This window comes from Myotis daubentonii, chromosome 4 (genome assembly GCF_963259705.1).
Source record: "Myotis daubentonii chromosome 4, mMyoDau2.1, whole genome shotgun sequence".
Classification (NCBI taxonomy): Eukaryota; Metazoa; Chordata; class Mammalia; order Chiroptera; family Vespertilionidae; genus Myotis; species Myotis daubentonii.
In genome coordinates, this window is record NC_081843.1 from 15,132,350 (window position 1) to 15,264,189 (window position 131,840).

Here is a 131,840-nt window from a genome sequence, read left to right on the forward strand (position 1 = left end):
TTATTAGGATACTTGGCGGCCAGGGCCTGCTGCAAAGTAAAGGACCAATCAGTCAAAATCGCATCACTTAAAAATGATAAAATATGAAGTGGCATTCCCCTCAACTAGCCGGCCCCTTCAGCCCTGCACTGCAGAGCCCCCCAGAGGCACAGTGGGAGCTGCTCACTGGAGGGGCCACAGAGCACCATGCAGGCTGAAGGTGAAAGGACTTTTTACGGGTAAAATAGGCAGGTTTAGGAAGTTTTAGGAATTAGGGGTTCCATGGGGAGAACCACAGGCTGCAAAGCTGGGAGCTGCCCAAAGGTATTCATTCACAGAATAAGGGAGCTGCCAGGAGGTGTGCATTTACAGAGAAAGGGAAGGAAGCCACTCACTCAGAGAAGGAAGAGGAAGGCCAAAGGGAATAGAAAAACAAAAGGGAGAGAACAGGGGAACCCCACGTGGGGTTTGAGCTCTGAAGTTGCTATTAGTGACCAATCAGAGGGGATATCAGGACACAAAGAACTGCAGCCTTTATAAACCTTAGAGAAAGGGACTTAGTGGGACTCTCTCCCCTCCCCACGTGGGAGTCTGTGCTTGTTTTTCAATAAATTTCCACCTTTTCCTATACCACCTTTTGTCCATGGCTTCATTCTTCCAATACACCTGGACAAGAAACCAGGAAGCTACCTTAGCATCCTGCCCAGTTCGAAATTCAAGTTTCAATAGAAACATTTGTGGATGAAAGGGGCCACATGCTAACCTGACAAGCTCAGGGGCGGCCTGTATGGCCGTCTTGAAGACTCAGAGACCTAAAGTAACCACAAAGGATGGTCTGAAATTAAACTTTAACTAAAAGCAGTTCTGGTGGGTAGTTATATCCTAGGCCGGTATCTTCACTGACAAGGTCAACCTTTACCTTAACTGTGCCCATCTGTTTCTTTGCATCTGTAAAAACATACCCTTGAAATGTCTGGGTAACTTGTAACTTCCCTTTTTCTGGAGCCCTTGGGGCACAACCTAATGTGCCAGGACAGACAGCACAAACTCCTTCATTGTTATCATGTTAATTGATCCTGCACCCACCTAAGTACATGTCTATCATTTTACTTTTTATCCAATCCCAGGGCTTTCCCCCATCCCCTGCTTTGCTTTTTCCCATCCATTGGTCTATCACCAATGGATTTCATGTAATTCACCTACGTTTCTTCCTTTGATTGCAATGTATAAATATAGATGTAACCCACAATCCTCCAGAGCAGGGGTCCTCAAACTACAGCCCGCGGGCCACATGCAAATACAAATACTGTATTTGTTCCCGTTTTGGTTTTTTACTTCAAAATAAGATATGTGCAGTGTGCATAGGAATTTGTTCATAGTTTTTTTTTAAACTATAGTCCGGCCCTCCAACGGTCTGAGGGACAGTGAATTGGCCCCCTGTTTAAAGAGTTTGAGGACCGCTGCTCCAGAGCATTATCTCAATCCCTTGAGGTTCTGCTTCCCGGCAATTGTAGAGTTTGGCTCAAATAAACTCACAAAAATTCTTTACGGGTTTGAATGCTTTTATTTTAACACATTCATGTACTTATACTGTTGGCACAATTTCATAATTAAAAAAAGTAGAAAAAACTAAGTGTCCAACTACAGGGTATTAGTTCAATTAACTGAAATAATCATGCATTCGAACAGGAACTCTGTATTCTCGGGGTTCTCAAGGCACACGTCAGGCAGGCTGCATGCTCAGCACGGTCAGCTGGGTAGGCAGATGCAGAGACACAGGGATGGTGGGTGCTGGGTGAGGGTGGGGGTGGGGGTGGTGGGTGGGTAGGTGGCGGGCGGTGAGCTTGATGGTTATTTTGTCTGTGTCAGGGGCCCTCCCTGAGGGTCCTCCCTGCAGGACTTTCCCCAGGAGCCTCAGGCCCCTCCTGCTGGCCTTGCCCAGGACGCCCCTTGGCTGTTGCCCTCCCAGGCCCAAGTGTTACCTCCTCCAGAAAGTCTCCCAGGACTGAAGGCTTCTGGCTGTTGTGAGAATAAACAAGTAAGCTTTTCTGTCAAAGAACAGTTTAGGCAGCTGCCATTTAGGTCACATGACTTACAGCTCCCCTGGGGGCCACCATCTTGGGCTCTGTCTTACCCCTCCCCTTCCTCTGAATTTGCCAATCACACAATAATGGGATGCCCCGCTCTGAGCCCTGACCAATCAAGTCAGAGTTCAGAGTGAGGGGCAGGGCAGACCCCGTGTCAGGAAATAAAACCCCATCAGACTTCCCTTTCGGTGCTTTGTCCTTGATTTCCAGCTGGGAGAGCACCCTTCTCTGCACAGGGGTAAATTGGCCTTGCTGGTCCAGTTTCGAGTGTTTATCGCATTCCTGCTACATTTCTTTTTCTTTTTCTTTCTTTCATTAATTTTTTTATGCCAAAAAGTTCATTAGATTTAGGCAGTTTTATTTAATCTTTTTTTTTTTTAATATATTTTATTGATTTTTTACAGAGAGGAAGGGAGAGAGATAGAGAGTTAGAAACATCGATGAGAGAGAGAAACATCGATCAGCTGCCTCCTGCACATCTCCTACTGGGGATATGCCCGCAACCCAGGTACATGCCCTTGACCGGAATCGAACCCGGGACCCCTCAGTCCGCAGGCCGACGCTCTATCCACTGAGCCAAACCGGTTTCGGCAGTTTTATTTAATCTTAATAATATCTAAATTTTGTGCTTGGACAAACTTTAGTATAAGAAAATTCTAACCCTTCCACTTTTAAATTATTCTCATTGGTTCCTCCCTGCCTCCCCCACCTCCCACCTACCGTGAAAATCTCCTCCTCTCCTGCTACATTTCTTTTTTTTTTTCATTGTTTATTTAATTTTATGTATTTTTCATAATTTTTATTTCTTGAAGTATTACATATGTCTCCTTTCCCCCCTCCCCCCCAGCTTGACATTCCCCTGGCCCCTACCCCCTAGTGTCTTGTGTCCATTGGTTATTCTTATATGCATGCATGTAAGTCCTTCGGTTGATCTCTTAACCGCCCCCCCCAAACCTTCCCCAGGCTTCCCACTGTAGCTTGACAGTTTGTTCAATGCTGCTCTGCCTCTGCATCTACCCCTGTTCATCAGTCTATACTGGTCCCCATTATCTGTCCCAACCTCACTGGGGCCATCCCTACCTCACCAGGGCCGTTTCAACCTCACCGGGGCCATCCCGACCTCACCGGGGCCATCTAGACCTTCCCGGTGCCGTACATCGCCAGGGTCGTTTTGGCCTCACCGGGGCTGTCCCAACCTCACCAGGGCCGTTTCGGCCTCACCAGGGCCGTTTCAACCTCACCGGGGCCATTTCAACTTCACCGGGGCTGTTTCAGCCTCACTGGGGCCGTCCCGACTTCACCTGGGCAGTGTCAACCTCACCGGGGCCGTCCCGACCACCCTGGGGTCGTTTCAACCTCACTGGGGCCATCCCAACCTCACCAGGGAGTTTAAACCTCACCGGGGCCTTCCGGACCTCACCGGGGCCGATTCAACCTCACCGGGGCCGTTCTGACCTCACCTGGGCCATCTCGGCCTCACCGGAGCCATCTCAACCTCACCGGGGCTGTCCCGACCTCCCCGGGGCTGTTTCAACCTCACTGGGGCTGTTTCAACCTCACCGGGGCCGTCCTGACCTCACCAGGGCCATTTCCACCTCACCAGGGCGGTCCCAACCTCACCAGGGCCGTCCCAACCTCACCGGGGCCATCTCAACATCACCGGGGCCGTCTCAACCTCACCGGGGCCGTTGCAACCTCACTGGGGCTGTCCCGACCTCACTGGGGCAGTCTCGATCTCATCAGGGCCATCTCAACCTTTCCGGGGGCATCCTGACCTCACCGGGGCCGTCCCGGCCTCACTGGGGGCGTCCCAGACTCACTGGGGCCATTTTGGCCTCACTGGGGCCGTTCCAAACTCACTGGGGCTGTATCGGCCTCACCGGGGTCACCCCGACATTACCGGGGCTGTCCCAGCCTCACTGGGGAAACACGAAGTTTGGCACTCTGTCCCCTGCCGGGCGTCTCCTCGCCAGACATAATCTCCAGGCTTTCCTGGTGGCTGAACATCCAGTATGCCTGCTAGGACTTCGCCCTCCACCGAGTGCACAGACTGCCCATCTGCCGTCCCCCAGCGTCCCACACGAGACTGTAACTGGTGGGTGTGCTTGTGCGCCTGCTGGTACAGCGGTTCCACATCGCTGGCTCAGCCGGGCCCTGCCCCAGACTGCCCCGAACCCGACTCCACCCACCGAGTGCATCCCTCCCAGATGCGAGGAGCCGAAATCTGAAGCCTGCTGGGTTGGGCTCTGTACTTGGTGCCTCTGCCCATCCTACTCAGTCTCATTGCTCTTCTTTTTATGTGAGGAGTTGAAATCTGCAGTTAGTTGGGTTGGGCTCTGTGCTTGGTGTCTCTGCACATCCTACTCAGTCTCAATGCTCTTCTTTCTTTCCTTCCAGTTGCAGAGCCTCCACTGGGCCAGCTTTCCCATGGTTCCATATGATAGCGGTTTGTCCCACAGTTGGTAGCCTCGATGTTGTTGTGATGTTGTTGTGGGAGGCAGCACGCACCAGTCTCTTCCTTACGCCGCCTTCTTGGTTCTCCTGGGTCTGCTTCTTGAGCGCATCTCCCATGGGTGTGGGGAGTTGAAGTCTGCAATTTGTTGGGCTAGGCTGCAAAAGCGCAGGTGGGTCTTTTTGTGCACCTGGCACAGCTTGGATGGGGATGTAAATTGAGTAGGGCGGGATCTCAGGAAGCCGCCAGGGCGGGGCAAACAGCAATGGGGGCGTTTCCAAGGGTCCTCACCTCTCCTGGACACCGGGACTTCGCGTCCCCCAGTGCCACCTCTCCCCGTGGGGCCTGGGGCCTCAGAGACCCGCCCCGAGCAAGCCCAGAGGATTTGAGGGTTTGTAACCACTTCCAAATGGAAAAAAAACGCGCATCCAGTTGCAGCCCGCCTGGCGTGCGACTGTGTACCTCTGTTTTGGGCGCCTCCGTAGCTCCTACTCAGCCTCACTGCGCTTCTTTCTTTTCTACCAGTTGTAGATCTCCCACTGGGCCAACTTCCCCATGGTTCTTAGTGGTGGTTGTCTGTCTTGTAGTTGGTAGTTTTGTTATGGACCAATGTTCGAGAGAGTAAGACCACCAACTCCAATTAGGTCTTAAGCAGCAAGTGAGGATTTATTGAAAAGCTGGCAGTGGCCTCCGTAGGCGTGTTCTCCCACGACAGCACCGACCCTGGTTCTGGGCCAGCCTTTTATTCCCCAAAACCATACAACGGTTGGCTAAACACACCCAAAGTTACCTGGGGTCCATTCATCAACACTGCCGCGTTACCAAGGTATTCATTATTCAACTTGCCCAGTTGCTCTAGCTACTGATATCAACTTGCCCCATTTCCCAACTACTAATATCAACTTGCCCTGTACCCTAGGCTACCCTCGACCACAGTTGGTTCCATTTCCCCAGTACAAGAGGGGCTTAACTGTAACAGTTTCAATGATGTTGTGGGAGGCAGCAGGCACAGGTCTACTTCCTACGCCGCCATCTTGGTTCTCTCCTGCGACATTTCTGATAGCATTTCTAACACTGTGAGCTTCCAGTGGAAGGGCCTTTGCCAAAAAAGTTGGCTTCGGGGATTCTGAGTGTGGGATGGGGGCTGCAGACTGTGGGGCGGGGACTGGACACAAGGACTGGACCTGAAGCTCTGTTTGCACAACAGGCTCAGGGTCCTCTTCAAATGACTCCCAATTATGGAATCTTTGGCCTCAGTCCCCACCAACCCCTGGCTCTGCCCCTACTGTCTGGGGCTTCAACTGTATTTCTCCTCTACCAGCCATGTGGCAAGCCTGCCCAGGCATTGATTTTCTCCTCTGTCCCTCACCCTCAGTTGTCCTTCGTTGTCTCCCAAAAAGCTATGTGTTAACTGCTTGTTCTTCAGAGCAAGTGAGAGGAAAACAAAATAACTGAATCATAATCACAGAAAAAAAGGCACATGATTTCAGGGAAACCACTGGGTACACACCGGGGAAGAGCAGGAAGCAAAGTCCCAAGTCTGTTTCTGGGTCAGACCAGCCAGAGCAGGAGGAGAGAGGTTGGTCTGCTTCTCAAGGTAAGAGCCGGGGACAGGCAGGGGGACCAGGGTAGGAGAGCTGCCTCACCAAGATGTGGGAGTCCAGCAGGGGGTTCGTTATCTGGAACAGGGCGGCAGGCTCAGCCTCAGGGAATGGGTTCCTCAGCCAAGGGGGGCCTAGATACAGCAGGGACATGATTTGCAGGCAGGAATCAGATCGGCCTTCAGAAGGGGCAACTGAGGACAAAGGGTGAGAGCCAGGTTAGCGACACCCTGGCCTTGGAATGTGTGGGGGGAGCTGGGCAGGGAGTGTCAGTGGGTCAAGGACCCCAGCTGTTCCTTTCTCTGTACCCAGTGGGGTCACCCTCACCCCACTACCACCTGTCAGATGGCCACCCCCTCAGGTCCTCCCCAGATGTGTCCCATGGCAGGTTCTTATCCATGGGTCCTGCTGGGAGCAGTGAGCTGGGGGGGGAGGGGTGTCAGGAATTCTGAGCAGCCAAAGGAAATAGCCTGGTGGACAGGGAAGGGGAGGGGGCTGCTGGTGAGTATCCCCATATGACCCCGGAAGCAGAGGAGAGGGGCCCAGGGCCCAGGAGCCAAGCCTGGGTTTTCTAGGTATGGGGGTACAGCTGGAGGGGCTGAAGAGGATGGGCAGGAGGTGGGGCAAAGCCTGGGCTGGTGGCCACAGGAGCTCCCTCAGAAAACAGTTTCCCAAGGTGGGTGCGGAGACAGGGTGGGAAAGGCTCACCTGTCTGAATTCAAATAACGGACTCAGACACAAAAATCTAGCTAAAATGAGACTTTTAAAACTCTCCAGAGCGGGTGTCCGTTGGTGCAGGCTCACCTGAATTCGCTGGCACAGGCAATATTTCTCCTCTTGTGTGAAAGTCCCTCCACCAGTTCTTAGGCTGAGTGTATGGAGTTTACATTCTACCCCTTAAGTCACCTAGGTCTTATTGTCTCCTGTTGTTTTTGTTTTTGTTGTTGTTTTTTATTGGCTGAGGCCTTTTGTAGTTGTCTCCACCTCCCTTTGTCTAGGGAATCTTCCTGGAAAATGTGCTACCAGCCAGGTGCACAGCTCTCATAATCGCTCCCCACCTCCCCTCCTACACCCTGCTTGTTCCTGGGATATTCAGTAACTGACTGGCTACAGGCTGTTTCTTTTCTATGAAGATGAATCATAGAGACATTTCTCCTACAACAGGAAGCCCCAGCCAGACTGGGGAGCTCAGAGGCAATGGGGGAGGATGGGGGGGAAGGCGTAGGTGAGCTCTCCCCCAGGCCTGCAGAGGACACTCCTGAGCCCAAGGCAAAGCCAGGCCCATGGGACTCCACAGACAACCCCCCACCCCTCCACCCCCAGAGAATGGGCCTGGTCCAGGGCCACTGACCCTCAGGTCTCTTGTTGTCCAGGTGACCCCCTCAGGGCAGGATCTCTGTGAGGTTGGGACCTGGCTTCCCCCTTGGAGGAGCAGATCCAGAGGCCCTAGGGGGATTGGAGTGTGTGGGAAGGTGACTTGGGCGTTCTCCCCACAGGTGTGAGCTCTGATTCCAGGAGAAGATGCCGGTAACAGGAAGTACCGCACTCAAGCTGCTTTTGGTGAGATTCAGCCAGGCCTGGCCATGCCCAGCCACCAGTTCCTGGGACAAAAACAGGACTGTGGTCATTTCCCCCACTGACAGGGTGCACCCAGGACAACTAAGGGCCTATAAGGGGCCCACTGCTTCCCCCTGGGCTAAGACCCCAGGACCATGGGATGGGACATCTCAAACAACAGGCCAGCAGTTCTCAGAGGACCCAGGTGATAGGGGCAAAAAGAGAATATTGGGGACCAACTGAAATTGTAAGAAACATTAATCATGCTCTGTTAACCGTGATTGGATTGTTCTGATGAAATAAGGCACATTCTGACCTGGCTGGTAGGTCACCTGGAAATGCAGCCCATTATCCCCACCAGGGAGCTGCCTATCAATATGGAAAGACTAACAACCTAGTTGTAGAAACCAGAGCCTGGAGCCCTTCCCATATCGCCAGCCCTTTGAAGACCCCCAGCCTTTGCATATGCTCAGGCCTTTGCAAATCTCCAGCCTGTATGACCTGTAAACTACCCATTTGGCATACCCTTGCCTACTTCCCCAGGTAATCTTTGTCCTTCTACCCAATATAAGCAGCTGGCTTACGGTAGGGTGCGGAGCAGATGTTTGTGGATGACCTTCTGCTCACCAACACTGCCAGCAGTACTGGAATAAACGCTCATAATGATTCAATCCTGTCTCTGCTGAATTGGCTCAGGGAGTGACAGCAGCACGCACCCCCTGATTGTCCGGTTACACAGGACCCCTCAGCCTCCATCCCCAGCTGGGGGAGTCAGAAGGGCCACATCCCCCAGAGCCTGAAGGACCCTCGACAGCAGCGGTTCTCAACCTGTGGGTCGCAACCCCTTTTGGCAGTTTAACGACCCTTTCACAGGGGTCGCCTAAGACCATCCTGCATATCAGATATTTACATTACGATTCATAACAGTAGCAACATTACAGTTATGAAGTAGCAACGAAAATAATGTTATGGTTGGGTCAAAACATGAGGAACTGTATTTAAAGGGCCAGAAGGTTGAGAACCACTGCCCTACCGTGTGCCCAGCTCACCCTGTGAGCAGCTCCACTGGCCACTTGCTTTCTCCCTCCAGCCCAGGGGGTGGAGAGTGCCATCCCCATGACCTATGAGGTGGCAGCGCCCGAGGGCCAAGGGCCATCCTGAGGACACCAGTTGCTCTCTACAGAGGGTGGAGCAGAGCCAGCATCTGCCTTGAAGCCCATTCTTCCCACTCAGCTCAGTGGATGGGGCCATCTTGCGTGTTTCTCTTCCCTCTGGTTCCACCCACCCTGTCACCCGGGACCCTGAGCCCCATAGTCCCCTCATTGTCTCTATCCTGTGGGGTGAGCGGGGGTCACAGGTCACCCTTCCCCTTTCTTCCTCCACATAGGGAGGGAGCGGTCTGAAATTGCTGTTATCAGTAACAGGGCCTGGTGCGCTTGTGCTAGCCGTGGGCGCCGTGGCAGTAGGACTCACAGGAATCAGCTTCTTCTGGTGGAATTAGGTCAGAGCAAGCCTGGGATTAGCATCTGGGGATGTCTGGGGCAGGCTGGGGGTGGGGGTGGGGGCTCTATATGAGTAAGAGGGAGGGCTGGGGATGGTTTGAAGGAGGCACAGTTCAGATCTGAGAAGGTAGTGGGGCTCTCCATTGGCCTGGAGGTCTGGCAGCCCCTCCAAACTGACTGCCCGTACCCTCCTCCCATTGCCAGCTCCGGGCCCTGTCTGACACGCCCACCTTCTTTTGCAGGCCATGGAATACAAGATGCAGGAAAAGCAGTCCTCGGGTTACCTTCGTCATGTCCTGGTTACGACAGGAATTGTTACCTTTCTTTTCATTTTTTTGTACTGTTTCACTTCATTTCTGACTTATGGCAAAAATGGCCTCATGTCAAGCTATAGAAACTGATCTCCCAGGTTACCCGAGGACCTACTCTATTATTGACAGGAATCCTTTCCAATCTCCTGGCCAGAAGGAGAAGGCTCCGCCTTCCTGGGGAATGTGTGAAGCAACATGCTATACACAGCTTATATTTTGATTATGAACAAAGTCAACTTTTGAGCAAAATAAAAATTAATTAAATACACATTGATTGAGTGTATACTCTGTGCCTGACTCTTCCAGAACCAGACTCTTTACCCCAGGATTCTGGGTCCTTTGAGACCCAGCCCTGGGGCCTCCCCACACCCAATCAGCCCCACCAGGCCCTTCCCCAGGGCTGCCTGACCTGATTCATCCTTCAGACCCAGGGCGGCTGGCTCTTCTGGGGCCTCCTCGGGGCCCAAAAAGGGAAAGTCGCCTCTGTTTCTCCTCTACAACACTCACAGTCCAGACCAGATGTGGGATTTCCCCACCAAGCTGTTTCCAGTCTCTGTGGACACCGACTTTGTTTCTTCTGATTTAACTCAGTTCTGACGCCAACAGGAGTTATTGAAGACCCCACAGGTTAAGGGTTCTGTCCCACCAATCTGCCCCAACTTCAAATGCCAATCCCAGATAATGGGTCCCAGGTTACCCACAAATTTCTTTCCAGGGATTTCCACAACTTTTCCTTGGGTTCAATAATTTGCTAAACTGGCAGTCGGACATCCCTTTCTCAATCCAGGACTGCAGGCTCCTAACTGCTCACCTGCCTGCCTGCCTCATCGCCCTTAACTGCCCCCACTTCCAGCCTGATCACCCCTATCCGCCTCTGCCTTGTCAGCCAGGTTACCCACAACCGCCCACCCACCAGCCTGGTTGTCCCCAACTGCCCCTCCTGCCGGCCTGGTCGCTCCACACAGCCTGCTGCTCAGTTTCCATCCGGTTGTTTCGGTTGTGACAGCCCCTGGCTTTTTATATATTTGGACTAGAGGCCCGGTGCACAAAAATTTGTGCACTCGGGACGGGTAGAAGGGGTTGATCCCTCAGCCCGGCCTGTGCCCTCTCGCAGTCTGCGACCCCTCGGGAGATAACGACCTGCTGGCTTAGGCCTGCTCCCGGGTGGCAGAGGGCAGGCCCAATCCCTAGGTGCAGCCCCTGGTCGGGCTCAGAGCAGGGCCGATTGGGGAGTTGGGCTCTGCGGCTTGTCATGCACAGAGCAGGGCGGAACGGGAGGTTGCGATGCCACCCTCAGTCACGCTCAGGGTAGGGCCGATTGGGGGGTTGGGGCACCGCCCCCTGTCACACTCAAGGCAGGGTCGATGGGGAGGTTGCGGTGCCACCCCCTGTCACGCACAGAGCAGGGCCAATCAGGGGGTTGGGGTGCTGCCCCCTGTCACGCACAGAGCAGGGTCCATCAGGGGGGTTGGGGCTCCGTACCCTGTCACACACAGAGCAGGGCGGATCAGGGGGTTGGGGCGCCACACCCTGTCACACTCAAGGCAGGGCCGATGGGGAGGTTATGGCTCTACCCCGTCACACACAGAGCAGGGCCCGTGGGGGGTGGTTGGGGCGCCGCCCTCTATCACCCACAGAGCAGGGCCAATCAGGGGGTTGGGGAGCTCCCCCCTATCAGGCACAGAGCAGGGCCGATCAGGGGGTTTGGGCACTGCCCCCTGTCATGCTGCTCCAGGGGCCAGGAGGCCTCGCAGCTCCGCTGATCCCGGTGCTGGGAGGCATATTACCCTTTTACTATATAGAATAGAGGCCTGGTGCACGGGTGGGGCCGGCTGGTTTGCCCTGAAGGGTGTCCTGGATCAGGGTGGGGGTCCCCACTGGGGTGCCTGGCCAGTCTGGGTGAGGGGCTGAGGGCCGTTTTCAGGCTGGCGGGTGACTGAAGCTCCCAACCGCTCCTTTCTTCTTTTTTTTTTTTTTTTATTCTTGGATTTATGGCTGTCACTGGAGCTGAGAGCCTGCTTTAGCTGTGAGACCTCGCTGCTGAAAGCAGGTTTCTGGCTTTGTTTACTTTCTGTATTTGAAACTTTGTTGCTACTCCAGCTCTGAGATCCCTGCTGACTGAAAACAGGTTTCTGGGGTTTTGTTTAGCTTCTATATTTGTAACAATGTTTCTTAGGAGCTCAGAGCCCAGCAGCAGCAGGCGGGGAACGTTGGAGTCCTCCGTCACTGAAGCAAGCAAGCCTCCTGTTCCTGTCAGTAGCCTGGCTGCCAGCCGCCATCTTGGCTGGCAGTTAATTTGCATATCACCCTGATTAGCCAATGGGAAGGGTAGCGGATGTACAGCTAATTACCATGTTTCTCTTTTATTAGATAGGATATTCTGGGTAGGGGGCCTGCTGCAAAGTAAAGGACCAATAAGTCAAAAATCCCATCACTTAAAAATGATAAAATATGAAGTGGCATTCCCCTCCACTGGCCGGACCCTTCAACCCTGCACTGCAGAGCCCCCCAGAGGCACAGTGGGAGCTGCTCACTGGAGGGGCCACAGAGCACCATGCAGGCTGAAGGTGAAAGGACTTTTTACGGGTAAAATAGGCAGGTTTAGGAAGTTTTAGGAATTAGGGGTTCCATGGGGAGAACCACAGGCTGAAAAGCTGGGAGCTGCCCAAAGGTATTCATTTACAGAATAAGGGAGCAGCCAGGAGGTGTGCATTTACAGAGAAAGGGAAGGAAGCCACTCACTCAGAGAAGGAAGAGGAGGCCAAAGGGAATAGAAAAACACAAGGGAGAGAAGAGGGGAACCCCACGTGAGGTTTGAGTTCTGAAGCTGCTATAGACCAATCAGGGGGGATATCCGGACACAAGGAACTGCAGCCTTTATAAACCTTAGAGAAAGGGACTTAGTGGGACTCTCTCCCCTCCCCACGTGGGAGTCTGTGCTTGCTTCTCAATAAATTTCCACCTTTTCCTGTACCACCTTCTGTCTGTGGCTTCATTATTCTAATGCACCTGGACAAGAACCCGGGAAGCTACCTTTGCATCCTGCCCAGTTCGAAATTCGAGTTTCAAAGGTGCAACAGAAACATTTGTGGATGAAAGGAGCCTCATGCTAACCTGACAAGCTCAGGGAAGGCCTGCTAGGGGGTCTTGCAGACTCAGAGACCTAAAGTAACCATAAAGGATGGTCTGAAATTAAACTTTAACTAAAAGCAGTTATAGTGGTTATTATATCCTAGGCTGGTATCTTCACTGACAAGGTCAACCTTTACCTTAACTGAGCCCATCTGTTTTTTTGCATCTGTAAAAATAATACCCTTGAAATGTCTGGGTAACTTGTATCTTCCCTTTTTCTGGAGCCCTTGGGGCACAACCTAATGTGCCAGGACAGACACCACAAACTCCTTCATTGTTATCATGTTAATTGATCCTGCACCCACCTAAGTACATGTCTATCATTTTACTTTTTATCCAATCCCAGGGGTTTCCCCCATCCCCCTCCTTGCTTTCTCCCATCCATTGGTCTATCACCAATGGATTTCATGTAACTCACCTACATCTCTTCCTTTGATTGCAATGTATAAATATAGATGTAACCCACAATCCTCCAGAGCATTATCTCAATCCCTTGAGGTTCTGCTTCCCGGCAATTGTAGAGTTTGGCTCAAATAAACTCACAAAAATTCTTTACGGGTTTGAATGCTTTTATTTTAACTCATTCATGTACATATACTGCTGGCACAACTTCATAATTAAAAAAAGTAGAAAAAAACTAAGTGCCCATCTATAGGATATTAGTTCAATTAACTGAAATAATCATGCATTCGAACAGGAACTCTGTATTCTCGGGGTTCTCAAGGCACACGTCAGGCAGGCTGCATGCTCAGCACGGTCAGCTGGGTAGGCAGATGCAGACACAGGGATGGTGGGTGGGGGTGGGGGTGGGGGTGGGATGGGTAGGTGGCAGGCGGTGAGCTTGATGGTTATTTTGTCTGTGTCAGGGGCCCTCCCTGAGGGTCCTCCCTGCAGGACTTTCCCCAGGAGCCTCAGGCCCCTCCTGCTGGCCTTGCCCAGGACGCCCCTTGGCTGTTGCCCTCCCAGGCCCAAGTGTTACCTCCTCCAGAAAGTCTCCCAGGACTGAAGGCTTCTGGCTGTTGTGAGAATAAACAAGTAAGCTTTTCTGTCAAAGAACAGTTTAGGCAGCTGCCATTTAGGCCCACAGGACTTACAGCTCCCCTGGGGGCCACCATCTTGGGCTCTGTCTTACCCCTCCCCTTCCTCTGAATTAGCCAATCACACAATAGTGGGAAGCCAAGCTCTGAGCCCTGACCAATCAAGTCAGAGTTCAGAGTGAGGGGCAGGGCAGACCCCTCGTCAGGAAATAAAACCCTTTGGATGTGCTTTGCCATTGATTTCCAGCTGGAGGAGCACCCTTGTGGACAGGGGTAAATGGCCTTGCCGATCCAGTTTCGAGTGTTTATCTCATTCCTGCGACATTGTTGAGAGCATTTCTAACACTGTGAGCTTCCAGGGAAAGGGCCTTTGCCAAAAATGTTGGCTCCGGGGATTCTGAATGCGGGATGGGGGCTGCAGACTGTGGGGCAGGGACTGGACACAAGGTCTGGACCTGAAGCTCTGTTTGCACAACAGGCTCAGGGTCCTCTTCAAATGACTCCCAATTATGGAATCTTTGGCCTCAGTCTCCACCACCCCCTGGCGCTGCCCCTACTGTGTGGGGCTTCAACTATATTTCTCCTCTCGCAGCCATGAGGCAAGCCTGCCCAGGCATTGATTTTCTCCCTCTGTCCCTCACCCTCAGTTGTCCTTAGTTGTCTCCCAAAAAGCTATGTGTTAACTGCTTTTTCTTCAGAGCAAGTGAAAGGTAAACAAAATGAAATGAATCATAATCACCTCAGAAAAAAAGGCACATGATTTCAGGGAAACCACTGGGTACACACCGGGGAAGAGCAGGAAGCAAAGTCCCAAGTCTGTTTCTGGGTCAGACCAGCCAGAGCAGGAGGAGAGAGGTTGGTATCCTCAAGGTAAGAGCCGGGGACGGGCAGGGGGACCAGGGTAGGAGAGCTGCCTCACCAAGATGTGGGAGTCCAGCAGGGGGTTCGTTATCTGGAACAGGGTGGCAGGCTCAGCCTCAGGGAATGGGGGCCTCAGCCAAGCCAGGCCTAGATACAGCAGGGACATGATTTGCAGGCAGGAATCAGATCTGCCTTCTAGAACGGGCAACTGAGGACTGTTATGCCCAGAGTTCGAGGTCCCCAATAATCCACCACCAGGGAGCCTCTTCCGATGCAAAAGCAAGGAGTCTTTATTAATCAGTCTTAGGATTGGCTCCCAGCCTCTGTCCGACACAGCGGTAAGGCGAGAGTCCATGTCCCAGGAGAACAAAGGTTATATACGGCTAGTTATTTGGGTGGGCTTAGGGGGTGACGTGGGTTACAGAGATTGGTCATTTAGGTCAGGGTTTTCCATCAGGGTCTTACAGCACAAAGGTCAGGAAGTGACCAGCACATTCTGAGGCTTGGGCCGTCCCCCACTATAGCCTTATCAGGACCTTAGCTGCATTCCTGGAGCTTCATTGGTCCACTCAGGTGGTGGTTGGGGGAGTTAGGTCAATACCGGCATTCTTGTGGTCACTCAGAAAAGGAGGGGGCTTGGGCTGAGGGCCCAGCCCTACAAGGCAGGATAGGAGAGATGGAGGGGAGTATGTTTCTGCTTTGTCCTTTCAAGGACAAAGGGTGAGAGCCAGGTTAGCTGACACCTGGCCTTGGGATGTGTACCTTGGAATGCGTGGGGGGAGCTGGGCAGGGAGTGTCAGTGGGTCAAGGACCCCAGCTGTTCCTTTCTCTGTACCCAGTGGGGCCACCCCTTACCCCACTACCACCTGTCAGGTGACCACCCCCCTCAGGTCCTCCCCAGATGTGTCCCATGGCAGGTTCTTATCCATGGGTCCTGAAAAATCAGACAGAGGCCGAAACACCAGGACTACAGGCTTTATTAGAGGAGAAGCACCTGCCAGGCTGTCCCCAAGGGGAGGACAGCAGCACGTGCAGGGGTGGGCACGCCTTTTGAGGGGCGGAATGGGAAGGGGCGGGGGGCTTAGTGTACTCGGCGCATGCTGATTGGCGGCTTACTGCATTGTCCATATAGGACAAGGGCTTAGGGTATTTGGCAGGTGTGGACTGGTGGTCCAATGTATAGTCCATGTAAGGTACCTGGTTAGTCACTCAGGTATTTCTGGGCTGCAGGTTACGTCATACCCCGCCCACCAGTTGGGGGATGGGAGGATCTATCAGGTCCTGCTGGGAGCAGTGAGTTGGGGAAGGAGGGGTGTCAGGAATTCTGAGCAGCCAAAGGAAATAGCCTGGTGGACAGGGAAGGGGGAGGGGCTGCTGGTGAGTATCCCCATATGACCCTGCTTGGGGCCCAGGAGCCAAGCCTGGGTTTTCTAGGTACGGGGTGGGGGGGGGGGGCTGGAGGGGCTGAAGAGGATGGGCAGGAAGTGGGGCAAAGCCTGGCCTGCTGGCCACAGGAGCTCCCTCAAAAAACAGTTTCCACGGTGGGTGAGGAGACAGTGTGGGAAAGGCTCACCTGTCTGAGTTCAAATAACAGACTCAGAGACAGAAGTCTGGTAAAAAGGAGACTTTTAAAACTTTCTCGAGAGGGGGATGTCCGTTGGTGCAGGCTCACCTGAATTCGCTGGCACAGGCAATATTTATCCTCTTGTGTGAAAGTCCCTCCTCCAGTTCCTCTTTGGCTGAGTATATGGAGTTTACATTCTATCCCAGAGGTCGCCTAGGTCTTATTGTCTCCTATTGGGTTTTTCGTTTTTTTTAAATTGGCTGAGGCCTTTTCTAGTTGTCTCCACCTCCTTTTGTCTAGAGAATCTTCCTGGAAAATGTGCTACCAGCCAGGTGCACAGCTCTCATAATCTCTCCCCACCTCCCCTCACATATTCTGCTTGCTCTGGGGAAATTCAGTAACTGACTGGCTACAAGCTGTTCCTTTTCTATGAAAATGAAAAGATGCATCTCCTACAATGGGAAGCCCCACCCAGGCTGGGGAGCTGGAGGCAATGGGGAGAGGGTAGGGGCAGTAGGTGATCTCTCCCCCAGGCCTGCAGAGGAGACTCCTGAGCCCAAGGCAAAGCCAGGCCCTGGGACTCCACACACAACCCCCCACCCCTCCACCCCCAGAGAATGGGCCTGGTCCAGGGCCACTAACCCTCAGGTCTCTTGTTGTCCAGGTGACCCCCTCAGGGCAGGATCCCTGTGAGGTTGGGACCTGCTTCTGCCTCGGAGGAGCAGATCCAGAGGCCCTAGGGGGATTGGAGTGTGTGGGAAGGTGACTTGGGGCTTTCTCCCCACAGGTGTGAGCTCTGATTCCTTGAGAAGATGCCAAAAAAAGAAAAGAAAGAAAAGAATTCCTGGCTCGGGATCGTTATGGTGAGATTCAGCCAGGCCTGGCCATGCCCAGCCTCCAGTTACTGGGACAAAAACAGGACTCTGGCAGGGTGCACCCAGGACAACTAAGAACCTATAAGGGTGCCCACTGCTTCCCTCTGGGCTAAGACCCCAAGGCACATGGGGTGGGAGATCTCAAGCAACAGGCCAGGAGTTCTCAGAGGACCCAGGTAATAGCGGCAGAAACAGAATACTGGGGACCAACTGAAATTGTAAGAAGTATTAATCATGCTCTGTTAACCGTGATTGTTTTGTTCTGATGAAAGAAGGCACATTCTGACCTGGCTGGGAGCTCACCTGGAAATGCAGCCCATCCCCCCCACCAGGGAGCTGCCTGTTATCATGGAAAGATTAACAGCCTAGTTGTAGAAACCAGAGCCTGGAGCCCTTCCCATATCACCAGCCATTTGAAGACCCCCAGCCTTTGCATATGCTCAGGCCTTTGCAAATCTCCAGCCTTTATGACCTGTAAACTACCCACTTGGCATACCCTTGCCTACTTCCCCAGGTAATCTTTGTCCTTCTACCCAATATAAGCAGCGGGCTTATGGTGAGGTGCAGAGCAGATGTTTGTGGATGACCTTCTGCTCACCAACGCTGCCAGCAGTATTGGAATAAATGCTCTGCTGAATTGGCTCAGGGAGTGACAGCAGCACAGACCCCCTGATTGTCTGGTTACACAGGAGCCCTCAGCCTCCATCCCCTGCTGGGCAGTCAGAAGGGCCACATCCCCCAGAGCCTGAAGGACCCTCTACCGTGTGCCCAGCTCACCCTGTGAGCAGCTCCACTGGCCACTTGCTTTCTCCCTCCAGCCCAGGGGGTGGAGAGTGCCATCCCCATGACCTATGAGGTGACAGCGCCCAGAGGGCCAAGGGCCATCCTGAGGCCCCCAGTTGCTCACTACAGAGGGTGGAGCAGAGCCAGCATCTGCCTTGAAGCCCATTCTTCCCACTCAGCTCAGTGGATGGGGCCATCTTGCGTGTTCCTCTTCCCCCTGGTTCCACCCACCCTGTCACCCGGGACCCTGAGCCCCATAGTCCCCTCATTGTCTCTGTCCTGTGGGGTGAACGGGGGTCACAGGTCACCCTTCCCCTTTCTTCCTCCACATAGGGAGCAATCACTCTGAATTGCCTAGCATGGGCAACAGGGCCTGGTGCGCTTGTGCTAGCCGTGGGCTCCGTGGCAGTAGGACTCACAGGAATCAGCTTCTTCTGGTGGAATAAGGTCAGAGCAAGCCTGGGATTAGCATCTGGGGACGTCTGGGGCAGGTTGGGGGTGGGGGTGGGGGCTCTATATGAGTAAGAGGGAGGGCTGGGGATGGTTTGAAGGAGGCACAGTTCAGATCTGAGAAGGTAGTGGGGCCCTCCATTGGCCTGGAGGTCTGGCAGCCCCTCCAAACTGACTGCCCGCACCCTCCTCCCATTGCCAGCTCCGGGCCCTGTCTGACACGCCCACCTTCTTTTGCAGGCCATGGAATACAAGATGCAGGAAAAGCAGTCCTCGGGTTACCTTCGTCATGTCCTGGTTACGACAGGAATTGTTACCTTTCTTTTCATTTTTTTGTACTGTTTCACTTCATTTCTGACTTATGGCAAAAATGGCCTTATGTCAAGCTATAGAAACTGATCTCCCAGGTTACCCGAGGACCTACTCTATTATTGACAGGAATCCTTTCCAATCTCCTGGCCAGAAGGAGAAGGCTCCGCCTTCCTGGGGAATGTGTGAAGCAACATGCTATACACAGCTTATATTTTGAGTATAAACAAGTCAACTTTTGAGCAAAATCAAAATTAATTACATACACATTGATTGAGTGTATACTCTGTGCCTGACTCTTCCAGAACCAGACTCTTTATCCCAGGATTCTGGGTCCTTTGAGACCCAGCCCTGGGGCCTCCCCACACCCAATCAGCCCCACCAGGCCCTTCCCCAGGTCTGCCTGACCTGATTCATCTTTCAGACCCAGGGCCGCTGGCTCTTCTGGGGCCTCCTCGGGGCCCGAAAAGGGAAAGTCACCTCTGTTTCTCCTCTACAACACTCACAGTCCAGACCAGCTGTGGGATTTCCCCACCAAGCTGTTTCCAGTTCTCTGTGGACACCGACTTTGTTTCCTCTGATTTAACTCAATTCTGACGCCAACAGGAGTTATTGAAGACCCCACAGGTTCAGGGTTCAGTCCCATCAATCTGCCCCAAATTCAGATGCCAATCCCAGATAATGGGTCCCAGGCTGCCCACAAATTTCTTTCCAGGGATTCCCACGACTTCTCCTTGGGTTCAATAATTTGCTAAACTGGCAGTCGGACAGCCCTCTCAGAAACCAGGACTGCAGGCTCCTAACTGCTCACCTGCCTGCCTGCCTCATCGCCCCTAACTGCCCCCTCAGCCAGCCTGATCACCCCTAACCACCTCTGCCTGTCAGCCAGGTTACCCCCAACTGCTCATCCCCAGCCTGCCTAGTCACCCTCAACTGCCCCTGCACCAGCCTGGTTGTCCCCAACTGCCCCTTCTGCCAGCCTGGTCGCCCAACACAGCCTGCTGTTCAGTTTCCATCCGGTTGTTTCTGTCGTGACAGCCCCTGGCTTTTTATATATTAGGATACTCGGGGGCAGGGGGCCTGCTGAAAGTAAAAGACCAATCAGTCAAAATCCCATCACTTAAAAATTATAAAATATGAAGTGTCATTCCCCTCAACTGGCCGGACCCTTTAGCCCTGCACTGCAGAGCCCCTAGAGCATGGGTGGGCAAAGTTTTTGACTCGAGGGCCACAATGGGTTCTTAAACTGGACCGGAGGGCCGGAACAAAAGCATGGATGGAGTGTTTGTGTAAACTAATATAAATTCAAAGTAAACATCATTACATAAAAGGGTACGGTCTTTTTTTTCAATAGTTTTATTCATTTCAAGCGGGCCGGATTTGGCCCACGGGCCGTAGTTTGCCCACGGCTGCCCTAGAGGCACAGTGGGAGCTGATCACTGGAGGGGCCACGAGCACCATGCAGGCTGAAGGTGAAAGCAGTTTTTACGGGTACAATAGGCAGGTTTAGGAAGTTTTAGGAATTAGGGGTTCCATGGGGAGAACCACAAAGCTGCAAAGCTGGGAGCTGCCCAAAAATGTACATTCACAGAATAAGGGAGCAGCCAGGAGGTGTGCATTTACAGAGAAAGGGAAGGAAGCCACTCACTCAGAGAAGGAAGAGGAAGGCCAAAGGAAATAGAAACAAAAGGGAGAGAACAGGGGAACCCCACGTGAGGTTTGAGCTCTGAAGCTGCTATAGACCAATCAGAGGGGATATCCGGACACAAAGAACTGCAGCCTTTATAAACCTTAGAGAAAGGGACTTAGTGGGACTCTCTCCCCTCCCCACGTGGGAGTCTGTGCTTGTTTATGAATAAATTTCCACCTTTTCCTGTACCACCTTCTGTCTGTGGCTTCATTATTCTAATGCACCTGGACAAGAACCCGGGAAGCTACCTTTGCATCCTGCCCAGTTCGAAATTCGAGTTTCAAAGGTGCAACAGAAACATTTGTGGATGAAAGGGGCCACATGCTAACCTGACAAGCTCAGGGGAGGCCTGCATGGCGGTCATGCAGACTCAGAGATCTAAAGGAACCACAAAGGATGGTCTGAAATTAAACTTTAACTAAAAGCAGTTCTGGTGGGTAGTTATATCCTAGGCCGGTATCGTCACTGACAAGGTCAACCTTTACCTTAACTGAGCCCATCTGTTTCTTTGCATCTGTAATAACATACCCTTGAAATGTCTGGGTAACTTGTATCTTCCCTTTTTCTGGAGCCCTTGGGGCACAACCTAATGTGCCAGGACAGACACCACAAACTCCTTCATTGTTATCATGTTAATTGATCCTGCACCCACCTAAGTACCTGTCTATCATTTTACATTTTATCCAATCCCAGGGCTTTCCCCCATCCCCTGCTTTGCTTTCTCCCATCCATTGGTCTATCACCAATGGATTTCATGTAATTCACCTACATCTCTTCCTTTGATTGCAATGTATAAATATAGATGTAACCCACAATCCTCCAGAGCATTATCTCAGTCCCTTGAGGTTCTGCTTCCCGGCAATTGTAGAGTTTGGCTCAAATAAACACACAAAAATTCTTTACAGGTTTGAATGTTTTTATTTTAACTCATTCATGTACATATACTGTTGGCACAACTTCATAATATAAAAAAGTAGAAAAAAACTAAATGCCCATCTATAGGATATTAGTTCAACTAACTGAAATAATCATGCATTCGAACAGGAACTCTGTATTCTCGGGGTTCTCAAGGCACACGTCAGGCAGGCTGCATGCTCAGCACGGTCAGCTGGGTAGGCAGATGCAGAAACACAGGGATGGTGGGTGCTGGGTGAGGGTGGGGGTGGGGGTGGGTGGCGGGCGGTGAGCTTGATGGTTATTTTGTCTGTGTCAGGGGCCCTCCCTGAGGGTCCTCCCTGCAGGACTTTCCCCAGGAGCCTCAGGCCCCTCCTGCTGGCCTTCCCCAGGATGCCCCTTGGTTGTTGCCCTCCCAGGCCCAAGTGTTACCTCCTCCAGAAAGTCTCCCAGGACTGAAGGCTTCTGGCTGTTGTGAGAATAAACAAGTAAGCTTTTCTGTCAAAGAACAGTTTAGGCAGCTGCCATTTAGGACCACAGGACTTACAGCTCCCCTGGGCGCCACCATCTTGGGCTCTGTCTTACCCCTCCCCTTCCTCTGAATTAGCCAATCACACAATAATGGGAAGCCAAGCTCTGAGCCCTGATCAATCAAGTCAGAGTTCAGAGTGAGGGGCAGGGCAGACCCCTCGTCAGGAAATAAAACCCCATCAGACTTCCCTTTCGGTGCTTTGTCCTTGATTTCCAGCTGGGAGAGCACCCTTCTCTGCACAGGGGTAAATTGGCCTTGCTGGTCCAGTTTCCAGTGTTTATCTCATTCCTGCTACATTTCTGTTTCTTTTTCTTTCTTTCTTTTCTTCTTCTTTTTTTTTTTGTGCCAAAAAGTTCATTAGATTTATGCAGTTTTATTTAATCTCAATAATATCTAAATTTTGTGCATGGACAAACTTTAGAATAATAAAATTCTAACCCTTCCACTTTTAAATTATAATCATTGGTTTCTCCCTGCCTCCCCCACCTCCCACCTCCCGTGACAATCTCCTCCTCTCCTGCGACATTGCTGAGAACATTTCTACCACCGTGAGCTTCCAGGGGAAGGGCTCTGGCCAAAAAAGTTGGTCCTGGGGATTCTGAGTACAGGATGGGGGCTGCAGTCTGTGGGGCAGGGACTGGACCTGGGGCTCTGATTACATAACAGGCTCAGGGTCCTCTTGAAATGACTCCGAATTATGGAATCTTTGGCCTCAGTCCCCACCATCCCCTGGCACTGCCCCTACTGTCTGGGGCTTCAACTATATTTCTCCTCTCGCAGCCACGAGGCAAGCCTGCCCAGGCATTGATTTTCTCCTCTGTCCCTCACCCTCAGTTGTCCTTAGTTGACTCACAAAAAGCTATGTGTTAACTGCTTTTTCTTCAGAACAAGTGAAAGAGAAACTGTTAGGTTAGGTGGCTCAGGAGGCGGCGCAAGAAATAGAGTCCAGTGAATCAGAAAAGAAAGGAAAGGAAAAGGTTTATTCTGCGTCCCCGGGAGACCCACGTACCCCCAGGACAGGGCACGTGGATTCACGCCAACAGGGAGGGGGGCGCTTTTTTTATACTGCAGTGGGGTGAGGGGCGGGGACATGAGCTGAGGAATTCTCTGCCGCAGGGGACGGGCGGGGGTATTCAGAAGAAGTCCCTATCTGTGTGGGGGTATGTGGATTCAGGGAGAAGAAGCTGGTATCTGTGTCTGGCACATTGATCTGTGAGAAATTCCAGGGGAAGTCCATTGTCTCATCACATGTATCTGATCCTGGGCTCTCTCCGACCTAACATCCCGGCCTTTTGGTGATAAGGGACGGCCTTTTGGTGATAAGGGACGGCGACTCTTTCTAGCTACTTCCAGCTGGCCAAGGGCGACGAGGGGGGGCATTTAAAGGCCAGGGTTAGGCAGAGGCAGGTCGGAGGGGAGCCAAGTGTAGGGATGGAGCAGGAGCTGATTCACAGTCACTCGTGACATCTCCGCGATCCGGGAGCGGATGAACTTGAGGAGGCAGGGGGCTAGGAGAAAAAAGAACACAGATGAGAATCAGGGGCCCTATCATGGTAGGACCCAGGTAGCTAAGGGGCTTTGGAACCAGCCGGAAGGAGAGTTGTCCTGGAAGTGTCCTGCATGTAGTTCTTCACTCAGCTTAGTCAGGGTCTGTATGTTTACGTTTTGCTCCACTATTCCGGCTCGATGTAGTAACAGCATTCTTCCTGAAGGAATATACAGGTTCCTCCTTTTTCTGCAGTCAGAAGGTCTGAGGCGAGCTGGTTCTGTAGGGCTACTTGGGCTACTGATGTCACTTGCTGCTGTAGGGAGGCTAAAAGAGGCGGTAGTAGACTCCAGGGCTAACTGGAGCTTGTCATTAAAGTACTGAGCAGTGACCAGACTGTTCCCGAGGGCCCCCCAGTGAGGCCTACCGAGGCAGCAATACTCACCCCTAACATGACAGGGAGGAAGGCAGCCCGGCGGGTCCAGGGATGGGATGGAGGGAGCAACCAGTGAGCTCCGACTCTCCATACAAGGTTAGTTGGGGAACTACTGTGACCAGGAAGCAAGGCCCAGGGTCAGAGGAGTTCATGCAGTTGCTTAAGGTGCCATTGCACCAAAAGAAGGTACCCGGACTGGCCTTGGTGGGGCTGGATGCAGTGTAGTTCTGGGTGCAGTTCCACGTGACTTGCCCTCCGGTTACCGGATTACTGGTCTGGTAGCACATCCGTGGGGGCAGGATGGGCTCTGGAGTTTCGGGTTCCCAAAGGGGAATGCCAGCCACGGGAGGCTGACATTCACCTTTCCCTTGGGTTCTTGGAGAAGTCGTGAGTGGGATGGCAGCCAGCAAAGACCTGCTGGGTGACTTGTTTGCCGTTCTGGTAGTAGGTTTCACGGACCTTGAACCTCCACACATAAGTGGGTGGGGGTGGGTGTAGGTTGCTGAGGGCCAGGAGGAGAAGGAAGAGGGGAGGGCGGTTAAGGCGGACCTTAGTGGGGCCCAACACCTCACATTTATAGAAGTCATGCTGCTCCGGGGTCCTCTTGAGTCTGGAGAGGCGGTGCCAGGACAGGTCGTCAAGCTGGGGTCGCCAAGCAGCTTGGCCGCAGTGGGGGCTGTGAGGATTACAGTGTGAGGTTCCGTCCACCTAGGCTCCAAGGCTTGTGGTTGTAGGTTCTTAAGGAGGACCGAGTCACCAGGGTGAAGGGCTGGTCTTGGGAGTCCTGGTCGGTCGGCTCTGGCTTGGGCAGAAACCTGTTCTCGTGTTCTCGGAGCAATTGCCTGGTTAAAGACAGATATGGGAGATACGTACCCAGGGGAGGGGGATCAGTAAGAAGATGGTGGCTGAGCAAGAAGAGTCAAAAGGGCTCAAGAAAATGGGGCTCCTTGGTGTAGCCGGAGTTTGGTCAGGGCCATGGGCAGGAGGTCTGGCCAGGAGCTGCGAATTTCTAGAGAGAGTTTAGTTAGATGGTCCAATAGGTTGGAATTGAGTGGCTATGATGAGGGTTTGAGCCAGTGACAGAAATCCAGCAGGATGTAGAGGAGGAGGGATTGATGTTTGAGAGTAGATGGAAAGTTGTGTTGATGAGGGTGGGCATAGGAAGGAGTAGGTCCAGGGTTTGTAAATAGAGAGTGACACTAGAGGATTTCCCATCCAGACAGTAGAATTGATGACTCCCTCATCATTCCGTGTCCCGTTTCACCTGAAAATATGAAAAACCTGAGCAGAATTGGAGGGTCCCTTGCCAGGTAAGAGCCTGTGAGGAATGATGGGTCATCCGGTCCTGGATGGTTTCATGGAATCTTCTTCGGGGATGGTGGGAGGCACTTGGTGAGCCTGAGAGAGGTAGGTATTGCAGCAAAGGCAGGAGAAAATGTTAGAATGCGCTGTTATCCAAGGGAAAATGGAAGGAGCAGTGGAAGCCAGGGACCTGGAGGCTGGAGAAAAGGCGGGGAGAGGGAGGGAGCAGGTCGCGCAGCCTGTTCCCAGGCCTCTAGCCACTTGGATTTTAAAACTGATGCATTTTTCCTTTGGGAAGGGTGAAGGGGGGTGGGGCGAGGTCAGAGCAGTTTTCAGTTCAGAGGAGGGGACAGTAGTGGCGGAGAGAAGGAGAAAAGGCGTTCACAGCGAAGATTGAGGTAGGCGACGACTGAGCTAGGCTACCGTGGTCTGGGACAACAGGGCCCCATGACGGGACGCATGGCAGTGGAGGATCGGTGTCCCTGTAAAGGGAGGGGGCCAGGAGTGGGAGGAGCAGGGAAGCTGAAGGGCTCAGAGTGAGCTGCAGAGTGGCCACTAGGATGGTGAGGATGTCTTGTCCTGACAGGGGCATGGGGCATGCTATCATCAAGGAGGCAGGGAAGGGGTCCGGTGGCCAGAGGGCAGGTGGATTTGCCGTCAATGCCCATGTCCGAGATCTTGGAAGGATAAAGGGGCCCTAAAAAGGAGAGCAAGACAGAGAAGGCAGCCCCCATGTCAACCGGGAAGGTGACCTGTGGCCTTCAGTGCAGCCCTGAGCATGGCGAGGATGACGGGGTCATCAAGGCTGGGCGTCTTCAGTCTTCAGCCAGTCCCAGCATGGCCAGTGGCGGTGTGTCATGGCCTCCTGGAAGGGTGGTCCTTCTACGCTGAGACGTAAAGGGCCCACCACTTTTCCAGGGGCAGTCACTCTTCCAGTGACCATTTTGACCTCACGCCGGGCAGGGCTTGGTCGGAGCTCGGGGCCAGGGGCACTGCATTGCCCAGTGGCCTTCATTTCTGCATTTGAAGCATTCTCCGGTGGCGTTCCTTTCGTTGCACCCCCACCGCTCACAGCCCCCTTAGGGCCATGGCGGCTGCCGTCAACCTCAGGGCCACAAACAACTAAGGCGTGTCTGCAGGTCTACCTCCTGTGGAAGGCAGGCCTCCCATTCTGACTGTGCCTGCTCCTCCAGGGCATTAAGAACCTTCAAGGCCATTTTTCACTCGATCTCGGACCTGGGTTTGTGGACTAATAAAGACCTTAAAGGTCGGGTTAGAGAGTGGGGGGCATAGATTCAGACTATGCCCTCAGTTCCTGGACGAGACTAGGGCAGGGGTAGAATGGGTGCAGACATGGAAGAGGCTGTTTTGGAGCTGACGTTCTTAGGATTTGGGCTCTAGGGGAGAAGGAAGCTTCTGGTTAAGAGGGTCTGAAGAGAGCACAGCTGCAACCTCTCGCAAAGGGAACTGGTCGGCCACCAGTTAATTAAAGTGCTGGCAGTCATGGTGGCGGAGTTTCGGCGGAGCGCACAGAGGAAGGCTGGCACAGAGGAAGGCGGGCGGTTAGACCTTAGGGCACTATGTGGGGTACAGGTTACTAAGGCGGTCTGTAAGGGAAGGGGAGAGCGCGGGAGAGGTGGCCTGGGTGGGCTTGGGAGAGGTATTGGCAGTTGAGTTTAAAAGCCGCAACCTCCCAGGGGCAGAACGGAGGAGGAAGGACAGAAGGAAGGTAGAGCCTATGGACGCGTGTGTGTACCGACTGGGAAAGCAGGCAGGGGCGGCAGGGGACTTGAGTTTCCAGCTCCCGCAGCAGCTACGGCTTTAGCGGCTGCGGCGGTGCGAGGACAGACAGACAGTGCGGCGGCGGAGACGTGCTGGGACTGGGGTTGTAAAAGGCGGTTTGAGTTTCGGCCACAGTGAGGCGGGCAGAAGAGGGGAGGCGGGATCAGTGGGTCGACGGAAGGCATGGCTGGAGGAGGGTCCGGCAGGGAGGATGAGGGGAGAGTGTGGACGGACAGGGGCACGAGGCCGGTGGGAGAGCGGCGCCTTTCGCCGGGGGGAATTTGTGGTGGCCTCTGGTGAAGGGGGGGGGGGTGGAAGAGCACGGAGACAATGATGATGATTACGGCGCTCCGCCACCCACACACAGCACATGAACCCACCCCCACATGCACCACACACACCGCGGGCTCAGCAGTGCGGGGAGCGGCACGGCGCAGGGACAGCCCGGAGGGAGGAGGAAGGGCGGAGCTAGGAGAGATGGCGGAAGGAACTGCAGGGGGAGGGACGGGGAACGCAGAGAGATGGAGAGAGGCTGAGAGAGAGACTGAGAGAGAGAGACTTGGGCAAATTTCCCAGTTCACTGGCAGAAATTACTGAGGTCGGTGTGACGGTAAAGTCAGGGTCCCAATTTCATACTGAGGCCATGGACGCAGGTCCCGGACAGGCCCCGTGTTTAGCCAGATCGGTGAGCCTGCACCCTAGAGGTGTGCTCAGGTCAGGTTTGGAATTTGGATTCCCCGTGCTCGATACCCGTGGCCTGTAGCGGGACTAAAGGCTGGCGTCCCAGCAGTTTATCCCACGCTACGGAGAGACGGAGGGAGGGACCGTGGGTGGGGTAGAGGCGTCCCTGCTACCCCCCCAGGTCCGGAGGAGCCTTCCTGGAAGGGTCCGGAGAGGCAATCTCTGACGTGGCCACGTTTTAGGGACAGAGATGCCGGCGGGCGGGTGGCCACATGGGACCGGCACGGGGGCGGGGCGGGACTCACCGCTGATGCTGCCAAACTGGGAAAAGTTGCTGAGCTGAAGAGATGAGGTCCTGGTGGGTCCAGAGCCACGAGGAGGGAGAGGCGGGCACCCAGAGCCATGGAGGGACGGCCAAAGGGAGTGCTCGCGCCACCCGGGTTTCAAGGCACCAAATGTTAGGTTAGGTGGCTCAGGAGGCGGCGCAAGAAATAGAGTCCAGTGAATCAGAAAAGAAAGGAAAGGAAAAGGTTTATTCTGCGTCCCCGGGAGACCCACGTACCCCCAGGACAGGGCACGTGGATTCACGCCAACAGGGAGGGGGGCGCTTTTTTTATACTGCAGTGGGGTGAGGGGCGGGGACATGAGCTGAGGAATTCTCTGCCGCAGGGGACGGGCGGGGGTATTCAGAAGAAGTCCCTATCTGTGTGGGGGTATGTGGATTCAGGGAGAAGAAGCTGGTATCTGTGTCTGGCACATTGATCTGTGAGAAATTCCAGGGGAAGTCCATTGTCTCATCACATGTATCTGATCCTGGGCTCTCTCCGACCTAACAGAAACAAAATAAAATGAATCACAATCACCTCAGAAAAAAAGGCACATGATTTCAGGGAAACCACTGGGTACACACCGGGGAAGAGCAGGAAGCAAACTCCCAAGTCTGTTTCTGGGTCAGACCAGCCAGAGCAGGAGGAGGGAGGTTGGTCTGCTTCTCAAGGTAAGAGCCGGGGACAGGCAGGGGTCCAGGTTAGGAGAGCTGCCTCACCAAGATGTGGGAGTCCAGCAGGGGGTTCGTTATCTGGAACAGGGGCAGGCTCAGCCTCAGGGAATGGGGGCCTCAGCCAAGGGAGGCCTAGATACAGCAGGGACATGATTTGCAGGCAGGAATCAGATCTGCCTTTTAGAAGGGGCAACTGAGGACAAAGGGTGGGAGCCAGGGTTAGCCAACACCCTGGCCTTGGAATGTGTGGGGGGAGCTGGGCAGGGAGTGTCAGTGGGTCAAGGACCCCAGCTGTTCCTTTCTCTGTACCCAGTGGGGTCACCCTCACCCCACTACCACCTGTCAGATGGCCACCCCCTCAGGTCCTCCCCAGATGTGTCCCATGGCAGGTTCTTATCCATGGGTCCTGCTGGGAGCAGTGAGCTGGGGGAGGAGGGGTGTCAGGAATTCTGAGCAGCCAAAGGAAATAGCCTGGTGGACAGGGAAGGGGGAGGGGGCTGCTGGTGAGTATCCCCATATGACTGGGGGAGCAGAGGAGAGGGCCCCAGGAGCCAAGCCTGGGTTTTCTAGGTATGGGGGTAGAGCTGGAGGGGCTGAAGAGGATGGGCAGGAGGTGGGGCAAAGCCTGGGCTGGTGGCCACAGGAGCTCCCTCAGAAAACAGTTTCCCAAGGTGGGTGAGGAGACAGTCTGGGAAAGGCTCACCTGTCTGAATTCAAATAACGGACTCAGAGACAGAAATCTGGCGAAAATGAGACTTTTAAAACTTTCTCAGGAGCAGGTGTCCGTTGGTGCAGGGTCACCTGAATTCGCTGGCACAGCCAATATTTCTCCTCTTGTGAGAAAGTCCCTCCAGTTCTTCTTTGGCTGAGTGTATGGAGTTTACATTCTATCCCGTACATCGCTAGGTCTTATTGTCTCCCTTTTGTTTTTGTTTTTGTTTGTTTGTTTGTTTTTTTATTGGCTGAGGCCTTTTCTAGTTGTCTCCACCTCCCTTTGTCTATGGAATCCTCCTGGAAAATGTGCTACCAGCCATGTGCACAGCTCTCATATTCTCTCCCCACCTCCCCTCCCACATCCTGCTTGTCCTGGAGAAACTCAGTACCTGACTGGCTACAGGCTGTTTCTTTTCTATGAAGATGAATAAATCATAGAGGCATGTCTCCTACAACAGGAAGCCCCAGCCAGACTGGGGAGCTCAGAGGCAATGGGGGGGGGGGGGGGGCAGGTGAGCTCTCCCCCAGGCCTGCAGAGGACACTCCTGAGCCCAAGGCACAGCCTGGCCCTGGAACTCCACAGACAACACCCCATCCTTCCACCCCCAGAGAATGGGCCTGGTCCAGGGCCACTGACCCTCAGGTCTCTTGTTGACCAGGTGACCCCCTCAGGGCAGGATCCCTGTGAGGTTGGGACCTGACTTCCGCCTTGGAGGAGCAGATCCAGAGGCCCTAGGGCAGTGGTTCTCAACCTTCCTAATGCCGGGACCCTTTAATACAGTTCCTCATGTTGTGGTGACCCCCAATTTCATTGTTACAAATTGAACATAATTAAAGCATAGCGATTAATCACAAAAACAATATGTTATTATATAAGTGTTTTCCGATGGTCTTAGGTGACCCCTGTGAAAGGGCCGTTCGACCCCCAAAGGGGTCGCGACCCACAGGTTGAGAACCACTGCCCTACAGAAATTAGAGTGTGTGGGAAGGTGACTTGGGGCGTTCTCCCCACAGGTGTGAGCTATGATTTTTTGAGAAGATGATGGAAAAAGGAAGTTAAACACTCAGGCTCATTTTGGTGAGATTCAGCCTGGCCTGGCCATGCCCAGCCACCAGTTCCTGGGACAAAAACAGGACTGTGGTCATTTCCCCCACTGACAGGGTGTACCCAGGACAACTAAGGGCCTATAAGGGGCCCACTGCTTCCCCCTGGCTAAGACCCCAGTACCATGGGATGGGACATCTCAAGCGACAGGCCAGCAGTTCTCAGAGGACCCAGGTGATAGGGGCAGAAAGAGAATATTGGGGACCAACTGAAATTGTAAGAAACATTAATCATGCTCTGTTAACCGTGATTGTTTTGTTCTGATGAAAGAAGGCACATTCTGACCTGGCTGGGAGTTCACCTGGAAATGCAGCCCATCATCCCCACCAGGGAGCTGCCTGTTATCATGGAAAGATTAACAACCTAGTTGTAGAAACCAGAGCCTGGAGCCCTTCCCATATCACCAGCCCTTTGAAGACCCCCAGCCTTTGCATATGCTCAGGCCTTTGCAAATCTCCAGCCTGTATGACCTGTAAACTGCCCACTTGGCATACCCTTGCCTACTTCCCCAAGTAATCTTTGTCCTTCTACCCAATATAAGCAGCTGGCTTACAGTGGGGTGCAGAGCAGATGTTTGTGGATGACCTGCTGCTCACCAACACTGCCAGCAGTACTGGAATAAACGCTCTGCTGAATTGGCTCACGGAGTGACAGCAGCACAGACCCCCTGATTGTCTGGTTACACAGGGACCCCTCAGCCTCCATCCCCTGCTGGGCAGTCAGAAAGGCCACATCCCCCAGAGCCTGAAGGACCCTCTACCGTGTGCCCAGCTCACCCTGTGAGCAGCTCCACTGGCCACTTGCTTTCTCCCTCCAGCCCAGGGGGTGGAGAGTGCCATCCCCATGACCTATGAGGTGACAGCGCCCGAGGGCCAAGGGCCATCCTGAGGCCACCAGTTGCTCACTACAGAGGGTGGAGCAGAACCAGCATCTGCCTTGAAGCCCATTCTTCCCACTCAGCTCAGTGGATGGGGCCATCTTGCGTGTTCCTCTTCCCCCTGGTTCCACCCACCCTGTCACCCGGGACCCTGAGCCCCATAGTCCCCTCATTGTCTCTATCCTGTGGGGTGAGCAGGGGTCACAGGTCACCCTTCCCCTTTCTTCCTCCATATAGGGAGGGAGCGGTCTGAACTTACTGGCCACAGGGCTCGGTGCGCTTCTGTTAGTCGATGGCCCAGTGGCAGTAGGACTCATAGGAATCGGCCTCTTCTGCTTGACCAAGGTCAGAGCAAGCCTGGGATTAGCATCTGGGGAGGTCTGGGGCTGGGTGGGGGTGGGGGTGGGGGCTGCATATGAGTAAGAGGGTGGACTGGGGATGGTTTGAAGGAGGCACAGTTCAGATCTGAGAAGGTCACAGTGGGGCCCTCCATTGGCCTGGAGGTCTGGCAGCCCCTCCAAACTGACTGCCCATACCCTCCTCCCATTGCCAGCTCCGGGCCCTGTCTGACACGCCCACCTTCTCTTGCAGGCCAGTGAAAACAAGGTCCAGAAAATGCATTGACAGGAATCCTTTCCAATCCCCTGGCCAGAAGGAGAAGGCTCCACCTTCCTGGGGAACGTGTGAAGCCACACGCTATGCACAGTTTAATGTTGATTATCAACAAAGTCAACTTTTGAGCAAAATAAAAATTAATTAAATACACACTGATTGAGTGCAAACTGGGTGCCGGACTCTTCCAGAACCAGACTCTGTATTCCAGGATTCTGGGTCCTTTGAGACTCAACGCCACTACCTCCAGCCCTGATGTTAGTGGGGAAGGGCATGTAATAAGAACAGAGCCACAGTTGTCTGATGAAGGATAGATGAGAAGTTTTCTTACAGACCCTGGAAACGGGAGGATGAAACCGGCCTGTCAAAGACCAGACACCTCGGAGCCTAGATGGGCCCACTACTCAAAGAAAAGGAAAACATTTTGAAAACACATGACACGTTTTGATTTGGTTGCTGCACCTGAACCCTGACCCTGACCCCTTCCGGGAGTTTTCCTTAGGAAAGCTGACCACTCTCGGGTCCCAGTGAAGGGGAAAATAAGACATTTGGGGGTGGGGGGGGGTAGCTATCTGAATCTGTGCCAGTAACCTGCATTCTGATGCACACTCTTGCTTGCTGATGAACTCCATTCTTATCTGTCCTGCCTTGCAGAACCTTATGGCGGGGTCTCTCTTTTCCACGTCCAGCACGGAAAGAGAGTGGTCCGGTTCGTTGAGTAGGGGGGCTGGGGATTGAGAAATGAAATAAAGAGACAAGACACAAAGATGGAAGGAAAGGGCTGGGACTGGGTGGGACCGCCGTCCTCTTCTGAGGGAGAGACAGGGACCCAGCACCGAAGCAGCGTGTTTATTTTATACCCCAAATACCAGGAGGTTTCACCAAAACTCAAGATAAAGGAGCTTGGGTGGGCCCAAGTCGTATTCATTCCGGCGCTAGACTAGATCTACGTATCAAAACCCACTCCCCAAAACCTGGACAAAGAGGAGAGTCAAGCTGAGAACACTTCTGCCCCTTTTGGTAAGATGCCTATCCAAGATGTGGCTCTGCCTGTCGCCTTGGGTTCAGCTGACAATTATTAAGGAAAAATGCCCATGTGCCTTCCGCGGGGCCCTCTACAGAACCTGTTTCCCGGAATACTCCAATTTTACAGAGACCAGAAGCCATGAACCATATACATCCCCCTAAGGGGGTTGGCAAGCGCTGGTGTCAGACCGGCCTCCGAGTGTAATCTCACTTCCCCCATCCCAACTCACAGGGGGCCACAAAGCCCGTGAAAAGTCTGGAAGCCTGACCCATATTTGGGGGACAAAGGAACTAAAGGTATAAAGGGAAGCTTCATCCATATTCATCGCTCAGGATTTGGAGACTGACTCCCCTGAGTCATGGCACTAATGCATCTGCAAATAAAGGCTACTTTTCTGAATATCCTCTTGAGTGCCTGGCTGATTAATTCTCCCGTGTTGCCTGGCAGCTTATCTGCAACATTAATTTGGTGCGTTGGCCGAGAAAATACCAGTCGTGCTGCCTACTTAGGGCACCACTGGTAAAGGTCCACGGCTGGTCCATTCGCCCGGGGTCCCCTGAAGACAGGAAAGGCGCACCTGCAAGTGATTTACTGGGTTCCAGTCCTCATCGGGCCTGGACGACCAGGACCCCCGCTCGCGCCCCCGTGGACTCCAAGGAGGAGAGAAAAGCCCTTTCTGGAACCAGATGTCTGACCGGTAAGTTTTCCCCCGGGGGACCAGTCCGAGTTCAGGCCTATCTTTCGGGACAGAAGAAGTGGCTGATCACCAGTGAGGCAAAATATTTGCCTCAGTTCAGGGACTTTCCGTGGGCGGGAAGTCAAAGCTCAGGCTGACTGGTGTGTGAATGTGAACGTAAAAGTCTGTGTGTAGCGAAAGTTGCCTTGTGTTTGTCCCGTGTCTCTGTTAACTGGGAGGGATTACACAGTTTAACTGCAAATATGGGAAGTAGTTCCTTCAAACCCACTGTTGTGGAATGTATGTTAAAGAATTTTAAGAAAGGTTTTACTGGGGATTGTGGGGTGAAGTTAGTTCCCTGGACGTTAAGAAAGATGTGTGAAATAGACTGGCCATCTTTTGGGGGAGGATGGCCAGCGGAGGGCACACCGGATGTCCCCACAATCAGGAATGCTTACAGAGTTATATCGGGAGACCCAGGTCATCCCGACCAGTTTCCCTGCATTGATCAGTGGCTGAAAATAGCTCAGCTCAAGCCACCTTGGGTCGGGCTCTGTGTGTGTAAGGGGCAGAGTAAGGTTTTAGCGGCAGAAAAAAGAGACAGGCAGGAGAAGAGAAGCAGGCCCCTCAGGAGAACAAGCCTCCTGTCCTGCAGGAGCCCCCTGAGGAAGCCCCGCCAGTTTTACCACCTCCCCATGTGGCACCCAGGGCTCCTCTGCCCGGTCAGGGAAGCTTAGATACGCCACCTCCTTCTGACTCTCCAGAGCCAGTTGGATGGCACCTGCGCTCAGCTGATCAGAGACCCAAGCCACCCCCAGCTTTTCAGATGCCTTTCCGGGAGACTCGGGGTCCCCACATGCTTGGAGAAGATGGGACCTACAAGAGGGGGGATTGGTCTTTTACTACCAGCCTTTTACCACGACCGATCTCCTGAATTGGAAACAGCACACTCCCGCCTATTCTGAAAACCCTCAGGCCATGGTAGACCTCCTGGAGTCAATTGTCCAGACCCACAAGCCCACCTGGGTTGACTGCAAGCAGCTCCTTCTCACGCTTTTTAACACGGAGGAGCGCTTGAGAATAGTAACGGAAGCTCAGAAATGACTCCAGACCCAGGCCCGGCAGGGATATCAGACACAGATAGATGGGCCAGGGGGGCCCTCCCAGATGAGGAGCCCGATGGGAGCCGAACTCAGAAGACAGAAGGGACAGGCTAGAGAGATACCGACTGGCCTTCCTCCAGGGGCTCAGGGCCAGAGCCAAGAAGCCCACCAATATGGCCAAGACCTGTAAGGTCTTCCAGAAACCTGATGGAAGTCCAGCAGCCTTCTTTTTAATATATATATATATATATATATATATATATATATATATATATATATATATATGTATTTTTTATTGATTTCAGAGAGGAAGAGTAGGGAGAGAGAGATAGAAACATCAATGATGAGAGAGAATCATTGATAGGCTGCCTCCTGCACGCCCCCTACAGGGGATCGAGCCTGCAACACAGGTATGTGCCCTTGACTGGAATTGAACCTGGGACCTTTCAATTCACAGGCTGATGCTCTACCCACTGAGAAAAACCAGCTAGGGCCAGCAGCCTTCTATGAGAGACTCTGTGAGGCATATTGAATCTACACTCCTTTGACCCTGAAGTACCAGAAAATCAAATTATGGTCAATGCAGCCTTTGTAGGTCAGGCTCAGCCCAAGGTAAGGAGAAAGCTACAGAAGCTTGAAGGATTTTCAGCGGGGGGGCGGGGGGGGAATTGCAACCAAGCTGATAGAAATAGCAAACAAGGGCCATGACTGGTTTGGCTCAGTGGATAGAGCATGGGCCTGCGGACTGAAGGGTCCCAGGTTCGATTCCAGTCAAGGGCATGTACCTTGGTTGTGGGCACATCCCCAGTAGGGGGCGTGCAAGAGGCAGCTGATCGATGTTTCTCTCTCATCAATGTTTCTAGCTCTCTATCCCTCACTCTTCCTCTCTGTAAAAAATCAATAAAATATGTTTTTTTTAAAAAAAGAAAGAAATAGCAAACAAGGTTTTCATCAACTGAGACAGGGCAACTAAGGAGGAAGCAGAGGAGAGACTGAAAAAAAAAGTAACCTTGATAGCGGTGGCTTTAAGGAACCAAGCTCCCAGACAGATAAGAAAGGGAAACAACAAGGACCCAGTCCAGGGAGGAAGAAAGGAGACTTTATACCTCCCAGTCAAAGGACTCACCATTAGAGCCTGAATTAGAGGGAGAATTCCCTGCTCTGGGCAGAAGAAATCCGCCTGGCCAGGCCAAGGACCGTGCCGCCAGTACTAATTGACTTGAAACCTGGGGCACAGCCTATCAAAACCTGCCAATATCTGATTCCAAGGGATGCAGGCCTAGGCACGTGCTCTTGGTTGGAATCGAACCCGGGACCCTTCAGTCCGCAGGCCGATGCTCTATCCACTGAACCAAATCAGCTAGGGCAAGGTCATAACTTTTAAACGCTTATATCCTCTGACTGAAAAACAGCCACGCTGGAGCTGGTAGCCACTGCATCTAATCGTTAACAACGGCAGGGGTTCTTGGGCACACCAGAGAAGGAAATCAAGAGAGTTCACCACACACACACACACACACACACACACACAAAAAATTGCCCTAGTTCTGTGGTCACAGTGTCGGCCCGAGGACCGAAGAGTCGAGGGTTCGATTCCAGTCAAGGACACATGCCTCAGCTGCAGGCTCTATCTCCAACCAATCAATATGTCTCTCTCGCATCAATGTTTTTCTCTCTCTGTCTCTCCCCCTCCCTCCCACTCTCTCTAAAAATCAGTGGGGGTGAGGATCAACAACAACAAGAAGTAGTTCTCAGGGAGAGGTTTACTATAGCTGGTGTGCAGGAGGGAGTTCGTCCCGAGGGAGAGGAAGGATCGGCTGCTCCCAAACAAAGGCTGGGAAACCGTTTAAAAGAAGTTGAGGGGTAGAAGATGAGGTCTAAGTATGTAGAGGGGAGGACTCTGACACCTGTGCAGTGGAACCACATGCTTTTTCTTGCAGGGCATGTCTCATTAGCATGTTAGATCTCCACCCAGGGGTGTGTGTTTTAGCATTTAAATGAGGGAGGGTCAGCGAAAGGACAGCCTTTCTCGAAAGTGCGCCTGTGTGAGCAAAGGGAACGAAATTTAAGCTCAGGAAGTAAATCTTGCAGGCAGCAGGGTGATTCTTCAGTCTAACTGCTAATTGGCTGCAAGAAGAAGGGAAATCACTGGGGAAATTATGGGTTCCTGGCTTCGTGCCAGCTGGGCCCAGGCAGAGACCTGACTATCTCACAATGAGGTCAGGGTCGACATTAAATACAGCTCAGTGATCTCTACAAGTATTGTTTAAACAAATAGTGATTTTAGTGTGAAAGAGGTTATGAGAATATGCAGAAAATGCATGTCAGGGCGAATCAGGGAGCTAAAGATATTTTAGTTTCACTTTTTGGTATTTAAAGTGAAATTATGTGCCCTAACCGGTTTGGCTCGGTGGCTAGAGCGTCGGCCTGTGGACTGAAAGGTCCCAGGTTCGATTCCGGTCAAGGGCATGTACCTTGGTTGTGGGCACATCCCCGGTAGGAGGTGTGCAGGAGGCAGCTGATCGATGTTTCTCTCTCATCGATGTTTCTAACTCTCTATTCCTCTCCCTTCCTCTCTAAAAAATCAATAAAATATATTTAAAAATAAATAAATAAAGCGAAATTATGTAAAATAGATGAAATTATGGATATACTGTACAAACAATTTATGAGGGGGCAACTCTAATATACCTATCACTTTCTTGATCCTCAATAAAATTTACCACCTAAGAGTGTATAATTGTGTGGTTCTTAGTATATTTACAAGGTTGTACAACCATCATTATTATCTAATTCCAGAACATTTTCATCACCCCAAACAGAAACGCTGCACCCATTAACAGTCACTCCCCATTGCCCCCCAAACTTCCTGGGCCCTGGCAACCACCACCTACTTTCTGTCTCTATGGATTTGACTAATCTGGACGTTTCAAATAAATTGACTCATTAAATGTGCCCTTTTTTTGTGACTGGCTTTTTTTCATTCACATGTTTTCTGAACTCAGGTTCACTCACTTTGTAGCGTGTATCTGTACTTCCTTCCTTAATGTGACTGAACTAGTGCCCGGGTTACAACATTCCTGCACTGGTGGGGCAGGGGACTGGCGGCAGGGGGTGCGGGGGGGGGGGGGGGCGGGGGCGGGGGAGTCCTCAGCCCCGCCTGCACCCTCTTGCAGCAGACATCCCCGAGGGGTCCTTAGGCCCCCACCACCACCGCTGCGCTCACCAGCCAGAAGCTGGGCTCCCTGCTCCTTAGCGCTGCCTCAGGGGTGAGAGAGGCTCCTGCCACCACCGCTGGGCTTGGCAGCTGTGAGCCTGGCTTCTGGCTGAGCGGAGCTCCACCTGCGGGAGTGCACTGACCACCAGGGGGCAGCTGCTGCATTGAGCGTCTGCTCCCTGGTGGTCAGTGCGCATCATAGTTCCACAGTTTTGATTTGCCTATTAGGGTTTTATTATATAGGATTATAGGATAATATTACATTGTAAGGACAGACCACATTTGTTTATCATTTGATGGACATTTGAGTTACTTTATATTTGTTTCACTTATAAATTATTATTTTTACAAAAATGTTTTTATTGATCTTTAGAGAGAGGAAGGGAGAGAGAGAAACATTGATGATAGAGAAACATCACCAATCAGCTGCCTCCTCCAGGCTCACTTACTTGGGATTGAGCCTGCAACCTGACCGGGAATTGAAGTAGTGATCTCTTGGTTCCTGGGTGGAAGCTCAACCACTGAGGCATGCCAGCTGGGCTGCTATAAATTATCCAAACGGCCTTGTGGCTAAATCCTTGTCACCTCAGCATAGGCCAAGTAGTGAAATTCCAATAAAGCAAGAAGTCAGAGGATAAACAGGTCTAATTATTAAAAAAAACTGGGGTAGGGTGGGAGGGGACAGGCGAGGACCAGGCAAACAAAACAATGTTTCACTCCTGTACCCGTTAGCTTTGTGCTTTTCCTGGTGAAGGTGAAGAGCAGGTCATGGTTTCACTCAGATTTCCCTCCGAGGAGACTTTGTGACTGATGTTGGCCGATGCGCCTGGCAGCCAGCAGTGGGCGAGCGCGCCTGGCCCCTGCTCAATCATTCGCCCCAAGGAATCTCGTCAGTAGGAAGTTCGCTTCCCCTCTCCGATACAAAGAGATCTCCAATCGAACTCTTCCTAACTTTTGCTCTAAGTATATTTTACAGGCTTGAGAAAAGTACTGAGAAGACACCTCCCTAAGACATCTGCCAGACTGTCTCCTGGAAAGCAAACTGTAACTTTTCAAGATAACCCCCCCTGGTATCCGCCTCTCTTCCTTGTCACTTAGCAACAGCCAATGCTTAAAAGAGCAGGCCACTCTATTCCCTTCCCTGTATTGACTAGCAGTACTTGGCCTTTTCCTCTCTTGGGAAGTAAAATAAACTTCCTCTCTTCAGCTCTTCTTTTAGTTGTGAATTCTTTCACACCCATGTCACCAGCCAAACCCTAACAGATAGCAACTACCTTTAAACAGACGATATAACTGAATTATATATTATATCTTTTTTTTTTTGTCTCCATCACTGCCCCTAGCATATAGGCGCTTAGAGGGCAGAATCTTTTTGTCCACTGAAGTTCCCAAGATCAGAGTACTGAGTAAATAACTATTGGACACTTGTTAGATAAATAAGTTCCCAAACATGAGACAATCAAATGGAGAAGGAGATACTATCAAACCACTAGGAAAAAGTAAAGGCAAATGTTATGGGTTAAATTGTGTTCCCTAAAAACGAAAAAAAAGAAGTCCTGTGAATGTAACCTTATTTGGAAACAGGATCTTCGCAGATGATTATGTTAAGATGATATCATTAGATTATGGTGGGCCTTAATCCAATATGACAAATGTCCTTATAAAAAGGGAACATTGAGCCCGGCCAGTATGGCTCAGTGGTTGAATGTGTCGACCCATGAACCAGGAGGTCACGGTTCGATTCCAGGTCAGGGCACATGCCCGGGTTGCGGGCTCAATGATTCTCTCTCATCATTGATGTTTCCATCTCTCTCTCCCTCTCCCTTCCTCTCTCTGAAATCAATAAAAACATATTTTTTAAAAAGGATACATTTGGACACACACACACAGGGAGAATGCCATGTGAAGATAAAAGTAGAGATGCCTATATAAGCCAAGGATAGAGGCATGGAGCAGATTCAGCCCTCAGAAGGGACCAGCCCTATGGACACCTTGATCTCAGTCTTCTGGTCTTCAGCACTGAAAGACAATACATTTCTACTGTTTAAGTCCCCGTTTGTGGTTCTTTGTTAGGCATCTTTAAAAAACGAATCGAGAAAATATCAAATATTTATCCAAGTCAGTATGGGAAGAATTTGCTAAGGATAATTCTTTAAAAAGAACAACTCTGCCCAGCAAGTGTTGCTCAGTGGTTGAGCGTTCATTTATGAAACAGGAGGTCACAGTTCAATTCAACTCTAGAAACACGTTGTGGACCCTGAAAAAGAAAATACCTATTAAGAAGGGCTTCTGGTGGCTAACTGGGCTCCACTTTGAAACACAGTGTCTAGCAGCCATTTCTACAGTGGCCTCTCATGCAAACTGCACCTCGAGGAGAAACCTGCGCTGAACTACCTGCCTCTGAACTGAACCGCCTGCCTGTCCTTTTTTCTGCCATCTGAGCCAGCCTTTATAAAGGAGTTCGAATCCTCTTTCAACCAATAGGACTGAGGTTTTCCCCTCTAATCAGAGCTGCCCAGCTATATCCCCATCAGCTTCTTCACTGACCAATCAGAACAGTGCCTTTTGGACCAATCAAACTTTGAGGATTTGGAGTATCATTTGCATAAAGATGGACCAATCAGAGACCAGGGGCAGACCTTCTATCTATATAAATCAGCTTCCCTCTAGTTCTGGGAGCACACTTTGTTTTTGTTGTTGCTGTTTTAAATTTTATTTTATTGTTTAAAGTATTACAAATAGTAATACATATGTCTCCTTTTTTACCCCATTGACCTTCCCCCGCCCCCCCTCCCCCCCACCCCCCCCTGCACATGCCCTCACCCCCACCCCCACCACCCACCCCCCCACACACACACTTTCTTTCCCACTGGCCACTGCCTTTCCCTGGCTAGAGCTGAAGAGGAGCTGAAACACTGAAGATGAAACATTGGATCTGGAGAGGGCCTGGTCCCAGGGCCACCTGCACCAGGGCCTCCAAACAGCTGTGCTATTTTTACAGCTGTGCTGTCTTACAATTGAGCTGTTTGCACTGAACAGATTTCTTCTTCGAAACACCTATTGGTGTTGAATTAATGTCAATGACCTTCTACCACCTAATTCCCTACCCCTCCACAAATGCAAATGCTATTCCCATCCTATGTGGAATGGTAGGATTAATCTGAGTTGAATAAAAAAGATTTCTTAAATCGGTAAGAAAATGATCAACAACCTAGTAGAAAAATGGATAGCACAGAAGCTCTCAAAGTGTGGCCTAGTGACTCCTAGGGGCTCCCAAATCCCTTTCAGGAACTCGGTGCTTATTACTATTGGTATAGTAAAAGGTGGAAATTTATTGAGAAACAAGCACAGACTCCCACGTGGGGAGGAGGAAAGAATCCCACGAAGTCCCTTTTTCCAGGTTTATAAAGGCTGCAGTTCTTTGTGCCTTGATATCCCCTCTGATTGGTCACTATCCCCTTTGGTTGGTCACTATAGCAACCTCAGAGCTCAAACCTCACATGAGGTACGTGAGGCTCTCCTCTCCTTCTCTCTGTTTTCCTATTCCCTTTGGGCTTTCTCTTCCCTCTCTGAATGAGGGGCTTTCTTCCCTTTATTTTATAAATGTGTACCTTCTGCAGCTCCCAGCTCCCTTATTCTGTGGAAATGTACCTTCTGCAGCTCTCAGCTCCCTTATTCTATGGAAATATACCTTCTGCAGCTTTGTAGCTTGTGCTTTTTCCATGGACCCTTTAAATTTTTAAAGTTTCCTAAACCTGCCTATTTTACCCCTAAAAACTCCTTTCAGTCCCTCCTCCAATTAGAAAACCCCAACTGCTGCTGGGGGCAGGGGACACTGGTCTGTCTGTCTGCTTCCTGCTGGCAAATGGGTCGTAGTTTGGGGGTGGTAGTCAGGGTCCCATCGGAAGTGGGTGATCTAAGGGTCCATGGAAGATGGATGTAGCAGCCTCCATCGGTGGTTCTTCCGTGATTACTTTTATAGAAATGCTGAGAAAACAACAGTTTTCCTTTTTCACTGTGTTGACATTGCACTGATGATCAAAAGCAATGGTGACTCTTAGTATGAACCAAGGCAGTGACACCAAACTCACTAGTTGTCATTCTGTACTTCACCACCACATGCTGGGGGGAAACAACTCCTTCACTTAAGACAGTCCTCGGTGACCAGTACAAAATTACTAATTTTATTAAGTCTTTGCCCTTAGGCACACATCTTTTTAATATGCTGTTAGTTGAAATGGCAGATGAGAAGTGCACATAAAACACTTCAATTGCATACCATTGTTTTCTCTGGGAAAAGGATGTGTGTGTAATTATTTGAGTTGCAAGACAAACTAGCTATTTTCATGAAACACTATTTTTACTTGGAAAAAAATGACCAGTAGATAATCTGTGGCTATTCAGATTTTGGTAACTGGCAAACATTTTTTTGAAAAATGAACAGTGTCTGTTAGTTCAAGGAATACAATTGTCAAGATTTGTTGCCAAAGATAAAATTCTACCTAGCCTTCTAGCAAAAAGTAAAATTTTGGAAAACTTGTATCTGCCACCTTTAGCTTCACAGCTTCCTAATATTGTAAGACTTTTGTGATGAGATTGGTGGCAGTATCAATGAGTGTTATATTTTTATTATTGTATAATAAAATGGGTCAACATTTGCAAGATCTGCATAAGAATTCTCAAAAATTATTTAGGTATTTATTTTTTTAATTTAGAGGAAGAGAGAAACATTGATTTATTATTCTACTTATTCATGTATTCATTGGTTTTTTTATTTTTTTGTTAATCCTCACCAGAGGATATTTTTTCCCTTGCTTTTCAGAGAGAGTAGAAGGAAGGGGTGAAACTGGGGAGAAAGAGAAACATCTATGTGAGAGAGTCACATTGACTGGTTGCCTCCCACAGGAGGCCCAACCAGAGAGTGGAGGGTGAATCTGCAACCTAGGTACATGCCCTTGACTGGGAATCGAATCTGTGACCCTTCAGTGTGCGGGCCGACACTCTAACCTCTTAGCACACCGGCCAGAGCTGTGTCTCATTCTTAACTATAACACTTCAAATGGTGAACTCCTTGTGTTCAGTAACAAAACTATCAGTGGTTAAGCTTTGGTGCAGTATCAAAGAAGAATATCCACAATTATCTGCATAGGATATAAAAATATTTCTTCTTTTTGCAATTACCTATGTGTGTGAGGCTGGATTTTCTTCTCATACTGCAACCAAAACAACATATTGTAATGGAGTGAAGGCAGAAGCAGGTATGAGAATCCAGCTGGTTTAAATCAGATATTAAAGAGATTTTCAAAAATGTAGAATACTGTCACTTTCCTCATTCACTCTTTGGCCTGAAGATATAATTACACTACACAGTGAATTTATTATTGCTGTTTTAAATTCTCAACTTAAATTGATAAAATTATAAATATTGATAGAGCCCTAACCGGTTTGGTTCAGTGGATAGAGTGTCAGCCTGTGGACTCAAGGGTCCCAGGTTCGAGTCCGGTCAAAGGCATGTATGTACCTGGGTTGCGGGCACATCCCCAGTAGGAGATGTGCAGAAGGCAGCTGATCGATGTTTCTCTCTCATTGATGTTTCTAACTCTCTATCTCTCTCCCTTCCTCTCTGTAAAAAATCAATAAAATATATTTTAAAAAGTATAGATGTGACCCATATAACCAAAAGCTTTTGAGCTGCTCAATAATTTAGAGAATGTAAAGGGGTTCTAAGGCCAACAATTTTGAGAACCACTGGACTAAGAAATATAAATGTTAAAATCTAAGACCTACCTAGATAGTACTCTGTGAATTCTCACAATGACTCCAGGGAGTAGGGACTATTATTATCCCCATTTCCCAGGTGAATAAAACCGAGGCACAGTGCTTTTCCACCCTGGCCTGTAAAACGAGCTCAGAACAAAAGTTATGAAGAGTTTAAAAGAAACTTTTTTGAAAGGGAGGGGAAAGGGAACTTTCTACTAACTAGAGACTCCTTAGTGCCAATTAATCTTGAGTTGTGAAAACAGCAGGGAGGAGGGGGATGCAAGAATGTAGCTTTGGCCCTGACCGGTTTGGCTCAGTGGATAGAGCGTCGGCCTGCGGACTGAAGGGTCCCAGGTTCGATTCCGGTCAAGGGCATGTACCTGGGTTGCGGGCACATCCCCAGTAGGAGGTGTGCAGGAGGCAGCTGATCGACATTTCTCTCTCATCGATGTTTCTAACTCTCTATCCCTCTCCTCCTCCCTTCTCCTCTGTAAAAAAAAATCAATAAAATTTAAAAAAAAATAAAAAAATTTAAAAAAAAGAATGTAGCTTTGAGAGTAGCTTATCTTTTCCTGCACTTTGAACAGAGGAGCTATTTGAATTAGAGGAACCAACAATCTTGGGGTTTAATTACCAGGTGCTTCTCATAAATTGTGGAAGGCCATAGCAAAGAAAAGGAAAGGCCTTTTTCTGTCCTTACACTAAGAACTTAAAAGCAAAGAACAGCTCTAGCAGGTTTTGCTGAGTGGATAGAGCGTTGGCCAGCAGTCTGAAGGGTCCCAAGTTTTATTCTGGTCAAGGGCACATACCTCAGTTGCAGATTTGATCCCTGGACCTGGTCAGGGTGCCCCCTAGTCAGTGTGCATGTGGGAGACAACCAATGTGTGTCTCTCTCACATCAATGTTTCTCTCTCTGTCTCTCCCCTTCCCTTCCATTCTTTATAAAAGTCAATGGAAAAATATCCTTGGGTGATGATTAGCAACAACAAAACAAAAAACAGGCACACAGAGGGGAAGTAATTGCTCAAGTCATGCAGAGCAAATGCCAGGACTGGGATTTGAACCCAGGCATCTGGCCCCAAGCTTACGTACTTCCTTTGGCAACATATTTTAAAAGCCTTTAAAATAGTCACCTTCTTTGACCTCTTTTCAGAATTTAAAGAAAGCGATATCAGAAATATATATACAAAAATGCTTATAAGGTGCCTGGTGGTGTGGCTCAGTGGTTGAGCTTGGACCTATGAACCAGGAGGTCATGGCTTGATTCCTGCCCAGGGCACGTGCCCGGGTTGTTGGCTTGATCCCCAGTGTGGGGCACACAGGAGGCAGTGATTAATCATTGATGTTTCTCTCTCTCCCTTTGCCTCCCTCTCTGAAATCAATAAAAAAAATTTTTTTAAGTGCTTATCCTATATAATAAAAGGCTAATATACAAATTGTCCCCTCGACCAGGAGTTCAACCAGGGGTGGGCCCGGCCAGCCAACCTCCTGTGTGTCCCCCCATCCTCACCCCCACCAGACCCCACCCATACACGAATTCGTGCACTGGGCCTCCAGTAAAGTAATAAAATTAGAAACAACCAGTAGTCAGTGGATGATTAGTAATGATAAATAAATCCATGAAGGCCTTTGAATGACACTGGAGAATGTCCAGGAAATTATCGTGGCCCCAGAAGAAAGGACTTAGGGACAATGGAAGCCTTGCAGGCTGAACCTGGGGTGGGAAGGAGTAATCAGCAGAGGCAGGGCCCGGAAGAAACAGGGAACCTCTCTGGAAGTGGGTGCGGGCTCTGTTGATATTTGGAAGAGAAAGATCCGGATTGGAAATCGGGAGAACATGGGAGAACTGGAGGGTGCAGAGGAGACCGTGGGAAGAGCCGGAAGCCCAGAGGCAGGCCCCAAGGGGGCAGGACCTGCACGGGTCTGCAGCCTGGGGGCGCTGCCAGCAACCGCTCTGGAGAGACTGGAGGGAGGCGGAGGAAAGGGGTGTCAATGTGTGGCAGCGTCTTCCCGCCGAGGACTTGCAGCCAGAAGACCCAGGGCTCCGCCGGGCGAAGGGGAGCGGATGGAAGGAGGGATTCGCGAGCTGGAGAAGGTCACAGTGAGCCGAGGGCCGAGGACCGAGGACTCCGTGCGGGAGGGAAGGCGGGCAGTCCGCGCGGCGCAGGGGCTTAGCGCCTGGGCGGTGAGTGTGTAGGTGAGCGTTGGCTCAGACGACGCTGAGACCGCTCCGCCCGCCACCGCCACCTGCCGAGTGTCCAAGACAGCAGCGCGAGGCCCCGCAGCTTCCTGCACCCGGGCAGTCCCGGTCCCCACCGCCCCGGGTGGTTTGGATGATGACAAGTGTGCAGTGGCTGTGCGAGGGGCGACTGCCGGGCCGATGGGTGAGGTCGGGACCTATGGGCGACGGCAGGACCTATGGGTGAGGCCGGGACCTATGGGCGACGGCAGGACCGATGGGTGATGGCTAGACCAATGGACAAGGGCTGGGCGGATGGTGAACGCTGGGCCGATGGGTGAGGGCCGTACCTATTGGTTAGTGCTGGGCAGGTGGGCAAAGGAGTGACCAGTGGTGTGGGAGAGACCAACCTGCGAGGGCTTGACCTCTGAGCGGGGCCGGACCGTGGGGCGAGGGCGAGGGCGAGGGCGGGACCCTCCCGAGGATGCTGCGCGGTCCCGGACGCTCGCTAAGCGCAGCCGGTGGCTCAATGAGCGGAAAGGGAGGCCTGCCCTCCGCGCGCTCGGGAAGAGACTGGAGTAACGAGGTCTTTAAAAAGTGCCCCCGCCTCCTCCGCAGGGACCCGGTGCCGCGCCCTGGGGGCGGCCGGGGGGCTCTGAAACCCACCGCCCGGCGCTGCGAGCGGGAGTCTACGCGGACCCCAGCCCGGGCCTCGCGCCCCGACGCCCCGCCCCGCGCGCCGATTGGTCCGGGAGCGCGAGTCCGGCGTCGCGCGGGGAAGACCCGGGAAAGCGGAGTTTCCCCGAGGAATGGGCCGCGGCGCCACTGCGCATGCCTGTGCCGTGACCCCGGCTTGAGGTGACGGCCGCTGCCGAGGCGGGGGCGCCAGCTCGGAGGCGGAGGGACTCGCTGCGCTCAGACCCCGGAGAGGGAGGGTCCCGCTGCGCACACAGCCCGGCCGGCGCCGGTAAGGACGGGCCCCGGAGGGTCGGGGAGGGTCCCGGGTCCCAGGGCGCGGACGCCCCCCCCCCCCGCGGGGGTCTCTCTGAGTTCCTAGAGCAGCTGATCCTGGGGGTCCCCCCGGCTCTGCATCCCAGCGCTCAGGCCACCTCCTGTCCTTCATCCGCGATTCACCCCCTTTTCCTCGCTCCTCCCCCCACCCGCCGACCCGGGACTGAGCCCGGATAGACACCCTAAGTCCGGGAGCCCCACGTCAGCCTGCTCGCCTTGACCCCACCCAGTGCTGCTTCCCTCCCCGCACCCGTCCTCACCCCGTCCCCCCGTGTGGCTCTGGCAGTCCCGCAGGGATGGCGGAGTCGGAAGGGTGCGATCCTGGGAGGGGGACACTCAGAGGCTCGGTCAGGAGGCGATGGACACGATTGGGGAGGATGGGCGCGGGGGCCATTGGGGCGCAGCACAGACAGGTCTGATGACAAATGACAATGGGGAAGGGGAATGAAAGTAACTGATATTTCGAGCCATGGTGATGAGGGAAAGGAGGGGCTATGACGTGAAATTCCCACTTTGGGGAAGCTCTTCCCTGCAAACTACGGAGTAGCAGTTCTTGGACCATCTTGGGGTCATTGCTGCTTTGAAAACCTCCCTGTAAGGATATGTACCAGCTAAGCTGGCCCGTCATCCCACCAGTGAGCCAGGCACAGCCCTCCATGAAGCGCCTAGGACGGTGATTATGGGAGGTGGGGGCAGCTGTCAGTTTCACTGGGAACTTTTTTTTTTTTAATATATATTTTATTGATTTTTTACAGAGAGGAAGGGAGAGAGATAGAGAGTTAGAAACATCGATGAGAGAGAAACATTGATCAGCTGCCTCCTGCACATCTTCCACTGGGGATGTGCCCGCAACCCAGGTACAATGCCCTTGACCGGAATCGAACCTGGGACCTTTCAGTCCGCAGGCCGACGCTCTATCCACTGAGCCAAACCAGTTTCAGCCACTGGGAACTTTTTATAATACAACCACTACACTCTTCCCCTACTTTTAAAAAATATATTTCTTTATTGATTTCAGAGAGGAAGGAAGAGGGAGAGAGAGATAGAAACATCAACGATGAGAGAGAATCATTGATTGGCTGCCTCCTGCACACCCGGACTGGGGATCGAGCCAGCAAGCCTGGCACGGAATCGAACCTGGGCCCTTCAGTCCACAGGCGGACGCTCTATCCACTGAGCCAAACTGTCTAGGGCATCCCTATCTATTTTTAAGAAGCTCTGCTAAATTCACCACTGTTCCCATTACACAGGTGTGACCAGCTCGGAGAGGTGTTGGTGGACATTGATAGTAAATCTTTCATATACATGAAGGTGATTCAGCTGACCCATCATCAGCCACCAGGCAGGGCTCCCATTTTTCAGAATCTCACCAGTAAGGGATTGGACCTCCCACTAGTTTCCTATTGTTTCAGTAACAAATTAGCACAGATTTAGTGGCTGAAAACAACACAGCGTTGTAACAGTCTTACAGTGCTGGAGTTCAGAAGTCTGATACAGGTCTCAGTGGTTTCAAATCAAGGCGTGTGCAGGGCTGTATTCCTTCCGGAAGACTCTAGAGGAGACCATCTATTTCTTTGCCTTTTCCAGTTTCTAGAGGCCTCCAGCATTCCTTGGCCCATGGCCCCCTCCCTCCATCTTCACAGCCAGCAATGGCGAATTCCTCTGACCCTGTTTCCATCAGCACATCTTTCTCTGACTCTCTTTTGCTTCCCTCTTTGGCTTTTTAGGATCCTTGTGATTGGCCCCACCTGGATAACCCAAGCTCATCTGCTTTAGTAACCTTAATTCCATCTGAAAACTTAATTCTTCTTTGCCATGTAAGGTAACACATTCACAGGTTCCAGGGGTTGGGACTGGACATTGTTGGAGGCCATTGGACATTGTTGGGGGCCATTACACTGCCTCCCAAAGACCTGGTGATATCTCAGAGGCTCCTGCCAGTGCTTAACATTGTGTGAACTGGGCCTTACAATGGGTCATCTTTACACTTCTGGGGTTGCTTTGTGCAGACCAACAGCATGACAGCTGGTTGGGATCAGTGGGTGACTGCAGGCCACAGCAATCTAAAACGACCGGATTACACAATTAAAGGAAGGGTGTAAACCGAGTCCAGTAAGGTAACTGTTAAGCTTTTTAATTCATTTCTGCTTCCCTTTTTAAAATTCTATTTATTTATTGAACTTTTTCTGAGTAAAAATTTAATTTTCAAAATATACACATTTGGCTTAAAGTAGCTGCCTCTCAGTCCTTCCCTTTACACCTAGAAAATAAATTTCTAGAAGGGTGGGGATGAGTCCAGAAGAGAGACTGATGTGCATCCCAGTGGTGTTAAGCAGTATCTCATTGTGGCTTTGTTCTGCATTTCCCATTTGACTAATGATGTGGAACATTTCATGTGCTTATTAGCCATTTGTATATCTTCTTTGCAGAAAGGCCAATTCAGAGCCTTTGCCCATTATTAAAGTGGGCTGCCTTTTTATTTCAGAGTTAGAGTTCTTTATAAATTCCAGATACAAGACCCTTATCAAATATGTAATTTGAAAATTTTTTCTCCCATTCTATTCGGAGGTTCACAACCTCTGTGGTCCGTAGGAGACACTATGAGGAGGGCCCAGGGAAGAATTTACCATTTTCAGTGGAAAACAAGTGGCGGTTACTAGTCATGATGACTTTATACTTTGGATCAGGATTTGCTGCACCTTTTTTTATAGTAAGACACCAACTGCTTAAAAAATAAGGATGTTTAATCCAAGATACAGATATAAAGAGGAGCATTTTAAGAGATGCAGTCTCTTTGAAAAATGGATCAAAATGTTGAACTCAACATACCAGATGTGTTTGTAAATAAACGTATGGCATGAAAAAATAATAATAATAATAATTTATTGATTCCCCCCGCCCTGGCCGGTGTTGATCAGTGGTTAGAATGTTGACCTGCAGATCCAAGGGTCATGGGTTCCATTCCCAGTCAAGGGTGCATACCTGGGTTGCAGATTTGATCCATCCCCAGCCCTGGTTGGGGCACATGTGGGAGGCAACCAGTTAATGTGTCTTTCACATTGGTCTCATTCTCTCTCCCCCTCTTTTCCTCTCCCATCCCCCTCCTTCCCTTCCATTCTCTAAAAATCAATGGAAAAAATATCATCAGGTGAGGATTCACCAAAAAAATTTTTTAATAAAAATAAAATAGTTTATGCCCTGGCCGTTTTGGCTCAGTGGATAGAGCGTCGGCCTGCAGACTGAAGGGTCCCAGGTTCAATTCTGGTCAAGGGCATGTACCTTGGTTGCGGGCATAGCCCCAGTGGGAGGTGTGCAGGAGGCAGCTGATCAATGTTTCTCTCTCATCGATGTTTCTAACTCTCTATCCCTCTCCCTTCCTCTCTGTAAAAAATCAATAAAATATATTTTAAAAAAATAAAATAAAATAGTTTATTGGTTTTTAGAGAGAGAGGAAGGGAGAGGGAGAGAGAGAGAAACATCCATGTGAGAGCACAAGAATCACCTGCCTCCTGCACAACCCCTGAGACTGCGGCATGTGCCCTTGACTGGGAATCTCCTGGTGCACAGGAAACGCCCAAGCAACCGCACCACACTCTTTTAACTTTCTTGACAGTATCCTTCACAAAAGTTTTAAATTTTCTTCAATTTATCTGTTTTTTCTTTGGTTGCCTGTACTTTTAGGTGTCATATTGGAAAAAGCTGCCAATCCAAGTTCATGAAGACTTACTGTTATCTTTTTTAAAAAGAGTTTTATAACTAGCTTTTATGATCTATTTAGAGTTAATTTTTGTATATGGTGTAAGGAGGGGGTTCATCTTCATTCCTTTGTATTGGATATCTAATTGTCCCACCATTCAACATTTGTGAAAAGTCTATTCTTTCCCCCATATCAAGGGTCAGATTTAACCTTCACCTCCTAAAGGGGAAGTGTTTTTGGAATTCTTCATAAGGATTTGTCCCTTCTCCCCCATTTATATCAGTGTGGACTTATAGATATCTATTTTATTCTTTGAGTTATATCCTGAGGACTTACTCTAAAGTCCTGCATGCAGTTTCCTCTGTAACTGGCATTTTTCACTTTAAGCCACAGGTGCTCAGGGCAGACCAGCCAGGCCTGGGTTCAAATTTTGGCTCCTGGTAGCTCTGCTGTCTGGAGCCACTTACTTAAGTCCTGGAGTCTCAGTCTTCCCAGGGCAGGGGGGATGATGGTGACATTTAGAAGGAAGATTGTTCAGAGACATGGGCTGATGTCGTAGGATTTTTGTTCCTGGCTCAGATCTCAACTTGAGAACCAACCACATGGCTCTGGGCAGGTCACTTTAATGTTGGACATGGACAGGCGTGCTGGAGGGGCAGGGTGTGTGTGCGCTCTCTCTCTCTCTCTCTCTCTCTCTCTCTCTCTCGTTTAATTTTATTCATTTTAAATTCTAGTTGTTTATATTAATCTTTATTTTCTTATATGACATTATGTGGCATAGGAATGGAGAAGACCTTTTTTTCTAAAGTAGTAGACTAAAAGGAAAATTACCATCTCAGTAAATGTATCTTATGTTTTAAATGTTAAATATTTTCCCTTGTAAAATTAGTTCATGCACGTTACAATTTGGGGGAAATTATAAAAAAATAGAAAACGAGCAAAAATGAAATCCCTCATTCCCACCACTGCTAACATTTTAATGAATACTTCTTAGTTAGCTTTAGTGCATTTTAGTATAATTCTTTGAAAACAGACTAGAAAGCACCTGCTTCTTAAGTTAAGAATGGGTCAAATAAAATTAGTAAGTACATAAGAAATATAACTGGAATGGAGAATAAATAAAAGACAATTGGATTGAGAGAGAAAGACACAGGACAGGGATTAAAGTTCTTGGTCTTGCCCTAGCCAGCATGGCTCAGTGGATAGAGCGTCAGCCTGCGGACTGAAGGGTCCCAGGTTCGATTCTGGCCAAGGGCACATGCCTGGGTTGCGGGCTCGATCCCCAGTGGGGGGCAATTGCCGCAGGAGGCAGCCGATCAATGATTCTCTCTCATCATTGATGTTTCTATCTCTCTCTCCTTCTCCCTTTCTCTCTGAAATCAATAAAGAAATATATTAAAAAAAAAAAAAGTTCTTGGTCTTTTTTTTTTTTTTAATGCACAGTTGTTTAGCCTAGAAAAGATTATCTTTGCTAAATGTATTTACTGGACTTTCTAACAACACTTTTTTGTAAACCAAATATAAACACTTTATTTTTATTTATAGTTAGATACCTTTTTTAAAAGTATATTTTATTGATTTTAGAGAGGAAGGGAGAGAGATATAGAAACATCCTATCTAATAAAAGAGAAAAATGGTAATTGGCGTACGACAATACCCTTTTCATTGGCTAATCAGGGCTATATGCAAATTAACTGCCAACTATGATTGGCAGTTAACTGCCAACTATGATTGGCAGTTAACTGCCAACTAAGATTGGCAGTTAACTGCCAACAAGATGGCGGTTAATTTGCATATGTAGGCACAATGCAGGGAGGTGAAAGGGAAAGCAGGAAGAAGCCCCCTGCCACTGACAGTGATCGGAAACCCAGGGGGGAGCTAAGAGCGGGGGGCAGGGCAGAAGTGGCCCTGGGGCCGCCTTTGCCCTGCCCCCCAGCCATGATTGGAGAATCAGGCGCCTTTGCCGCCCTGGCCAGTGATAGCAGGAAGTAGGGGTGGAGCCAGCGATGGGAGCTGGGCACGGTCGAAGCTGGCAGTCCCAGGAGCTAGGGGTCCCTTGCCTGGGCCTAAAGCGGAGCCCACGATCGCGGGGCCACTGCAGCTGTGGGTCCCCGCTGCCCGGGCCGGACGCCTCAGCCAGAGGTTTCCTGCAGGGGCAGGGGCGGAGCCCGCGTGATCGCGGCACCCCCCGCTGCCACTGCAGGTCCCCGCTGCCTGGGCCGGACGCCTAGGCCAAAGGCGTTAGGCCTGGGCAGGGGCGGAGCCTGCAACCGCGGGGAGCTGGGGGTCCCCTGCCCAGGCCTGACACCTCTGCCGGAGGCCTCAGGCATGGTCAAGGGGCCAATCCTGTGATTGGTGATCAGAGGGTGATGAGGGTCAACTCCTCTGGCCGAGGCATCAGGCCTGGGCGGGGGGCAGAGCCGGGGATTGGGGGGATATGATGGTCCCCTTGCCCAGGCCTGAAGCCTGGGTCAGAGGAATCAGGCTTGGGCGGGGGGTGGAGCAAGCGATCAGAGGGAGATGGGGGTCCCCTGCCCAGGCATGATTCCTGGGCCAGAGGCCTCAGGTCTGAGCGGGGGCCAGAGCCAGTGATCAGGGGGAAATGGGGGTCCCCTGTCCAAGCCTGACACCTCTGGCGGTGGCGTCAGGCCTGGGCAAGGGGCCAATCCTGCGATTGGAGGGTGATGGGGGTCAATGCCTGAGGGCTCCCAGTATGTGAGAGGGGGCAGGCTGGGCTGAGGGACACTCCCCTCCCCACACACACCCAGTGCACAAATTTCGTGCACCGGGCCCCTAGTCAATGATAAGAAAGAATCATTGATTGGCTGCCTCCTGCACACCCCCTACTGGGGATCAAGGCCGCAACCCAGGCATGTGCCCTTGGCCGGAATCGAACCTGGGACCCTTCAGTTTGCAGGCTGATGCTCTATCCATTGAGCCAAACCAGGTAGGGCACAAATATAAACACTTTAAAGCCTTCTTATTTCCTTTTTTACCCCTTGTGTCCTCTTTTTTTCATCTTGGAAAAATGGCTCATTTTAAGGAGCAACATCACTATCTTGTGGCTTTAAAGTTTAAATTGAATTTTCTACAATTACAGGGTAAGTTAAATTGTGTTCTGGCCCTTTCTAGGGGTCTCTAGACAGGTGGTTTCTACCCTGATAAATGGAAAGAAAACAGGAAATAGGATTATTTGAAAGCTTTGCTTGTAGCTCTGAAGAAAGATGTATGTAGAAAACAATGCAGAAATGAAAGTTTGTGATAGGAGGTGGGGATTATGCAGATTTACTATTACTGTTTAATGAATTCAATATTACTTTTTCAATTAAATATTTAAAACTTTCAAAATAACCTCAATATAACCTCTCAATTAAATATTTAAAACTTTCAAAATAACCTCAATATAACCTATCTCATTGCTTTCCTTTGGTTAGAAAACTAAATCCGGATAAATTAAGAGTGGTGTCAGCTGAGTAGAGGAGCTGTTTATTGTGCAGGAATATGTTTTCAAATTGGTAGATCTTGGATGAAGGTGGTTTCTACAAGCATTTTTCATATTTTTAAAATTTGGATGATGCCCTAAAATTTGGATGATGAAAAAAAAAATCCATATAAGCGTAGTCTGGCTCCCCTGGGTGACAGGCAGAGCTTTTGGAACTGTGGTGGCATTTGTGTGAAGATCCAGCTGGTTTGAGGGCTCCTAACTGAGTAAATAGCCCCTAGTGCAGTGGTTCTCAACCTTCTGGCCCTTTAAATACAGTTCCTCATGTTGTGACCCAACCATAACATTATTTTCGTTGCTACTTCATAACTGTAATGTTGCTACTGTTATGAATCGTAATGTAAATATCTGATATGCAGGATGGTCTTAGGCGACCCCTGTGAAAGGGCTGTTCGACCCAAAGGGGTCGCGACCCACAGGTTGAGAACTGCTGTCCTAGTGTCATGTGCAGGCCCTGCGCACTCCTGCCTTCCGGGACATGCTCTCGGTTTGAACGTGCATGGAAGTTTGGGGTCAAGATATAGAGATACGCCGAAACCTGTTTGGCTCAGTGGATAGAGCGTCGGCTTGCGGACTGAGGGGTCCCAGGTTCGATTCCGGTCAAGGGCATGTACCTGGGTTGCGGGCACATCCCCAGTGGGAGATGTGCAGGAGGCAGCTGATCGATGTTTCTCTCTCATCGATGTTTCTAGCTCTCTATCTCTCTCCCTTCCTCTCTGTGAAAAATCAATAAAATATATTTTAAAAAAAAGATATAGAGATACCACACGCTATGATTTATTAGGCACTTACCTTGTTCTGTGTTGCTATGGACTGAATTGTGCCTGCCCCCAGACCCATGTGTTGAAGCTCTAACCCTCAGGACCTCAGAATGTGGCTGTGTTAGAGAAAGGGCCTTTAGGATATAGACACACACAGGGAAGACCATGTGAGGACACAGGAAACGGAAACAGTGAGAACCGAGGGTGCAAGTAGGCCTGTGTGGGCTTTGCCGCAGCCTGGTCCTGGGCAGGGCAGGCAAGAGTCTCCCCAGGCTGCAGCGTTATTTCTGGGCTAACACGGTAAACTGGGAAGACCTGCCATCCGCTCACCGCCTACTTGCCCCCAAACAAAAAAGGCCACCCCATGCTTATGCCCCAGGGCCATGGTCTTCAGACCAGCTCGGCCCGTAATCTGTCCTTTCTGCTTCTCCAGGCCAGAAGCCAGGGAGCCCTCAGTGACCACAGATTCTCTGGACAGCTTCACAGCCCCGTCCCCGCCCAGCTGAGGCAGTGGAGCACCAGCTCAAGCACAAGATCGCTGCCTTCATGGACTATGAAAGCACCCCTGGCACCTCCTGAGCTCTGGGTGGCCCCAGGCCTCCCGCCTGGGGTGAGGGCCAGATCTAGTTGTGAGTCCAGAGAGTCACACTCAGGGTGAGAGGGCACTGGCGATTCTGGGAAGATCCGTGACCTGAGCTCATGTCCCCAGTGCTTGTCTCTGATGCTTGGTGCTCAGTGACTGTTATCCTGGACAAGGCACGCCAGGCGCTGTGTGGGGTGGGCTCCAGCTCGGCCTCAGCTGGCCTCCCAGCTCTGCCGCTTCATGGCTGTGCTGGTCGCCCTGGGAGGCTCAGTGTCCTCATCTGTAACCTGGGTCAGTGAGAATGGCAGACTTTCATAACATGGGGCTGGCAGGTTAAATGGAAAACCCATGAGACACTTCGCTTCAGGCTCAGCACCCACGCACCTGGATTTGTAGTAACTCAGTTATCAGTATCTTTATCCCCAGCAGCCTCCCCCCCCCTCCCAGAGCCCCCAAGGGCAGGGCTTAATTGTAAAAGCACATTTACACGTGGGGAAGTGAGGTTTGGATGGAGGAGGTGACATGCTCACTGCGGTGAACAGAGGAGCTGGCCAAGCAGAAGACCGGCCAGGCTTCTCCAGCTCTGTTCACACTGCGCCCCAGATCCATTCTCCTGGAGCCCAGGCTTCACTGATGGGGGTTTGCTTTCTCCCTTAGGACAGAGCCCCTGGACTGCCAGGTTGCTTGCCAGGAATCAGGAGGAGAAATCCGTGTCCTGGAGCTTGAGTGCGGCCTGGGGGACAGGCCGTCGGTCCCACAATGCCCCTGCCTGAGCCCAGCGAGCAGGAGGGCGAGAGTGTGACGGCTGGCCAGGAGCCGTCCCCACAGGCCCCTGAGCCGGGCACAGATGTCGTCCCTTCAGCTCCCAGGAAGCCCAATCCCAGGAAGTTCTCCAAACTGGTCCTGCTGACAGCGTCCAAAGACAGTGACAAAGTGGCCGCTGCCAAGCGCAAGGGAGTGCACTGCATCATGTCCCTGGGGGTGCCCGGCCCCACCACCCTGGCCAAGGCCCTCCTCAAGATCCATCCCGAGGCCCAGCGTGCCATCGAGGCAGCCCCCCCGGAGCCTGAGCAGAAACGCAGGAAGCTGGACACAGGTGAGGCCCTCGTCCCAGCGAGCCAAACTGAGCAAGACGTCCCTGGGGCTGCAAGTCCCCTGACACCCGCACAGCCGAGGGGTGCTGGCTCTAGAAAGAGCATGCCCGTGCTGTGAGCGTGTCTGCATGGATTCTCTCTCTCCACGTTACATATGAGTGTAAATCTCTGCGTGTCTGTAGCCTCGATGCATGTGTGTCTAGGGTTCTGTGTCTACATGTGGATTTGCCTGGAAAGGTATGTCTGTGTGTGTGTCCACGTCCCTGGGCCTATTTCTGTCCATGTCTGCTCTTTTTTTTTTTTTTTTTTAAATCCTCACCCTTTCCACTGATTTTTAGAGAATAGAAGGGAGGGAGGAGGGAGGGAGGGAGGAAGAGAAAGAGAGAGAAACATTGATGTAAGAGAGATACATTGATTGGTTGCCTCCTGCACACACCCTGACCCGGACTAGGGATCAAGCCTGCAACCGAAGTATGTGTACTTGACAGGGGATCGAACCCACAGCCCTTCGGTCTGAGTGCTGATGATCTAACCCAGCCATGGGCAAACTACGGCCCGCGGGCCGGATCCGGCCCGTTTGAAATGAATAAAACTATTGAAAAAAAAGACCGTACCCTTTTATGTAATGATGTTTACTTTGAATTTATATTAGTTCACACAAACACTCCATCCATGCTTTTGTTCCGGCCCTCCAGTCCAGTTTAAGAACCCATTGTGGCCCTCGAGTCAAAAAGTTTGCCCACCCCTGATCTAACCACTGAGCAACTGGCGAGGGCTGTCCATTGCCTGCTCTTGTGTATTTCTGTATTTATGTGTTCGGGGGGTCTGTGTGTGCATATTTCTGTGCCAAAGTCTATTTGGAGCCCCAGGCTTGGTGCAGGTGACAGTGGAACCTGGAAACCTGAGGGATGCCTGGGGGAGGGGATGCCTAGTAGCTGGGAAGGAGATGAGCTGAGGTTTCTTCCCAACCAGAAACAGGGTCTGCTGAGCCCTGAGAAAATAGAGAAAATAAAGCCACAGCAGTTGGCCCTACTTGCTGCCTATGAACAGGGGCCTCCTTGGAGTCAGGGCACTCGGCTTGGTAGCCAGTCCCGGGAAAGGGAAACCAAAGCTTCATGGCTTCCACCAGGTAGCTGGGCAGGACAAGGGACCCCTCCGCACTGATGGAAACAGTGGTGAGTGCTCTGAAGTCAGGGGTGGGGGGCCCCTACTACTTCCCCAAGGTTGAGACACTAAGGCTCCTGAGACGGGACACCCCAGCTACAGGCCTGAGGAACCCCTCACCCTCCATCCCTTGTTGGATAGGAGCTGTAATCAGGGAGTTGGGGACCCCATCTCCCCAGAACCTGCAGTGTGCCCAGTGTACCCTGTGAGCGCTTCCACCAGCCAGTTCTGGCTCAGGGCCTCCATGTGTATACCTGCTTCCTCCTGCCAGCCCAGGGGGTGGAGGGTGCTGTCCTGTGACCTGTTGGGAAGCAGGATTCAGAGAGGCCAAGTTATTACCCTGAGGCCACAGCTGGTCCCTGCAGAGGGTGAGGGGGGACATCTGGCTCAGAGACTGTCTTCCCGCTCAACTCAGTGGGTTGGGTCAGCTCCATGGCCTTTTCCACCCTCTCTGAGACCTCAGCTTGGGCATCTGCCCAGGTTCTTGGGCCAGATAGGCTCTACCCCCATACACGCTATTGTGAGGATTCGAACAAAAGCCAGCCTTCCTCAGGTGGAGAGATGGAGGGCAGAGCCAGGCTGTCTCTCTGCCCCACAGGCTCCCTTAGGCAGGTACTCCAGCAGTCACCAACCCCCTCAGCTGCCATCCCACCTTCACACACACACACACACACACACACACACACACACACACACACCCTTGCTCCATCCCTGGCCAGGGGCACTGGGACAGCAGCAGCTTCCTAGTCCTCAGCCCAGATTTGGCCCAAAGTTTCCTGGAAATGACTGTAGCAGCCTCTGTGGCCTTTGGGAGCGTATCTCTGGAGTTGGCAATCTTCGAAGTCAGTCAGTGGTGCCCAGGTCATCCCCTGGTGGGCTGAGAGCTCAGGGATTCGGGCCTGTGCCACACCCTCACCCCTCCCTTTTCCTCTGAACCCTCCTGACCCACCCCATTCTCTTCCAGAAGGAAAAGAAGACGGAAGGTTGGCAGAGGGGCCAGCTCCCAGTCCCACAGTGGGCGGGGAGGAGTCCTCTGTGGGGCCCAGCGAGGCTCCGTAACCCTGACGACTGCAGGCACGGCGTCCTTGATGGCTCAGTGAACTTGGCTGTGACTTCTTCTGCCTGGGGCCCAGTCCCCAATGATTTTCACTCACAACATTGTGTAATGTTTTTCAGCTCAAGCTCAAGTTACTTTTGTAAGCAGAACAAAAGATTAAAATAAAATAAAATAAATGCTAAATCCTATCATGAACAGGTTGTAAAAATTCCAGGATTCTGGGTCCTTTGAGGCCCAACTCCAACCCCACCAGCCCTCACATGGTCCTTCCCCAGGCTGCCTGGACTGGGCTCTATTTCAGATTCAGGAGGGCTCTCGAGGGCCTCCATCCCCCAGAACCTCACACCCCGAGGGCTCCTTCGATCTGGAAATCCAGCCCCTGGCAAGAGACTGGGTGGGTCTCTGAGGTTCCCTTCCTTCTGCCTTGGTCTGAAAGGGGACGGTGGGACCTCCAGCCCTGATCCCCTAGGAAGCTGATCCAGCCACCTCCCTGGCTCCCTCCAGGGCCTGTCCCCTTGCTGGAGCCTCAGGAGGCTCACCTCCTCCAGGCAGCCACATGGGACTGATAGCCCCCTGCTCAGGGCTCTGCCATCACTGCGGCCCAGGGTTCTGCTGAGCTGGGGGGGGCTGCAGTCTGGGGGCTGGCCCCCTGACAAGTGTGTGGTGCTCCCATCATGTTCCTTCCAGGTGGGTTGGGGCTGAGATGACCAGGAGCCTGAACGCCTCTCTAGCCCCTGGGTGCTGCCACTGCTGGAGGAGGAAGTGGAGGAACTCCACAGCTCTCCTCCAACCAGAAGTCCAGAGGCCCCCAGCCTCAGTTGCCTCACCACAGTGGCCCTCATTATTTGTAAACTGCCACTGGGCACAAGGAAATGGCTTATTTTTAAAAAATATATTTTTGTTGATTTTGATACCAAATTTTTGGACTGGAACCCAGATTCTTTGTCCACCGGAATCGAAGAATGAATCCACGGACAGAAAGTGGTATAGCAAAGGTGAAGATTTATTGAAGAACAAGTACAGACTCCCACATGGGGAGAGGGAAAGAGGCCCACAGAACTGACTACCACGTAGGGAGGGGAAAAGGGTCCCACTGAGTTCCTTTTCCCTGTGGCTTATAAAAGCTACAGATCCTGGTGCCTTGATATCCCTTCTGATTGGTCAATATTCCCCTTCGAATTGGTTACTATAGTGATTCCTAAGGCCCTCCTCCCTCACCTCCTTCCATTCCTCTGGGCTTTCTTTTCCATCTGGATGAAGGGCTTCCTTCTCTTTATTGTGTAAATGTAGACCTTTCCTGGCTACTTCCAGTTCCCTTGTCTTATGGAAATGCAACCGTTGCTGCTCCCCAGTCTTATGGAGATGTAAGTGCACCTGGCTTCCTGGTGTTATGGAAATGTACTTTCTCCCAGTCTTCAGCCCCGAGCTTTTCCATGGACCCCCAATTCTAAAAAAACCCTAAGCCTGCCTATGTTCCCCCCAAATCCCTGCTTCAATTTCAGAGAGGAAGGGAGAGGGGAGAGAAAGATAGAAACATCAATGGTGAGAGAGAGTCATTGATCAGCTGCCTCCTGCATGCCCCACACTGGGGATTGAGCCCACAACCCGGGCATGTGTCCTGACCAGGAATCCAACTGTGACCTCCTGCTTCATAGGTCGAGCTCAATCACTGAGCTAGCTACACCGGCCAGGTATCTCTTGACACCGTCTCAGGAGAGCTAGTTGCCCAGCACGTTTTCCTTGCCAGCTCTCCATTTCGCTATTTTATTTTTACAGCATCTTTGTCTGTAACGTTTATATTCTGCAACCATAATTTGAGATGTTCTTTTGTCTTAATTCCAGATTTAAATAGGTTCCCCTTACCCACCAATTCCTGCTTTCCTCCGTTCTGAGTCATCCTTTAGCGGGGCAGGTTTTGTCTGATGGTAAGAACGTAGGAGGAGTTGCTCAGGCTCTAGCGTGTGATGGCGGAGTGCCACCCGGGAAGCAGGGGTGAAGAAGGGGAGGAGAGGAGAGGGGGCCGGCCAGGCGTGACTTCACCCCACTCAGCCTGGTGTCCAGGCAGCCCCAGCCTGGGCGGGTCAGAGAGGAATGACGGGCCTGCCCACTCCCCGAACTTCAGTGTGGCATTACTGACCCCTCCTGCTGCTGCCAGGGAAGCTGCAGGCTGCGTGGGCACTCATGTCCCCAGTGAGGGGCCTGGCTGACTTGGTGGCCCCTGGAGGCTCCTTGAGGGCACAGCAAAGGCCCATCTCCCTCCTGAGTGGCCGTCATCTGCCTGGAAGGTGTTCAGGACCGCGGGTCAGGAAGTCCCTGCTAGCCACGCCGGGAACACACGCAAGGGCCAGCAGTGTCCAAGATTTTCTTTATTTTGAAACATTTCAAGTTCGTATAAAAGTTAAAGGAGCGGTGTGGTATAATTCTCACCTAGGTTCGCCCCCATTTCTACCCCTTCTCCTCTCTCTCCTGCCACTTGCCGGCCCCTTCACTTCTTGAAGACCTTCAAGTCTGTCCAGAGCAGGGTGCCTGGGACCTAGTGATAAACAAGTCACAGCGCTGGCCTCCCAGGGCTAGACAGGAAACACGGAACTTCCTGACTGGTAAGTCCATGAAAGCTGGGGCAAAGGGCTGCCCACGGTGTCTGACAGGGGCCTGGCTCACGGAGGGCAGCCTGAGAAAGCCCCTAGAGCAGTGGTTCTCAACTGTGGGGGGCTGTTTCTCTCTTTTCCATGTCCCGCATGGAAAAGGAAACAGTCCATTTGCTGAGTGGAGGAGCTGGGGATTAAGAAATTAAAGAAAGACCAAGACGCAGAAATAGATTTTAAGCTGGGGCCAGGTGGGCGCCATCCTCTCTGATGGAGAGGTGGCAAAAGGCGGGCTGAGCCACACAGCAGGTTTATTTTAAAGACCTAGATTTACATATCTAGTTCCGCCCCTGCCTGATTAACATGTCCAGCCTTATTGCGGAAGCATGTCAGGGGCATGGCTCTGCCTATGCTCTGAGTTCAGCTGACAATAATTATAAGAAAATGCCTAGGTGCCTCCCAGGCGGCCCTCTACACTCAACCTTCCTAATGCTGCGACCCTTCAATACAGTTCCTCATGTTGTGGTTGTTAGGTTAGGTGGCTCAGGAGGCGGCACAAGAAATTGAGAGTCCAGTGAATCAGAAAAGAAAGGAAAGGAAAAGGTTTATTTCTGTGTCCCCGGGAGACCCACGTACCCCCAAAGACAGGGCACGTGGATTCACGCCAACAGGGAGGGGGGCGCTTTTTTATACTGCGGTTGGGTGAGGGGCGGGGACATGAGCTGAGGTATTCAGTTGAGGAAGTTTCAGCTGCAGGGGTCAGCCAGGTATTCAGGAATGAGTCAGTATCTGTGTGGGGGTCGTTGTGGATTCAGGGAGAAGCCTGTATCTGTGTCTGGCACGCTGATCTGTTAGAAATGCCAGGGGGAGTCCATTATCTCGTCACATGTCTGCATGTATCCGATCCTGGGCTCTCTCCGACCTAACAGTGGTGACCCCCAACCATAAAACTATTTTCGTGGCTACTTCATAACTGTAATGTTGCTACTGTGATGAATCGTAATGTAAATATCTGATATGCAGGATGTATTTTCATTGTTACAAATTGAACATAATTAAAGCATAGTGATTAATCACAAAAACAATATGTAATTATGTATGTGTTTTCCGATGGTCTTAGGCGACCCCTGTGAAAGGGTCCTTCGACCCCCAAAGGGGTCGCGACCCACAGGTTGAGAACCGCTGCCCTAGAGGGAGTTGAAGGGTGAGGATAGTGGGTGAGAGGATTGAGCCCAGGGCCCGGATGGAGCCGGGCAGGAATGGTGAGCAGACGTGGGTGGCTCAGGGCCTGGAGGCCACAGTGAGGGTTTCAGATTCATCACAGGTTGGGAGGTCAGGAATGGATCCATGAAGAGGAGGGACGTGGTCAGCATCTTAACACAAAACTCCCCCCAGGGCCATGAGGATGGACTGGTAGGGTCCAAAGTGGGGGCTGGAGAGCCACTGAGGAGGCCCTCATAGGTTGTCTTGCTTGGGGGGCAGGGCATGAGGAAGAGAGTACCAGCCTTCCCAGCCGAGGGATGACAGTGCCACCTACCAGGAGGGTAATCCAGGAGAAGGGTCAGGGGAAAGTGACCCATTCTGGTCATATGGGAGGCAACCCATGGATGTTTCTTACAGGGATATTTCCCCTTCCTCTCTGTCTATATCTATCTATCTATTTTTTTCAAATCCTCACCCAAGGATATTTTTCCATTGACTTTTAGAGAGAGTGAAAAGAGAGGAAAAGACAGAGAGAAACATCAGTGTGAGAGAAACACATCCATGGGTTGCCTCCTGCACTGGCCCCAATGCGCCTTTGACTGTGTTAGCGTAAAAACCATTCAAACCTGTAAAGAATTTTGTGAGTTTATTTGAGCCAATCTGTTGACAATTGCCAGGAAGCAGACTCTCAACAGATTAGGTTATGCTTCAGAGAATGGGGAGTTCATTCCTTGTTTTCATAAATTAGGAAAGGAAAATACGTGAGTTACAGGAAATTCATTGGTGATAGATTAGGGAGGTGGGAGAAAGCAAAAGGAGGGGGGGACCTCTGGGATTGGATAAAAAGTGAAATGATGGACATGTGCTTCTTTTACACAGATGGATGCAGGATAGTTCACATAGTTAACAGGTGACGATGAACACGATAATAACAATGAGGGAATGCCATGTGTTGTGCCCTGAAGGGTCTGGAAAAAGGGAAGTTACAAGTTACTCAGACATTTCATAGGTATGTTATTTTAGATGCAAAAAGACAAAAGGCTCAGTAAAGATCAGAGTTGATCTTTGTCAGGGAAAATACTGGCCTAGGACATGACTACACACCATAACCTGCTTGTAGTTAAATATTTAATTTTCAGACCATCCTTCGTGGTTATTTTAGGTCTTGAGTTTGCATAACCGCCATGCAGGCCTTCCCTGAGCTAGTCAGGTTAGCACATGGCCCCTTTCGTCCCCAATCAGAATGGAACCCGGGACCCTTAGGTCCGCAGGCCCAAGCTCTACTCACTGAGCAAACCGGCTAGGGCTGTTTTGGACATATATATCCACTTTTTCTCGGGTGAGGATTAGAAAAAAGGAAATAATAGCACCCTCCTCTTGTGTGTACAACTTAAGCCTGTTTTCTCCTTGGGGTTGTATTCCCCTTGGTTGCTTTCCAGAGCTGTCGTGGGACCCCAGGTTCCCAATCCGCCGCGACTTTGCAGGGCAGCCCGGAGTGGGGGGAGGGGGGAGGGGGGTAGACGGGGGAGGGAGGAGATCCAGGCGCCTCCCCAATACCGGGTCGGGAGGACCGCTGTTCTGCAGTCTCAGTCTATCCCTACGGACCCAAGACGCCCAAGACGCACACCCGCACCTTGAGGAGCGGGCAGCGGCTCTAAGGCGCCTTCGGCAGGGGGAGGGGGTGGGCGATTGACCGGCAGATGGCCAGATACCGGGAGAACGCGAGCGAAATCCTAACTCCTTGTCATTTTCCGACCTAAAGTCTAGCACACATTGCAGCCACCCCTCCTCCCCGTTTTATTTCCCCATAGCAATTTTTAAAAATTTTTAAAATTTAAAATTTATCTTTCAATTACAGTTTACATTCAATAAGCACGTACTACCTCTAAGACAGACCATTAACCCAGTGTTTGTATCTACTGCTTCCTGCCCCGCCCCCATAACAGGAGCTCGACGTCTCCCAGGAGGGGAGCTTTGTGGATACTGGTCTCCGAGGTGCCGGGTGTGGAGAACAGAGGGGTGGGGAGGGGTGCGGGGAGCGAGGTGCGCGGTGTGGAGGGGTGCGGGGCGCGGAGGACAGGCGGCGGGCAGAGGTCGGAGGCGGGCGGCGCACAGGGGTGAGAGGAAGACCTGGCGGTGCGGGCGGGAGGCAGAGGGCTGAACGTGTCGCGGGCAGGAAAGGGTGCGGGAGAGCACGGGGGAGAAAGAGACGCCTGGAGCTCGCGGAGGTTGCGGAGACCATGGAAACAGGAGCCGGCAGGAGACCCGGGTTGGAGGGCCCCGTGGGCTCTGGGCCTCCACCTGCCTGCCGCCAGGGGGCGCTGCCAGCCGCCGCTTCCAGCGACGGTAGAGAGGCGGAGGAAAGGGGGGTCTGAAGCGCGTGGCATTTCCTAGAGAGAAGCAGCGTCTTCACTCTGCAAACTCCGAGGCCGGGGACGCGCTGCTAGCAGACTGGGGGCCCTGGCGGGCGAGGGGGAGCAGAGGGGGCTGGGGAGGGTTGCGGTGAACGAGGGTCCGGGACACCGAGCGGGAGGGGAGGCGAGGCGCGTTGGGTCGACACGCAGGAGCTTGGAGTCTGCGGCCACTCGCCAGGTGTCCCGGAAAGCAGTGCGGGGCCCCGCAGCTCCCCACGCCCGGTCCCCACAGCACAGGGTGGTCGGAGAATGACAAGTGTCCAGTGGCTGTGCGAAGGGAGACCGCTGGACAGACGGACAAGGTCGGGACCAAAGGGCCAAGGCTGGACCGATGGGCGAGAGAGGGACCAAGCGGAATAGGCGCTTTCCTCCCCGGAATGTCAAAGGGGTGGATAGTTCGGTTTGTCTGACGTTTTATTTGACCTAATTCCACACCTATAGAAAAATGTCAAGAAGTGTACAAAGGATTCCCATGTATTCTCCACCAGATTCCCCGACTGTTAGGAATGATGCCAGCCACAGCAGCAATATTTATAATAGGTTTAGAAACGAAATGTCCAATGGGAAAATAAATCATGTAGGCAATCACATGTAAAATAAGGTTATAATATATATTTTAGTTGGCTACCTACTATAAGAAAGAGCTTCCCTTCTCCCCCATTTACTTGTTTACATCAGTGCTGACTCATAGATTCTTACTTTATTCAAGGTTATAATCCATTATTATTATTATTATTATTATTATTCATTTTGAATCTCAAATTGGCCCAGTTTGGGGCAGGGTCATTTGAAGGTTTCAATGAGGAGCATAAGAAACTTCCTTCTGCTCCCCCTTTGTAAGCGCGAGGTCAAGTCCAGGGGGAGGTGCGGGGTTCCCAATGAAACCCTGCACCCTCTAGTCCAGCGGTTCTCAACCGGTGGGTCGCGACCCCTTTGGGGGTCGAACGACCCTTTCACAGGGGTCGCCTAAGACCATCGGAAAACACACATATAATTACATATTGTTTTTGCGATTCGTCACTGTGCTTGAATTATGTTCAATTTGTAACAATGAAAATACATCCTGCATATCAGATATTTACATGACGATTCATAACAGTAGCAACATTACAGTTATGAAGTAGCAACGAAAATAATTTTGTGGTTGGGGGTCACCACAACATGAGGAACTGTATTGAAGGGTCGCGGCATTAGGAAGGTTGAAAACCACTGCTCTAGTCTGAGACCTGCCCGCTCAGGACCCCCGACCCGCAGTCGGAGCCGCAAGTCCTACCGAGGCTCCGCCCCGGCGCCGCCACCCAATCCCGGGCTTTCCCCGCCTCCTTCGCGAGCCCTGGCCCCGCCCCCCGCGCCGATTGGTTGGGCTGCCAGCTCCGCGCAGCGCACGGAAGACCCGGAGAAGCGGAATTCTTGTGCGATGGGCTCTGCTGCGCGGGCTCCCCGGGAGCTCGCCTAGGCGTTCTCCGAGGCCGGCCCCCCACCCCCCAACGGGGTGACGCGCGCTCCCCACCACCCGCGGGACGGCGCGCGGGCGCGGGGCTCGCCCCCGAGAGGGCATGTGGGGGCGGGGACCCGGAGCTCGTGTTGCGCTGGCCGGAGGGGCCTGGGCCGCAAGGTGGACGCCGTGACTGCAGCGGCCGAGGCCAGAGGACCTGCCGCGGCTCGGTCCCGGAGAAGGAGGGCCCTGCTGCCGTCGCCACCCGGCCGGTGCCCGGTGAGGACGGGTACCAGCGGGTCGGGAGGGTCCCCGGTCCCAGGCGCGGGCGCGCCTCTCCCGGCCGTCCCAGGGGTTGCTGCTGCTGGGAGGAGGGGGGTCTCCAGGCTTTGGGTACCGGCGCCTAGGCCGCCTCCTTGTCCTTCACCCGGGATTCGCCTCTTTTCTCCTCGTCCCACCTCCCCCAACACACCCCACCCTGGGGCTGAGCCCTGACACCCCAAAGCAGAGAGCCCCACATTTGCCCGTCGCCCCCGGCGGTGTCCACCCCACCGCACACTGCCTCCATCCTGGCACCCATCTCTGCGGCTCCGGAGGTACCAGTGAGTGACCTTGCACTTTTGCTGTTGTTGCATTCCTCCGTCCACGTCTGGTTATGTCGATTGTCCACTGTGGCTTTCAACTTCTTTTCAACTGACACCGAGAAATATATTTTACATGCAGACCCCGTGCCTGTAGATGTAGATTAATGAAAGATTACTTTAAAGGGAGATATTACCCTAACTGCACATTCCATTCCGTTCTATTCTATTCTGTTCTGTTCTTTCCATTCCAGAAAACTATTGCTAACCCATGAAATTGATTTCAGGACCTAATCCGTGTGACCATAGTTCAAAATGCTTGCCCTCACCATTGGTCTTTCGCTTCCGTTACTCCTTGCCTTTGGAGGATGCTAAGCTCCAATAATTAGAGAATCACGTGAAACCTTATTATTTTGACATTTCTGGTTCTCAAGGCCAAAACCATTTCCAGGACTTGATTTGAATTTTCTGGCTTGATTCAATCAGGTTTCTCTTGTTCCTCTTCCAAAAGCCCTTAGTCAGATGGGGGGCAGAGATAGTGTGTGAGGTTGGTGCTTAGATTGTGGGGCTTTTGTAACAGAGACAGATGATTTTTACTGGAGAGAGAAATTATTAAAGTTGAAATTTAGGAAGATTAACCAGTCAGCACTGCATTGCGTAGGGAGAATTGGAAGGACCGGGAGGAGCTAGAGGGAAAGACCATTAGGGCAGTGGTGGGGATAGAAGTCCTGAGAAGGCATGGAAGGTGGCAGGCTCCGGTGTAGAGAGAATGAGATTTGAGGACAGGTTGGGCCTGGTAAGGGAGGAATAATACTAGCTACGATTCTGATGGGGGTTGGGGGTAGGGAGTACCGTTGGCTGTAATTTCTCTTTCTATAGGGCAGCTCTAAGTTGTTTTGGAGCAGTGATTCCCAGGGGACATTTACAATGCTGGTTGTGGGGACTTGGGAGATGCTCCTGGCATCTAGCAGGCAGAGGCCTGGATGCTTGTTAAATATCCTTCATTGCACAGGAGAGCTCCCACCACAAAGAATTATCTGGTGCAAAATACCAGTGGTGCTGAGTTTGAGAAGCCCTGCCTTAGAATAGCAGTTCTTAATCTTTTTTTTATTTTTATTAGTAGTCTATTTTTTCCTTTAGTATTTTTTTAAAATATTTTTTATTGATTTTTTACAGAGAGGAAGGGAGAGGGATAGAGAGTTAGAAACATTGATGAGAGAGAAACATCCATCAGCTGCCTCCTGAACACCCCCTACTGGGGATGTGCCCACAACCAAGGTACATGCTCTTGACTGGAATTGAACCTGGGACCCTTCAGTCCGCAGGCCGACGCTCTATCCACTGAGCCAAACCGGTCAGAGCAACAGTTCTTAATCTTGATCACTGCCACCTTCCAGCTCTCCCAAGTATAGCGCCTATGTATACCAAGAGTGGTGCATGTAGTCATAGGAGGGTTCTTGGGCCAGCCAGCGTGCACCTGTAACCTACGTAGCTCATTAGTAGCGGAAGGTGGGAGGACAGCAATTGGAATCACCCAGGAGCTTTTTAAAACAATTGATTTTGCCGAAACCGGTTTGGCTCAGTGGATAGAGCGTCGGCCTGTGGACTGAAAGGTCCTAGGTTCGATTCTGGTCAAGGGCATGTACCTGGGTTGCGGGCACATCCCCAGTAGGAGATGTGCTGGAGGCAGCTGATCGATGTTTCTAACTCTCTATCTCTCTCCCTTCCTCTCTGTAAAAAATCAATAAAATATATTTAAAAAAAAACACAATTGATTTTAGAGAGAGGAAAGGAAAGAGAGAGAAACATCGATTCATTGTCCCACTATGTATTCACTGGTTGATTCTAGTATGTGCCCTGACCTGGGATCGAACCCAAAACCTTGGCCTATCAGGATGATGCTCTATCCAACTGAGCTACCTTGCCAGGGCTCATCCAGGAGCTTTTTCAAACATCATGAACTTCTCTCTTCCCTTTCTACTCTTCAGGACCCCTACAGGGGCCTGTACAAAGAATTCCTTGTTCTTGTGCGGTGATTTACAGTTTATAGAAGAATTTGACATAACATATCTCATCTGCCACTTTTCCTGTTTCACAGGTGAAACCAGCTGAGAATTGGTGGGATTTGCCCCAGGTCTCCCACCCAGCAAGCCAGCGCCAAGGACCTGGGTGTTGGCACCTGAGGATGGTGGTTGTCGCTCTCTTGTATGAAGGTAATTCTGTTGATCCACCATCAACTGCTGAGCCAGGCTCTGCCTTTCCAGATCTTACTGATTAGGGCTTGGACCCAGGGATGTCTCCACGGTGTTGGGTTTACACTGAGCCCTTTGTAACCACCAGCAGGACAGCATTATCAAAGCTGGCAGTCGGAATACTGCCCTCAGATTGCTCTGTACCTCAGTTTTGGGGGAAGGGGAGAGAGGATAAGAGAGTGATCAACCATAAATTGTGAAGCTCTTGAACTTTCCATTTACATCTGCCTGACTTAAAAACATCCCAGACACTCAAGAAATCCTTATTGAGTAAAAATTAAATACTACAAAATAATCATTACGGCCCAAGTATTTACCTCAAAACAATGACCATCCAAAGTTAAAAAATAATGTGAATCCAGCCCTGACCGGTTTGGCTCAGTGGATAGAGCATCGGCCTTCAGACTCAAGGGTCCCATGTTCGATGCCAGTCAAGGGCATGTACCTTGGTTGCGGGCATATACCTAGTAGGGAGTGTGCAGAAGGCAGCTGATCGATGTTTTTCTCTCATCGATGTTTCTAACTCTCTATCCCTCTCCCTTCCTCTCTGTAAAAAATCAATAAAATATATTTTTAAAAATGTGAGTCTACTAGGATAAATAAATATACATATGTATAACAAATAAAAGTTTTATATGATAATACTCACTTTTATTACATGCAGTAGAGACTGGTATAGCCGATGTAATTTATTAAATTGCTGACTGGAACTCAAAGATGTTAGGACCAATGACCAGGGCAATCTAAAAAGCAGAGCTTTAGACCAAAACAAAGGAAATAAAATTCATGATTTCATACAGATATGAAATGAACACATGTGAAAGCTTTTACTCAACTCATGAATCAAGGAACCAGTAAGATCTTACAGCCAGTTTGCAAGAGAACCCAAGGAAGATTCTAGAAGACTACAGATCAGGAATACTGAAATGAATGTGCAGATGGAGGCAAAACTGGTTTCTTCCATAGTCGGAAGAATCATTTACATGTCCATATTTATTTACATGGAGAGAGGGGATTTATTGTCTATAGACTATCAGTTCCTAGTTCTCATTATTCTCTGTAATGTATAGAGTTGTAAAAATAGCTCAAAGGTACTGAAAGGCTAGATTTATATAACCCGAAAGGGTGTGTTCTAGACAATGCATAGTTTCCCATTGAAGAACAAATTTTCCCTACAGTCTCATAACCTCAATGAAAGATGTTTTTGATAATGAAATAAGGCTGGTCTCATTAGCTTTGCCTTGATTATTTGCATAGGTGCAGTAAGTGTGTTAATTTACCATATAGGCTTTCTTGAGTTTGCTTTGCTGGAAATCTTCATAAGGAGCCTCAGATTGAATTTTTAAAAATCTGATATTTGCTCTCCTGAGGCATGGAAGCCATTCCCAGGAAGCTCTCTCCACAGTAGGTTTTACCTGAACTACTTAGAAATTTGCTCAAGTTCCTCTCCTCTTGAGGTCCCCACAATACCCCAAAGTATCTGAAACTTGTTAAATTGTTAAAGGATCATTTTTTAAAAGATGAAATTATGGCTCTCCCACTGATATAAAGTAAACAGATATTAATTATTTTATTTAACACATTAATGAGGAAACCTGTATAGTATGACATATTTTTTTAATGTTTTTTATTGATTTTAGAGAGAGAGCAAGGGTGAGGGTTAGAGATAGAAAAATTGATGAGAGAAACATTGATTGGCTGCTGCCTGCACACCCCCCCACTGGGGAATTGAGCCCTCAACCTGGGCATGTGCCCTGACTGGGAATCAAACCACTGATCTCTTGGTTCATGGGTCGACACTCAACACTTAGCCACACTGGCTGGGCCAGTGTGACATTTAAATGAGGTAATGTATGTAAAACATTTCCTGTGGTGCCGGCAGAAAGAAAACCTCAGGTCTTTCTTAAGGTGGCCACTTAGCTGGGGACCACTTACTTCTCAAGGGCATCTATACCATTGTGTCTGAAAGCACAGTCTACAGTCTACTAGTACTTGTTCAAAATCCAGATTCTTGTTCAAAATCCAGATTCTTGAACCCCTCTCCAAAATTTTGGGTGTGGAATCTAAGCACCTGCATTTTTTTTTTTTTTTCCTTTTTGAGAGGAAGGGGAGAGAGAGAGAAACATCAGGTAGTTGCCTCCTGCACTCTTCACAACCTGGGATTGAATCCACAACCTGGGTATGTGCCTGGACCAGGAATTGAACCTGGGACCTTTTGGTGTATGGGAAGATGCTTCAACCAACTGAGCCACACTGACCACCTGCATTGTGATCAAGAGCCCTGAGTAATTCTTATGGAGACAAGAATTACACGTACAAATAATTTTAAAAAGTTTTATGTAAACTATACTTAGCTTCATAATGTGGATGTTCTCTTTCTATTCTATTTCATTTTTCAAAAATTAAATCTTTATTGTTGAAAGTATTACATATGTCCCCTTTTTTCCTCCATTGACCCCTTCCAGCCTGCCCCCACCCCAGGCCTTCACCACCCTATTGTCTGTCCATGGGGTGGTGCATACAAGTTCCATATGCATACAGGTTCTTTGGGTGATCTCTTCCCACCCACTGCCTTCCCTCTGAGATCCCGCAGTCTGTTCTCTGCTTCTATGTCTCTGGATCTATTTTGTTCTTCAGTTTATTTTGTTCATTAGATGCCACATATGAGTGAGATCATGTGATACTTGTCTTTCTCTGACTGGCTTATTTTGCTTAGCATAATACTTTTCCGGTCCCTCCATACTGTCTCAAAGGGTAAGAGATCCTTTTTTTTTTTTTAACTGCTGCATAGTATTCCATGGTGTAGATGTACCACAGCTTTTTTATCCACTCATCTGCTGATGGACACTTGGGCTATTTCCAGATCTTAGCTATTATAAATTCCATCACTAGAAACATAAAGGTGCATACATTCTTTCTGATTGGTATTTTGGGTTTCTTAGGATGTATTGCTAGAAGTGGGATCACTGGGTCAAATGGCAGTGATTTTTTTTTTTTTTCAGAAAACTCCATACTGTTTTCCATAATGGCTGCACCACTCTGTATTCCCACCAGCAGTGTACTAGGGTTCCCTTTTCTCCACATCCTTGCCAGCACTTGTCATTTGTTGATGGTAGCCATTCTGACTGGTGTGAGGTGATACCTCATTGTCATTTTAATTTGCATCTCTCTGATGATCAGTGACTTTGAGCATTTTTCCATATGCCTCTTGGCCATCTATATGTCCACTTTGGAGAAGTGTCTATTTAGGTCTTCTGCCCATTTTTAAAAATATATGTATTTATTGAATTCAGAGAGGAAGGGAGAGGGAGAGAGATATAGAAACATCAATGATGAGATGATGCATGCCCCCTACTGGGGATCGAGCCCACAGCCCAGGCATGTGCCCTTGACTAGAATCGAACCTGGGACCCTTCAGTCCACAGGTTGATGCTCTATACACTGAGCCAAACCAGCTAGGGCTGCCCATTTTTTAATCGGATTGTTTGTCTTCCTTTTGTTAAGTTGTATGAGTTCCTTATATATTTTGGATATTAAACCTTTATAGATGTATCATTGTCAAATATGTTCTCCCATACAGCGGGCTCCCTTTTCGTTTTGTTGTTCGGAAGCTTTTTATTTTGATGTGGTCCCATTTGTTTATTTTCTCCTTAGTTTCCATTGCCGTAGGAGATGTATCTGTAAACATATTGCTACAAGAGATATCGGAGATTTTGCTGCCTATGGTTTCACAGTGTACATTTAAGTCTTTTATCCATTTTGAGTTTATTCTTGTGTATGGTGTTAAGTTGGTGGTCTAGTTTCTTTCTTTGGCATGTATCTGTCCAGTTTTTCCAACCCCATTTATTGAAGAGACTATCTTGACTCCATTGTATGTTCTTGCCTCCTTTGTCAAACATTAATTGAGCATGATGGCTTGGGTCAATTTCTGGGGTCTCTGTTCTTTTCCATTGATTTATATGCCTGGTCTTGTGCCAGTATCAGTGGCTTTGTAGTGTAACTTGATATCTGGTATTGTGATCCCTTCAACTTTGTTCTTTCTCAAGATTGCTGTGGCTATTAAGGGTCTTTTTTGGTTCCATTAAAATTTTTGGAGTATTCTAGATCTGTGAAATATGCTGTTGGTATTTTAATAGGGATTGCACTGAATCTGTAGATGTCTTGGGTAGTGTGGACATTTTAATGATGTTAATTCTACCGGTCCACGAACACGGTATGTTCTTCCATTTGTTTATGTCTTCCTCTATCTCTTTTTTCAACGTCCTGTAGTTTTCCAAGTACAAGTCTTTTACCTCCTTGGTTAAGTTTATTTCTAAGTATCTTAATTTTTTTATTACATTGATAAATGGGATTGTTTGCTTAGTTTCTTTTCCTGAGAATTCATTATTGGTGTATAAAAATGCCATCAATTTCTGCGTGTTAATTTTGTATCCTGCTACATTGCTGAATTCCTTTACTAAATCTAGTACTTTTTTGGTGGAGTCTTTAGGATTTTCTATGTACAATATCATGTCATCTGCGAATAATGACAGTTTCACTTCCTCCTTTACATCTAATTTGGATGCCTTTTATTTCTTCTTCTTATCTGATCGCTGTGGTTAGGACTTCCAGTACTATATTGACTAAGAGTGGTGAAAGTAGACATCCCTGTCTTGTTCCTGTTCTTAGGAAAAATGATTTTAGTTTTTCCCATTGAGTATAATATTCGCTGTAGGTTTGTCATATATGGCCTTTATTGTGTTGAGATATGATCCCTCTATTTCCACTTTGCTGAGAATTTTTATCAAAAATGGATGCTGGATTTTGTCTAATGCTTTTTCTGCGTCTATTGATATGATCATGTGATTTTTTTCTTTCAGTTTGTTTAAGTGATGTATCACATTTATTGATTTGAGAATATTGTACCAGCCTTGCATCCCTGGAATAAATTCCACTTGGCAATGGTGTATGATCTTTTTAATTTTAATATTGCTGGATCCAATTTGTTAATATTTTGCTGAGGATTTTAGCATCTATGTTCATCAGAGATATTGGCCTGAAATTCTCTTTCTTTGTAGTGTCTTTTTTAAAAAATGTATTTTTATTGATTTCAGAGAGGAAGGGAGAAGGGGAGAGAGATAGAAACATCAATGATGAGAAAGAATCATTGATCATCCCCCTCCTGCACGCTCCCTACTGGGGATTGAGCCCACAACCTGGGCATGTGCCCTTGACTAGAATTGAACCCAGGACCCTTCAGTCCACAGGCCAACACTCTATCCACTGAGCCAAACGGCTAGGGCTTTGTAGTGTTTTTATCTGATTTTGGAATTAGGATAATCCTGGCCTCATAAAAAGAGCTTGGAATGTTCTTTCCTCTTGGATTTTATGGAATAGTTTGAGGAGTATAGGTGTTAGTTCTTCTTTGAATGTTTGGTAAAACTTCCCTGTGAAGCTGTCCGGACAATGGCTTTTGTTTGCTGGGATTTTGTTTTTGTTTTTTACTGCATCCATTTTATCAGTCGTTATTAGCCTATTCCGGTTTTCTGATTCTTCCTGATTCAGTTCTGGGAGATTGTATTTTTCTAGGAATTTGTTCATTTCATTCACGTTGTCCAGCTATTGGCATATAGTTAATTGTTCATAGTATTTTCTTTTCTTTTTTTAATTAAATCTTTATTGTTCAGATTATTACAGTTGTTCCTCTTTTTCCCCCCCATAGCTCTCCTCCACCCAGTTCCCACCCCACCCTCTGCCCTTACCCCTCCCGCTGTCCTCATCCATAGGTGTACAATTTTTGTCCAGTCTCTTCCTGCACGCCCCCACCGCTTTCCCCCCAAGAATTGTCAGTCCACTCCCTTTCTATGCCCCTGGTTCTATTATATTCACCAGTTTACTCTGTTCATCATATTTTTCATTCACTTGATTTTTAGATTCACTTGTTGATAGATATGTATTTGCTGTTCATAATTTTTTTTTTAGGACTTTATATTTTCTTTCTTTTTTTTATTATTAAGGTATTACAAATGTGTCCTCATCCCCCCCATTAACCCCCAACTTCCCCCCCCCACCCCCCCACCCCCCGCCCGCACACTCATGCTCCCATCCCCCTGTTGTCCATGTCCATTGGTTTGGCTTATATACATGTATACAAGTCCTTCAGTTAATGCTGTTCATAATTTTTATCTTTACCTTTTTCTTCTTCCTCTTCTTAAAGGATACCTTTCAGCATTTCATATAATACTGGTTTGGTGGTGATGAACTCCTTTAGCTTTTTCTTATCTGTGAAGCTCTTTATCTGACCTTCAATTCTGAATGATAGCTTTGCTGGATAAAGTAATCTTGGTTGTAGGTTCTTGCTATTCCTCACTTTTAATATTTCTTGCCACTCCCTTCTGGCCTGCATAGTTTCTGTTGAGAAATCAGCTGACAGTCGTATGGATACTCCCTTGTAGGTAACTGACTTACTTTCTCTTGCTGCTTTTAAGATTCTCCCTTTGTCTTTTGATCTTGGCATTTTAATTATGATGTGTCTTGGTGTGGTCCTCTTTGCATTCCTTTTGTTTGGGGTTCTCTGCGCTTCCTGGACTTGGAAGTCTATTTCTTTCACCAGGTAGGGGAAGTTTTCTGTCATTATTTCTTCAAATAGGTTTTCAATATCTTGCTCTTTCTCTTCTTCTGGCACCCCTATAATTCAGATGTTGGTATGCTTGAAGTTGTCCCAGAGGCTCCTTACACTATCTTCATATTTTTGGATTCTTTTTTCTTTTTGTTTTTCTGGTTGGGTATTTTTTGCTTCTTCATATTTCAAATCTTTGACTTGATTCTTGGGATCCTCTTGTCTGCTGTTGGATCTCTGTATATTATTCTTTATTTCAGTCAGTGTATGCTTAATTTTTAGTTGGTCTTTTTTCATATCCTCCAGGGTCTCACTAAATTTATTGGCGGTTTCTAGAAAATTCTTGAAAAACCTTATAACCGTGGTTTTGAACTCTATATCCAGTAGTTTGCTTTCCTCCATTTCTGTCATTTGTGACCTGTTTCTTTGTCTCCACATTTTTTATGCTTCCCTGTGTTGGTAGAGTGGCTTTGTGTGCTAGGTGTCCTATAGGGCCCAGTGGCTCAGCCTCCCCAATGACCTGAGGTAGACACTCTTGGTGCACCCCTTTGTGGGCTTTGTGCACAGTCTTGTTGTAGTTAAGCCTTGATTGTTGTAGGTATCACTGGGAGAAATTGACCTCTAGGCCAATTGGCTGTGAGAATCAGCTGTGTCTATGGTGGGAGAACTTCTGTGCTGAAGACACCCTTATGGGGCAAGACTTGCTTCAGTGGGGCTTTGGTGGTCACTGAGTCTGCCCCCTGAGTGTGTCCCTTATGGATCTGAGGAGTTGTAATCTGGATGGTCCCACTCTGACCACTGGGTACACTGGCTCTTGGATCTAAGGAGGTGCTAATTTAGCCTCTTCCTGAGGCTACCCAGCAGGATCTACAAAGAGATCTGCAGATTCCCCTTCCTTGTTTGGGATTTGGAGGTGTCCAGATGAGGCCCAGCTGTGAAGCAATGCAAGCTGCTGTGGGGCCTTGGGCCTTCTCTTGGAAGTTCTGGGTCAAAAGGGGCCAAAGAGCCGCATGTGGCTCATGAGCCGTGGTTTGCTGACCACTGTGCTAGGGCTGTTTGGATTCTTCTTGCTTGGGACTCTCTGTGCCTCATTGGACTTGTGTGATTATTTTCCTTCACCAGGTTAGGAAACTTTTCTGCCATTATTTCTTCAAACATGTTCTCTATCCCTTGCTCACTTTGTTCCCCTTCTGGCACTCTCATTATGCTAATATTGTTACGTTTCATGTTGTCCCCCAGCTCCCTTAAGCTGTCCTCCTATTTTTTCTTTTTTTTTCTTTTTGGTTTCTCTGCTTGAGTAATTTTTTTCTACCTTGTCTTCTAATTCACTGATCTGATCCTCAGCTTCCCCTAATTTGCTGTGCATTCCTTCCAATGTGTTCTTTATTAGTGCTGTGTCATTCTTTATTTTCAACTTGTCTTTTTTCATAGTTACTATATCTTTTCTCATGCTTTTGAGCATCTTTTCCATCATTATTCTGAACTCTATATCTGATAAATTTCTGAACTCCATTTTGTTTAGTCCTTCTTCTGGAGAATTCTCTTGTTCTTTCATTTGGGGGTTGTTTTTTTGTCTCCCCATTTTGGCTGCCTGTTAGGGTTTGTGTTTACGTATTAGACTCCTCATCTCTAGTGCAGGACAATGTCAGATGCTATTTCTGACTGGCCCTGAATCCCCTGTTTAGAGCTATCAGCAATCCACAGCTTGTGGCTTGCTCTGCTGGGTCTGGTTGTCTTTGGGAAGGACCAAGATGTGCACCAGAGTCTGCTTTTCCTAGCCCCGGGCCCAGAAGGAAATCAGGTAAAGACTCAAAGTTTCCAGAGATCTGCTTCTGCCTGCAGTCTGATTGTATTCAGGTTTGATTAGCCTCAGGCTATTGATCAAAGGGTGGGGCAAGAGATCTTCCAACAGGGTGGGGCAACTGCCTTCCCCCCCAGGCAAAAACTGCCTAGATAGCAAAGGTCTGTGGAGGAAGATGTCCTCTGCAGGGTGAGGGAATGACTCAGCATAAGAAACCGGGGTGGCTGCCTTATAAGCTCCAGCCCCAGAGCCCCTAACCTGGACTCTCCTCACACAGCTTCAGTCTGCTCTGCCCTCCCTCTACCAAAGCCCAAGGTGAGTGCCTGCACAGGAAACCTTGTGCATTGGCCCTTTAAGGGGGTGCCTGCATTTCTAGCTATCTCTGGATGGTGAGCAGCAACCTTGCTGCTTTTCACAACCGTATGTTCTGTGGGCACCTTTCTAAGTTCTGGTGCTCTGGGCTGGGAAGTCCAGCTAGGGAAGTCCAGAGTTTTCAATGGGAACCCCCAACAGCTGAGATATCCCTCCAGACCTCCAGCTGCTGTCTGTGGAAGCCTCGCCAGCCCTTTTGCATCTCTGCACTCCCTACCAGTCTCTATGTGGTTTCCACTTTATGCCCTTGGTTGTCAGAGTTCTCCAGCTAGTCTTCAGGTGATTTTTCAGGGTGGTTTTTCTGTATTTTAGTTGTATTTCCAGTTTGGTCTTAGGAGTATCAGTATACCTTCCACTTACTCCACTGCCACTTTTAAGACCTCTATTTCATTTATTTATTTATTTATTTATTTATTTATTTATTTATTTTAAAAAATGTATATTCTTATTGATTTCAGAGAGGAAGGGAGAGGGAGAGAGATGGATAGAAATAATAATGATGAGAGAGAATCATTGATCAGCTGCCTCCTGCATTCCCCATACTGGGGTTCGAGTCCGTAGCCCAGGCATGTGCCCTGACTGGAAATTGAACTGTGACCTCCTAGTTCATAGGTCGATGCTCAACCCCTGAGCCACATTCGCTGGGCAGTCTTTGTTTTCTTGTATGACACAGGAATGTTCCCTGTGAGTTATGGAGTTATAGAAAACATTACCAAGCAAGGAAATACAGCTTATCTTTAGAGCATTTAATATTTTTCCACTGTAAAAAGAGTTCATGTACATTGCAAACAATTTTGAAATGTAAGGAAAAATAAATTGCTATTCTTACTACTTTTAACATTTTGAGACATTTTTTTCAGTTATTTAAGGTAGTTTTTCTTTTAAGTTATGAGTAAATAAGCTAAAATTAGTCAATAAATAAAAAATATGACTGGAGTCAAGAAGAGATGGAAGAAAAGTGGATTGAAAGCTAGAAGTAATGTCATTGTCCAAATAATACTGTGGTCTTTTTCAAAAAACACACACACACAAAACCTTAGCTTGGGAAAAATAATTTTTGTTGAACTTGTTAATTGGATTTTGCTTTCTAACTAATAAGTTTTATAAATAAAAAAAATTTTAGAAATTCTTCTTGAATTATTTTTGTAACACTTTGAAACTCCCAAACTCTTGTTTTGGAAACGCTGTGCCATGCATGTAATTTTTATCAGGAATGTGGTATAGTACTTTCATTTTTAAGAAGTAACATTGCCATCTTGTGGTTTTCCAGAGTATTGTTGAGGATTTAGATTTTGTTTTCATAACTGTCATGGGCCTAGGTTACATAATACTTGAGGACTCCATCTGGTCTGCAGGTGAGGGCTTCCCACTCTAATGTGGAGTAAAATAGCAAACAACATGTAGAACACAATGTGTGTGCAACAGAAAATAAAATGTTAAAGGTACAAATACAAGAGTAAATAGCTGTGCATTCGAGTGGCAGGTTATGGGTGATTTACTATTTTGTTCAGATATCAGCAACGTACAAAATATCTCAATACATAATTCATACTGCCCCTCTCCTTTGATGAAGAAATCAAGCCCAGGAGTGATAAATCTGTTTATGATGTATAAAACTGGTTTTTATTCAAGTGACTCTGGAGACCTGAGTCATAGCTATAAGGATTTTTTTTTTTTTTTTTTGCACCCCTGCGCCTAAGGATTTTTTTTTAAACAACTTTATTTGGATATGCTTTATATGCCATACACTTCCCCCATCTGAAGTGTGCAATTCAGTGTTTTGAGTGTGGAGTACAGCCATCACCACAATCCATTTTACATTTTCATTCCCCACAAAAGAACCCCCACACTACTTAGCATCACTCCCTGATTCCTGCCCTAGGTTCTATGAACCCACTAATATGCTTTCTGTCCCTATGGATTTGTCTTTTCTGGACATTTCATATGAATGAATCACCCAATATGTGACCTTCTATGTCTGGCTTTTTTCACTGAGCATCATGTTTTCAAGGTTCATCCACACGGTAATACGTGTCAGAACTGTATTCCTTTATTGCTGAATAAATTCCATCGTACCGATAGACCACATACAGGCACGAGCAAGTGTTTCAGAGAGAGAACATGATTTATGGATGGAGCGAGCCAGTGCTGATCCTGCATGGTGACCAAAGGGGAGAATGGTGTCTGCAGAGTTAAGGGGCAGCTGCCAGATGACCAGGGTGAAAAGGAAGGGGTATGTGCTGTTCTTGCAAAATTAAGTCATTAATTTTGGTTAATGTTTTAAGGAGGGGGTTTTGTTAGGTTTTGTTTTAGGACACAGGAACCCTAAAAACCTTGATCATCCAAATGCAAAGAACCAGCAGAGACACAGATTTGGTGACCAGAGAGAGCAGGACATGAAGGGTGGAGAAAGGGCCTCCCGGGGGGGAGATGTGCCCAAGGAAATGAATAGAGACACTTCCTTTTCTAAATCAGGATAAAATATGTGTATCCTCTTTATCCAGAAAGTGAGGAGTGACAAGAGCTTGTGAAGATATCTATCCCAAATGGATAAATTGTGAAACAGATAAAGTTGTAAAATTCTGAATCGTGGAGGGATACCTTTATTTAATCAGATGTTAGGTAAATGGGGCATCACTACATATAATTTGTTAGATTTTTTTTTTTTTTTTTGCGTGTGTGGTAAAATACACACACAAAAATTACAACTTAAATCATTTTAAAGTGTACAATTCAGTGGCATTAAGTACTTTCACAATGTTGTGCATCCATAACCACCATCTGTCTTTTTATCATCCCAAACATCATCCGGTATCCATTACACAACACTCCCAATTCTCTACCCGCCAGCCCCTGTCAACCACCATTTGAATTCTCTCTCTCTTTTTTTTTTTAGTTGATGTAGTTACTTTACCTAAATATAATTATTTGTCTTCTGGTTTGTTGAAGCAATAGGTCAGACAGCATTTGCCACAATAATGTCTGTCAGAGTGGCTGGCCATAAAAACTTCTAGCAAAAGTGTCTGATGTTGCCATTCGTGTCCACTGTGTGGTATTTCAGGGCAGCCAGCTTAACCTTCTTTTTCTTACACTTACTCTTCCTGGGGGTGGGTAAGACTTCTTCTTCCTTTTCTAAGCAGCACCATAAAGTCTCAACACAAGGTGAAGAGTGGTCTCTTTTTGAATGTTGTAGTCAAAGAACGTCCGTCTTCCAGTTGCTTGGCAGCAAAAATCAGTCTTTGCTGACCAGGAGGAATTCCTTCCTCATCCTAGTTCTTGGTCTTACATTTTCTGTTGTATCCAAGGGTTCAACCTCGAAAGTAATGGTCTTACCTGTTAGGATTTTCACAAAAATCTGCATATTGGAGAGGATTCTACCACAGATAACAGATCAGCATTTTACTTTCTGTCTCTATAAAATTTGATCACTCTAGCTTCATCATATACCAGTAAGTGGAATCATATAATACTTTTCTTTTTTGACTGGCTTATTTCATGTTAGATTTTTTCAATATGTAATTCTCATTTGCTATCCTTTATACTTAATATTTTTGTTCCTTTCACGGGATTACCAGCCCTTTAATGCAATCATCTGAAGGGATTTAACATTTGTGTAGCATGGCACCTGAAGTTCAAAAGCACTTTGATGTTAGATATTTCAGAGCCATTAGTATTATTCCATTCATCAAAAAGCCAAAACCCACGCGATTCAGTCATTGCCAAGAACTGCTGTGTAATAAATGATCTCTGATCTTACTAGCTTAAATAGCAGTAGTTTATTGTTGATCAGGTACCAGATCAAACTGTAAAATTCTGAATCATGGGGTGGCTGGGCTGGGCCTCTACTGGTTTTCTCAGGCACCTCATGTGACTACACCCAGCTGGAGGGTGGGCTAGGCTGGACGGTGCCAGATGGTCTTCCTCCATTCCTGGCAGTGCCCCTGTCCCCTGCATGTGGCCTCTCCCACAGCTTCCTTCCCCACTGGCCTCAGGGCTATGGCCCGGGAGGGCAAGGCTCTCCACCCCCCACTGTGAGTTCCTGGCGCACTCAGGTTACACAGCGAGGATCAATCTGGGCTGCAGGCCAGTCCAGATTCAAGACCACAGTGCAAAGGGCCTGCATAACTTTGCAGGAGAATTTATGGTCATTAAACAGGCCTTTTAAGGGCCTTTAATGGTTGAGAATGGGAACCGTCTATCAATCAAATCTAAATTCTAGTCCATTGAAGCCTTTCCACAGCCCATGGTCAGCCATAGTTCAAGGTCTTTTGTTTTCCATCTCCTTTGAGACACAAGGGTCCTGAATTTAAACAGCAGTTTGAGTTGAGAGGATTGCAGTGTCTCCTGACTCGGGCTCTATGACAACGCGCACAGTTGCCCGGGAACGCGGGGCCTTTGCCAGCTGACCCCTGTTGGTCTTTGTTGGTCATGTCCACCCAGCTGACCTGGAGGAGGCGGGGCTCCGGCGCCTGATCCTCTGAGGCCAGGGCGGTTGGTGTGGGTGGGTCCCTGCAGCCTTCACTCCGGTCCAGCTGCGTGGCGGGACCGACTGTAGGAATGTGCACGCTGGCCGGGCAGTGACCGCACCGATTTGGGTGGCCTGCGTGTCTGAAAGGCCTGTGGAAGGGTTCCAGCTGCTCTGCGCCGTTTCACCCTGTCGGTGGAGACCAAAGGGAAGGCGGGAGCGCGGGCAGCTCACGGGCACAGCGCGGGAGGGAGGACTTGGCGCTGGGGACCTGCCGCTTGCGTTCAGGGACCGTTCAGAGACCCCGGGGCTTGCGGGCCATAGGGGCGGACTGCACTGCGGGTGGAGGGACTCGGGGAGCCGATCATACGCAGCGGGCGGCCTGTAGGCGGGGCCTCGACTGCTACCCTTTCCTGCCCAGAGCTGCCCTGCCCAGGGGGGCGCGGGTGCGTCTTGCTGCTGCCAGGCCGTGTTCCCGGTCCCGTCCCCCCACCCCTCCAGCGCTTTGTGGGGCAGGATGGACGCTTTGTGGGGCAGGATGGACGGGGCGGAGAAGGACCACATGGAGAGCCAGAGATTGGCTTGTCTGGGAGGAGCTGGACCGGGGAGAGGGGAGGGGGTGAGGATGACGCAGGTTAGGCGGAACGCCTACCATTTGTCCCGGTACCTGGAGGAATTGTTTTCCTGGGTCTCGCCCATCCGGACCGGGCTTTGCTGCTGCCCGCGGCTGGGCAAGCATGTAGCACAGGGACTTTGAGGGAAGCGTGGGGAATCAGGGGCTCTGGGCCCCCGCACTTAGGTTGACCGGGGCTTGGGAGCTAAATGCGGGCACCAGCCCAGGGAACTTCCTAGTAGGAAAGGGGACCAGGAGGAATTGGAACCACAGAACTTGGGATGGGATGACAGCTCACCGTGGGGAAACGGAAATGTGAGGGGAGGCAGCAGTCTTGTTTCTGGACTGAGAAACAGAAAGACCCACGATGTGCCCACCACCCCAGTCCCCCAAGAAGACAGAAAGACCACCCCACACTGGTGTCCCTACCCCGGTCTCCAGGACACCCTGGTCCCCATAGTCCATTCTTTCTGCTTCTCCAGGCCAGAAGCCAGGGAGCCGTCAGTGACCGCGGATCCTCTGGACAGCTTCACAGCCCCGTCCCTGCCCAGCTGAGGCAGCGCCAGCACCAGCTCCTGCACAAGGTCACTGCCTTCATGGGGCCCTGGCACCTCCTGAGCTCTGGGTGGCCCCTGGCCTCCCGCCTGGGGTGGGCACAGGATCTGTTGTGAGTCCAGAGAGTCACGCCTCTCAGGGCCAGGGACTCTGTGGTCTGCAGAGTGTCAGGGTGAGAGGGCGCTGGGGACTCTGGGAAGGTCCGTGACCTGAGCTCATGTCCCCAGTGCTTGTCTCTGATGCTTGGTGCTCAGTGACTGTTATCCTGGACAAGGCACGCCAGGCGCCGTGTGGGGTGGGCTCCAGCTCGGCCTCAGCTGGCCTCCCAGCTCTGCAACTTCATGGCTGTGCTGGTCGCCCTGGGAGGCTCAGTGTCCTCATCTGTAACCTGGGTCAGTGAGAATGGCGGACTTTCATAACATGGGGCTGGAAGGTTAAATGGAAAACCCATGAGACACGTTGCCCTGTGGGCCTCAATTCATAGTAACTCACAGTTACCAGTATCTTAGGCCCTGACAGTTCCCCCCACCCCAACCAACCCTCCCCCACCCCCGCCAAGAGCCTTGTATTTGGCACATTCACACATGGAGAAAGTGAGGTTTGGGTGAGGGAGGTGACATACTCACTGTCGCCAAGAGGGGAACTGGCCAAGCGGAAGCACCAGCCTGGGTTTCTGCAGCTCCGTCAGGTCCGTGCCTAGCCTAGTGCCTCGTCTCCCTACCTGCGCCCAGACCCATTCTCCTGAGCCCCAGGCTTCTCCACTGATGGGGCTTTGCCTCCTCCCTTAGGACAGACACCCTGGACTGCCAGGTTCCTTGCCTGGAGGAGGAGGGGAAATCCAACAGCTGGGGCCTGAGTGTGGTCTGGGGGACAGGCCGTTGGTCCCGGAATGCCCCTGCCTGAGCCCAGCGAGCAGGAGAGCGCGAGTATGAAGACTGGCCAGGAGCCGTCCCCTGAGACTGGCACAGATGTCGTCCCCGCAGCCCCCACAGACCCCGCAGACCCCAACGAATACTTCAATCTGGTCCTGGTAACGGTCTGCACTGGGGACGGGGATGGCGTGGACTCCCTGCCCAAAGAAGTGCACTGTGCCATGTCCCTGGAGATGTCTGGCCCCGACACCCTGGGCAGAACCCTCCAGACCCTGCCAGCAGAGGAGCAGGGAGGGCCAGTCCAGCCAAGCCCCCAGCCCCTTGAGCAGAAATGCAGCCAGCCAGACACAGGTGAGCTCCCGGCCTGCTAACCCTGACCCTGCATGCTCACACTTGGGCCTCCGTGCACGCCCCTTTCCAGGGGGGTGACTTTGGCTGTCCGATCCCTGCTCCAAGCCTCCTTATCTCTAAGTACAAATCTGTCCCAGGCTGGTATGTTCTTCATCCCTGTCCAACCACGCTGCCCCCAACCCTCCCATCCATGTCCCTGGTGCCATGTTTACTCCATGTCAGCTAACCCAGCCCTCTCCTTGCCCTTAGCAGCCCCCAAGCCCCTGGAGTTCCTGAGGACCCCGTTCGGGGGCCGCCTCCTGGTGCTGGAGTCCTTCTTGTACAAGCAGGAGAAGGCTGTGGGGGACAAAGTGTACTGGAAGTGCCGAGAGCACACCGAGCTGGGCTGCCGCGGCCGGGCCATCACCCGAGGCCCGCGGGCCACTGTGATGCGGGGCCACTGTCACCCCCCTGACGAGGAGGGCCTGGAGGCCCGGCGCCGGAAACAGAAGCTGCTGCGCAGCCCAGCCCTGCCGGAGGGCTTGGGGAGCCCCCAGATCCCCGGAGGCCAGGTGGAGGAGCCACTCAAGGGGGCAGGCCCAAGGCTGTGCCCTGAGGAGCCAGAGCCCGCCCCAGAGCAGAACTTCCGGCGAAGCCTGTCCATGCTGACCTTGCCTCTCCGGAGCTTGCCTCTCAAGAAACGCCGATTACTGATGTTTGGTGAGTGTCGCCCCACCCAGCTCCACTCTGGGAAGGCATGACCCCGTGGGCCCTTTCTTCTGCCCAAATAGAAATGGGGGGTTCCACACACGTTATAAAATGTGTTCAAAGTTAAAACAACTTTTAAAAATATGAACGTGTCCCCTTGGTCATTAAGCCCATAGGATAGAACCAGAGCTCCTAAACCAAGGCGTCCCAAGTCCGTGTGGAATTTTCTGACACCGCAGGGTCTGGTGTGGGGCCCAGAATCATGAGTTTTAATGGGCTCCATGTGATTCTGGCGACCCGGGCAGTTTGGGAAGGTCAGCCTGGTGGGAGATCTTTGAGCTGTGGGTCCCAGGTTCACGTTCCAGCCCCATCTCATGAAGCTGGGTAGCCTCAGAACATTTGCTAAATTTCTGCAGTTTTGGGGGCTTTGTCCTAGGATGGATCATAGTCCAAATGTCAGGGAGATTACATGTTGGACATGTGGGCAGTGCTCAGCACTGGCCCAGCATGTGGTGGCTCTGAGTAACTTGCAGGCGGAATTTTTGTGCAGTTTTTTACCCACAACTGGGTGGTGGGCTTGGTCCCAAAGGCTGGTTGGAAAGGAGTCAACCGCTGTTAAAACAACTGCTGTTCTGAGTGCCGGGGCAGGGCGAGAGAGAGGGACTTGTTTTACACTGTGTATCTTTTGGTACCATCTGTACTTTATGGCGCGTGCAAGTATAAATCAAAAATTAGATAACATTTTCAAATAAACCCTAAAAAAAGTATGGCCTGGAGTGTGTGAGGGCATAGGCTGTGGAGTCAGAGCCAGCTTGGACCACCTGGGCCTATGATCTTGGGTGTGGCCACCTCTCTGACCACCAGAAGAGGAACTGCAACTCCCCCTTGAGCTGCTGGGCGGGGGTGCAGTGGCTGCATTTGGACAGAGCACGCCTGGCCACACATTCCACTAGCAGCACTGCCTGACCGCCACCCCTCTGACCACTGTGACTGCTGGTTCCTTCCCCAACAGAGCGCCCGCCCTTCGAGTTCTTGAAGACCTGTTATGGGGGCAGCTTCCTGGTGCACAAGTCATTCCTGTACAAGCGAGAGAAGGCTGTGGGAGACAAGGTGTACTGGACGTGCCGAGACCACGTACTTCACGGCTGCCGCAGCCGGGCCATCACCCAGGGCCAGCGCGTGACCGTGATGCGCGGCCACTGCCATCCGCCCGACATGGAGGGCCTGCAGGCCCGGCGGCAGCAGGAGAAGACCATGGCGACACAGAAGGCCAGGCCAGGTGGCCCTGGGGGCCAAGTGGACAAGCTGCTCCAAGGTGTGGACAGCCTGCTGTACCACAGGGGGCCTGGCACCCTGACCCTCACCAGGCCCCGGCCCAGGAAGCACACGAAGCCACAGGCCCTGCAGGAATCTCCCACCAGGGACCAGGAAAAGGGCCTGGGTGAGTCCTGCAAGCCCACTGGCCAGAGCCAGGGCCCCTCAAGTCTTACATCCTGAGGGCCTGGGAGCGGGCGGGGGTGGCATCAGGCCTGGCTCAGCCTTTGCTGACCACCTACCCCATTTCTCATAAGGAGGCCCTGAGTTCTTGAGGACCCCTTTGGGGGGCAGCTTCCTGGTGCACGAGTCCTTCCTCTACAGGCGGGAGAAGGCCGCTGGCAACAAGGTGTACTGGACCTGCCGGGACCAGGCCCGCATGCGCTGCCGCAGCCGGGCCATCACCCAGGGCCAGCAGGTGACCGTGATGCGAGGCCACTGCCACCCTCCTGATCTGATGGGCCTGGAGACCCTGAGGCAGCGGGAGAAACGCCCTGGTGTCGGCCAGAGGGGGAGTTCAGGTAAGACTGGGGAGCAGGTCTGGGGACAGGCAGGAGATCAGCCAGCCTTTCCTTTTTGACCCCCATGTCCCTTAGCAGGCACCTCCCGTACCTTACCAGGAGCTCTGTGGAAGGAGTGACGGCCCTCACCTCTTGCCTTTCCCTTTCTTTGCCTCCACTCCTCCACCACCACCTCTCCACATTCCCTGACCAGACTCGGGGTGACTCTAGGTCAGCCGTGGGCAAACTACGGCCCGCGGGCCGAATCCGGCCCGTTTGAAATGAATAAAAATAAAAAATAAAAAAGACCATACCCTTTTATGTAATGATGTTTACTTTGAATTTATATTAGTTCACACAAACACTCCATCCATGCTTTTGTTCCGGCCCTCCGGTCCAGTTTAAGAACACACTGTGGCCCTCGAGTCAAAAAGTTTGCCCACCCCTGCTCAAGGTAGTCCCACTCACTCAGGTGGTAGACCAGCCCCAAGCTGCCCCCAAATCTCCAGAGCACGTGATCAACCCAGGCTTCCTTTCCTCTTCCTCCTCCCTTTTCTTTCTTTAGAATTCATAGAGGAAGCTAATTGCACACAGCCAGTTTCTCACTTTTACAGTGTGATTGGATAATACAGTATTGATTAACAGGCACACCCTGCAGACCACGTGATTAAAGACAGAAGGTGGTATTTTCATGTAATTAACCAACTACTTCTCTCCTCTGCTCTGCTCCATAAATATCTATCATCTGCCCTAAGGGAGCCATTGACGAGGGTCACAGCCCCGCTTTTTCCATCTCGTCCACTTGGTCAGCCCCAGAGGGCCTGGTTTTTGGACTCTCACAGGCATAAGATGTAAATAACGTAAATGTTCTTGTCCTTGTCTTGCTAAGAAGAGCAGCTTTGGCCCCGCCTTCTCTTACTTACCCAGCTTTTCACGCATGTCTGAGAGCCCCCTGCCTCTCTTTCAGAAGTTATCAGTTGTATAATTTCTAAATTAGGAACTTTTTGACCCTAAAGTTCTCTCAGGTTTTCTGGGCAGTTGAGATTTCTGATTGTATTTCTTTCTGACTCTTTTTATTCCATTTTCATGTAACTTCCGTGTACCTGGAGATGAAGCTACAAGGCACATGGCAGCCCTGCCCCATCCTCACTCCCAATTCCCACCCCAAATAATAATTCTGAGCTCTTTCCCTTGTTTCTTTTATTTTTTTTATTGATTTTTTAGAGTGAGAAAGTGAGAGAGAAACATCAGTTTGCTGCCTCCCACTTGTGCCTGACCAGGGATCAAACCTGCGACCTGGGTAGGCGCCCTGACCGGGAATCCAATCTGCCACCCCTTGGTGTATTGGACAACACTCCAACCACTGAACCACACCAGCCAGGGCTACCCTATTTCTCGAAACGTGCTTCTACCATCATCAACTGAATCTCTTGTTGATTTCTAATGAGAGGAAGTGTTGGTAAAGATAGAGGATTCAGCTGTTACCTGCTGCCCCCATCCTTTCAGTGCAGTTACTGCAGGTTTTGTTTTCGCTTTGTTATATAAACCTGTTCGCTGAGCTGGGAGTGCATTGCGATGGCTTCTCCCTCACACAGCTCTTCGTTTTCCGGGCAGTTGAGCAGCTGCTTCATTTGTCCACCTAGTGTTCTGCGTGCCCATCACTCCTTCCTCACACATCTCTTCCTCACCCAGCAGCTTTTTGCTCCAGTCTGACTGGGGTCCCCTAGCTGGACCTCATCTCTAGGTCTCTCTTTCTCTTGCTTGGTTTACCTCCTTGTCTTTTGAAGTCCCTCCTCTAGTTACTAGTTTGGCAAGAGTCCCTGGAGGCCGCACTTTGAGACCATGTGTGTCTGAAGGTATCTCGATGGAGAGTGTGGCTGTTTGCAGAGCTCCAGGTTATAAATCCTTCCTTGGTTATATGGTCTCTGTTATTGAATGACCACAGCTTTCTGAAGTGGGCCTATGCAAGTGATGGGCCAGTGCCCACAAGGAGGACCCTCCCACAGTGGTCTAAGACTGGCTGCCCCGTTCTGGGCCTGGGGCATGGAAAACGGGCAAGAAGTCCCCATTCCACTTCCTTTTTCCCCACCCGAAGATTCTTCCTCCCCAGGCACAGACACCCTTACATGGTTGTTCTTCAAACAACCCACACCCAGGCCCTGCGTGGCGCTGCCCTGGACCCACCTTCAGAGGGACCTCAGGCCTCCCAGACTTGGCCACTGGACTCCACTGTTGTCAGTGGCTTCCCCTAGCAGCGGTTCTCAACCTGTGGGTCACGAACAATGAAAAGACATCCTGCATATCAGATATTTACATTACGATTCATAACAGTAGCAACATTACAGTTATGAAGTAGTTACGAAAATAATTTTATGGTTGGGGGTCACCACAAGATGAGGAACTGTATTAAAGGGTCGCGGCATTAGGAAGGTTGAGAACCACTGCGCTACAGGCTGGTTTGCCAAGTCTGTGATCACACCCACCCCTCACCCCCAGCCTCGACCATTCTGTCAGCATCTCTGCTCTGCGGCCCGCTCCTCCCCTCTCCCGATTTCTGTCCTGGTGCTCTGTGCCTTCCTTCCTCAGGGGACATTTTCATCGGGTGCCAGAGGAACAGAAACATGCCCTGAGGTCACCTAGCTCCATGCCACATCCAGGCACCCCCGCCTCTCCAGGGCGTTCTCGCCCCCTTGACTTCTGCGTCCCTGCTGTGGGGAAACAGACTCCCCGGTCTGTCTCCAGCTCCTCTGTGTGGTCCCTGTACCTGGACAGAGGGAAGGGAGTTCTTTGGGCAGAAGGGTTTAGCTGCCTCCGTCTCAGCACATCCAACACATTCACACCATTGCTTGCCTCCTCCTGCTGCCCTAGCGTCAAATCCCCACCCAGCCTGGCTCCCTGGAGAGTCGGCTGTGCGTTCCACACTGTGCCTATTGTACTGCTGATTACTTGTCGTCCCCCCCCCCCCACCCCCGGAGTGGGCCTCCACTTACCCTCCCACTCAGCAGGGACTGCATGGCCAGTGTGCACCCATTGCAGCCACCTGGGGTAAGCTAGGAGATGTAGCAAGGACACCCCCTTCCTGTCGGCACCATGAGATGGAGGGACAGCCCTCTGCCTTCAGGGGCCTCCACCTCACCAGCCTCTCATCTCCCCTCCCTGCCAGGCTTTGGAAAGGAGCCCCTGGGAGCTAAGGCGAGGCTGGGTTGGAAGCCGGTGGGGTGGGTGTCTGTGTCCTGGGCTCCAGGGTCCTCTAGCTGGGAGGAAGTGGGTACAGCTTGGGGTGGAGCTTGTGGAGGTCACTCCTCGAACCATGTTGCTCTGGGTCTGAGAACAGGGCCCCTGCCCACCTCATTGCTCTGTTCCAAGGCCTGGGCTCCGGGCTCTCCCTCCCCTGACTGCTTCCCCCATTTCTCCCCAGGAGACCCTGAGTTCCTGAGGACCCCTCTGGGCGGCAGCTTCCTGGTGCACGAGTCCTTCATCTACAGGCGGGAGAAGGCCACTGGCGACAAGGTGTACTGGACGTGCCGGGACCAGGCCCGCATGGGCTGCCGCAGCCGGGCCATCACCCAGGGCCAGCGGGTGATGGTAATGCGCAGGCACTGCCACCCGCCGGACCTGGGGGGCCTGGAGGCCCTGAAGCAGCGCGAGCCGTTCCCCACCCAAGTCCTGAGGGAAGGTTCAGGTGTGGGCGGGCACTGGGCCCTGGTCTCCCTGCTGGCCTGGCAGCCCCCGGGGCCAACCCCAAAACACAGGCTGGAGCTGCCTGCTAGGACCTCCCATCCATGGCCCATGTCCAGTGGGGTCCAACCATGCCTGTCAGTCTGTCTACCTGGCTGAGTTCCCTGAGGGCAGAGGCCACCTCTGGGTTCCCCACTCATGTTGTTGGGCCCAGTCCGGGATGGGTTGTCAGTAAGAGAAACCAGCTCAGACCACTGGAGGAATGGGGTGGGCCAGGGTGGCATGATTGTGCTCGGCACCCATGTATGGGGCAGTGTGCCTGCACCTTGGGGACCCTTTGTCTGCACTCTCTGGGCCTCTCTTGTTTCTGTTTTCCTCTGTCTCTCCTTTCCCCCACCTCCCCACCCAGTTCTCTTCGTCCACCCCAACCTCAACATGCATGACCTTTCAGTTAAGGTTCTGAAAAGTCTTAAGAGAGAGAGAGAGTTGACTGGTTGCCAGCTGGCCAAAGGTTCAGACCAGCCATGGGCCTCCCAGAATGTTCCAGCTCAGCCCCTGTCCCGGGGCACTTGCCATCAAGTGTGGGGTCCAAGCCAAGTCCGGAGAGGCTTGCAGGATACTCGGGGTTCGGGTGGCTGCAGAACCAACCTCCCCAGGCAGCACCAGAGCCCTTAGGCAGCCGGTCTCCACTTGAAGGTGTCAGGGCTGGTGACCTGAGCTTCAGCCCAGGTCCCTGCGGCACAGACGGGGTAGAGGGCAGGGACCAGAGCGGTCTGGCCGGGGGGTGAGTTTCCCGGCTGGCGCGGGCCGGTGGGAAGAAGGAAACAGCTCCCGTCTCTGGCACCCAGGCTCCTTCCCATTTCCAAGGCCCGGCCAGGCACCCCACTCACAGCACGACGTTCCCTCTAGGACCCCCCCAGCCGCTGGAGTTCCTGAAGACTTCCCTCGGGGGCAGGTTCCTGGTGCACGAGTGCTTCCTCTACAGGAAGGAGAAGGCCGCTGGCGACAAGGTGTACTGGATGTGCCGGGACCAGGCCCGGCTGGGCTGCCGCAGCCGGGCCATCACCCAGGGCCAGCAGGTGACGGTGATGCGCGCCCACTGCCACATGCCCGATCTGGTTGGCCTGGAGGCCCTGAGGCGGCGGGAGCGGCTTCCCATTGCAGCCCAGCAGGAGGATCCAGGTACCAAGGGGGAGGGGGGGGGGGTGCAGAAGGGATTAAAAAGACCTGTGGGATCTTGGTCTCCGCCAGCCCAAAGTTCAGACACCTCGGGGGATAGGCACTGTCTGCCAGGGCATTTCTGCCTTTCCAGAATTTTCTATCTGTACTCTCTATTGGCTTCTTCTCCTGAACCTGAAAATACACCTAAATTTGTCCCATCCTTACAAACTACAATTTTCTCTTTCTTTTATTGTAAGAGGTCTTAATTTTTTACTGATTAAAAATCTGGTGAAAAAATAGAGACTACCCGGAAGAATGTACTAATGCATGCACACATGCACACACACGCATGTAAAGTTCTGCAAATAATGAACTGTGTGAACCGAGTGGGTTCTCTATGCATAAACAGCATATAAGCCCGGTCTCTGGAAAGCAGTGTGTGCCTGCTATTAATTCATGTAAACATTATGGCCACATCTTATAAAATACTGAAACGAATCCAAGTTCTATAAAATAACCAAAAGAAACTTGATTTCTACCTAAAACAAAAAAGGAGATTTCTAAGAGAAAGCCACTGTTGGGTTTAAACAGGAAGTAGACATTACGGCGTGCCTTTGGCATGGTAAAGGGTGGATCATCTTTGATATCTGGTTGATTCCCAATCTTTCTGTTGACAAGGGCTGCAGATTGACTCAGAATCTCAAATAGCGTATTTTACCAGGCACCCAGGTCATTTGGGGCTTCCCAATGACACCCCAAGTCAGCATCATTTTACCTGATTTTCATTATCCTCAAGGCTTTGATGTCATCATTACAAAGTGTGTGTCATTGGCTCTAGCAGCTTCCACAAGAAAAAAATTATTAATCTAGCTTTTCAATTTTTTTTTCCTTAGAAAAGATAAAACTGCTGACTAAAGTTCAACTGTGCTTCAAGAGTTATTCTCCTGAAAGCCAGCAGATTAATGGGTAATTATATTAGTTATCTAATGCTGTGTCACAAATGAACCCCAAACTTAGAGGCTTAAAATGACAAATATTTACTATTTCCCCCCATTTCTGTGGGTCAGGATTTCAGGAGTGGTTGGGCTGGGTGGTTCTGGATCAGGGTCTCTCACAGGCTGAAGAAGCGATGTCAGCCAGGGCTGCAGCCCTCTGCAGGCTCGAGTGGGGCGGTAGGAAATAGCTCCAGCATGGCCTGTTCACTTAAATGGCTATGGGCTGGAGGACTGTTTCTCACCATATGGAGTCCTCTGGGGGCTGCGTGAATGTCCTCAAACATGTCAGCTATCTTCCCCCAAAATGAGTGAGAGAGCAGAACAAGAAGAAAACTGCCAACAATAACAGAGTTCTTCTCAAACTCATAGAACATTCTCCAGGATAGACCGTACCTGGGTCATATAACAAGACTCCATAAATTTAAAAGGATTGAAATCATACAAAGTGCATTATCTGACCACAGTGGAATGAAACCAGAAATCAGTAACTAGAAAGAAATGTGGGAAACTCACAAATATGTGAAAATTAAACAATACACTCCCAAATAACCAATGATTCCAAGAAGAATCACAAGGGAAATTAGGAAATACTTTGAAATGAACAAAATGTAGACACAGCATACCAAAACTTATGGGATACAACCAAGCAATGCTTAGAGGGAAATTTATAGCTATAAAACTTACATTAAAAAAGGAAAGATCTCAACTCTATAACTTAAACTTACATGTTAAAACACTAGAAAAAGAACATAGTAGCCTGGCCAGCATGGGTCAGTCAGTGGTTGAGCATCAGCCTACAAACCAGGAGGTCACAGATTGATTCCTGGTCAGGGCACATGCCCGGTTACGGGCTCCATCCCCATTGCGGGGCATGCAGGATCGATGATTCTCTCTCATCATTGATGTTTCTATCTCTCTCTCCCTCTCCCTTCCTCTCTGAAATCAATAAAAATATATTAAAAAAACAAAAAAGGATAAGTAAACTAAAGAAAGTAGAAGAAATGAAATAGTAAAGATAAGAATAGAAATTAAATAGAGAAGAGAAAATTAACTAAGTCAAAACTTGGTTCTTTGAAAGAATCAACAAAATTGACAAATCTTTAGTTATATTGACCCAAAAATATTTTTTAAAGGTAGAGAAAATTAAAATTCTTAAAATTATGAATGAAAGATGGGACATTACTATCCAGCTCAAAGAAAAAGGATTTTAAGGGAATACTATGAACAATGGTGTGCCAACCAATTAGATAACAAATGAAATGAAAAAATTCCTATAAAGACGGGCTATCAAAACTGACTCAAGGAAATCTAAAGAGGCCTACAATAAGAGAATGAATTCGTAATTTCAAAACTTTCCATAAAGAAAAGCCCAGACTCAGATGCATGACTTCATTGGTGACTTCTAAACATTTAAAGAGCGCTGGCCAGTGGGGCTCAGTTGGTTGACCATTGTTCCATGCACCGAAAGGTCGCCAGTTCCGTTCCTGGTCAGGGCATATGCCGGGGTTGTGGGCTTGCGGGAGGTTGTTTCTCTCTTCCTCTCCCTTTCTCTCTCTAAAATAAAAACATATTTGAAGAAATAAAATAAAATTGCCTCAAATAAATAAGTAAATAAATAACATTTAAAGTCCTGGCCAGTCGTCCAGAGGCTGCTGGGTCAGTTCCCTGCCAGGGTACGAGCCTGAGCTGTCCCTGCTCAGGGGCATCAGGAGGCAGCCAGCCAGCTGATTGGTGTTCCACTTTACCTTCTTCTCTCTAAAAAAAATCAACAAAAAAATAATTTAAAAAAAATTCGAAGAATTAACACCAATCCTTCACAAACTCTCCCCAAAAATAGAGGAGGAGGGAGAGGACTTTGGGGTAGTGAAAATGTTCTAAAAGTAATTATGATAATGGCTGCACAACTCTGTGAATATACTAAAAACTATCAGATTCTGTACTTAAAATGGGTGAACTATATGGTATGTGATTATAACTCAATAAAGCTGTTTGGGGAAAAAAAAAAAGCCCAGCTGGTGTGGCTCAGTGGTTGAGCATCAACTTATGAACCAGGAGGTCATGGTTCCATTCCCAATCAAGGCACGTGCCCTGGCTGCAGGCTCGATCACCAGTAGGGGGCATGCAGGAGGCAGCCAATCAATGATTCTCATCATGGATGTTTGTATCTCTCTCTCCCTCTCCCTCTCTTTGCAATCAATTTAAAAAGAAAAACAACAACAACAAAAAACATTTTAAAAAGCCAAAACTGGTAGGTCACTTAAAAAAAAAAAGAAGAAGAAGAAGGAAAAAAAGAAAAAGAAAAAAGGAAGCCCTGGCCAAGTAGCTCAGTTGGTTAGAGCATTGTCCTGATACGCCAAGGTTGCGAGTTTGATCCCCAGTCAGGGCACATACATACAAGAATCAATCAATGAATGCATAAATAAGTGGAACAACAAATAAATCTCTCTCTCCACCACCCCCCCTTCTCTCTCGAAATAAATAAATAAAAATTTGACCAGTTAATTATATTTCCAATAGGCTGTTTTCCTTTATTTTTATTTATTTACTTATTTATTGAATATTTTTATTGACTTCAGAGAGGAAGGGAGAAGGAGAGTTAGATAGAAGAAACAGCAATGATGAGAGAGAATCATTGATTGGCTGCCTCCTGCACACCCCTTGCTGGGGATCGAGCCCGCAACCTGTGCATGTGCCCTTGACCGGAATCGAACCCTGAACTTTTTGGTCCTCAGGCTGACGCTGTATCCACTGAGCCAAGCCAGCTAGGCAGGCTGTTTCCCTTTAAAAAAAACAAAACAAAAAACAAAGGAAGGAAGGAAGCCACAGGGCTTTATAACCAGTGTCACACCCCGTCACTCCTGCTTTACTCTGTTCATTAGAAGTCAGTCACCACACCCCAGGGAGAGGAATCACGCTCTTCCACCTGGAATGAGGAATATCAAGGAATTTGTAAACATTTTCTAAACCTATCGCAGCAACAGAGGAAAACTGTCTTTCCTGACAGAATCTTGGAAAGGCCCAGAGACTTCCAGAGCAGGACATGGGACTTCGTAGGCATGTTGGTGTTTCCTCCCAGGACTTGCTAGTGTGGAAAGCCAGGGATTCCCAAGTTTTATGGCAATGGAGCAAACTCATGTTTTAAAGGAATTGATATGATGTATGCATATGTGTGTGTATAAAAATGATCTAGCGGATGGTTTTTCTCTAAGGAAAGTTAAGGAATCCTTAACTTTCTGTGTTACCTATTTCTGCAATGTTTGGGTTTTTATAATGAATATGTGTTTCTTTGTAATCACATAAACCCAACAGCGAGTCTCAGTGAGGCCAGTCTCCGTTCCCACTGGTGTCGCCGGCATCAAGGATACTTCATGTCCATACAGGACCCTGGCATTCCCACCAAACTAGCTGCTGCTGGACATAAGCTCTTTCTCACTCTTTCAAAGCATCAACAGCCGTCACACTCCTCCGGAGGCCTCCCAGGAGGAATACCTGATGGTGTCTTCATGCAGGCGAGGAGGAGTGCCGGGAGCTGGCAGCGTGAAGGTGTGCGTGATGTGGGGAAGGCCTGACCTCCGACAGATCTGAAGGAGCATCTTTTTACAAAGTCTTCCCTGTTCTGCCGCCCCAAGCCACAAACACCTATCTGTTTCCAGAGCACGAGACTTGCCAAGGACTTTCCCGCTGGGTGTGGCCCTGCTCTGGCCAGGGCACGTGTGGGGAACTTGTCGGTTTCTGGAGCTCAGCTGACCTGCCCTGCCGGGCTCCGGCCACTCAGGTGTTTTCTGGGCAGGTGCCACGTGGGCCTTTGTGCCCCTTGGCCACCTGCTGCTGGGGCGCAGCCATCCCACAGTTACAGAGCCGGCCAACCAGAGGCGCCACTACACACTGTCAGACTTCTTCCCTCACTGTTTTCCCACTTAAACCCAGTGTCCATGATCCCATGGCAGGAGTTGTTTCTGGCCGTGGGAGCCAGCCCGGGTGTCCACAGGCAGTCAGCATGGAGCAGACTCCATCCGGCTGAGGCCGCAGTGTCCTGGGTCAGCCACGTTCCTCTGAGGCGGGAGGAGAGGCAGACCTGGGTGGCGGCAGACGTGCTTCTCTCCCCAGCCTGGTCACAGCAGAGCTGGCCTAGCAGGTGCAGGGGAGGCAGGGGCTGCTGGCTGCTCATGAGGACTTGTCTTTGACAGCAAGGCTCCTGGCCCTCATCCTGTGATTGCAGAGGGAGCACAGACGGCAGGCTCTCCCTCTCCTGGCAAGCTGGCCATGGAGCCTGCCACCCTTCTATGGGACAGTGACATCTCCGCGTCCCCCACCGTCCCTCTGCTTGTTCAGGTCCCTCAATAAACCTTATTTAATAACTCACCATGCAGAGCTGGTGTGTACATCCACGTCCCCTTGGCAACAACAGAGGCCACCAAAGCCACACAGTCCACGGATCTCAGTGGCACATGGTCGGAAAATGGAGTTTCACTGGAACCTCACAGGCCTGAGGTGCCTGGTGAGAAGCACTGAGCCACAGCCATTGCCACCTGCAGAGCCTGCTCTGTGCCTCTCCCGTGGGGTCTGCAGGCCGGCGACTTCCCTAGTCCTAAGCCCCACAGCTGTCACCTTGGCTGGGCTCTAGGCACCCAGAAGTTGGGGTGCAGTGTGAGAAGAATCTAAAGAGGATGCAGGCCTCTCTTTCCTCCTGGACGTTCATATTGATGGAGCCGGTACACTCTTACTCTTCGCCACACCTGCTTTGACCTTAGAGGACAGATGGATGGATGGTCCGTGTTGCTCAGACTAAGGATGCCGATGGACATGAATTTGCACACTCCCATCACCTTGGGTGGCCCCATGGCCACTTAGCTACTGAACTCCAGAAGTGTCTTCTAAGTCCACTTCCTCCGTGGTTCGAAAGCCACAGAGATGGCCCTTGCTCCATCACTGTCACGGCAAAGTGCATCGGGCAGATCCCTCTCTTGGAAGCTGGTGTCGCCTCTGCAGACAGCGTCATCTCAGAGGAGTTGTGCTTTCCTTCCCTGCTCCCACTCTGCTGCTAGTTTCCGCTAATAAACCTGATTCTATTATGGCTGCACCATGTGGTGTGGGTGGTGTCTCTGTGCCCCTTTGCATGAGAAGTTCACATCGATGTCTCAATTATAAAATTTAAAATTAAAAGTTCACAAGGATTAGTGAAATTATCAACAAGGAACTCAGATTTTAAAAGTGGGGCGCAGTGGCTGGCCGTAGGAGTCTCAGTCCCCAATCCCTGTCCCCAGGGTTGTAAGGTGAGCATCATAGAAATCTTTCTCATAACCCCACTCCCCCTTCTGGCCCCAGCCCAGCCTCCTGTCCCCATGTCCTCTGTCAGGAAGACTTTCGTAGGGTGGCGCTAAGGACCACCTTTTCATTAAAGTCAGCAGATGCTTCTCAGAGCTCGCCCTCTGGCACTGACCACCTCCTCCTCGATCCCTCCTCTGGGCTCACCACCCCATCCCTGTCTCCCTCAAGGGACTCTGCCCCTCCACCCAGCCTATAAGCCTGGAGGTTGGTGTTCAGGAAACTGCACCTCGGTCCTTTTGGGCCCAACCACTTTCAAGGTTCATGGTTTGTCAGCCTGCAGCACCAGCTTGGCCCTCCTTTCTGCAACCAAAGCTGTGAGTCCTGCTGCCTCCAGGGCCCTGGCCCTGGGTGTCCGGTGAGCACCAGAGGCAGGCAGCAAAAGGGAGTGTCTACCTGCTGTCCTCATCTGAAGGCCCCAGGACACAAGTAGAACACAGAGCCATCCTCTACATGGTCCTGCCTGTCCCTAAATGCCCCATCAGTTGCGTCCACCCGTGCCATCCTGCCTAGTTCTTTTTGTTTTTGTTTTAGTAAAAGCTTTATTGAGATACTAGAGGCCCAGTGCATGGATTCATGCACCCGTGGGGTCCCTCAGCCTGGCCTGTGCCCTCTTGCAATCCAGATCCCTCGGGGGATGTCGGACTGCTGGTTTAGGCCCAATCCCCACAGGCCAGGCCCTGTGGGGAGCGGCTGAAACCGGCAGTCCGATATCACTCGAAGGATGTAATAGTGACCAAAGCAGCAGGTGGCCTTTGAGAAGCCCTCCCCACTCATCTAGGCCCAGCTGTGCCTGCCGCCCAGCGCCTAGCACCCAAAGGTCAGCTGAGCGGCACTCGCACTGTGGGAGTGCACTGACCACTAGGGGCAGCTCCTGCATTGAGTGTCTGCTCCCTGATGGTCAGTGCACGTCATAGTGACCAGTCGTTTGGTCGCTCGGTTATTTAGGCTTTTAGATAGATAGATAGTCCACATACCATACAACTCAGCTATTAGGCCGTAGCGGTTGTATTTAGTTAAGATGAGGTCATCCTGGAGTAGGAAGAGCCCTAATCCAATCCTAAGGAATGGAACAGATTCTCCCTCACAGCTCTCGGAAGACTTCTAGCCTCCAGACTGTGAAACAATGCATTTCTATTGTTTAATTCCCCGGTCTGTGGGTCCCCTCAGCAGGGGCAAGGGCCCTGGCCTTCCTTGGAGGGTCCATGAGCCTCCTCTCAGAGCCTGAGTCCTGGAACTGAGCACCCCCTTCCTCTCATCCCACCCACCCTCTGCAGGAGACTGAGGCAGTAGGGAGTGGAGTGGGCAATGGAAGTGCTGTGGACCGAATGGACTCCTTTTTGGTCCAACCTCCCTTCAGGGAAGGGGCCAGTTCCTCTTCTAACCCCCCACTGGGCCCCATGCTTCACATGGGGACCGGGCTGTCCCATCCCACACTCACCCTTCCCTTGACAGGCTGTGACAGCAGGTGGGGAGGCTCCCAGTGCACCCCATCACCCTGGCCCAGGCTTGCGGCCCTGGGATGCTCTCTGTGATGCCACGGAGCCTTTGCAGTGAGGGTGCTCGCAGGCCGGAAGGAGAAGAGGACCAGGCCACGGGTCACCAGTTACCAAACTCCTAGTCAAGTGCCTGAAAGTAGGAAGCGAGCCCAGGCCATCCTGGCTGCTGACCGGGTGCCCTCAGGAGGCACTCCGGTGCCAGCCTTGACCCTCAGCAAGCCCTCCTCCTTTGAATGCTCCCCTCTGTGCCACCCACCCAAGAGCCTGCGTGTGAGGGACGAACTGTGAGGTCTTCTGTCTCATCACAGCTGCATCTTGGCCTTTCTAGAATCTTCCCTGCGCCCCCCCCCCATCTTGGGGGGCTACTGACCTAGTGGAGACAGGTCCTCCCAGGATGGATAGCCGGGTGTGGACCCGGTGAGGGGCTAGCTAGACTGAGGGGCTAGGGTTCTGGGAGGGACGGATCCGTTCTGAGCCTCCAGCCACCACCCGTCTCCTCCCTGTCCCCTCCCTCACCCTCCAACGCACCTGCGCTGGCCTCCCCCCAAGCCCTGGGGGCAGCCGGCGGGCGGCGCTGGAAGATCAGAGAACTCAGAGGAGTGGGGCCCAGGGGGAGGGGGCGGGGAATTTCCCCCCACGCCTGCCCGGGCCTGTTACCCTCCCCCTCCCGCGCCGGGGGCAGGGGTACAGCCGGGGAATTCCATCGCGCTGCGAGGGCTCCGGCGAGCCTGGGCTGGGGGTCTCGGAAGGAAGGGGGAGGAGAGAAGGGGGCAGGCTGGGACCAGGGGCGCAGCTGCCTTCTTCCCCAGACACCAGCTGCCCCTGCCTGTCCAGGACTGAGTGTCCACCAGCCCCGCCTGTCTGGAGGGTGCAGGGGCCGGGAGTGGCACTCCCTCCATCAGGCCAGAGGCGTCGGGACCTGGGGAGCGAAGGGCGTGAGGATCTGAAAGAGGGTAAGCGTGTGGAGGGATGCGTGCGTTTCCTCTACGGGTGCTTGTGAACGGTGTCCCGGGGCGTGTGGCTGGGGGGAGGGTCCCGGACCTCCCCGTTAGGGTCCTCCCCACACACTCCCACGGGAGCCTGCACTCAGCCTGGGAGGGGCGGGGGGGAGGCGCGCTCCTGGACGCCGAGGGTCCCAGGGCAAGTGAGGAAGGCGTCCGGACCTGCTGTCTTCGCTCCAGTCTCGGGCGGGGCTTCCCGGCCGCAGGGATGGGGGGTGGGAGGGAGGGACCCGCTGAGGGAGGGACACGAGGGGGGCAGGAGCCGCGCTTTAGATACGGGGCTAGGGAACCTCAGAGAGCGAGGCGCAGCGGGAGGAGGAAGGTGTGGGGGCCCAGGCCAGACCCTGAGCTCCAGAGGCGGAGACGGAGGAGCCTGGCCAGGGATCCCCCGGGACACCCCCAGGAGGGACAGGGCAGAGAGGGGCCTCCAGGAGCAGAAACCCTGGGAGGCAAATCCCCCGGGAGACACTTCCCCGCCCCAGACGAGAGTGCTGCCCAGAGTGGGACGAGGATTCAAGGTCAGAGGACAACGCCTCCCCCCAGGTCGCCTGGGAGACCCCGAAGCGACCCCGGGGGTGGCACAGGTCCTATGCAGGCCTGGGCGACCTCTCCTAGGTTGGGGGCGATGGGGACAGGAGCCCCGCAGAGCCTCCTCCTTCTCCTCCTTCTCCTCCCAATGCTGTCGCCACGCGGGGCCTCCGCGGGGAGCCTGCATACCCCAGGTGAGTCTTGGCCGGATGACCGGGCCTTGGTCGCACTCCCTCCTTCGCCTCGCCGCCTCGGACCCGGGTCCGGAGCCTGGGGAGGGGTCAGAGCAGGTGGCGGGAGCAGCCGAGCAGCCCCAGGGCCCCGGGGACACCAGGGGCGCTAGCTGCGGAGCCGGGCAGGAGTTGGCCTCGTGTAGGTGGGAGGGACCCTTAGGATGTCGGGCGAGGCTCCGAACCTCCCAAGGCCCTGCCGTCGCCGTGCAGGCCTGTCCGAGTGCTTCCAGGTGAATGGCGCCGACTACCGCGGCCGCCAGAACCGCACAGGCCCGCGCGGGACCGGCCGCCCGTGCCTCTTCTGGGACCAGACGCAGCAGCACAGCTACAGCAGCGCCAGAGACCCCCAGGGTCGCTGGGGGCTGGGGGCGCACAACTTCTGCCGGTGAGGGCGGGCCGGGGCGTGGTCTACGGGGGCGTGGTCTACGGGGGCGGGGCCTTGTTGGGGGCGGGGCTGAGTCCACTATTTCGGGGGGCGTGGGCCTGAGGCCCGGGCTGGGGGCCGGGACCGGGGAGAAGAGGCCTCGGTTGGACCGGCCCAGCGGAAGGGTATGCGACAGGCCTTGGCCTGCGCTGGGCGCTCACATTTTCTGACGCGGGTCCGGCCTTAGGTGCCAGCTTCTGTGCAGGCCTGGGTACCGGAGGGCCCGTGTGGATGGGGCCAGGAAGCGATCTCCGGCGTGAGGGGCCGGGCCTTGCCCTACAGCTTCTTTGAGGGGCACCCACTGGCGGTGACCGAGGGACTTGGGGTTCAGAGACACAGCTGCTGTCGGGAGCAGCAGGGACCGAGCTGAGCGGGAGGACACTTCTCTGTGGGTAGAAGTCACCACTTCTGCTGGGAAGCGGGGCTCGAAGGCCAGGCAGCGGCCGAGGCCCTTGGCGCGGTGGGGGAGGAGCACTGCAAAGGCACAGTCCGCAGCCGAATGCCTAAAACCTGCCCTCGGGGCCCTTCATGACTTCCCGCCGTCCGCGTGGACGTCTACGCGCAGAACCGGGAGTTGCTGCGCCCCGGGGGGCGGGGATGGAGTGTGGGATTTGCGGGCAGCAGGGTCTGGACCACCTCCCCGCCCGCAGGAACCCAGATGGCGACGTGCAGCCGTGGTGCTACGTGGCCGAGACCGAGGAGGGCATCTACTGGCGCTACTGCGACATCCCCACCTGTCACAGTGAGTGGGCAGCTGGACACGGGCGAGCGCGGGCTGCCTGCGTGCAGTTCCCGAGGGAAGGCGCCAGACAGACCCCGCGTCCCCTGCCCCCTCAGTGCCCGGCTACCTGGGCTGCTTCGTGGACTCGGGAGCCCCCCCGGCCCTCAGCGGCCCCAGCGGCACCTCTACGAAGCTCACGGTCCAGGTGTGCCTCCGCTTCTGCCGCATGAAGGGCTACCAGGTACTGTCCACCGGCCCCGGCCAGTGGCCCCTGACCTTGACTGAAATCAGGGCCCAGAACAACTCCCAGCGCTGACACCAAACCTTGATACTCATCTCTGGGCCTCTGGGCCGCTTCCCACTTCCGAGCCCGACCCCGGGCGCCCACTGCCCTGCCCGTACCCCAGGCCCTGCCCCTGGCGTCACCCACTCTGTGCCCCCAGCTGGCGGGAGTGGAAGCTGGCTACGCCTGCTTCTGTGGCTCCGAGAGCGACTTGGCTCGGGGTCGCCCAGCGCCGGCCACCGACTGTGACCAGATCTGCTTCGGCCACCCCGGCCAGCTGTGCGGCGGCGATGGGCGCCTGGGAGTCTACGAAGGTGAGGACAGGGCGAAACGTGGGCAATGAGGTAAAGGGAAGGGAGGCTGGGGGCGGGGCCTGGAGAGGGGATTGGGATGGGGGCGGGGCCTGAGAAGGGAAGTGGGCTGAGGGCGGGGCCTAGAGAGGGGACTTGGGCTGGGGGCGGGGTCTGAGAAGGGAAGCGGGCTGGGGGCGGGGCCTGGACAGGGGACTTGGGCTGGAGGCGGGGCCTGAGAAGGGACTTGGGCTGGAGGCGGGGCCTGGAGAGGGGACTGGGCCGAGGGTGGGGTCTAGGACGGAGCAGGTTTTGCGGAGGGACATCAAGGGAAGGGGACCCGAGGAAGCCTGGGGTCAGCCTGGGGGCGGGGCCGGGCTGGGAGGAGGCGGGGCTTTGGCGTAGAGCTCCGCCCCGTGAAGTGGCCCCAGGGTCTCCGGGTTCTGACCGCCGGCCCCGCCCACAGTGTCGGTGGGCTCCTGCCAGGGGAACTGGACTGCGCCGCAGGGCGTCATCTACTCCCCGGACTTCCCGGATGAGTACGGGCCGGACCAGAACTGCAGCTGGGCTCTTGGCCCGCCGGGCGCCGCTCTGGAGCTCACCTTCCGCCTCTTCGAGCTGGCAGACCAGCGCGACCGCCTGGAGCTGCGCGACGCGGCCTCGGGCAGCCTGCTCCGCGCCTTCGACGGCGCCCGCCCGCCGCCCACTGGGACGCTGCACCTGCGCGCCGCTGCGCTGCTGCTCACCTTCCGCAGCGACGCGCGTGGCCACGCGCAGGGCTTCGCGCTCACCTACCGAGGTGAGGCCCCGCCCCATCCCCCCCGGGCTTGCCCCACAGCCACGCTGCCTCACACCCCTCTCCACAGGCGTGCAGGATGCTTCGGAGAACCCGGTGCTCCCCAAGGGCTCGGCCCAGACCCCTGCAGTGCTCCCCGACGGGACTAATGTGAGCTGCAGCCCCCGGCTTGGGGCTCCGGAGGCCACAATGGGGGGTGAGACAGGAGCTTGAGGAGGGCGGGAGTTTGGGAAGCAGCGCTCCCTGGAGCCCTGTCCTCACCGCGCCTGTGTGCCCACAGCCCGGGTCTTCTCGACAGTGATGGCCATCTCAGTGTTGCTGCTGCTGCTGCTGCTGCTGTTGCTACTGCTGTCGCTGCTACGCCTGCTGCGCCGACGGTGCGCACGCTGGGGCAGGGCCTGAGGGTGACCCAGCTGGGCAGTCGGGCACCTGATACTTGATGCCTCGGTGCCCAGGCGCATGGTGGGGGACTGGAGTGGCGGCGTGGGCGTGGGGGGGGGGAGGGCGGTCTGGTGGGAAGCTGGGACCCAGAGGAATGGAGCTGAAACTCCTAGGCTCTTGAGGGACCTTGGGTCTACACAGGAAATCGAGCCTGGGATCACAGGCGAAGCAGGATGCTGGGGGTGAGGCTGGTTGGGTCTTTGGCTGATGTCTGCTCCCTCTCTAGGAGCTGTCTACTGGCTCCAGGAAAAGGGCCCCCACCCTTGAGGCCTTCCCAGGGCTCTGGGAGAAGTTGGGCTGTGTGGTACCGCCGACCTGGAGGGGTGGCACTGCCTTGCCCCCCGGGGGACTCCCAGGCTGAGGGTCTAGCCTCGACTTACCGCCCCCTGAGCGCCTCCAGCCAGAGTTCCCTGCGTTCGCTCATCTCTGCGCTCTGACTCAGGAGCCCTAGGGTCCATTGGATCCTCCAACAGTGTGATGGATACCAGAGACTCCATGCCACGCTCTGCCTTGGCCTTCCAGTTTGTTAAGGGCAGCTCTGCCTCTGTTCATCTCTCAGAGGCCAGTCGTCGGACAGGAAGCATCTGGTACTATTATTGGGAACTTGGCCTAACTCTGGGTGTCCAGATGGTCCAGGCCAAATGGCAAGAGGAATCGGCTCCCCTCCTCATAGACCTTGATAAGGAGCTCTCTGATTTCAGGGTCTTTGAGCCCCCCTGGGGGTAGTCCTGGACTGCTGTCTTACGTGAAATGTGAGAGGTCAACAAAAGTGGTCAAAAGACCAGACAGACTTTGAATAAAGGACCTATTTTGGTATAGGGCTCTGCAAATTCTTAAGTGGTGGGAAATTATGTTGATGATACTTAAGCAAAAGGTTGGGTGTGTCCATGCAAGTTGAGGGCGTTCCACGGGAGCCAGCTGAAATGCAGAGGGCTGAGGAATGCCTGCAGAAGGATGGGTGGGCGGGGTCCTGGAGAAGGGTGGCGAGGGGAAAGGCAGGCTGGTGAGGCTGAGCCAGATTGAGCGGAAGAAGAGATGCCTTCCTGGCCGCACCTTAGTATGAACCCAGGCAGGGAGTGAACTTTCTTCCCTGGCCACTTGCCCTCTTTCTTCCCCTCCATTTCCTGCCTGTCCTGGGCGGGGCGGAAAGTGTACGTTGTGGGCGATAATAGAGTGAGTTTTGTTGAGCTCGAAGACTGTCCAAAGGGCAGGGCCTCTCCCGATGGCGCCTGGAATGTCAGGAACACTGTAGGAGACATCTCGGCGCGCCTTGCCGCGCTCCAGGGGAGCCAGGCCTGTGGCTAGATCATCCCTGGAGTGGGGGGTGCCGGCTCTAGACCTGACCTGTCCGAACGGCCCGGGCTGGCAGCACCGTGGACAGAGCCCAGGCTGCGAGGGTAGCGTTGGGTGTGGGGCAGTGCTGGGGAGGGTGGCCGCCCAAGGGTGCGTTGACCTGGGAGTAGTTCGGAAAGCCGGGGCGCGCACTGCGGGAGGACGCAAGGTGCTGGGGCCACTCCAGCAAAGCCACCGGCACCCAGAACGTTGGGTCCCAAGCCAACAGCCACTCCATGCAATTGAGACGGGCACCGCATATATTATGCTAAGAGGGTGATAGCCTGGGAAGCCTCGGGGCGGGGCCTCCCCCACCAGCTGTACCTATTGGCTCTCACAGCGTTAGGTCTGGAGCTCAGCGCGCGAAACGTTGGTGGGATGGAGGGGGTGGTTAGTTGGGGCGGAGCCTTGCGTCCCGTCCCGCGTCCGGCCGCACCCTTCCTCAGGGCTTCAGAGGACTTCTGGTCGCTGCTGCAGCTGCCGGCGAGCTGTCCCTGCTGGCGCCTGCACGGGCGGAGCGGGCCGCACTGCGCTCGGGAGGCCAGCGCGTTCCCAGCCTCCGCCCTGACGCGGGGGCGCACGGCCCGCGCTTGCGCAGCGCAGGAGGGGCACGAGCAGGGACCCCCGGGCCGGCGCGTGCGCGAACCGAGCCCTGGACCGTGGGCAGGCGCAGGGATGAGCCTCGCGCCGCTGCAGCCCCACTGAAGAGGCCCCGGGTTCAGAGCTGCGCGGGCCGCCCGCGCTTGGCCAGGCCATGGCGTTCCTGGCCGGGCCGCGCCTGCTGGACTGGGCCAGCTCGCCGCCGCACCTGCAGTTCAACAAGTTCGTGTTGACCGGCTACCGGCCAGCCAGTAGCGGCTCAGGCTGCCTGCGCAGCCTCTTCTACCTGCACAACGAGCTGGGCAACATCTACACGCACGGTGAGCTGCGCCCGCATCCCATACCCGCGGTAGCTCTGCCTGCGCCGGGCCGGTGGCCGGAAGGCCGAGGAGCGCCCCAGTGACCCGATCCTGGGCTGCCCCGGCCCTGGCACAGCCAGGAGCCGCGGTGACAAAGCTGCCATTGTCCCGGACGGCGCTACCTGCTTCCGCTACCCCGGCGGGGCCCCGGGCAGGCAAGGGAAGCGGAGTGGGGGACCGAGTCCACTTAATCCCTCTGAGCCCCGGGGAGAAGCAGCCTGGTGTACAGCCCCTTCGTAATCCCGGCCCCCTGCGCATCTCCCCGCCCCCTTCCCCACTCCTGCCTGCGCCCGTCCGGACCTGGGTGTTGAGTTGGGCAAGAAGTAATCCAGGAGCAAAAGCCAGGCCCCGGCCCCTCCCCGCGTAGCCGCCCTGTTACCCCATCAGAGCAGCCCAGTCTTTGGGGCTCCGCCTGGTGGAACACCTCCCCCCACCCACCCCGCCCCACAGGCGTCGGGGCCCCTCCTCCGCGGCCCCGTGGAGCTGTGCTGACACAGCCTTGTACGTCCTTGGCCTGTCCCGGCAGAGAGGGCCCCTGAGCAGGCTGGGCCCAGCCTTGGTACCTGTCCCACTGGGGGACTGTGGCCTGGCCAGACCCTGCCGATAGTGCAGTCAGCGGCCCCAGCCTGCAGTGCCCACCTTTGACCCTTGTGAGGGCAATGCTGGAGAGCCAGCAGGGAAAGGTAGGACGCCTGGGCTGGGAGGAATTGAGCGCCCAGGAGAGGTGCTGGGGAGATGGAACAAACTCCTTTCTGCCCCCTTCCCCTGCCTTGCCTCGCCCCTTTTGAAAGATAAGGGCTCAAAGCCTTCATTTGTCTGGTCACTTATGGAGAGGACATGGGGTTGGGAGGAACAAGCTAAGTTGTCCTGGGATCTGGTATCATTGCCCACGTGTTCTTTCCAGAACTCAGCTTGAGTCACGCCTCCTTCTGGCCTCTGCTGACACAGAGGGCAGGTTGGGGGTTGGGGGCCGTTGCTTTCTGGGGAGGTGATGTAATGTGGCTGCAGGGGTGAGAGCAGCCTGGGAGTAAGAATGCCTGGGCTCTCTCCTACTCACCTGGGACAGTTTCCTCAGCTGCAAAGTGGGCGTAATCTCTTCTACTTCCAGAACTGTTGTGAGCCTGCTGAGTAAGTAAAGTTCCGAAAACCCAGGGCCTGCCTCTGTCCCAGGTCTGGCGGTAGTTGTCTATCACTGTTGTCAAGACCTGTCTTGCTCTCATTCCTTTCATGTTGTCTCTAGACTGTGGACTCCCTGAGGACATTACCTGTCCTCTCTGCTGAAGCTGTGTGATGGATAACTGTTTCCCTCCCCCAGGGCTGGCCCTGCTGGGCTTCCTGGTGCTGCTGCCAATGACCATGCCCTGGGGTCAGCTGGGCAAGGATGGCTGGCTGGGGGGCACACACTGTGTGGCCTGCCTGGCACCACCTGCAGGCTCTGTGCTCTATCATCTCTTCATGTGCCATCAAGGGGGCAGCCCTGTGTACACTCGGCTCCTTGCCCTGGATATGTGTGGGGTCTGCCTCGTCAACACCCTCGGTGAGCCAAACGATGGGGTGGGGGGCTAGAAGAATGGAAGCTGGGGGGCAACTGGGGAGGGGGCAGCAGGGGACACTCACATGAAAGGGCAGGCAGTCCCCAAACTGATGTGCCCTCTCCTGCCTCTCTCCTCTGTGCAGGGGCCCTGCCTATCATCCACTGCACCCTGGCCTGCAGGCCCTGGCTGCGCCCAGCTGCCCTGGTGGGCTACACCATGCTGTCAGGTGTGGCTGGCTGGAGGGCCCTCACCGCTCCCTCCACCAGTGCCCGTCTTCGAGCTTTTGGTTGGCAGGCTGGTGCCCGCCTCCTGGTGTTTGGAGCCCGGGGAGTGGGACTGGGCTCTGGAGCTCCAGGCTCCCTGCCCTGTTACCTGCGCATGGATGCCCTAGCACTGCTTGGGGGGCTAGTGAACGTGGCCCGTCTGCCAGAGCGCTGGGGACCAGGCCGCTTCGACTACTGGGGCAATTCACACCAGATCATGCACCTGCTCAGTGTGGGCTCCATCCTGCAGCTGCACGCTGGCGTCGTGCCTGACCTGCTCTGGGCCGCCCACCACGCCTGTCCCCCAGACTGAGCCGTGGCCCACACACAATGCCAGCCTGTCCAGTCTTCTAGGGCCAACACCACCAGGCTTCCCTCCTCCTGCTGGTCTGCAAGGGACTGGCTCCTTGGATGCCTCCCAGCTGTTCACCCATTCTTCCCCGTGGACGAGCCTCTCCTCCACCCACACCTCGGAGCTCCAGCTTCCTTCCCCGCCTTCTTCCAGGGCAGTGTCTTCCTGTGCAGCTAGAAGGAAACCGGTCCTTCTAAGGGCCTGTTTACCCTCTATGACCTGTGAGGGTTGGACCAGAGGGATGTTTGGGTCCGTCTAGCTCTGATGGCTGGAGTCCTGCCAGCCCAGAGCCATAGCCCCACCCTCCCCCTTCTAAGGTACCTCATGGGTGGCTGGCCGGGCCACCAATCCATGATTCCTCCATCTTTTGGCCCTGCATGCCAGCCCATCCAGCAACCTAAGGCCCACCCACCCCTTCTTCCTCTGTCCAGAATGGAGTGAGGGGTTTGGACAGCAGGACTATCCATTGATCCCAGGACCAAGGGGCAGGAAGACTGCTGCTGCTTTTCCCAGGCAACTGGCACAGATGTGAAGAGCTGAGTGGCCCTGGACCACTGGGCTAAGGGCCCACCCTCCACCTTGAGTGCCATGTTCTGAAGGCTCAACCTGCCCACCGGGGACACGCCTGCTCAGGAAATCTCTGGTCCACACAGCATGGGGCCCCCAGCTGCAATGTGCTGGCCTGGGGCTCTGCAGCCAGCCTCAGCCTCAGCCTCAGCCTGTCCCAGGGCCCTCAGACCCTGGGCGATGTCAATAAAATGGGCAGGAAGTGCTGTGTTGCCATGCAAGCAAGCTTGGGTGCTCCCAAGATTCAGATATCTTTTATTAGACATGGCCAGGCAGAAGGGACCACGAGAGTGCCCAGAGGGACCCCAACCTCCAGGATGGGGGAAGGAGCTAAAAGGTTAAAAGCACCAAGGCTGCAATGGGCTCAGGTTGGGCCCAGTGAGTCCTCAAACAGGCTGAGGAGGTTCCGAGGCTCAAAGGAGGGGAAGGAGCCATGAGGGGACTCTGAGTCAATGTCACTTAGGTCCAGGTCATCCCTAGGGGATAGAAGAGAGAGAAATGACACTCAGGATTTGAAAGGACCCTCCCACCTCCCTACCTCTGACCCTGGGCCTACCCACCTCAGTGTTTGCCTCCTCTGGGGAGTGGAGGAGGTGCTCCTGGCAGTCCTGGCCAGGATGGCCTCTGGAGAGAATGAGGGCCTGCAGGGGGTGGGCAAGACAAGCAGGGTGTCAAAGCAGTGGGGAGTGCATGGGGAGGAGGCTGTGGGAACAGCACAATCAACCCTGTCCCTGTGTAGGTTCCTACTGGACACAGGCAATTAAGTGTGGTGCCCTTTGAACGAACCATTCGCACAACTTTTAAAGTCTCCCCGATCACCTAGTCCCTTTCAGAACTCATGGGCTTCAACTGAGCTGGCTCTGACGTGAGCCTGTGGGAAATGAAGCTTATTTTGCACTTCTCTTCTGCTATAAAGTGTCCCTATGACAACAGGGTGACATTTTCTTTTTAATTCTCACCTAAGGATGTTTTGTTTATTGATTTTTTTTTGAGAGAGAGAGAAAGGGAAAGAGAAACTTCAATGTGAGAGAAACACCAACAGATTGCCTCCCATAGGCACCCTGACAAGGGATGGAACCCGAAACCTATGTATATGCCTTGACCGGAAATCAAAACCACGACCTTTTGGTGTATAGGACAATGATCCAACTAACAGCCGCCCAGCAGGACTGCACTGTGACGACACTTTCATAAGGAAGGGTTAATGGTGTGATTTCTCCTGAGAACGTCTGCCCTGAGCATGTGGTTTTCCTTTGCCACAGTTTCTTAATTATAGCCTCTCACTTGGCCACCAGGCATCTGGGACTAAGGAATTCCTCCCAGGACGGGGGCTCACCAGGCTCTGGGAACTTTGTCCCCTGAAAAGGACAATGCCTTGTCCTTGGGCACTGGCAGCCTGAACTGCGGTTGGAGCTGCACCACCTGCCTCTCCCTAGTGTGGCAGTGCCCTAAGTGTGAAGTTGCCATTCTGCTGTGCTCTGCACAGCAGCTGTTCCATGTTCTGAGCTCAGAAGAAACAACTGCATTCAAACCAGGCCAGGCTGTACTCCCACCAGCCTTGGTGTCCTTCCCAGGGTATGATGGGGGCCAGGTTTATGGGAGGGTCCCTGTTCACCACTAATCCCCATGGAGCCTGGCCTCTGTATGGGGTTTGGCCAAGCTGACAGCCCGTCTCCCCACCCCTGCCCATCAGTCCTGAGCTCTCACCCACCCTATGCTGTCGTCATCCCAGTTGCTGGAGTGGCTGTTGCCCAGGAGGAAGCTGTAGGGCGGCGAGCCGGGCGGGGTGGCTGGAGGCCTCAGGGGCTGTAGCCAGCTGGCAGGGTGAGCCAGCCCATGCCAGAGCCAGCACAGCAGGGCAAGCAGGGCCTGTGGGGACAGGGGGCCAAGGGAGGCTGGACAGAATCCAGGGCCAGAAGCAGGGTAGTCTGTTACCTTTACCAGTCTTACCTGCCAAAGGGCCCACCCTCGGCTCAGGGCTTCAGCAGCCATGTACCACAGGACACTCCAGGGCTGTGGCTGCCTGAGCATAGGCAGGGCCAGCAGGGTCTCAGCTGTGGCCCGCAGCTTGGGGTCAGGCTCCAGCATCATGCTGAGGACAGACCGCAGCTCAGAAGACAGGCCTGTCCACAGGGTAGAACTATGTCAAGGGTGACTGGGCTCTGAGCCCAGCAGTCTCCTCACAACCAACCGTTTCCTCACACAAGTCTGTAGCACCATGTCCCCCGCCCCCCCCCCCCCACCACCACCACCACTCACCGGCAGTGAATTCAGGGGGCAAGTAGCCCTGGCGCAGCTGCTGCCAGCCCTCTCCACCATGGGGCAGCTCCATGTTGCACGCCACTTCCAGGATGGTGAGACCCAGACTGGGGGGGAAGGGGAGTGGAGACAGGGACAGAAGACAGACAAGGTTAGCCTTGGGCCACAGATCCCAGAGCCCCAGGATGCCCCTCAGAAGAGGGTGGAAAGAGCGCTGTCTTCTACCATGAGCCAGGCAGGTGGGGAAGGGGTGGCTGGGGGCTCGGAGAAGGCCCCAGCAGAGCCAATGAGGGGAACACATTCATGAAGCATGGACCCAGTGTTCAGTGCAGCCCACAAACCACTGCGATGAGTCCTCCTGGCACCCCTGCCAGATAGACACTATGGTTGCTAGTGTTACTATCAGGATTCTGTAGATATGGCTGGATAGACGGTTAGAGGCAGAGCAGTGGTTACTGACATGCAACATGGAACCCAGTGCCTGGTCTAGTCCCAGCTTCACCCCCTGCTAACTGTGGACTCTGGGCAAGTCCTTTAACCCCACTGTGCCCATTCCCCTATAAATGGAGTAATAATAGTCCCTCCATGGAGATGTGGTAAAGAGATAGGTGAATCTAGTAAAGTAACTCCAGATGATTTGCTGCTTAGACAGCCTGACTGTAGACTACCCTCAACTAGAGGGTGGTAGCTTCACCCACTCAGGGCACTGTCTCCCAGCCTGAGGCCAAATCTTCCTGACTTTGGGCTAGGATGGCATTTCCCTCCCTCTGCTGACTGCACCCCAGCCATGAAGGGCTTCCCATGGCCCAGCCCTTACCTGAACACATCGGCTGCTGTCCCATAGGAGCCCTGCAGCAGCTCGGGGGCCATGTAGCGGGGGTCTCCCTCCTGGGCCTCACCAGCTCCAGATTCATCCAGCTCCACCAGCAGCCCAAAGTCACCCACTTTGCAGCGGCCCCGGGACCCCAGGAAGATGTTGGCAGGCTTGATGTCAAGGTGGACCAGGCCTTGGCCATGCAGGTGGGCCAGAGCGAGGAGGGTATCCCGCAGGTAGCCCCAGACCTGGGCCTCAGGCAGGCCAGTGCCCCAGGCCTCACAGTGCTGCTGCAGGCTGGGCCCACACAGCTCTGTCTGCAGGTACAGGATGCCGCCCTCCTCCCAGGCTCGCTCCAGCCGCACACAGCATGGGTGCTGCCCCACCTTCTCATGGCCACTGACCTCAGCCAGCTTTCGGGCCCGGTCCTTGGGGCCCCGGAATGGTGACATGGAACGCTTTATGGCATAGAGCTGGCCATCTTCCTTGGAACGCACCTGCAAGGGAGATAGTACCTGAGGGTGGGATGGGAAATAGCACAACCATTTAGCAGAACAGCAGATTCTATTAAGATTTCACATGTGTGGAAGGTGCAGCATGGCATCTACCTTAGAGACCCCTGCACATGCAATAGCAAGACCAGACAGACCTCTACCCCACGCGTTGGCTCACTAGAGACCCAAGCAAGGAAGAGACAGGGCAGACCTCTACAGGGCAGACCTCTACTGTTTATTTCAACAATAAACAGTACTAATCTTGAGGGTCTCTCAAACTATTATGAAATAAAAAAGCTGGCTTCAGAACAATACAGGCAGTGTGATCCACTGTGTAGAATACTAATTGGTTTGTTTCTATATGGCCAATTCTAGAGATGTATAGGGAGAGTTCTGGAAGGGAGGGTGCCCACCTGAGAAGCCCAGCGGTTTCCTCTGGAAGAAGAGCTAATCTAGGGGCCCACGTTGTTTGTAGTACTTGTGTAAGGAATACTACCATTTTAAAGGAAATATAAATTATTAGAAAATATATTTTAAGAAAAAAAAAAAGGTGGTGTACAGAGTATAGCCTAAGTATCTGCGGCCTGGGGGGTGGCGGGGGCAGGGTGTGCGCTGCACTCCGGGGGCTGGCTCTGGGACCAGGCAGAGCTTGCCAAGAACAGCTGGCTCCAGGGTGGGAGGAGATGGTAGCCAAGAGCCACTGCCAGGCTCTGGACAAAGGGAGAGTGTGCACTGAGGGGGCCCTCGAAGGGGCCTGTGTGAGGGCTTATGAGAAAGCAGCCAAATCAAACACTGAGGAGGGGTGTCTGTCAGCCCAGGAGAAGTGGGCTGTCAGGAGAGAAGGGGAGCAGGCTGCCCAGGATACTATCCCATCCAGGCAGAGGGAGGGAGGCAAGGGGGCACCCCCAGACAGGCCCATAGCACTGTCACTCCACTCACCTTGAAGACCTCTCCATAGGAGCCACGACCCAGGCGGCCCAGCCTCTGGAAACTCTGTTGGAAGAAGGACTCCGGCCGGCTTGGGTCGTAACTGGGGCTCTGCAGGGTGCCAGAGGCTTTGCCTTGAAATGACACCTTCCGGGGTTTGGGCTGGTGCCAGCCTGGGGTCCGAGGGAAGAGGCGACTGATGGGGATGCTGCCCTTGGCAGGGGGCCGGGGCGGAAGGCTCTGACTAAGCCCCCTGGGCCTCTTGAGGGAAAAGCCAGGTTCTGCATGGCGGAAGTAGGCTGGGACTGGGGTCGGGGTGCCACTCAGGGGTGGTGGGGTGCCCTCTGTGGGCACAGGCATGGCCGGCACAGGAGGCACTGAGAGGTCGAGTACAGAACAACGTGTCCACTCCAACAGTTCCTTGTCCTGTGGCCCCAGAGAGGCTGTGAAAGAAGCCGCGTCTACTCCTCACACATGTTCTCCTTTAAACATGGAGGCCGTGGAGACACGAGCACCTGGTGGGAAAAGGCAGAGAACAAATATATACACACCTGCACACAGTCGTCTGTACCTGGAGGTCCTAGAAACACAAACTGAAATGCATGGGACCATGTCCCAGAGGCTCCCACCATTCAGCAGAGGTTAAATCAAGGCAGGTTCTGGAGCCAGACTCCGTGCACACATCCCTGCCTTGTCACAACTGCTATTTGACCTTAAGATATGCAATCTCTTCCAAGACTGTAAGGGGGACATATTCACACAGGCCCACACTCCCTTATCTCCCATTTCAAAATATAAAAAGGTCTGATCCCAAGTTTCTTGCTCTCTTTTTCATAGTTGTGATTCTAAAACTCAGGTAGTGGAGTTCCACTTTCAACTCCATGTTGCAGAGGCTGTCCCAGCTGGGTGTAGCCGAGAGGCCAGGCTCCCTCCTTTCACCAGCCCCCACTCGGAAGGCGCAAGCTCTGCCTTGGGTCCAGCAGGTCAGGAATACAGACAGCACAATCGCTCAAGCCCCAGCTCATTCCTCGGAAGGAGGTTCCACGCTGGGCGGGGCAAGCTGAGACCACAGGCTGCCGCCCCATCTAAGGCAGCGGTGTCACTCAGGGAGATGGGCTTAACTGTCCCTGCCCGTAGCTCAGAGCAGCAGCTCAGACATTCTGCCTGGGGGAGAGGTAGTTATAAAACAGACAGCTCTGAAGCTCTCCCTATAAACAAACAAACAGACTTTATTTGAAACAGAATATGGGCAGTTCAAGTATAAAGGTGCTCAAAAAAATCAATAACAGAATGGCTACCATCAACAAATCAACAAATGACAGCTGCTGGCGAGGATGTGGAGAAAAGGGAACCCTAGTACACTGCTGGTGGGAATGCAGACCAGTGCAGCCATTATGGAAAACAGTATGAAGTTTTCTCAAAAAATTAAATATGGATATGCCCTTTGATCCAGTGATTCCCACTCCTAGGAATACATCCTAAGAAACCCAAAACACCAATCAGAAAGAATGTATGCACCCCTATGTTCATAACAGCACAATTTATAATAGCTAAGATCTGGAAATAGCCCAAGTGCCTATCAGCAGATGAGTGAATAAAAAAGCTGTGGTACATCTACACCATGGAATACTATGCAGCAGTAAAAAAAAAAAAAGAAGGATCTCTTACCCTTTGAAACAGCATGGAGGGACCTGGAGAGTATTATGCTAAGCAAAATAAGCCAGTCAGAGAAAGACAAGTATTACATGATCTCACTCATATGTGAAATCTAATGAACAAAATAAACTGATGAACAATATAGATCTAAAGACACAGAAGCATAAAACACACTGCAGAATCTCAGAGGGAAGGTGGGGGAGGATGGGTGGGTGAGAAGAGATCAACCAAAGAACTTGTATACATACATGCATAACCCATGGACACAGACGGTAAGGTGGTGAAGGTCTGGGGTGGGGGGCAGGGGTGGGCTAGAAGAGGTCAATGGGGGAGGGGGACATGCAATACTTTCAACAATAAAGATTTAATTTAAAAATCAATCAAGGTGTGGGTGGTACACAAATAGGCCGAGGCTGGTGCCTCCATTATTACAACCAGGTAATTTACCAGGGAGAACCAGGTAAAGAGATAGATAAAAAGAGCCTTCCTGGGGTCAAAACAAAGCTCAAACACTGAACTCAAAAGCTATCCCGTTAAAGGAGCCTAAATTTAATTGGACCAGTCAATGGAGCAATTGATGCTCCACGACAAAAACAACAGAGAAGACAGCTAGCAACTGGGGGAGCCCAACAGGTGGATATGATTAGGGAAAGCAGTCAAAGACAGCCCCCCTTAAAGCCCCGGGGTCCCAGGACTGTAGATGTTGCAGGCTGGGTCCTCTGAGGAGCCATGTCAGAGACTTCATACTGCAGAAAGACATGTCACTGCAATGGTCCAGTCAGTCACTAAACAAATAGATAAGAAAGAAAAAAATCACAAGCCCCAGGGCGGTTGAGGAGCCAATACACACAGTCGCTAAAATGTAAAAAAAAAACAACAAAAACAAAAAAAGCAACAACAACATCCAGTTTTTGCCCAGTCAGCGTGGCTCAGTGACCTATGAACCAGGAGATCATGGTTGCAGGCTAGATCCCCAATTGGGGGGGTGGAGGGGGATGCAGGAGGCAGCCAATCAACAATTCTCTCTCATCATTGATGTTTCTATCTCTCTCTCACTATCCCTTACTCTCTGAAATCAATAAAAACATATAAAAAGTAAAATGTCCGGTTTTGCTGGCCGGTGTGGCTCAGTGGTTGAGCGTCAACCCATAATCCAGGAGGTCTCAGTTGGATTCCCCCTCAGGGCACATGTCCAGGTTGCAGGCTCCATCCCCAGCAGGGGGCCTGCAGGAGGCAGCCAATCAATGATTCTCTCTCATCATTGATGTTTCTATCTCCCTCTCCCTTCTGAAATCAATAAAAACATATTTGTTAAAAGTTTACCAATCTTTAAAAAAATCTCCAGTTTTCAACAAAAAATTACAAGATGTGCAAAACGCAGGAAAGTGTGACCCCCACACAGGAAAGATAAAATAAAATAAAAGGCAGCCCTGGCTGGCTGGTTGGTTTAGAGCTTCATCCTGAGACACCAAGGTTGCAAGTTCCATCCCCAGTCAGGGCACATCCCCAATCAGGGAACATACAAACCAATGAACGCATAAGTAAGTGAACAACAAATTAATGTTTCTCCTCCTCTCTCTGTCTTTCTCTCAAACTCAATAAATAAAATGTTTAAAAAAATAAAAGTAAAAATATTTAAATAAAATTTAAATAAAAATAACAGGCAACAGCCGAAACCGGTTTGGCTCGGTGGATGGAGCGTCGGCCTGCGGACTGGGGGGTCCCGGGTTCGATTCCGGTCAAGGGCATGTGCCTGAGTTGTGGGCGCGTCCCCAGTGGGAGATGTGCAGGAGGCAGCTGATTGATGTTTCTAGCTCTCTATCTCTCTCCCTTCCTCTCTGTAAAAAAATCAATAAAATATATTTAAAAAAAAAAAAAATAACAGGCAACAGAAACTACTTGTAAGAAGGACTAGGTGTCAGATTTAACAAAGAAAGACTTCAAAGTAGTCCATAAATATGCTCAAAGAACTAAACGAATAATTCAGTTTGGCTCAGCGGATAAAGCGTGTCAGTCTTGGATTAAAGGGTCCTGGGTTCAATTCCAGTCAAGGGCACATGCCCGGGTTGCAGGCTCAATCCTCAGTGTGGGGCCTGCAGGAGGCAGTCAATCAATGATTCTCTCCCATCACTGATGTTTCTATTTCTCTCTCCCTCTCTGAAATCAATATAAATATATATATTTTAAAAAGCAATTGTATGAAACAATATGTGTATAAATGTATTGTTAGGCATGTAACATAAAGAAATGTGATATACTTGCAAATAACAGCACAAAGGAGATGGGAGAGAACAAAACTATACTGGACTAGAAAATGACACCAAGTGGTAACTTAACAAATGAAGAGAACCAGACATTGTAAATAAGAATGTCAATATAACAAACATGCATATATACTTTCTTTCCTTTATTCCCTCAGCTTCTTCTTTTTTAAAAAAATATATTTTATTGATTTTTTACAGAGAGGAAGGGAGAGGGACAGAGAGTTAGAAACATTGATCAGCTGCCTCCTGCACATTCCCCACTGGGGATGTGCCCGCAACCCAGGTACATGCCCTTGACCGGAATCGAACCTGGGACCCTTGAGTCCGCAGGCCAACGCTCCATCCACTGAGCCAAACCAGCTAGGGCCCCTCAGCTTCTTTAGGAAATTAAAGACAACCCAAATAGAGAGTGGGGCAAAAGTAAGTTTACAGTTGTGAATATGCAAAGTTTATTCTTATATTATTATTTATGAATTATTGTATTATTTTCCATACGAACTATAATCCTACTTTTGTCCCACCTGTAAATGAAAAGATATTACATGTTCATAGATCCAAACATTTAATATGGATAAAATGGCAATACTCCCCAAATTGATCTACAGATTCAGCACAATCCCTATTAGAATCCCAGCTGGATTCTTTGTAGAAATTGACAAGCTGATCCTAAAATTTATATGCAAATTCACTAGACCCAGAATAGTCAAAACATTCAAAATGAAGTTGGAGGATTCATACTTCCCAATTTCAAAACTTACAATACTACAAAGTTACAATAATCAAAACAGTATTGTATTTACATAAGGATAGACATATAGATCAATGGAATAGAACTGAATATTCAGAAATAAACCCTCACATTTATAGTCAATTGATTTTGACAGGGTGCCAAAGCAATTCAGTGGGTAAAAATAGTTTTCTCAACAAGTGGGACAACTAGAAATTTACATAAAACTCATTTGGCCATAAACAAATAAATAAATACCTCCTTTGGCAGAAAAATATGGTCGGACCTACTTTTCCCCTCTAAGTGTGAATATGCATATATTTCTTGACAAAAATATTAATGTGCTTGATTACTGAATGATGTCCCAGACCCATGGGTGGTGTTACATATAAATGTTATATGCACCCTATTAGCTTTCTAAAATCTGACACATTTTGAATTCCAAGACACTCCTGGCCTCAGGATTTGTGGACCTGTAATAATCATCTCAGGGAAGGCTCAGCCTGGCGTCTGGCATGCAGATTCCTTAATAAATGCTGTTAAAAGACTCACAAAGCCACAGAGGCCCCACAGGTATCAGTAGCTTTGTGTGTTGGGGCAGAGAAGGCTTTTTGTGTTGCTATAATGTTGTCACTGAAACACGAACAAGGACACAAAAGGAGGGGAATGTAATTTTGAGAGGCAGCCACAGTGTATCAAAAGATGCCATGCCGGCCACGGCCAGTGTGGCTCAGTCGGTTGGGCATCGCCCCTGCACTGAAAGGCGGCTGGTTTGACCCCCGGTAGGAGGCAGGCGGGAGGGTGTTTAGCTCTCATGTCACATCCATGTGTTTTCATCTCTCTCTCCCCCTCTCCCTTCCTCTCTCTCTCTAAAAAAAAAATCAATTAAAAAATATTTTTTAAAAAAGGATGCCATACCTAAGGGGGGGGGGGGGGGAGTCACCCGAAGTGTGCCCTCCAGGCCCTGGGAGAGTGAGGCCTGCGGGAGGGTCCCCCATGGCGCCTCCCTAGAGGACTCGCCCTACATGTTGTGATAACCCTTCCTCTGCCTTTTCCCCCAGGAATCCCACTCCCAGGGGTTCTCAAAGGGAGGAACTGGGATGCCAGGCCCCCCGGGGCGCTGATGAGAAGTTCGGCCTCCAGACCCCGTCCCGGCACACTCAGAGGCACGGACAGCCGCATCTTACAGCAGCTCTCAGCCCCTCCAATGTCCTCCACGTCCAGCACCTCTGGCCTGGCCACTCAGCTTTGGGGGGGTGGGGGGGGGGGCAGAAGGAGCCAGACGAATCCGGGGAGGCCCTGCCGGGTTTCCGGGACGCCAGCCAGAGGCCTCCCCCCCGCCCCGTTGGCCCGACACCTCCGCTGCCCAGTCTACCGCGCTCGACTGCGACCTCCCACCGGGCGGGGCAGCCGCGATCCACCCCGTGCGCGCGGGGCGACCCTGGCGCACAGAGCCGAGCGGACCGGCTGTCACGCTGCAGGGGCTGCAGCGGGGACGTGGGTGGGGCTGTTCCCGAGGAAGGACCAGCCGCGGGGCGGGGCGGTCGCGTGGTGCGTGGTGCCCACATGAAAGCGGACAGGGAGGCCGAGGAAGGACTCAGGGGCAGCCGGGCAGTCCCCAGAGCGGCGGGAGGGGAGGGGAGGGGCGGGGCGCCCGGGGCCTGGCTACGGAAGAGGGGTGAGCAGAGGGACAGGGCGGGACCCAGCCCGACGGGGAGGGGAGGAAGCCGGAGGGCGACGGGGGAGGAGGGGGAGGCTGACCGGAGCTCGCAGAGGGCGGGGGCGCCGGAGCCAAGGGGAGCGGAGGGGAGGGGGGCGGCCGAGGAGCGCTCAGGGCCCGGCCGGGCTCACCTGGCGCAGGTGGGCGGGGCGCCGCTCCGCGAGGTCCCGAGTCCGGGTCCGCCGAGGCCGCGGGGCACCCTCGGGGCGGTCAGGAGGGCCGGGCCGGCCGTCGACAGCTCTCCGCGCCGGGACGAGAGGACCCTCCGGCGGGGGAACGGCCCGTGAACGCCCGCGGAGCCAACTCGCGCCAAAAATTCCAAACCGGCCTCGAGTCCCCGCCCAGGAACGCCTCTTCCCCCGCCCCCGCCCCGAGGAGCCCATCGCGGGCGCCCGGCCTTCCGGGCTCCGCCGCTCACGTCCGCGGAAGCGCCGCCGCCCCCGCCCCGCCCGCCCCGCCCCGCGTTCTCACTGCGCAGGCGCAGTGCCGCTCGGCGCCGGCCCGGGGCGGAGGTGTCGGCGCCCTGCCTCCCGGGGCTGCGGCGTGGCCGCGGGGCCGCAGCCGACGGGGATCCCTCCCGCCCGGTCTCCCAGACGCCAGCCGACCTCCGGACCCCGGCCCCGTCTCCCGGGACCGTCGCTAGGCTGACTTAGTGTTCGCGACTATAAAGGGAGCAGACGAGTCGGCCCGGGAGGCGATCACCTCTGGGCAGGGCAGGAAGTCCCTGCGTCCTCGGGGATCCCGACGGGCGGGTGCCGGACACCTTCCTCAGACCCGCGGGACGCCTGGCTCTGGCTTGGGGACTCTCCCTGCAGACACCGAGGCTGGAGCCCCGGGCCTCAGCCACCACGGCAGCAACCCCCCCACTCCACTCCACCCCATTCATTGGATTGGAAACCTGAGCTCGGCTCACAGCGCCCTCAGCTCCTTCCGGGCTGAACGACCTTGGGGACGCACCTGGGCCTTTCTGAGTCTCCTCTCCTCTAAAAACTGAGCTGACAAAGCCTTCCTCACGGCGCTGGAGTTTCAAGGGAGATGATCCCCTTAAAGTACTTAGCAGGAGGCTGGCTCAAAGCAAGCGCAGACTCCTGACAGTGCGGCTGGGGCTCCTTCACGGGGTGGAGGGGAGTCACTCTTCCAGGCCAACCGCCCCCCCAGAATGCTCTGCATCTCATCACATATCCCTTCCCATTTTCGTATTGCACTTACCTCTATCTAAAATTCTATCCTCTCCGTTTATTGGTTTACTTGTTGACCATCCATCTCCCAAGACTCTGAAAGGTGTCATGGGCTTCAGGGCTCCCAACCCATTGCAGTGCTTGCCCTTCAGGGGACATTCTCCAGCGCACCCCAGGTTAGGCCCGGATGTCTCTGGGGGATTCAGCCCCCTCCCCCCTCCTTGCACTCTTCCTTTGCATTAGCATCTCTGGCAGCCACGGCCCCCATGACTCACCCTGGATCCATGTTAAAGACCCCAGGCTCGTCCCCAGGAGGCCTGGGGAGCAGGCATGCCTCTCTCCAGCTGTCATCCCCTCTGCCAATCCCATCTCCAGGAGTCCTGGATTCAGGCCTCTTTCCAGCTGCCCATTCTTGAAAGTCTAATTTGCAATGACTTAAAACAGTTTTTTAAAAATTTAAAAACATTCTTCCACCCAGCCAGCGTGGCTCAGTGGTTGAGCATCGACCTATGAACCGGGAGGTCACGGTTCCATTCCCAGTCGGGCCACATGCCTGGGTTGCGTGCTCGATCCCCATTGTGGGGCCTGCAGGAGGCAACCAATTGATGATTCTCTCTCATCATGGATGTTTCTATCTCTCTCTCTCTCCCTCTCTCTTCCTCTTTGAGATCAATAAAAAATATTTTTTAAAAAATAAGTAAGTAAATAAATAATAACATTCTTCCAATATACATTCCACTGTGTGGAAGGGATATAATGTAAAGTTGGGTACAGCTAGCAGGTAAGTGCCTGGGCCAAGAGTCAGGGAAGTTGGGGCTCCTCTGCAACACACAAGTTGCATTATGTCTCTGGGCCTGTTCTCACATTTGTAAAATGGGGATAATAATAATAGTTCTACCTCCTTGGGGGTTCTGAGCATTAAATGAGCAAATGCATGTGAAGTGCTTAGTACAGGACCTAGCACATAGTAGGAACTTACTCGTTGTTTAATAACAGTAACACTCCCTCCTTTGCACAGTGTTTTGCCGTTTTCAAAGCAGCCGTCTGGGCCAAAAGGAGGAATCTGGAGGAGAGGGGCCAGGACTTCCACACCCACCCGGGGTCACAGGGACGGAGAGCCCTGGGCCCACAGGATTTGAGGCCAAAGCGCTTGTCTGTGGCTTGGTCCGGGAGAAAGCCCCCAAGCCCTGCTCAATAGTGGGATTCCCAGCCGAATATCTAGGTGTGTCCCCGTTGTTGCCATCCTGTCACAGTACCAGGCCCACTCAGATTTTCCTCTGGGAAGTCTCCAATGTGGCCACATACAGGATAAGGTGAAGTAAAAAGGCGAAGAAACAGCCACAAAGCAAATGTGGCTGCCCTGGCAGGAAGGAGGAAGGTGTGAGGGGCGCTGCTGGGGAGCTGGCTGGGTTCTGTTCCTTGGCCTGAGCCAGCTGCATAGGTGTTTGCTTTACAGGTATTTGTTATATGGTACATTCCTGTCTTATGCACACTCGGAATGTACCCCATATTTCACTCTGGCACGAGGTTTTAATAAACTGACAGGTGAGTGAGGAGAGGGAGTCGCTACAGCTCAGCTTTGCGCAGTGCAAGGGCCTGGGGACGCCTGGGAGGGGGGTCCCAGAGGCTCTGAGTCAGGGATGGGGCTGAAGAGCTGCCACAAAGAGGGAGGAGAGGGTGACCTGAGGAGGCGTTAGCACAGCTGCAGGTTCGGAAGGTGTCTGCCCTGCAGGCGCCTGGCCGCCCTTCAAGCTATTCTCCCCACATTCCCACCCTGGCAGGTGGCGCATCCGTGAGCAGATGGCTGGGAGTCTGTTGGCACAGGCGGGGTCATTTTAGGTGATGCACTTCCTGGGTTTCCATCGTCCGCTTTCAACACCCCAGCTGTCTCCTTGCCCTGGGCTTCTAGCTCTGGCCCTCAAAGATGCTTCTCTGTTCAGAGGCTGGGCTGAGTCCCCTCAAGCCTGGGAGCAAAGGGTAGCCCAGGCCTGGGCTCCAACAAGAGCTCTGTCAGCCCCCAAGTGATCCATGTGCTCTCAGGCCCTCCCTGCCTGTTTGGGGCTGGGGGTGAGCTGAGGGGACGAGCTGTGCTGGGGGTAGGGGTGGTGGCAATGCAGGGGCTGCGGGTGCCCCACCAGGCTCAGCCCTGGTCCTGAGTGGCATCAAGCTGGCCCGAGGCCCCTGGCTGGCTGGCATTTCCCACAGGCCCATGCCAGCACCCAGACAGCCTGGCAGAGGTGGCGGACATTGGCATTCCCTCCGGCAGTGACCAAGCAGGCACCTGGCCTTTACCTCCTGCGTTGCCCCTCCTCGTCTCCCCGCCTGCCTCCTCCTGGGCCAAGCTTCCCCGGCGCCCTTCGGGGTGAGCTGAGTGTCTGTGTGTCTGGGTCTGCACAGGGGACCCTCAGCTATCCCAGGTCTAAGGCAGGGCCCAGACTGGCGGAGGGCAGGCAAAGAGCAATGCTGTGTCTCAAGTAACTGGGCCTGTTGCTGCCAAAAGTATGTGGAGTAGCAGAGAGTGGAGGACTGCGGACTGGGGTAGGGCTGGGGGTGGACTGCCTGGCTTCAAACTCCAGCCCCGCTGCTCAGGAGGTGTGCAATCTGAGCCAAGCCCCTTCTCCGCTCTGCCTGTTTCCCCATCTGTAAAACAGAGTATGAAGTAAGCTCCCTCAATAGCCCCGACTCTATGGCATCATCATTTTAGTACATGTGCTGCTGAAGCGAGCACTGGCATCATCATTTTAGAGGAGAGTGAACAGACTCAGGGAGGTCAGGTACCTGCCCCAGCTCCCCAGCTGGATAAAGCAGACACTTAACCCAATCTGCATCTGAATCCAGCACCCAGCCTGCTAACCCTGAGGCCACTCAGCTGCCCGCCATGAAGAGGCCAGGGAGCCAGTGCTTGTTGCCATGGGGAGGAGCAGGGGGCAGGCAGGAGAGCCCTCCCCGGGGAGCCTGAGGGAACCGTCCCCGCTATCCCAGGCTCCTTTGGGTGGTTGGAGCCAGGGGCCACCCCTGAGCCACTCCCAGCAGCCAGTGGAAGGTCCAGCCTCCAGGACTCCAGGTCACAGCCCTCTGCCAGGCAGGGCAGGAGGTGGGCATGTGGGATGCTGTGCCAGGGCACTGGACTGAAGGGACCCAGCAGGAGGCTTGTGCAAAGGTGGGTCTGTCGGGGGAGATGGGTGCCACAGGCGTGTGTGTGTGTGTGTGTGTGTGTGTGTGTGTGTGTGTGTATGAAGGCATGCTCAGGTAAGCATGATCCCTGGGTGCAGACCCTCAGGTGTGGGGGGAGAGAGCAGCAAGGGTGGGTGGGAGGGGAGATGCAGGCACAACTCAGTGCTGGGAGGACTGCAGGTAAAGGGATACCTGGAAAAGCCCTGCAGTCCGCTGGTGACTGGAGCTATCCCGTTAGGTGTTGTGGGCTCAAAGGCCTCACATAAGAAGCAAAACCCATCACCCGCTGCCCACTCCTCACTGTAGCTCCTCTCCAGGCCCTCGCTGTGCCAGCCTGCTTCGTTTGGCAGACTGCAACCCTTAGCCACAGGTGCTGGGGAGGAAGGGGCTGACGGGGCAGGGGGCAAGCCAGGAGATAGACAGGGCGCGGGGCTTCTGGACTAGGGTCCTGGGGTCTGAGTCACCGCTGTCCCCAGCAGCCCAGGGGGGTCCACAGACCCCCTGGAGGAGGTGAGGGCTGGTGCCCAGACCCTTGACTCCCGACATTTCCCAGGCCTGCCTCTCCTGTCCTCTCATGCTCACCAGGCCCCCCTCACCTGGCCCGATTCCATCTGCCCGCCCCAGAGGAATGGAGTGTCACTAGCCCCCCAGGTACCCTTCTTGCAATCTTGCCCCCACCACACCCTAAGAGTGGCCCCCTGAGAGTCTGTCCCCCAAAACCAGAGTCAGTGCTGCTGCATTTCGGCTAGAGATGGAGGTGAAACTGGGAGGACCTCCTGCCGTGGGTGGGCCTTGCAGAGCCTTCAACAGTGAGGCCCCGGCCAGTGTGACTCGGTTGGTTGTGCTGCAGCCCATGCCCCGAAAGGCTGCAGGTCCCATTCCAGTTAGGGCACATGCCCGGCTTGCAGGCTCCAATCCCCTGTAGGGAACGTGCAGGAGGCATCGATGGATCGATCGGTGTTTCTCTCTCTCCCCCTCCCTTCCTCTCTCTTTAAAATATTTTTCTAGCCCTAACTGGTTTGGCTCAGTGGATGGAGCGTCGGCCTGCAGACGGAAGGGTCCCAGGTTCGATTCCGGTCAAGGGCATGTACCTTGGTTGCGGACACATCCCCAGTAGAGGGTGTGCAGGGGGCAGCTGATCGATGTTTCTCTCATTGATGTTTCTAACTCTCTATCCCTCTCCCTTCCTCTCTGTAAAAAATCAATAAATATATTTTTTAAAAAATATTTTTCTAGAGTTTTTTTCAAAATATATTTTTATTGATTTCAGAGAGGGAGGGGAAGGGAGAGAAAGAGATTGAAACATCAATGATGAGAGAATCATTGATCGGCTGCCTCCTGCACGCCCCCTACTGGGGACTGAGCCTGCAACCTGGTCATGTGCCCTTGACCAGAACCGAACCCAGGACCCTTCAGTCCACAGGCTGATGCTCTATCCACTGAGCCAAACCAGCCAGGACTAAAAATATTTTTAACAAAGAAACCCCTGGACCTTTGGACAGGGTGAGCACGGGGTAACCCGCCCCTGTGATCACCATTCCCTGTGGGAAGGAGGCTCAGGCTCACTCTGCAAGCCCAGCCCCAGGTGGGGACCAAGGGCCAGCTCCCAGGCCACCCCTCAGTCCTCAGGGTTGGATGGGGTACTATTACCCCTCTTCTTGTGGGCAAGTCCACACGCCAGATACAGTGCCCCTCATTGTTCGCTGGCCACAGGCCTTTGTAACGCTGTAGCCTCTGCCTCCTTCCTTCTCCCTCTCTCCCAGTAACACAGGAACTCATTCTGAGTCCCTCCTGTCAGCCACACCCACATTTCTGGGCCTGGCTCCCCCCTCTCCCCAGCTGTGTTTGGGCTGGGCCTGGGTGCCCACAGTGCCTGCCTGCTCCTCACCAGCTGCTGGGGTAACATCTGAGCCCGCCAGGCCTGGCGCCAGGGTCCCCAGCCCTGACAGGAGTCGCGGAGCCTCATGCGCCAGGTGGGGGCCTGTCCCAGCTGTCAGCACCCATGATGGATGAGGAGTGGGGCAGGGGGCAGGCCAAGGCCTGGGCGCCTGCTGCAGAGGGAGGTGGGGGCTGGCCCCCTGGGGTCTGCCAACAGAGCCTCTGCCACTCACAGCGGGGGGCCTGGGTAAGGGCCCCCACCCAGCAGAGGTGTTTAAAGGCTCAAAGGGTGTGTACCCTCCCACTCTACCAGGAATCATGGGTACCTGGGCCTTCCCCGCAGCCCTTTTCCTGCTCTGCCTGACTTCTGAAAGCCTGCAAGGCGGTGAGGGCAGGCCTCGGGCAGCTACAGGGTCTGGGCAGCTGGGGTTGGAGCTGGGGGTATAGGTAGAACATTGGGTCAGAGGCTGGGACTCCAAGGGGGAGGGGTGGGTGGGAGAAGTCTGGGTTTTGGGGGGCTGGGGCATATATGCATGGGCCCTGCCCCTCTCTGCCTCTGGGTCCCCACTCTGAGTCAGCACTCCCTGCTCCCCAGGGCTGCCTTCATTGCCATCTGGCCTAGGAAAAGGTGAGTGGACCCTCCAGGCACTGGGGTTCAAGAAGAGGACCTGGTCTCTCCTCCCGGGGGTCTGGGAGCTCTCTGGGGGCGAGCCCCACATATCCCCCAGCTCTGGGATCCCAGGAGAGCAGGGTCCCTCCCTGTCTTCCTGGCAGTCTGTCTTGTCCAGGGTCAGCTCAAGTGTGGGAAGCACAGACCTGAACCCTTAGAACAGAGTGAGATCGGGCAGAATTTCAGCTCTGGGCGTGAGAATACGGGACCCAGAGGAGGGGCTTGGAGCTGGGTCTGGAAGGGCCGGGGAACTGGTTTATAACAGGACAGGGAAGGAAATTGCTGGAACAAAGAGGGTCAAAGGCCTGGAGGTGGGACAGGATGGGAGGAGAGGAGGCTGGAGCGTGGGGAGGGGAGTAGGGGGCATCTTACAGGCGGGAGAAAGGGTTCCCTCCGGAGACCTAATGTGTCTAAGTTGCTGGAGAGGAACGCTGAGGAACTGGGGTGAGGAGGATAAGGTTTCCAGGAAAGGGGGGGTCCCAAAGATGCTCCAGTGAGCATGGAGGGAAGAGGTGCACACCCCTGAGGAAGAGGGCCTGGGGGCCTGCCCCCCGCCCCCCATCCCCCCCACAGCCCAGACAGCCCCGTCTTGGCCACCAGTCTGCTCACCTGGTTCTGTCCTTGCTCCTCCAGTGACCAGAGTAGAAAGCGAGTCCCAGGGGGGAGGGGGTGCACTCTTGCTCTGCAGGGTGGGAGGGGAGGCCCGGATTTGGCCCTCCTTGCCCCTCCCGGTTACCCCTTCTCCCTGACCTTGCAGGCTTAGGGAGCCCGAATGGCTACAGACCAGGTAAAGCTGAGGGGGTGGGCAGCTCCTATCCCCCAAATGAGGGCAGAGCACCCTGGCTCCTGGGCCCTCCTGCCCCCTTTGGCCCCACACACTCCCTCCCCGCCCCCCGGCTACCCCCTCCCAGTGGCCGGGGAGTAGGTAAGGGGTGGGTAAATAGGATTTGGGGGGCAGCCACTCGGAAGTACCTGACACCCCTCAGGTGGAGAAGCCCACCTGAGACCCCTTCCAGCAGGGCTCTCCTTCCCTTCCTGCACACACTGCCCCCCACCCCCCACGAACCCCTCAAAGCTGTTGTGGTGTCATCTAACGCATGTGCCCTGCCCCTCACTGCATGGCCCCCAGGCCAGTTGGGAGCAGGCTTTGTGGGGGTGGGGGGAGGTGAAAGGGGGAACCTGGGTCCCTCGCCTGCTCCCTGAGTCTCCCCCAGGCCTCCTGGGGTATGAAACTTCAGAGCCCTGCCCAGCCCCCGCGCTCTCTCTCTGTGTCTCCCCATCTTCCTCTCACACCCCTCACCTCTATCTGTCCCCCCAGGATTTGGGGACAGGAATGGCCTGGGAGTCCAGCCAGGTGAGAGTGATGGGGTCTGGGTTGGTCCTCTCCCTGCTCCCTCCCAAGCCTCAGAGGGGAAGGGGAGGGCTGGTGAATGATTGGGGGGGGGGGTGGCGGTGGGGCGGGCGGGGGAGGGATGCAGAGATTGGGAGCCTTCAGGTTTGCTGTTTCTGGCTGGGTCCAAGGATCCTGCACACCCACCCCATCTAGGACCCCAAACCTCCCAGATGATTCCTCCCTCTCCCCATAGCCCTCCAGCTCCGAATGGCTACAGCACTGGGAGAGGTGGGCCCAGAGTGTGTTTGGGGGGAGTTGGGACCAGTACTCTAGGGGCATCCCTGAAATGGGGTCTCCTCAGACCCTCACCTGATCCATCTCCTTCTCAGGCGTTGGAGGGGGGATAAAACCCCACAAGCCAGGTGAGCCCTCCCGCTGCTTGTCTCCCGGCTGTGTGCCCTGACGCCCCGTTGCTCTCTGCTCCTTGCTGACCCCTCCTGCCCTGTCTCCTCAGGGTTTGGGAATGGGAACGGGCATGGAGCAGGGGCCTTCCCAGGGGCCGCAGCCCAACCAGGTGAGGTGGGGCGGGGGGATAGGGCTGGGTCGGCATTAGGGGGTGCCTATCCCAGGCTCCCCCAGGGCAGAACTGGTGACTCACTGGAGGCAGAGGGAAGGACCCTGAGGGTTCCTGATATCTGGTTTGAGGACGGCAGAGCAGGGTAGCCCTGCTTCACCCTCACCCCAGCTGGGACCCCAAATGCCCCCCGCCCCTCAGCTCAGCATGGCTATGGGGCCCTAGGAAGAGGCTGGCCCGCTGGGGTCCCCTCATCTGCCGCATCTCTGTCCTCAGGCTTTGGAGGGGGGGTGAAGCCCCAGAAGCCAGGTGAGACCCGCTCCCCACGCCCGCCCCTCTGTCCACCTGACATCTGTCTGGATGCCTTTGGAGCTGCTCCTCCCTCCTCTTCCCTCCTCTTCCCTCCTCTTCCCTCCTCTTCCCTCTTGGCTCTGTCTCCCCAGGATATGGAAATGGACTGGGAGCGGGTGCCTTCCCAGGGCCGGGAGCCCAGCCAGGTGAGGGCACCACGGCTCCACCCTGGGGTTCAGGGAGGGAGGAGGTGGGGGCAGAGCTGGGACCCAGGAACCAGTAGGGGAGGGAGTTGGGTTCTTGGGGGAGGACCGCAGGCTCAGCCCCTCTGTCGCCCCCCAGGCCTGGGAGGGGGAATGAAACCTCTGAAGCCGGGTGAGTGGAGAGCCAGCCTCGCCCCTGCCCGTTTCCCCCCAGTTCCTCCGTGAGCCCCAAACCCGCCCACCTCAGGGCTGCAGCCCCCACCTCTGTGTCCCCAGGATTCGGGAGCACAAATGGTGTAGGAACCAGCACGTTCCCGTTCCCAGGGGCAGGACCCCGGCCAGGTGGGGGTGACGGGCAGGCAGAGGAAGGGGGGTTCAGGGTCACGGTCCGCATTCCTGGGGGGCGGGGTCAGTGTCGAACTCTTTCCCTCTCTCTTCCTAGGCCTGGGAGGGGGGATGAAACCTCAGAAGCCAGGTGAGTGGAGGCCACTCCCGCTCACCCTGTGGCAAGTTCTGGCGCCGTTACCCTCTCAGGGCTGCTCCCTTCAGGGGGCTGGCCTTGGGGAGAGTCTCCCAGACTCCCAGGCCCTTCTCACACTGGCTCCCTGAGAGGAGCTGCCAGGGAGGGTGGGCACCGAGGTCCTGGGACGAGGTCAGCACAGGTGTGAGCCCACACTCGCCCACCCGCAGTCTCTGCCTTCCCTCTCGCCACAGGCCCTGCCCCTCCACATGGTGGCCAGGCACCAGGTAGGGATGGGGTGAGAGCTGGGGGCACCTGCTTCAGTTTGGGGAGTCGAGGGCGCGCCAGGCTCCTTTACCTGGTCCCCATCTCTTTCTCAGGAGTCGGAGGGGGTGTGAAACCTCCAAAGCCAGGTGAGCCCTACCCAGTCCCCCTGTCCCTGTAGTCTGTCTTCCATCCGCCCCCTTCTCCCCCTGCCCCCTGGCGGAAACTTACCTCCTTCCTCTCCGTCTCCCCAGGATTCCGGAACGGGGCCCTCCCGGGAGCAGGAGCCCAGCCAGGTGAGGACACCTGGGCCAAGCTGGGGTCGTGGGAAGGAAGAGGGGGGAGGAGCTGGGTGATCAGGAGGGTGGGAAACTGATTTCCGTGGGGTGGGGGTGGGGGGCCACACATGGCCCAGTGGTACCTGGTCTTCCCCAGGCTTGGGCGGAGGCCTGAAGCAGCAGCAACCAGGTGAGCCCGTGAGCCTGCCCTCCCGCCCCACCTTCTCAATTCTTCCCCTACCCATCCCCAGACCCCTCCTCACTGCTGCTTCCCGCCAGGACCTGGCCCACTGGCAACGCGTCTGGGGGAGGGAGTCAGAGAAAGAGCCCGGGATCCCGGGCACCCCTCCCCACGTCCTGCTCCCAGCAGAGGGCTCATTCCTCTCACTCAACCTGAGTGAGGCCATGGCTGGCACAGCAGACACTCAGGTCGGCCTGAGTGGAGCTGATGACTCCCTAGGCTCAGCCCACAGGCCCAAGCCACACCAGCCCAGTGCCGTCTCAAGGACTGCGGTCAGGACTGTCGGGCGGGGGCAGCCCTGGGAGCTGGAAAGTGAGAAGGCAGACCCTGAGGCTGGAAGGGAGCTGGAGGCCTGGGGCTGGAAGCAGAGCGAGAACCCAGCTCCTGGAGGCTGGTGTTTCCAGGGCTGGACCCCCTGGACGGCTGGCCTCGAAGGAAGACGCAGCGGAGTTCACCACCTGGGTCTCCCGGGCCAGACCCGGAAGGCGGCGGTGGGGAGGGGCCTGGGGCTTGGGTTCCTCACAGCCTCAGGCCCCCTAGTCCCTCCCTGACGCAGGACACAGCCCCCACAGTCACCTACCCGCTTTGCGAATCCAGCCAGGCTGAGTGGAGGGGAGGGCAGGGGTGCGCGGGGCAGGGGAGGGGAGGCTGGGGGCCATTGCCGGCCAGCAGCACCCAGATTTTCTGTGTCATCCCCCCGCCCCCCCAGGTGGCGCAGCACAGAATGGCTTTGGACCAGGTAGAGCAGGGACCGCTGGGGCCCGAGGGCAGAAGCTGTTTCTGGGGCAGGCCCAGGGGTGGGGTTCCTGGGTCCCTCACCTGCTCATCTCTTCCCCAGGCTATGGAGGGAACGGAAAGCCCCAGAAGCCAGGTGAGCCCCACTCTGTGTAACGGCTCCTTATCCGTCTGCTCCACCCACGCCCCCGATCTCTCCTCACTCCCTCCTGCTGTCTCCCCAGGATTCGGGAACGGGGCCCTCCCGGGAGCAGGCGCCCAGCCAGGCAAGGCCCTG

General features: G+C 52.7%; 6 protein-coding genes and 2 long non-coding RNA genes across 20 annotated transcripts; 6 read left to right on the forward strand and 2 right to left on the reverse strand.

Moving 5' to 3' along the window:
* Positions 1–6,130: 6,130 nt before the first annotated feature.
* Positions 6,131–9,755, forward strand: LOC132232997 (uncharacterized). The gene is made up of 2 exons (XR_009452528.1): positions 6,131–7,679; positions 9,064–9,755. It is a non-coding gene; the product is annotated as an uncharacterized LOC132232997 (long non-coding RNA).
* A 3,807-nt stretch (positions 9,756–13,562) lies between these two features.
* LOC132232999 (uncharacterized) lies at positions 13,563–18,767 on the forward strand. The gene is made up of 5 exons (XR_009452530.1): positions 13,563–14,005; positions 14,425–14,528; positions 16,871–16,946; positions 18,075–18,188; positions 18,432–18,767. It is a non-coding gene; the product is annotated as an uncharacterized LOC132232999 (long non-coding RNA).
* Positions 18,768–22,779: 4,012 nt separating this feature from the next.
* LOC132232980 (uncharacterized) lies at positions 22,780–27,885 on the reverse strand. The gene is made up of 2 exons (XM_059692857.1): positions 27,609–27,885; positions 22,780–24,380 (listed from the first exon to the last, which is right to left on the reverse strand). Exons 1-2 carry the CDS (start codon positions 27,705–27,707, stop codon positions 23,550–23,552), a joined length of 930 nt encoding a protein of 309 aa, XP_059548840.1. The 5' UTR covers positions 27,708–27,885; the 3' UTR covers positions 22,780–23,549.
* A 17,503-nt stretch (positions 27,886–45,388) lies between these two features.
* On the forward strand, positions 45,389–58,637 carry FLYWCH2 (FLYWCH family member 2). Of its 6 annotated transcripts, XM_059692876.1 has the most exons (5): positions 46,162–46,540; positions 54,978–55,076; positions 55,783–56,223; positions 57,351–57,396; positions 58,350–58,637. In XM_059692876.1, the coding sequence occupies exons 3-4, from the start codon at positions 55,887–55,889 to the stop codon at positions 57,383–57,385; spliced, it is 372 nt and encodes a 123-aa protein (XP_059548859.1). In that variant the 5' UTR covers positions 46,162–46,540; positions 54,978–55,076; positions 55,783–55,886; the 3' UTR covers positions 57,386–57,396; positions 58,350–58,637. The 6 variants fall into 6 exon arrangements, with proteins under 6 accessions (XP_059548857.1, XP_059548858.1, XP_059548859.1 ...); XM_059692871.1 differs by lacking the exon at positions 57,351–57,396 and having other exon boundaries at positions 46,167–46,540; XM_059692873.1 differs by lacking the exons at positions 46,162–46,540; positions 57,351–57,396 and adding an exon at positions 47,878–47,895.
* A 7,382-nt stretch (positions 58,638–66,019) lies between these two features.
* Positions 66,020–97,954, forward strand: FLYWCH1 (FLYWCH-type zinc finger 1). 2 transcript variants are annotated; one of them, XM_059692823.1, is made up of 11 exons: positions 66,021–66,358; positions 68,759–68,873; positions 83,244–83,345; positions 84,105–84,539; positions 84,789–85,238; positions 86,239–86,667; positions 86,798–87,061; positions 90,459–90,722; positions 91,628–91,900; positions 92,773–92,845; positions 96,184–97,954. In XM_059692823.1, exons 4-11 carry the CDS (start codon positions 84,206–84,208, stop codon positions 96,194–96,196), a joined length of 2,100 nt encoding a protein of 699 aa, XP_059548806.1. In that variant the 5' UTR covers positions 66,021–66,358; positions 68,759–68,873; positions 83,244–83,345; positions 84,105–84,205; the 3' UTR covers positions 96,197–97,954. The 2 variants fall into 2 exon arrangements, with proteins under 2 accessions (XP_059548807.1, XP_059548806.1); XM_059692824.1 differs by lacking the exon at positions 96,184–97,954 and having other exon boundaries at positions 66,020–66,358; positions 84,792–85,238; positions 92,773–92,849.
* Positions 97,955–100,385: 2,431 nt separating this feature from the next.
* KREMEN2 (kringle containing transmembrane protein 2) lies at positions 100,386–105,231 on the forward strand. Of its 3 annotated transcripts, none has more exons than XM_059692840.1 (9): positions 100,386–100,651; positions 101,243–101,845; positions 102,535–102,626; positions 102,722–102,846; positions 103,049–103,202; positions 103,645–103,977; positions 104,045–104,170; positions 104,255–104,351; positions 104,642–105,231. In XM_059692840.1, the coding sequence occupies exons 2-9, from the start codon at positions 101,622–101,624 to the stop codon at positions 104,850–104,852; spliced, it is 1,362 nt and encodes a 453-aa protein (XP_059548823.1). In that variant the 5' UTR covers positions 100,386–100,651; positions 101,243–101,621; the 3' UTR covers positions 104,853–105,231. The 3 variants fall into 3 exon arrangements, 2 of the variants coding, with proteins under 2 accessions (XP_059548823.1, XP_059548822.1); XM_059692839.1 differs by lacking the exon at positions 100,386–100,651 and having other exon boundaries at positions 100,960–101,421; positions 101,671–101,845; XR_009452525.1 differs by lacking the exon at positions 100,386–100,651 and having other exon boundaries at positions 100,939–101,421; positions 101,671–101,845; positions 103,645–104,124; positions 104,642–104,674.
* Positions 105,232–106,109: 878 nt separating this feature from the next.
* On the forward strand, positions 106,110–109,644 carry PAQR4 (progestin and adipoQ receptor family member 4). Of its 3 annotated transcripts, none has more exons than XM_059692859.1 (3): positions 106,110–106,667; positions 108,022–108,243; positions 108,384–109,644. In XM_059692859.1, the coding sequence occupies exons 1-3, from the start codon at positions 106,502–106,504 to the stop codon at positions 108,815–108,817; spliced, it is 822 nt and encodes a 273-aa protein (XP_059548842.1). In that variant the 5' UTR covers positions 106,110–106,501; the 3' UTR covers positions 108,818–109,644. The 3 variants fall into 3 exon arrangements, with proteins under 3 accessions (XP_059548842.1, XP_059548843.1, XP_059548844.1); XM_059692860.1 differs by having other exon boundaries at positions 106,528–106,667; positions 107,947–108,243; XM_059692861.1 differs by lacking the exon at positions 106,110–106,667 and adding an exon at positions 107,206–107,389.
* On the reverse strand, positions 109,630–120,874 carry PKMYT1 (protein kinase, membrane associated tyrosine/threonine 1). 3 transcript variants are annotated; one of them, XM_059692834.1, is made up of 8 exons: positions 120,416–120,661; positions 113,930–114,432; positions 112,500–112,993; positions 111,683–111,789; positions 111,374–111,546; positions 111,135–111,292; positions 109,984–110,064; positions 109,630–109,899 (listed from the first exon to the last, which is right to left on the reverse strand). In XM_059692834.1, exons 2-8 carry the CDS (start codon positions 114,275–114,277, stop codon positions 109,788–109,790), a joined length of 1,473 nt encoding a protein of 490 aa, XP_059548817.1. In that variant the 5' UTR covers positions 114,278–114,432; positions 120,416–120,661; the 3' UTR covers positions 109,630–109,787. The 3 variants fall into 3 exon arrangements, with proteins under 3 accessions (XP_059548817.1, XP_059548816.1, XP_059548815.1); XM_059692833.1 differs by lacking the exon at positions 120,416–120,661 and adding an exon at positions 120,756–120,874 and having other exon boundaries at positions 111,135–111,546; XM_059692832.1 differs by having other exon boundaries at positions 111,135–111,546.
* Between the last annotated feature and the right edge of the window lie 10,966 nt (positions 120,875–131,840).

What these genes read in the sequence shown, in the direction of transcription:
- FLYWCH1 (XM_059692823.1), top strand. Translation starts at nt 84,206, where the DNA reads ATGCCCCTGCCTGAGCCCAGCGAGCAGGAGAGCGCGAGTATGAAGACT. An exon ending in AGTCCTGAGGGAAGGTTCAG is followed by an intron (nt 90,723 to 91,627) that starts GTGTGGGCGGGC and finishes CGTTCCCTCTAG; the next exon opens with GACCCCCCCAGCCGCTGGAG. An exon ending in AGCCCAGCAGGAGGATCCAG is followed by an intron (nt 91,901 to 92,772) that starts GTACCAAGGGGG and finishes TTTTTTCCTTAG; the next exon opens with AAAAGATAAAACTGCTGACT.
- FLYWCH2 (XM_059692874.1), top strand. Translation starts at nt 55,887, where the DNA reads ATGCCCCTGCCTGAGCCCAGCGAGCAGGAGGGCGAGAGTGTGACGGCT. An exon ending in ACGCAGGAAGCTGGACACAG is followed by an intron (nt 56,224 to 58,349) that starts GTGAGGCCCTCG and finishes ATTCTCTTCCAG; the next exon opens with AAGGAAAAGAAGACGGAAGG.
- LOC132232980 (XM_059692857.1), bottom strand. Translation starts at nt 27,707, where the DNA reads ATGGCTCTGGGTGCCCGCCTCTCCCTCCTCGTGGCTCTGGACCCACCA. An exon ending in CCAGTTTGGCAGCATCAGCG is followed by an intron (nt 24,381 to 27,608) that starts GTGAGTCCCGCC and finishes GTCTTTAACCAG; the next exon opens with GCAATTGCTCCGAGAACACG.
- PKMYT1 (XM_059692833.1), bottom strand. Translation starts at nt 114,277, where the DNA reads ATGCCTGTGCCCACAGAGGGCACCCCACCACCCCTGAGTGGCACCCCG. An exon ending in CCTATGGAGAGGTCTTCAAG is followed by an intron (nt 112,994 to 113,929) that starts GTGAGTGGAGTG and finishes TCTCCCTTGCAG; the next exon opens with GTGCGTTCCAAGGAAGATGG. An exon ending in GCCCCCTGAATTCACTGCCG is followed by an intron (nt 111,547 to 111,682) that starts GTGAGTGGTGGT and finishes CCCTGTGGACAG; the next exon opens with GCCTGTCTTCTGAGCTGCGG.
- KREMEN2 (XM_059692839.1), top strand. Translation starts at nt 101,289, where the DNA reads ATGCAGGCCTGGGCGACCTCTCCTAGGTTGGGGGCGATGGGGACAGGA. An exon ending in GGGGAGCCTGCATACCCCAG is followed by an intron (nt 101,422 to 101,670) that starts GTGAGTCTTGGC and finishes GTCGCCGTGCAG; the next exon opens with GCCTGTCCGAGTGCTTCCAG. An exon ending in CGACATCCCCACCTGTCACA is followed by an intron (nt 102,627 to 102,721) that starts GTGAGTGGGCAG and finishes CTGCCCCCTCAG; the next exon opens with TGCCCGGCTACCTGGGCTGC.
- PAQR4 (XM_059692859.1), top strand. Translation starts at nt 106,502, where the DNA reads ATGGCGTTCCTGGCCGGGCCGCGCCTGCTGGACTGGGCCAGCTCGCCG. An exon ending in GGGCAACATCTACACGCACG is followed by an intron (nt 106,668 to 108,021) that starts GTGAGCTGCGCC and finishes TCCCTCCCCCAG; the next exon opens with GGCTGGCCCTGCTGGGCTTC. An exon ending in CTGCCTCGTCAACACCCTCG is followed by an intron (nt 108,244 to 108,383) that starts GTGAGCCAAACG and finishes TCCTCTGTGCAG; the next exon opens with GGGCCCTGCCTATCATCCAC.